Source organism: Triturus cristatus, chromosome 5_1 (assembly GCF_964204655.1).
Source record: "Triturus cristatus chromosome 5_1, aTriCri1.1, whole genome shotgun sequence".
Taxonomy (NCBI): Eukaryota; Metazoa; Chordata; class Amphibia; order Caudata; family Salamandridae; genus Triturus; species Triturus cristatus.
In genome coordinates, this window is record NC_140587.1 from 726,798,221 (window position 1) to 726,942,399 (window position 144,179).

Below are 144,179 nucleotides of genomic sequence, written 5' to 3' on the forward strand. Positions count from 1 at the left end.
TAATTCCACTCTTTTAAGAGGAGACTGTGGTTAATTGTCCAAATTACGTTGATAACATTTTACAGATACAATAAAATAGAAACGATATTCACAAAAGGACCAACACAAAATGAGGTGGTGGACTGAATTGTATATATTGCTTAATGTATACCTCACAATTCCAAAGGGAAAGACTTAACAATAGACGGTCTGCATTCGATTGTATACAAGGGTAAATTATATGTGTGTCAAGGTACTAAACAATACACCATGCAAGAAACCTTCCTTAGTATAGACAATCTAATTGACCTTGTATGTAGGGAACGTTTATATAGCCAGTTTCTGTGTTATTTACTGATAAATGAGCAATGTATTTTGCTTTTTACAGGACGACAAACGAATGCATATCCTTGGACTCCTTTCAAATTCATTCCACAGCTTCAACTCGCAGCTAAATGTGTTCATTGTCCGTGGTTTGACTGCGGTTCAATACATAAGTAGCTTCACCGATGGTTTCTAATGGTGACACCTACAATAGCCCAACCAGTTCACATTCTGGCTCCTTTCAGAATGCTGGCTGCAGTTCCATGGGCATTCAGGAGAGAAACACTTACCTTTCATTGAATATGCAAACGTTTTGGAAAAACGCATGCTTTCTGTTCACAAAATACAAACCCTTTCTAGCACAATTTATCTGTTCACAATTTTTCTACTGAATAGGACATTGCTAATAATATACATTTTGTGACATTTTCTTTTTAGAAACAGACGCTAGCAAAACCAGTAGGTTTTTTGTGAGGGAAGTGGTGGGGTAAGTTTTAGATCATAGTTGAATGGCTGTGTGTTTGGTGCCCCCATCTGACCTATAAAGGAAATTTCACAAACAACATCTTAGCCTACAGCAAAACGGAAGCGGGCAGTAAACCACCGTGCTGAATGGACAGTATTAGAATCAGTGGCGGCTTCTCCACATTGCAGCATTGTGATTGGTCAGGGCAGCCGGGGTGTGCTTCCTGGTCCCTGTTCCAACATGGAGGAGAGACGAAGCACAGATGTGGGAAGAGGCAATAAGTTGTATTTTTTTAAATTTTACATTCCCCTTCCTCCTCCCCTCTGCCATTCCCGATCCGTACCGGTGGCCCTGATTAGAATAGATAGAGTGTTATGAAAAAAAATCAGTCACCCACTTAATGCAACCCCCATCAAGATGTTTGCATTTTTATAATACATCACTGTATATAAATAAGATAGGGTTGTTAGATATTGAATGAATGAAATGGGATTTGTAAAGCGCGTTGGCTACCCGTAGGCCTCCCAGCGCTGAGGACAGAAGCAAAGTAACAGAGGCAAGAGAAGACTTAGAACAGCCAGGTTTTCAGGAGCCTGCGAAAGGATAGAAGGTTGGGTTCCTTGCGAAGTTGAAGGGGGAGGGCATTCCATCCTATGGCACCATTGTATGAAAAAGAACGGCCACCACATCTGGTCTTTTTTATTCTGGGTTTGAGAGCAAGAAAGGATTCAGATGACCTGAGATATCTTTTTGGGTGGTAGGGGGTGATGAGTGACTGAAGAATGGCAGGACCCTTCTTGCAATAGGCCTTGTGGGAGAGACACATAGCCTTGAACTGGATCCTTTGCTTAATTGGTAACCAGTGCAGGCTTTCTAGTGCGTGTTTTGCAGACTTCCACCGGGGAATCTGAAGAAGTCTGCGAGCAGCACAATTCTGTATTACCGGGAGTTTATTGATGGTGTACTGAGGTGCTCCCAGGTACAGAGCATTACCATAATCCAGACGAGAGAGTATCAGTGATTGAACTATAATTCTTCTGGCGTGGACGGGAAGCAGGGGAAGAACCTTATAGAGCATCCTCAAAAGTCCAAAACAAATAGATGAACGTTTAGTTGCCTGGTAGCTGAAAGAGAGTGACTGATCAATCCAAATGCCAAGGCTCTTGATTTGATCTTTAGGTATAGGAGCAGGGCCTAGGCAAACTGGCCAGAGGGATGCCGAGTTAAAAACAGGAGAGTTGCCCAATAGCATAAGCTCTGTCTTATCCCCATTCAGCTTGAGGCATGATTGATCCATCCACTTGGCAACCTCTTGTAAACAGCTCGCTAAGGTGTTAGATGGCCTTCTCAGATGGTTAAGAGCTACCACGAGCTGAGTATCATCTGCATATGAGACGATTTTTATGCCAAATGGATGGACAATTTCTGCCAACGGCTTCAGATATATATTAAATAGGGTGGGGCTCAGTGCAGAGCCTTGAGGAACCCCACAAAGAAGGGGATATTGAGAGGATACAGTATCTCCCTCAAAAACCCTAAAAGAGCGGCCAGTTAGAAAAGAACGCAACCACTGAGCTGCCAAACCGGACACACCCACATTCGTGAGTCTATCGCATAGAGTAGCATGATTGACGGTATCAAAAGCAGCACTGAGGTCAAGAAGGATAATGGCTGCATTTCCCCCTAGATCTAAGATCCTTCTTGATTCCTCAGTTACTGCCAGAAGAGCCGTCTCTGTACCCATTTGCGGGCGAAACCCAGCCTGGGAAGGGTGAAGTATGCTGTTCTCTTCTAGAAAGGACACCAAGGTGTTATTCACATGTCTTTCCAATATCTTACTTGCCCACGGAAGTAGGGAAATGGGACGATAATTGGCCAGCATGTCCCGGTCCAGGTTAGGTTTCTTCAATAGAGCTTTAACCATGGCTCCTTTCCATGCGAGAGGGACAGTCCCAGTGATAATAATATGAAATTTGTAATGCGCTCAGCTTACCCAGGGGCGTCCCGGCGCAACAGACCAGAAGGGGAGACTCAGCTAGTCACTACTGTGGAAACAGGTAGGTCTTAAGAAGTTTCCTAAATGGTAGGATCTTGGGCTCTGAGCGAATCCTGATGGGCAGAGAGTTCCAAAGAGAAGCCACCTGCACCGAGAAACGCCTACCCCCAGAACGAGCTTTTCTTACTCTGGCTGACTGCAGAAGGTGTTTTTGGTCCGAGCGCAGCAGACGTGGAGGTTTATAGGGACGGGCCATATGCGCAAGGATAGGGGGGCCTTTGCCATGTAGAATTTTGTGGGCAGTACATAGCGCCTTAAATTTCACCCGCTCCTTCACGGGGAGCCAGTGAAGCGCTCTGAGAGCAGGAGCAGCAGACTGCCTTCTGGAAACATCCATAAGGATTCTCGCAGCTGCGTTTTGCACCTGTTGGAGAGTTTTAAAGGTCGCTTCGGGGGCACCGAGAAACAGCGCATTCCCATAATCGAGCCTCGATAGGATTAGGCCACGTATCAACAGCTTCCTTGCTGGATCAGGAAGCAAAGGTAGCACCTTTCGGGCTGATTTCAGTAAGCCAAAGCAAACCCCTGCGGTCTTCCTGGCATGAGTCCGGAAGGACAGATCTTCTTCCAACCATACTCCCAAGGACTTGATCTCCTTCTTGGGGGATGGTGGGTCACCAAGAGACCGGGGCCAACAGGTCGCAATAATGGAGGGACTGGGATTGCCCAGGAGCATCAGCTCGGTTTTACCTCCATTGAGCTTTAAGGCAGAGATGGACATCCAACGATAAACATTGGCGAGGCAGTCGTGTAAAACCTCAGGTTGTTCCGCCAGCTGAGTGAGGCCGACCACCAGCTGAGTATCATCAGCATAGCTGATGATCTTCACCCCCGAGGGGGCGACCACTCTTTCAAGTGGAGTCATATATATATTAAATAAAGTAGGGCTCAGCGATGAGCCCTGCGGGACTCCACATTGAAGAGGGATTAGGGCAGATTGCTCTGACCCCTCCCAGACTTGGTAGAAACGGTCAGATAAAAAAGATCCCAACCATTTCAGGGCCGACCCTGAGACACCTACCTCTGACAGACGTTGGAGGAGCACTTGATGACTCACAGTGTCAAAGGCAGCACTCAAGTCCAGGAGGATCACTGCCACTGACCCTCCTGTATCTAGAGTGCTCCTTGCCTCCTCCACTACTGCCAGCAAGGCAGTGTCTGTTCCATGGCCGGGACGGAAACCAGTCTGGGAGTCTCCTAGCAGGTGGTTAGACTCAAGATGGTGAGAGAGCTGACGGTTAACCAGCTTCTCTGCAATTTTTGAGAAACCAGGCAGAAGTGAAATTGGCCTAAAGTTGGTCAAGTTGGATGAGTCCATTCCTGGCTTTTTCAATAAGGCCTTCACCACGGCCTTTTTCCATCTCTGGGGCACTATGCCCTGCGTGAGTGAAAGGTTCAAGAGGTCAGTCAGAGGAGTTGACAAGGTGTTAGCCACGAGTTTGAGATGTTTTATGGGGACTGGGTCACTCGGGGAGCCACTCTTCATCTCTAACAGGACTTTTATGACCTCCTCTTCCGAAAAGGGGCCAAAAGATGCTAGCTCAATCAGGCAACTTGTAGGACTAGCAACCGATTCATCGCTTTGAGGGATAGTAGGTAAGGAGGATAATATTTTCTCTATTTTAGAGTGGAAGAAGCTGGCCAGTTCCTCACATTTTTCTTTGGGATTATCATGCAACACTGGAGGGACCGGAGCTTTCAGAAGTTCCTTGAAGATTTTAAACGATTCTCCTGAAGAATTGCTTGCTCTCTCAATCCGGTCGCTAAAGAAAGTCTTTTTAGCGTCCTTCAGTGCGCTTTTATATTTCCTAAGTTCCCTTTTATAATTGGCCCGGCTATCTTCCGTCCACTCTCTCCTCCAGGCACGTTCAAGCCTTTTACAAGAGGTTCTGATGCACCCCAGTTCGGGGGTATACCAGGGGGCAGAGCCAATCCTTCTCTCCCTGACAAGCCTTCTTTTATTAGGGATCAGTAAGTCCAGAGAGTTGGTAAGCCATTTGCCCAAGAGCTGGTCAGCAGTGTTGGGGTCATCTGTGAAGTGAGGACAGGTTCTAGATAGCTCTTCCGCCCAACTGTCCACCGGGAGCTTCGACCAAAGTCGATCCACAGTATGTTGTCTAGGAGCGGGGTCTCTGCGGTTCCCCAGCAGCCAGCTAAACGGAACAAGATGATGATCAGTCCAGGGGAGAGCCAACATCTGAAGAGCCTGCAAGTTCACAGAGTTAGCAAAAACTGCATCAAGCTGATGGCCTCTGTTATGGGTAACTCCCATATTAACAAGATGAAGGTCCAGTGCACCAAGCGAGCTTACAAGCTCCCTTGCCACTACATCATTGGGGTCGTCAAAATGAAAATTGAAGTCCCCAAGGGTGACGAAGTGGGACGAGGCAGCAGCCAATGGGATGACAGCCTCCATGAAGGAATCCACGAAATTCCCTAGGGTAGCGGGCGGCCGATACACAAGGAGGCCAGAGATAGAGACAGTTGAGGAGATGCAAAGGGTAAACTGACAACTTTCAGCGTTGTTAATGCCACAGTCGACTGCTTTGCATACAAATGTGTCTCTGTAAACAATGGCCACTCCACCCCCTCTCCCATCCGGCCTATCAAGATGGAACATAAGATACCCCGAGGGAAGAGCGTTGACGATGTCGGGGTCGGAACCTGTAGTCAGCCACGTTTCCGTCAGAAATAAAACATCCAGACCATGGTCCAGAAGGAGGGAATGAACTTCGGTAGTATGACAAGGCAATGATCTACAGTTGAGCAGTGCCATAGTAAGAGAGTTAGGGTGCTTACAAGTATTGTACGGGCGACAGTCAAGACAATGATTGAAAACGGAGCCCTCAGCCCAATAATAGCAGCAGCTGGGGTGTCTGGGCGTGCGTAAAGCAAGCAGTGTGTCCCGTGAGTACCTGTAACAGGGGATCTGAGGGCAAGAGGTGTTTAGCAGAGTGGTGTGCCCTGGGCCCGTCTGGGCCCGGACGGGCCCAGACGGGCTTGACTCTGGCGAAACTCCGGCGATAGTCCGGCGATGACGCTGCGTGATGACGCTGCGCGTCAGCATGGCTAGCTTTATGCACACCGAGCGCGGGACACTAGAGACACTAGCGCGCTACCTGCGCCTCCTGCAATGTCCCCCCTCCCAAGATGGCCACCAGCACGAGACAGTGGGCAGGGACCCGCTAAAACGCGGTGCTTTGACCAAATTAAGGTGAGAGTAAGGTGGCAGCAATGCAGGTATGCGAGTGGATTTAATTTAAAAACAGGGGAAAAACGAATAACTAAAATTAAAATAAAACACAAAAACGGGACGTTTTAAAAATGAATTACAGCAGCAGCCAGCAGCAGAATAGCAGTGAGTGCGAGGCTATCCTAACGCTAGTGGTCAAGATGTTAAGGGTGCTCACCTGAGATTTGCCTGGCTTTATGCACACCGAGCGCGGGACACTAGAGACACTAGCGCGCTACCTGCGCCTCCTGCAATGTCCCCCCTCCCAAGATGGCCACCAGCACGAGACAGTGGGCAGGGACCCGCTAAAACGCGGTGCTTTGACCAAATTAAGGTGAGAGTAAGGTGGCAGCAATGCAGGTATGCGAGTGGATTTAATTTAAAAACAGGGGAAAAACGAATAACTAAAATTAAAATAAAACACAAAAACGGGACGTTTTAAAAATGAATTACAGCAGCAGCCAGCAGCAGAATAGCGGTGAGTGCGAGGCTATCCTAACGCTAGTGGTCAAGATGTTAAGGGTGCTCACCTGAGATTTGCCTGGCTTTATGCACACCGAGCGCGGGACACTAGAGACACTAGCGCGCTACCTGCGCCTCCTGCAATGTCCCCCCTCCCAAGATGGCCACCAGCACGAGACAGTGGGCAGGGACCCGCTAAAACGCGGTGCTTTGACCAAATTAAGGTGAGAGTAAGGTGGCAGCAATGCAGGTATGCGAGTGGATTTAATTTAAAAACAGGGGAAAAACGAATAACTAAAATTAAAATAAAACACAAAAACGGGACGTTTTAAAAATGAATTACAGCAGCAGCCAGCAGCAGAATAGCAGTGAGTGCGAGGCTATCCTAACGCTAGTGGTCAAGATGTTAAGGGTGGAGATGGAGGAATTGAGCATGTTCAGCATTGTCGGGCTGATGATATCAGACACCAAAATAAGTGCTTGGGGGGGTGCAGGGTCAGTGGGAGAACCTGATTTTATATGAGCCATAATGGACTTTAGTAAGGAGAGATCGAGAAGGGGGAACTGTTCTAAGAGAGGAAAAGGTTTTACCGTGAGTTCCGCTGAGCTAGTAGTGGCACTCACGGTATGAGAGGGTGAAAAAGCCTGATAAATAGTTTGAATTTTTTTATAGAAGAAGTCTGCTAACATATTACAATGTGCAGAAGGATCATCTACTCTGGGGGGTTTCGTGGGAAGTTTAGTGAGTATCCTGGCAATTTAAAAAATTTCTTTGGGGGAGTTTGCGGCTTGCATAATTTTGTGTTCATAAAAAGTGGCTTGTGTACTCTTAATTGCAGCTTTATATTGTTTGATAGATTCCCTATATTCTGCTTTACTGAGAACAGAATAGTCTATCCTCCACTTCCTTTCAAGTCGTCTACTATGCCGTTTTAATGTCCGTAGAATATCAGTATACCACGGAGCAGTTTTAGAACGGTGTGACATAGAGACACGATTCTTAGGAAGAACCGTATCCAGAGATTCCTGGATCCAGGAATTAAACTCCTCATTTGCTTTCCCTACAGTGCAGTTATCCTCCCAAGGCGGTCTATTGGCTTCCAAAACTGACCTCCACTGGTCGGCTGAAAGTCTAGGCCAATTACGTTTACAAATTATAGTATTGTTGACAGATATTTCGGGTCCGGTAATTTCCCATATTATGGGAATCAGGAAATGGTCAGTCCATGGCAGGGGGACTGGGGGTCCTGTAGTAACCTTGTCACAATTACTAAAAACCGGGTCCAAAAGATGACCTTTAGAGTGTGTCGGTTTTCCCACTTTCTCCTTGAACTGGAGAGCTACCAGGCTCTCCGTCATCTCCGATGTATTTTTATTCCAGGGGTCGTCTATATGAAGATTAAGGTCACCCAAAAAAGTGAAATTCGCGGGTCTCATAGCAAGTTCTGCTATTACAGTAGGCAGAGCCTTAATGAAATTGTTTGCATTGCCTGGAGGGCGATAAGCCAAAATGCCCGAGAACGTACTTGTGGGGGAAATCTCGAGCGAGAAGGTCATACTCTCGCAATCAGACAGAGGGCTATCAGTACTGCGACATTCAAAAGTATTTTTAAAAATAATGGCTACCCCTCCTCCTCTTCCGGATTGCCGGTCATTCCTGTATATAGAATAGTCTGGCGGGATGATTTGTACAAGAGTGGGGTCAGACTCCGTATGGAGCCATGTCTCCGTAAGGAAGAGAACATCAGGCTTTAAATGTTCCAGTAACATGGAAAGTTCAGAGCTATGTTTAGGGACCGATCTACAGTTCAGTAAAAACATATTTATAAGAACAGGTGAGTCTGGGCTTTTATGCGCTTTACAGATCGGTGCCAGCGTGAAGTCACAGTACACGCACTGTGTATTCTGACTTTTATAATTTGAAGCGTTCATAGCGTGCATACATATGTCTAGGTTTTTAGTACGCAGTGAGTGAAGTGAGTCGGAGCTGTAGTTGATAGATTTCAGGCTGATTCCACCAGCGTTCATGGCCCTCAGGCCCGTACTGGCGCGGACAGGCGCAGACGGGCTTGCCTTTGGCGCACCTTCGGATATTGAAGAGTATATATATATATGTGTATATATATATATATATAAATATATATATATATATATATATATATATATATAGTTATAGTTAGGATCGTGTTTCCATAGGAAATCCGCAACATTCTATTTGGAATAACTTTGGCGCCGATTGACGAATCCTCGCGAAATTTTCAAAATAGGTGGGGCGCTCCGCTCCTTCCCTGAAAGTCTCGGGGGGATTCGTCAAGCGGGGGCTGAGAAAAAGGGAGGTCCCAAAACGCGTTTTCCCCATGCATTTTTCCATAGGACTTTTAGTCCAAGCTACAGCCCGAACGGCTGAACAGAATTACTTGAAATTTGGCAGAGAGGTAGTCCTCAGGTCAGGGATGTGCCTTTTGCAGGTCTGGTGTAAATCTGTTCAGTATTTCCTGAGAAAATAGCATTTAAATCAATATATATATCTATAGGCGCGCTCCGTGCGCGTACGGTAAAATGTACCGTACGCGCACGCTGCCGTGCGCGAGCGCAATTCTGATTGGTTGTTAGATCTTAGTAAACATTCGAATCGGTCGAAACCAGGAAGTGACGGCTGCCATTTTGTCTCTCGCAGTCTGAGGGGGTGAAAAACAAAGGTGGAGAACGTGAAAAGGGGGCAGGGTGGACAGTTCTTGACCCCCTAGCCTTTGTCAGGGGGTCCCAGAAGGAACCCCAAGGGCCAAAATTTCTTTAAATTTTTTTTTGAAAAATCGCGGAGTGCGCGTAGCGTGCGCGTACGGTAGAAACGGAAAAATTCCGCTAACTGCGTAACGTGGGCGCGCGGTGCGCAAAGCACACCGTGCGCCCACAGCGCGCTCGCGGTGCGCTAAGCGCACCGTGCGCGTACGGTACGCGCACGGTGAAAAACCTTAAAAAAATAAATACATAACTTAGCATTTAAAAAAACGTACAAATTCACTGAAAAAACCATAGGTTTCACACACGTTATAGTTAGGAATTAGCATTTAAAAAACCTTGCAAATTCACTTAAAAAACCATAGGTTTAACACATGTTATAGTTAGCTGGACATTTCTCTCGTGAAAAACCATTGAAATTCCCCCGTTATAGTTAGTGCAGGCAACTATAACTCACGCGACCGAAATCCTCTGCTGATATTACATCACTGATGACATATGTGTCTTTCTAAAAAAAAATATTTGTAATATATGTATAGCTAAAGATTAATGGAAGAAGACATGGGTAAATAGGTGTCTAAATACAGTGATGTAATATCTGACGTCATCAGCAGAGGATTGCGGTCTATATATATATATATATATATATATATATATATATATATATATATATATATATATTATCTACTGGCGGTCGCCAGTAGATAGTTATAGTTAGGACCGTGTTTCCATAAGAAATCTGAAAATTCTATTTTGAATAACTTTGGCGTAATTTATTATTTGAATATTATCTGACGTCATCAGCAGAGGATTGCGGTCGCGTGAGTTATAGTTGCCTGCACTAACTTTTTACGAGGGAAATGTCCAGCTAACTATAACATGTGTGAAACCTATGGTTTTTTAAGTGAATATATATATATATATATATATATATATATATATATATATTTTACCTACTGGATCAAGTTTCCATAGGAAGAGCATTTTTTGTTTTGTTTATAACTTTGGCGTCGTTTGATGACTCTCCATGAAATTTTTCAAACTAATTCTTTGTTCATATCAGCTCCTACGTTGAAAGTATGGGGGTGATTCGTCAAGGGGGGGTGAGAAAAAAAGGGAGTCCAAAAACATGTTTTCTCCATACAATTTCCATAGGAAACTTTAGACAAGGCTACATGTCGAACGGGTGAACGGAATTACCCCAAATTTGGCAGGGAGAAGGGTCTTGGTGTAGAAAGCACTCTTTTGTTTATTTGGTGTAAATCCGTTCAGTAGTTTTGGAGAAATATAAAAATTTACAGATATCGATATTTGGGAATTGTGCCATCTGATCGGCTGAGGCGTTACGAGCACGAGCTTGCTGTTTATTGGCTGCGAAGGGTTGCAACTAGGAAGTGTTGGCAGGCATGTTGTTCATTCCGTTGAAGTGAGTAAGGGGAAAATAGGGCAAACAAGTTGGAAAGAGGAGGGCAGGAGCACTGTGAGCTCTGTGGGGTGGTTAGGGTGTGCTATACAGGGAGTGTGAAGCGAAGTATTCACCCCTACCGGTGTGAAAGTTCTGCTTTGCCCAGAGTGAGATGGAGCTGAGGTAGGGTGCCGGTACACCCGGGGATGAAACCGTGTGCCTAAACCTTGAGCTGATTGCTGTAAACTGATGTGCTCTGGGCGCTGTAGCATAACTGCTGTAGCATAATTGTGCAAGTGGTGTTAGTTTGCGTTTAGACTATAGCGGGAGTGGGAAGCGAAATACTCACCCCTACCGGTCTGAAGACTCGAACGCAGTGTTTTAGCAAGCAGGAATAAAGAAATAATCGTAAAGAATATAATGCAGAATATTGCAATGCCACAGAAGACAAATTGTGAAATCAGGTGTGTCTAAGAAAGTAGCTGTGTGTAATAAAGCGAGGGAGTCTGCAAGTTATATAAAAATTGTCTTTATTTAAGTGCCATAAATAGACCCACTGGTGCAAGAGCTAAAGCATCCAGCTGAAGCAAACTCCAACCGCTTCTGCTGTATTCAAACCTAAGCTCCTGCATCAGTGAATTCCACATTACATGTTACAGTTCCATATGACATAAACAATACCTATTAAACATGAATGACTCTAAATTCTATAATTAAAATAAAGGTAGGATACGATTACCACATGTATCCTTTAAGAAAACAAAAAAAAATATTCCAAAATGTAATCATCAAACTTTTTAGGTACCCTGGTACTCCTTTTTTGTGACACAAAATTATCAACAGCAGAACAGTCAGCAATCTCTTCTACTGTAGATTCAATCTGGTGCGTGTCAGAATTGGTAATAGTTCTACTCACATCGGAACTTTGAGGAGGAACACAAACATTGCGCTTCTCAGAAGCAGATTGGTACCCTTCTCGTCAAACCATACATAATTGTCTTCATCCCTTTAAAAAAAACATTCTTGTGCAAGAGCTAAGGCATGGAGCTGAGGCAAACTCCAACCGCTTCTGCTGTATCCAAACCTAAGCTCCTGCATCAGTGAATTGCACATTACATGTTACAATTCCATGTGACATAAACAATAGCTATTAGACATGAATGAGTAAATTCTATAATGAAAATAAAGGTAGGATACGATTACGAGACTGTGCCAACCAGTTCCTAAACAATGTCGTGTTTTTTGATCTTGATCTCCAACTTGTTAGCAGAGGCTGAGGATGAGCTAATTTGTGCGAAAGGGCTTCGTGGATAACAGACAGGCAGAGAGACGTGTGCACAAAGAATAGACATGGTTTCAAAATGGATGTCGGGTTTAGGCTAATTTAGCAAGTAAATAGCGTATTTGCATAGGCCATACATCACCCATCCCTGGTTAGGCTGGAGACGTGAGGGGCAATAATGAAAACAGAGTTCAAATGCCTGAACATACTTAGAAATTTATTATATGAAAATAGTTCAATTGAAGTGTATTAAAAAATTTTATAGGAAAAAGTCAAAAAAGTTGGAAAAAATCAATCCAAGGATAACATGAATTTCTTACAAGCCTTGGAGATTGCAGTCTGGAAGTTCTTTAGCAGCTTGAGATGCGTAATGTTCCAAGAGGCGATTGTTGCCATCGTGTGAGAAAAGCAAAGCGATCCAATTCATATCCTCGAAGGGACAGTAATGTTCTTCGAATGTTGGAGCGGCAATTTGAATTGACAGGCAATCTGCGATGTTGTCAAAGGTCGCACATTGCAGGAAATCTTTTGCGACTGTGCAGAAATCCCATTCCGCCAGGATACCTTTTTGCGTTGCATCCGCCATTGCTCCACTGCCCGAACAATCAAGTTCATGGTTTTCAAGATACTCCATTATCTGCTGGATATCGGGAGCGATTGTTGGGATGTTGGCAAGGCATAGATCCATTCGCCAGTCGAATGGGCAAGTTTTGCAATAAAAAGATGGTTGCACGCAGATTGCATATGTGTAAATAAACGTCATGTTGTAGCTGGCTCCGATAATAGATAGAGGCAGGCAGCCGAAAAGTTGTTCCATTTTTTCATGGTATTGATGTAGCTTCCCGTTGAGGCGTATTCTGTCGGACATGATTTTTACCACAGGGAGCGCAGCCATTTTTTACAAGCAAAAATAGAAGTAGGATGGGCGCAAACAGAGCGAGAATTATGGGCTCTGTTCCTGTTATTCCAGAGATGATCGAATGAATGAAGTCTGGTATTATACCAAAAACCGTTTGAAAGCCTGTGACAAGGCCGGAGGAGACAGTGTTAAAAAAATGTGCCAGACCTTGCGTGTCAGATGTGTTGAAAATTGTGTAACAATTCACAAAGTGTAATGGGAGTTTCGTATTTAAAAGGGACTGTATTTTACTTGAAGTTCGTGCTATCTGCAGCCATGAGGGACACTTCTGTTTGAAACAAAAGCGTTTTCATTTTGCTCAGTTTAATGAAATCTGTTTTCAAAGTAGGTATTGAAGGCCAAGTTGAACTGTGGGAGTTACTTTGTTTGGGTGGGAATAGACGTTGCCACAGGAAGTTACTCGGTTTGAAACAGTAAGGACATACGGTATGCCAGCTCACATTCCGTAGCAGTCCATGTTATTAAGAAACAGATAACTGCCATTAGAAAGCTGTGTGAATGTTGGTCTTATTGTGGGAGTTGGCGTGCTTTTAAGAAAGCACGCAAGATTGGGGACTGTAAGCTTAGAAGCGTTGTGCAGTTGGACATTCTTTCATAGTAATGAATGACTGCCATTGTGGTCGCACTTTTCACCTGTGAGAAAAACGTCTGTATCCTCTTTAAGACAGCAATATGTAAATGGGAGAAACCACTGCTCGTGAATAAACGTGCTACCTTATATAATCACATACAACATGACAAACAACATGTACACCTAGCAGACACAACAACACTACGTACTGTGGGAACCGTGGCTAGCCATGTACACAAACCAAACATGGCATGGCACCTCTGCCACACAATGCAGAATGCGGGGAGAGATGGGAGCAAAGTATGTGTGAAGGTGTAAAGTGATTCTCGATTATAAAAGTATACAATGCAAAGTGTTGAGGGGATGTGCCGGAGAGACTTGAGTATGCAGAGCACAGACATGTACATGTCAACATACACTGATGGTCTATTGAGTGAAGTGGGTGCAACCATGATAGTACAGTCAGTAGGGAAGATTATGAAAACACAGTGCGTACGTGCCCCCTCCCCCCAAATCTTTAGCGTAGTGGGCTGGCTCGGCATACGCAAGGCTAGCGTAGGGGTATGAATAAAAGGCATATTTCTCTGGGTGTGGTTCTCTTCTAGAATGGTGAACGTGTCTGCCAGGGCTGCGCAGCTTACACCGCAACGAGGCTGACACCGTGAGCGAAGGTGGGTGCATGAATGATGCTCTCAGCCTGCTGGTACCCAGAAACCATCATGGCCGCTGCAATGCACATATGCCCCACAGTTCACCTTTCGACACCGCCGTATGTGAAAGAGGGCCCACCACGTGCCAGCGGAAGCTCCTGGGTCGAGGTTTGCGAGCTGGGAAGGCTCCTGAGATCAACGCTGGCTACCGTGACACAGGCACACAGCGCCCAGCGCCCAGCCTGAGGCCCAGCACCGCGGAGTGCTCTGTATACTACTAACACAGTAGTCCAACAGCTACCAACAGTGGAACGGTGTCTTGATCCCACAATGGATGATGTTAGAACTGCATCTGAGAGTGGAGAGGAAGTTACTCCCTTCGACCAGGTGCAACCAACTCTAGGTCCCAACCGTGGAACGGTGTCTTGATCCCACAATGGACGATGTTGGAACTTCATCTGAGAGTGGAGATAAAGGTACTCCCTTCGACCAGGTGCAACCAACTCTAGGTCCCAACAGTGGAACGGTGTCTTGATCCCACAATGGACGGTGTCCGACATTACCTGCTGCTTGGTTTTCACAGAACTCCCTCCGTGCTCCATCCCTCACCATGTCATGAGTGATGCAATATATGACATCATCAGCAGTGCATTGTGGGGGCGCGAGCTATAGTTAGCTCAACTAACTATTACAGGCAAATGTCTCTGGTTTTATATGAGTCAAATGTCCAACTAACTATAACGTCCCTGAAACCTATGGCTTTTTCAGTGAATTTCAAAGGTTTTTTAAATGCTAATTTCTAACTATAACGCGCCTGAAACCTACGTTTTTTTCAGTGAATTTCAAAGGTTTTTTTAAATACTAATTTCTATTTATAACGTTCAATAAACCTATCTTTTTTTCTGTGTTTTTTAATTATCATCCCATTCTCAACTTGGTGAAAACTGGAAATCTCACCACTCTTCAATCAATACCTTACACCAACAAAATCGGCACAAACAAGAGCCACATCTAACGCTAATGAAATGCACAGTAGGCATTCCTGTGCAAAAAAACACGAAAACACCACTTCCCCATATTTTCAACGACCAGCCAAATCTGCAATGCGATCCAAAAAAGCAGGCGATAAGCCCAGTTAGCAGTAACAAATTAACATCAACCTTTAACTGGTGTAAGGAGTTCGACTGTCTACTCCGTTATTACGACCCAACTCACAGCCACATCTAAAGACCAACACGTGACACAGCTACTGATCATGCAGCTCCAACACCCAACAACGCCACAACACCCAGCCCCACCACCACCAGAACCTTCCTCCCAGACCACCTCCCCTACTACCACCGAGGCAGCACAAAACAGAACAACTGACCTTCCCAAAACGCCATGCCCCTCAGCCACACAATAGCTGAATGTTGGGAGATGAGCAACCAGCTATATATGAAGGAGGCAAGTCACCCATCACTGATAAAGCACACAATGCCAAGTGTAACTCTCATGTGCTGCACAGACCTCACTCTGCAAAGCACAAACCTCTCCATGTGGAGATATACTATTGATACTTGTAGTGTAGTGCACAGTGGACGCAACCATGTCACCTCAAGTAGTGTGGAAAATCTCAGTCATGTAGCTGTGTTGTCCCCCCCTGGAAGCGGAAGCGGAGTAGGCTGCTCCAACGAACGCCACTCCAGCGTAGGAGTATGAATAAATAGACCAGGCCCTAGGCGTGGTTCACTTGCGGGAAGACCAACGTGTCTGTCAGAACGGCAGCCCTCAGCCTGCAGCTGCCATAGCCGTGAGCCGCCTCAACACAGGGCCCCTGCGAACCCAGCAGCACAGCACCGCAGACTTATGTCTGTACCGACTACTGTCTTCGATCTACACTACGGACAGCATGGCTCACAATTCAGATGTAGGGGCAATTGCAGATATCGCAGTCCAGTTCGCAAGACACGTTGCTCCCAGTGTGGCCCACCCAGACCACGCATCATCGCAGGATGCACACATGCTGTGTGCTTCAGGTACTGCTAGCTCACTGCACCATAAGTCATCGCCACGTGGCCTTATCAACACAGAATTCATTAGACAAAAGACATTGCTCCCAGTGCAGCCCGCCGGGACCACGTCTCATCGCAGGGTGCACACATGATGAGTACTCCAGGTGTCACTAACTGTGCAGCTCAACTCAACGCCATGTGGCTGTGCACCCATCCTGACCGCTGCCTCCGCCCTACACTGGAGTTACATGGTTCACAGTTCAACATTAGTAGCGACCAAATTGTGTAAGAGACTATAATGGGTTAAGAAGACCAAATGCTCCCACTCTGTGCAGCTCAAGTCAACGTCATCTGCCTGTGGGCCTTTGCTGACCGCTGCCTCCGGCCTACACTGTGGAAGACCGGCGACACGTGGTACCAATAACTCTGTTAAACACAAGCCGATCTCACATGTGTAACTGTGTCCTGAGTTCTGAATGGCAGTGACTCCAACTCCGTACCACCACACTCCCTTTGATCAGTGAGGGGTATTTCCATATGCAACTACAGACTCCAGTAGGCAAGTAAGTATCACATTCCTACACCCTACATATTATCCTTTTAGTATCCTTGCTTCAAGAACTTTTTTTTTTATATCAGTTATAGCTTTACTACAATGACCAGATTAATCTTCAAATGAAAACTAAAATGGAATAGCAGTCTACACTGCAGGCAGTACAGCTCACAATTCAATTTTTAAATGCAAATTTCTAACAACAAGATTGTACTCAGAAAATACAACACTTCTTCAGTGTATTCTATACTTATTTCATCTTTTCATCATATGCCTACACTGCACTCACTAGGGCTCCCAATGGAAAATATTTCTTCATTCATTAACTACAGAGTCCACTATGCAAGTAACTATTACAGGCCTCAAATCTACAGAATATCTTTTTAGTATCCTTTCTCCTTGAACATTTATTATATCAGTTATACCTTTAGTACAATTGCCAAATTCATTTTCAAGTACAAACGAACACTCAGCAGTCTACACTGCGGGCAGCAGACCTCACAATATGAATTTTGGTCACGTGGTGCCAACTAACACTGTCCAACACAAGCCGATCCCACATCTGTAACTGTATCCTGAGTCCTGAATGACAGTGACTCCAAGCCCATGGCAGCCACCACAGCAGCAAACTCTCTTTGATCAGTTAGACATATTTCCATATGCAGTCACCCAAAACTTCATGGCAGCGACCACACCACCACACTCCCTTCGATTAGTGAGGAGTATTTTCATATTGAAGGCTGGCGACAAGTGGTGCCACTGAACCTGCACTACGCAGGCCGGTGAGGCCACCAACGTATGCACGTGGCTGTGGGCCCTTCCTCACCGCTACCTCTGGCCTACACTACGATCAGCAGGCCTCACAATTCAGATAGAGTCATGATTCCACATGATGCAGTCCTATAGCCAAGACACAATGCTCCCAGTGCGGCCCGTCCACACCAAGCATCATCACAGGCTCATACACTCTCAATACTTCTGGTGCCACTAACCCTCTTTAACAGAAGCCGATCCCACATGTGTAACTGTGTCCTGAGTCCTGAATGGCAGTGACCCCAAGTCTGAGGGAGCAACCACATAACATACTCCCTTCGATTTGTGAGGCATATTTCGATATGCAAGGCCGGCGACACGTAGTCCCACTAACCCCGTTTAACGCAAACCGATCCCAAATGTGTAACTGTCTCCTGAATCCTGAATGGCAGTCACCCCAACATTGTGGCAGCGACCACAGCACCAGACTCCCTTCAGTCTTATTTGTTGTTCTTTTCTTTAAATTTTTTTTATATATATAAATCTATACATGTCTAAGACTCTTCTTTGTCCAACCGCACAGGGACAATTCCGGGCCCAAGAAGGTTGTTGGGGGTATGATGGTAATGTGGGAAGAGGGTACATTACCTGCTGATGTGGGGAGAGGCAGTGTCAAAGGGGTATCTATCACAGAAAGAACTCCGATATGTTTTCACAAATACCTCGGACAAATGCCAGCTGACGGACTGAATCACAAAATGATTTTTCAATACTTATGTAGTGTGAGTTATGAACAGTTCGCACCCAGGCTCACAGAGGGACAGCTGCTGCCCGTCCACTCCACTCACAGACGCAGTACTACGAGCCGTCCGCGCCATTGTAGCTATCCCTGCCCTGTTCCGTTGTACGCCACGCCACACCACTCAGATTACGTTCTGACAATGGTCCCACATACCTACCTGTCGCAGGCATACTCGCTGTTCCTGTGCAGGTCAGTGGTATAGTTCTCCACATCTCCCACCCACTCCCTGAGGGCAGCTTTACCCACACACCATACCCATCCGGCACATGCGTCACAGGCCATGTGACCACGCAAATATAATAGATCGACAACGTCACATCCTTTATTGCCGGTGCTGACTAGATGCCAAACGTTCCACGTGTCTCAACCATAAAGAGTCTTTCAAAACTTGGGCAGAAGATTACTCGCACCCTAATCTGTATAGCCCTCAGGGGCCTACCACCCCTTGGTGCGGACTTCAGATGCACAGGGTTAGTGCCACCCGAAGCTCATATGGCCATCAGATGCCTACCACCACGTGGCACAAACTTAACTTCCACAGGCTTAGTGGCCCCAAAAGCTGATGTGGTCTCCGCCATTGATGACTCAGGACTCAGTGGTATGTGTGAGATCTGCCGGCCCTTGGAGAAGATGATGTGGTCTCTGCCATTCATGACTTAGGACTCAGCGACATCTGTGCGATCCGCCAAGCACCTGATGTGGTCTCTGCCATTCATTACTCAGGACTCAGAGACATATCTGGGATGAGTTTTGACGGGCAAGTGGAGTACCCAGTGCTGCACACTCCGGTGGCACCAGGTAATTATTTGCTCATGGATGTGCAGGGGCGGCAGTGTCTCTCTCTCTCTCTCTCTCCCCTCTCTCTCTCTCTCCCCCTCTCTACCTCTCTCTCTCCCTCTCTCCTTCTCTCTCTCTCTCTCTTCCTTCTTTTCCTTCTATCTCTCTAACTCTCTCTCTTCCTTCTCCCTTTCTCACTTCCTTTCTTTCCTTCCCTCTCTTTTTCTCTTTGGCTTTTTTTTCCTTCTCTTTTTCTCTATGTCTCTCTCCTTTGATATGTGCATTTCACACATCCTTATTTTGTGCTTTATTTTCCAGGCTCTGTCTTCCACATCCATGGTCCCCACAGCAGTGTTCCACCTTATAATTTTGTATTTTTTGGGATACATTTTGTTTCTGGTTGTTTTCTTAACTGCTGTGTAACTGTTTCTTGTTCTTATTACTGTTAGTTGATGAAGTCCACCATGGTCTTAATTTTGGAGGACTTATCGCGGGAATACTGGTGATGTCTGCAGTTTCCACAAACTTCTGAATAGTGTGTTAGATTTATCTCAACTTTACTTCCATTAAAGTGCTGATAATGAAATACAGACTAGCCGTTCCCGTGCAAAAGACACGAGGTGCACCTTTGCGATTTATTCTAAATACTAAAATCCTGTATTGAATTGCACTAACGTAGTGGCTGCACTCACAGTGTACACAAAAATCATTTACGAAACCTCATTGTATTTATATTGATTGGGAATCGGGCGTCAGGTGCTGGATCTTGACGAGATACACTGCCCAGTTCGTATATTGTCCTGCACATGCAAAAAATCACACCACAACTTTCACACCAACTGCAATGCGAAACAAATTTTGGCGATAAGCCACGTTAGCACCAGGGATTTTACACCTGCTTTCTGATGATGTTAAGCAGGACGACTACCTGCACCATGAAAGAGAACACAGCCAAGAGCCACACCAGAACACCCACAGGTGCCATAGAAAAAATGAGCATGATACAGGGATACCCATGAGGGCCACAAGACTCTTCGGAACAACTCCGGGACCACCAACACCCCCCAAACCCGCATCTGAGCAAGTGTGTCCCTCTGGTCATTGTGTTAGCATGATAGGCACCAGCCCTGCAACATCACAGTGTGCTATCACCTCAGCGTTGGCAGTGAGCCTGGACATGTAGCTATGCAGGCATCCTCCTCCATGCACAACCGGCATGTGCTGGTCCGGAGTACACAGGTCAGGACAGGGGTGTGCCTATCCGACAACGGGAACGGGGTGTCTCGGACATCTCCATGTACAGGAAGTAGGGTAAGTGTGTCTCTGTGTTCTGGTGTGGCCTGCCACAAGGGCCGCAACAGTCGATGTAGTAAGCTGGCATGCACCACCTCCAAACGGCACTGTGATGGTGTAGTTGGAATGCAGCAGCACATGGGCAAATAGGCATTACAATGGTGTGCCGTACGAGTGCACGAGATACAACAGCGCACCTTACAAAAGTGTGGGAGCTCGTGGGAGGGAGGAGCAGCTGTTTTCAATGTAACAGACAGTGAACTCGCCCATGTGCCACATGCTGGGCATCTCATCCATGATGACCACGGTCGCAGACATCTCACAACACCAATGACCCGCCTTCGTACACATCCTCTATGAATGCAGCATGGTTTTCACTTCTATGCTTGTTCACTGGTGAGATGTTGGCGAGTTGTGTGACTTATCCTCCTTGTTGGTGTGTTTCATTTTGGCCATTGTTTGTCTATACTTGTGCTATGCTTAATTGTGCATGTCTGCCATTCTGCCCATCTCCCCCCGTCCCCCACTCCCTGCTTCTTCCTCTTCCTGGTGCTGTTCTATAATTTTATTGCTCCACACATAAATACATGTAAAGAACAAATTAGAATAGTTCCTTGATTCTTTAGGTTTCAAAACTTATCTCTCTTGGTTTCTTTTTAATTTTCCATATAAACAGTTTTTTTAATATTCAACAGCACATAGAAGTCAGAAGTGCAACATATTCTATCAACACACTTTCTAGAACATTCTACAACATGTGCAGGTTAAAAGTTCATCAATCTTTTTAAACTTAACCATATTTTTTTGAAACTTTTTCTCAAACATTTAACGGCACGTGCAGGTTAAAAGTTCACAATTGTTTTAAGTTCGAACAGTGCCTTCCAAATGCAAGTAGCAGGTGTGGGTCAGTTGACAACTTCTATCCTATGATATGTACTCCACGTTGAAACTGCTTTTTCTTAACCAATCACAAAGATGTTTTTCCACAAAACAAATGTGCACCCTACTTTTAAAAAAGAATGTTTTAGGACATATCTATATTTTCCGGTGCAAGAGGTATGCAGAACAGAGATGTATTGACTTAGACCTAGGTTTACAAAATGTGGACATTAAATGGTTTGCACAGAGAGGATTGAAGTGGCACCAATTGTTGCCTTTGGTTAAAACCTGTTTGCATCTCCAACACCCTGACCTCATGATTGTGCACTGTGGTGGAAACGACCTAGGCACATTGACTGGGGTAGGTTTGGAAATGCTTATGAAGGACACCTTTGGATAATTGATGCTACTTTTCCCTCAAACTGTCTTTGTATATTCCAATATATGCCAAAGACAGAAATGGAAATGGTCATAACAATGTTGTCCTCAGATTGAAAAATCTAGGAAGAAACTCAACAAAGCTGTGCCTGCCTACCTCAGAGACCACAAAATGGGGTCCATCTACAACAACAACATAAGTTTTGATATGGCTGATATCTACAGAAGTGATGGAGTACACTTCACAGATCACGGAAATCGAGTTTTCCTGAATTACTTGAAGCTGTGCATCCGCACTTATATGTAGCTCCAACTAATCAACACAAGTGCTCTCTTTAGAGCCACCCTATAACTGACAACTTAGGCCCGCTATTTTAGGGCCAGGTAACGGCAACTCCTGGACTCTCACCAAAATGTATTCTTCACACAGCTGTGACGCAGCGGCCAGACCATCTGACTTTGCAGCACAGAGCTCTTGCTTTGATCACCACCTCTACTCCCCCATAGGGGTGAGTAGTTTGCGCTTTACAAATACAATATTGATTTACCTTTGCACTCCCTGTACACCACCTAAGCACCATATACAAGTTGGACAAGTGTGGCACAGCACCCAGAGCACATGACTTCACAGCATAGCAAACACAGGCTCATGGTTTCATACCCGAGTCCAGCAGCAGCACAATATAGCAGCATGACACTCTAGGCAATACCTCACTTAATTTCCGTACCCCGCACTTTCTGATAGGTAGGGGTCAGTAGTTCAGCGTCTTTATCCCCGAGTCCGGCAGCAGCTCAGCTTACGCCCCCAGCACATCAGACCCATACAAGTGAGTAGTTTCCACTTTACAAATACCGAATTGATTTGATACATGCAAATTTACTTTCGTGCTCCCTGTATAACACCCCCTAAGCACCATACACAGGTTACAATGTTCGAAACAAAAGTTCCTCTGAGTAGGTATAACCACATAGTGACACTACTTGGACAGATGTGGCACAGCGGCCAGAGCACATGACTTCACAGCATATGACACACTGTTTGGACTCACGCTTTCATCCCCGAGTCCGGCAGCAGCTCAGCCTAGCACCATGAGATTGTGCACAATACTTCACATATTTTCAGTACCCCAGGACTTTCAGACCAGTACAGGTCAGTAGTTCGTCCTAGTAGGTATAAACACATGCTGACACTACTTCCACAGCATAAGACACACAATTTGGGCTCACGCTTTAATCCCCGACTCCCGCACCAGCTCACCTTAGCAGCATCAGACTCTAGGCAATACCTCACTTAATTTACGTAGCCCAGCACTTTAACACCGCTAGGGGGAATACTTTGCTTCACACCCCGTCTACAGCACACCCTAAACGCCCCACAGAGGTTACAGTGCTCCTACCCTCCTCTTTCCCACTTTTTTTGCCCTTTTTTCCCTTTACTCGCTTTGATGGAATCACAAAATGGCGGCCAACACTTCCAAGTTGCAACCGCTAGCAGCGCTAACAACCAATAAGCAGCAAGCTCGTTCTCGTAACGACTCTGCCGATCAGATGGCAGAATTCCAAAATATCGATATCTGTAAATTTCAATATTTCTCAAAAACTACTGAATGGATTTACACCAAATAAATAAAAGCGTGCCTTCTAGACCAAGACCCTTCTCCCTGCCAAATTTGGGGTAATTACGTTCACCCGTTTGACCTGTAGCCTTGTCTAAAGTTTCCTATGGAAATTAACATGGAGAAAACACGTTTTGGGACCCCCTTTATTCTCGGCCCCCCTTGACGAATCACCCTCACCCTTCCCACATAGGAGCTGATATGAACAAATAATTAGTTTGGAAAATTTCATGAAGATTCATCAAACAACACCAAAGTTATAAGCAAAACAAAAAATGCTCATCCTATGGAAACTTGGTCCTAACTATAACTACCTACAGGCGACCACCAGTAGGTAATATATATATATATATATATATATATATATATATTAGGGCTTTATATTTACAGAATATGATGAGAATGAGATGCCTCACTGAGAAAGAATTTATGAATTGTGAAACATGCAATTTAAAGTCAAGAAATTGAATGAATTATAAGTTTAATTTGATTACAAAGAACGTATATCATGAATGAAATGTATTTTTGCATGTTCAAAGATGGCGACCAAAGTTACATAGTACTGGTCCCTCATTTATGTTTACAGAATGAGTTAAAAGTCAATTTCCGTTTTGAACGCGAGCCGACACTGACGAAAGCTACGGCTGAAACGCGTCTGTTTGCACTAATAAATCCGAATTGGGATTAAAATCTAACCGGAGTGCTGGTCCTTTGTTCTGGTTGTGGAACTTTGGAGCGTTATATATATATATATATATATATATATATATATATATATATATATATATATATATATATATATATATATATATATATATATATATATATATATATATATATATATTCACTTAAAAAATCATAGGTTTCACACAGGTTATAGTTAGGTGGACATTTCACTCGTAAAGAACCAATGAAATTCCCCCGTTATAGTTAGTTCAGATAACTATAACTTGCGCGCCCGCAATCCACTGCTCATGACGTCACATATTACATCACTCATGACATGGTCAGTGGCATTACTCATAACATCACTGATGACATCATCCTTGTGATAGAGTGGGGGTCGCGCGAGTTATAGTTATCTGAACTAACTATAACGGGGGAATTTCATTGTTTTTTTACAAGTGAAATGTCCACCTAACTATAACCTGTGTGAAACCTATGGTTTTTTAAGTGAATTTGCAAGGTTTTTTAAATGCTAATTCCTAATTATAACGTGTGTGAAACCTATGGTTTTTTCAGTGAATTTGTACGTTTTTTAATGTATTTATTAATATATATATTTTTTTTTAAGGTATTTCACCGTGTGCGCACGGTGCGCGCACGGTGCACTGTGCGCACCACGCGTGCACCCCGCGATTTTTATAAAAAATTATCAAATGTTTATTTCACCCTTGGGGGTCCTTCTGTGACCCCCTGACAAAGGCTAGGGGGTCAGGAACTCTCTTCCCTGCCCCCTTTTCACGTTTTCCACCTTTTTTCCCCCTTTCCTTTTCAGTGCAAGAGACAAAATGTTGACTGACATCTAACAACCAATCAGAATTGCGCTCGCGCACGGCAGGGTGCACGCACGGTGCGCACGTGCAGATATTGATATGCTTTTAAATGCTATTTTCTCAGGAAATACTGAACAGATCTACACCAGACCTGCACAAGGCACTTCCTTGACCTTATGGCTACCTCTCTGCCAAATTTCACGTAATTCTGTTCAGCCGTTCGGGCTGTAGCTGCGACTAAAGGTCCTATTGAAAAATGCATGGGGAAAACGCGTTTTGGGACCCCCCCTTTTTCTCGGCCCCCGCTTGACGAATCACCCTGTGGGTGCTCGGGGCGCGAAGCGCACCGAGCGCCCACTGAATGCGCACCTCCCGATTTTTACAAAAAATAAAAAATTCACTTAGCATTTAAAAAACCGTACAAATTCACTTAAAAAACCATAGGTTTCATACACGTTATAGTTACGGATTACCATTTAAAAAACCTTGCAAATTCACTTAAAAAACCATAGGTTTCACACATGTTATAGTTAGCTGGACATTTCACTCGTAAAAAACCAATGAAATTCCCCCGTTATAGTTAGTGCAGGCAACTATAACTCACGCGACCGCAATCCTCTGCTGATGACGTCACATATTACATCACTGATGACATATGTGTCTTTAGGAAAAATAAATATTTGTAATATATGTATAGCTAAAGATTAATGGAAGAAGACATGGGTAAATAAGTGTCTAAATACAGTGATGTAATATGTGACGTCATCAGCAGAGGATTGCGGTCGCGTGAGTTATAGTTGCCTGCACTAACTATAACGGGGGAATTTCATTGGTTTTTTACGAGTGAAATTTCCAGCTAACTATAACATGTGTGAAACCTATGGTTTTTTAAGTGAATATATATATATATATATATATAATATTGTGAAAGCCACTCGAAAACAAATTAACAAACGCATTTCAGCCGCCTGGCCTTCGTCAATGTCAGTTACTATTGATGAAATTCAACCTTATATAGCAACACACAAATTCATCGGATAGCAGCTTAATAGTGAAAGCAATAAAGGGACCAGAGAACAAGTGGTGCATTGAATAACATTGTCAATCACAGTATTTTTGTTTTGTTTCTTTTTTTAATGGTTGCGGCCAGCATGAGTTTGATTGGCCACTGCGACATTTAAAGATGGCTGACAATTGCAATTTATACTTTGAATAGGCCCATGCAGGCCAAGTCAGTATGAACAATTCAGGAATCATGAGACACAAGGTCTAATAATGATTGAATTTAATACATAATGGATTTCTACTGTATTTGACTTGGTTCCTAGTTTTGACCGAATGGATTTAGTCATGTATATTTGTAATTATCACAGTGACATTCTTAGATATCCGACAATGTTATTCAATGCACCAACTGTTTTCTGGTCCCTTTATTGTATTCACTATTAAGCTGCTATCCGATGAATTTGTATGTTGCTATATAAGGTTGAATTTCATCAATGGGTGATTGACTGTCTGTTTGGATGATTTAGTAGGTGTGTGACTGACTGTATAAGTGAGTGATTAAACGTGTGAATGTATGGGCTGGTGACTAAACTGTATGAATGTCTGTATCAGTCTGTCTGTTGGTGTGTAAGCGGTTGCATGGGTTGGTGAGTAACTACATGAGTGTCTATATGGGTTATTGATTGCTTGTCTGAGTATCTGTATGGGTGCCTGAGTGTGTGGGGTATGTGTGACACATTGCATGGATGTGTGAGTGGGTGAATCACTGGGTGTATGGGTTCAAGAGTGGTTCTGTGAAGGGCTGTATGGGTGGGTGAGTATGTGTATGGCTTTGTTGTTGAGTGAAGGGATGTCTCAGTGGTACATGTGTGAGACATATAATGATTATATGTGAGAGTGAGTGATTGTGAGAGTGGCTGTGTGGATGAGTGTGCACTTGTGCCAGTGAATGTATAAGAGAGTAAGTATATATTAGTATCTGTGTGAATAAGTGAGGTGGTGTGTGTATAACTGTATAGGTGAGTAAATGGAAGTGTGATTAATTCTTTGCATGACTAACTAGCTGTGTAACTAACTTTATGGGTGAGTGACGGTGTGTGTGGGCCCGATTCACAGAACTAACTTAAGACAAAATCCTAAACTTACTACCATTTTGGTATTCACAGAAGGCACTTACTCATTTTGGTATTCACAGAAGGCACTTACTCATTTCGGTATTCACAGAAGTTAGGAGTCCTAACTTTAGGACTCCTAAATGCCTTCTGTGAATACCGAAAGTCTTAAAATTAGGAATTGAGAAAACTCCTAATTTTAAAACTTTCGGTATTCACAGAAGGCATTTAGGAGTCCTAAAGTTAGGAGTCCTAACTATACTACTACTAAACTGAGAAAAATCCTAATTTTAAGACTTTCGGTATTCACAGAAGGCATTTAGGAGTCCTAAAGTTAGGACTCCTAACTTCTGTGAATACCGAAATGAGTAAGTGCCTTCTGTGAATACCAAAATGAGTAAGTGCCTTCTGTGAATACCAAAATGGTAGTAAGTTTAGGATTTTGTCTTAAGTTAGTTCTGTGAATCGGGCCCTGAGTGTCTGCATGGGTATAAAGTGCATATGATAGTGGCTGTATTGATGAGTGACTGCATGTATGAGTGACTGTATGGGTGAGTGAGTGAGCGGATGTATGTGTAAACCTATGAATCAGTGAGTGGGTATGTAGTAACTGGTAGTGGTGTGTCTATGGTTTTGAGAATGGCACTCTGTATTTTAGAGTAGGTATATCAAAGGTTATATTAGGCTGTGAGGAGGTACATCAGAGGACCACATGGATGCTGTCATGAGTGATGTCATCAGTGATGTTGCTTGCGATGTCATGAGTGATGTCACTGACAATGTCATGAGTGATGTAATATGAGATGTCATCAGCAGTCCATTGCGGGGGCGCAAGTTATTCCTAGCTCAACTAACTATAACGGCCCTGAAAGCTGTGTTTTTTCAGTGAATTTCTATGGTTTTTTTAAATGCTCATTTCTAACTATAACGTCCCTGAAACCTATGTTTATTTCAGTGAATTTCAAAGGTTTTTGAATGAAAATTTCTAACTATGCTTACAGAGGTAGGACATGTGTAGAAAGAGGAAGAAAGGTGCAGAAAGAAGCAAGAGAAATGCAGAAAGAGGCAACAGAAGTCCAGAAAGATGAAGAAAAGTGCAGAAAGACGCAAGAGATATGCAGAAAGAACCAACAGAGGTGCAGAAAGAGGCCTTGTTGCAAAGCCATCCTGTGACCCCAACTTTTTGCTGACTATTACTGGTGGTAACTGACTCTGACTAACCAGGCCTGGAGCAGGTGCTGTGCTGAAAGACACCTAGAATACAGGGAAAACACCTACATACACTAGGGTACACTATGGGTTGGGGTATCCCTTTGATTGGCTGACCTCCCCTGCAAGGCCCTAGTACATAATAGGGCAGTGGGATTACAACTACCTCTAACTCTGAGGTGCAGAAAGAGGCAAGAAAAGTGCAGAAAGAAGCAACAGAAGTGTCGAAAGAGGCAAGAGAGGTGCAGAAAGAAGCAAGTGAGGTATAGAAAGAGGCAATAGAGGTACACAAAGAGGGAACAGAGGTACAGAAAGAGGCAGGAGGGGTGAAGCAAAAAGGAAGAGAAGTGCAGAAATAGGCAAGAGAATTGCTGAAAAAAGCAACAGAGTTGTAAAAAGAAGCAAGAGAAGTGCAGAAAGAGGCAAGTTAGGTGCAGAAAGACGCAAGGGCAGTGCAGAAAGAATCAACAGAGGTGCAAAAAAAGGCAAGAGGGGTGCAGAAAAAGGTAGGAGAGGTACACAAAGAGACAAGAGAGGTACAAAAAGAGGCAGGGGGTACAGAAAGAAGGAAGAGAAGTACATAAAGGAGCAACATAGGTGCTGAAAGAGGTGCAAACAGTACAGAAAGAGGAAGAGAAGTGCAGAAAAAGCGACAGAGGTCCATGTTCTTGACGGCTATGCCCCGTTAAAAAAGATCAAGACTAGAGGGAAACCCTCGGCACCATGGTTTAATGAGGAGTTACAACTGATTCGTGTGGCTCGCCAACAGGCTGAGAGGAGTTGGCGCAAATCATACTCAGCTACTGATAGGAAAGCATTGAAATCAGTACAGGGCCAATATAAACAGGCCATCGTGGGGGCCAAATCACAATTTTATGCCAGCTCAATTCTACAGGCGCCTAATGCCACAAAGGCCCTTTTCAAGATTGTGAGGGACCTTTCAAACCCTGGATGCCTGGCCAATAAAATGCAGGCATCACAAAAACTGTGTGATGAAGTTGCCTCTTTTTTTGATGATAAGGTCGCAAAAATTGTGGGAAAGCTTAATCAGGGTGTCACCTATACCCAGGTAGGCGACGAAGAAATGCGAACCGACATATCCCTCGAGCACTTTCAACCTCTTACTGAAACACTTTTTAACTCCATTGCTCAGGAGATATCCTCTGGGTCACCTCTTGATCCCCTCCCACATAAGATCTGGAAGGAGTATGGTCCCGACCTGTTCCCAGGATTGTGACAAATATGTTGCCAATCCCTGAGTGAAGGAGTAGTACCGGAGGCCTGGAAGCTGGCAGTGGTAACCCCCTTGCTGAAGAAGCCATCTCTAGACCCTTCAGTACCAGCCAATTTTCACCCGATATCCCTCCTGCCATTTCCTATTAAGATCTTGGAAAAAATGGTCAGTAAGTCTCTGTCGTGTTACCTGGAAGAAAACCATCTATTAGACAGGGACCAGTTTGGATTCCTACCAGGGCATGGAACAGAGACTGCTTTGACAACTGTGTTGGATAAGCTAAGAACGCGTGCCGATAACGGTGACACCTCTGTGCTGGTGTTACTGGATATGTCGGCGGCCTTCAACACAGTTAATCACGCAATACTGATCGCGAGGCTAGAGAGGCTGGGGGTGAGGGGCTGTGCTTTGAAGTGGCTGCAGTCCTATATATCTAATAGACAACAGGTGGTAACCATGGCACTATTTGTCTCCTCGAAGTCTCCGGTCTATCATGGAGTACCTCAGAGATCGGCAGTTAGCCCAATCCTCTTTAATATCTACCTACGTCCTCTGATCCCTATTATAAAATCCTATGGGATCGACCTGGTTAATTACGCCGATGACACCCAATTATTCTTCTCTTTGGAAGGAAAACATACGGTGCCTATGAACATCTTTCAGGCGTGTATGGGCCAGGTCTCGGACTGGCTGAAGGCCAACTCCCTACAGTTTAATGGGGGGAAGACAGAGTTGCTGTGTTACTCTGCAGCAAGAAGGTCCAAATCCCTATTGGGTGAATTTAGGCTAAGGCCTGAGGAGGATGCTATAGTGGCTACAAATACCGTTCGCAACCTGGGGGTGCTGGTGGATGAGGACCTGCAGATGCAGTCGCAGGCTAATAAAACAATTAGCATCTGCTTTGCTTTGGCAAGAGCCCTTCAGCAAATTTTACCTCTCCTGCCTAGCGAGGCCAGACCCATAGTGGTTAGAAGCATAATTTTGGGTAGACTGGACTATTGCAACTCCCTGTATCTGGGTGCTCCTAAATACATCCTGCAGGGGTTGCAAAGAGTCCAGTCTATGGCGGCCAAACTGGCCCTTGATAGACAGCACGGCTCGTCTGCTACTCTGGCTCTTAGAGACCTCCATTGGCTACCCATCAGAGACAGAGTTAGCTTTAAGTCACTGTGCATGGTATATAGGGCTCTAAATAACATAGGCCCGATGGCTCTGCGAGAGAGATTTTCCTGGTATGTGCCCAGAAGATACCTTTGATCCGCCAGTCAAAGTCTGGTCTCTATTGGAAGAGTTAGGATGGCCAGGATGGGAAGCAGGGCCTTTGGTACAGCAGCAGCATGTCTCTGGAACAGGCTACCGCAAAACATCATGCAAGCCAACTCCCTGATGGGCTTCAGGAAGGACCTTAAGACCTGGCTATTCGCCAGGACTATGAGGTAAGCTTCCTGATTAAGAGCTTAGTCGATTTCCGCTGTCCTAATTTTTACATTCATCAGGTCTCTAAGCGCCAGGATACCCGTTGGGTGACAGTCGCACTATATAAGCATTCCATACAATACAGAATGAGGGAAGAGAGGTGCAGAAAGGGGGAACAGGGGTGTAAAAAGAGGCAAGAGAGGTGCAGAAACATGCAAGAGAACAGCAGAGAGAGGCAAGAGGGATGCAAAAAAGGGAAGAAGGGTGCAGAAAGAAGCAAGAGGTGCAGAAAGAGGGAAGATGAGTGCAGAAAGAGAAAACAGGGGTGCAGGAAGAGAAAACAGGGGTACAGAAAGAAGCAGGAGAGGTGTAGAAAGAGGCAATAGAAGTGCAGAAAGAAGCAACAGAGGTGCAGAAAGAGACAAGAGGGGTGCAGAAAGAGGAGAGAGAAATGCAGAAAGATGCCAAAGAAGTGCACAAAGAGGCAAAAGAAGTGCAGAAAGAAGAAATAGGGGTGCAGAATGAGTAAGGAGAGGTCCAGAAAGAGGCAAAAGGGGTACAGAAAGAGGCAAGATGGGTGCAGAAAGAAGCAAGAGAAGTCCAGAAAAAAGTAACAGAGGTGCTTAAAGAGGTAAGAGGGGTGCAGAAAGATGCAAGAGAATTACAGAAAGAGGCAACAGAGGTACTGAAAGAGGCAAGACGGTGCAGAAACAGGCAGGAAAGGTACAGAAAGAAGGAACAGGGGTGCAGAAAGAGGTAAGAGGGATACAGAAATTTACAAGAGAGGTGCAGAAAGAAGCAAGTGAGGTGCAGAAAGAGGCAACAGAGTGTAGAAAGACACAAGAGAGGTGCAGAAACAAGCAAGAGAAGTGCAGAAAGAGGCAAGAGAATTGCTGAAAGAAGCAACAGAGGTGTAGAAAGAAGCAAGAGCAGTGCAGAAAGAGGCATGTGTGATACAGAAAAAGGCAAGAGAGGTAGAGAAAATGGCAAGATAACTGCAGAAATAAGCAAGAGAGGTGCAGAAAGAGGGAAAACGAATGCAGAAAGAGACAACAAGGTTGCAGAAAGAAGCAAGGGAGGTGCAGAAAGAGGCAAAACAAGTGCAGAAAGAAGCAACAGAGGTACAGAAAGAGGCAAAAGGGGTGCAGAAAGAGGGAACAGGTATGCAGACAGAGGCAAGAGAGGTGCAGAAAGACAGAAGAGGGGTGCTGAAAGAGGCAAGAGGGATGCATAAAGCAGAGGTGCAGAAAGAAGCAAGAGCAGTGCAGAATGAACCAACAGAGGTGCAGAAAGAGGCAAGAGTGGTACTGAAAGAGGCAAGAGAAGTGCAGAAAGAAGCAAATGAAGGGGCAGAAAGAGGCAAGAGAACAGCAGAAAAAAAGGCAAGAGAGGTGCAGAAAGAGTAAAGAGAGATGCACAAAGAGGCAAGATGGGTACAGAAAGAGGCAAGATTGGAGCAGAAAGAAGCAAGAGAAGTCCAGAAAGAAGCAGCAGATATGCTGAAAGAGGCAAGAGAGATGCAGTAAAGTGTAAGAATGGTGCAGAAAGCAGGGACAGGAGTGCAGAAAGAGGCAAGAGGGATACAGACCTTTGCAAAAGAGGTGCAGAAAGAAGCAAAAACAGTGCAGTAAGAACCAACAAAGGTGCAGAAAGAGGCAAGAGGGGCACCGAAAGAGGCAAGAGAAGTGCAGAAAAAAGCAAAATAGGTGCATAAAGAGGCAAGCAAGAGAAGTGCAGAAAAAAGCAAAATAGGTGCATAAAGAGGCAAGAGAACTGCAGAAAAAGGCAAGAGAGGTGCAGAAAGAGGAAGGAGAGATACACAAAGAGGCAAGAGGGATACAGAAAGAAGCAAGATGGGTGCACAAAGAAGCAAGAGAAGTGCAGAAAGAAGCAATAGAGGTGAAAAAGAGGCTAGAGAGGTGCAGAAACAGGCAGGAAATGAGCAGAAAGAAGAAACAGGGGTGCAGAAAGAGGCAAGAGGGATACGAAATTTGCAAAAGAGGTGCAGATAGAAGCAAGATCAGTGCAAAAAGAACCTACAGAGGTGTAGAAAGAGGCAAGAGGAGTGCAGAAAGAGGTAGAAGAGGTGCACAAAGAGGCAAGAAGTGTACAGAAAGGGGTAAGAGGAGTGCAGGAAGAAGTAATAGAAGTGCAGAAAGAACCAAGAGATGTGCAGGAAAAGGGAAGAAGGGTGCAGAAAGAGACACAAGGCGCGCAGAAAGAAGGAAGAGAAGTGCAGAAAGAAGCAACCGAGGTGCTGAAAGGCAAGAAGGATGCAGAAAGAGGCAAGAGATGTGAAGAAAGAGGGAAGAGAGGTGTGGAAAGAGGCAAGAGAGTTGCACAAAGAGGGAAAGGGATGCAGAAAGAGGCAAGAGGACTACAGAAAGAGGGAAGAGGGATGCAGGAAGAGGCAAGAGGGGTGCAGAAAGAAGCAAGTGATGTGCAGAAAGAGGCAAGCGATGTGCAGAAAAAGGTAAGAGAGGTGCAGAAACAGGCAAGAGATGTGCAGAAGGAGGCAAAAGAATTGCCGTAAGAAGCAACAGTGGTGTAGAAAGAAGCAAGAGAAGTGTAGAATGAGGCAAGTGAGATGCAGAAAGAGGCAAGAAAGGCAGATAAAGAGGGAAGACGAGTGCAGAAAGAGACAACAGCGGTGCAGAAAGAAGCAAGACATGCAGAAAGAAGCATGGGTAGTGCAGAATAAAGCAACAGGTGAAGAAAGAGGCATGAGAAGTGCAGAAAAAAGCAACAGAGGTGTAGAAGGAGGCAAGAGAACTGCAAATAGCGGCAGGAGAGTTGCAGAAACAGGCAAAAGAGGTACAGAAAGAGGGAACAGGGTGCAGAGAGAGGCAAGATAGGTTCAGAAACAGGTAAGAGAGGTACACAAATAGGCAAGAGGGGTGCAGAAAGAGGCAAGAGAGGTGCAGAAAGAGGGAAGTAGGATGCATAAAGAGGCAAGAGGGGTGCAGATAGAGGCAAGAGAGGTGGAGAAAGAGGGAGGAAGGGTGCAGAAAGAGGCAAGAGGGGTACAGAAAGAAGCAAGTGAGGTGCAGAAAGAGGCAACAGAGGTGCAGAAAGAGGCAACAGAGGTGCATAAAGAGGCAAGAGAGGTACAGAAAGTAGAGGAGATGTGCAGAAAGAGGCAAGAGAAGTGCAGAAAAAAAGAAATGTGCAGAAAGAAGCAACAGAAATGCAGGAAGAGGCAAGAGAGGCGCAGAAAGAAGCAAGATTGGCTTGCACACCATTAGTACCAATTTAATACCCACATTTAGCAGTAAGTAACAGGTGACCATTCTAGGTTTGTAAAGGGCCTTCCACCATGCTGTGACACTTGTCACTGCATTTTTGGTAATGTTTGAGCTAGAAACAAGGCTTTTTTTGTTCAAAGCTGCAGATTAGGGAGCAGATGATAGATTATGTAGCTAATGTGGAAAATGTATAACTGTGCAAAAGTCGGTGCAGCCAAACAGTTGCATAATTCCACTGGCCCTGCTCATACCTCTTACTAGGTCCAGAAGTGCTCCTCAGTGATTCCTTCTTTTTTTGTCACATTAAGTTCATAGTTTAGCTTCTATGGAAAAGAGGAAGACTAAACCTGAGGTTACCACTCCACAACACAGATTACCATACCACATAAGTACTCTCCATAACACATAATCACACTCTACATAATTTCTATACACTAAATACCACATACTTTCTATCCACATAATTTCACTGCAAAACATACCACATAATTCTACTACACACAACGTACATCAACTCCACTCCAAAATACATTAGTAAAAAACTTTTAAATTTGCAACGCCAATAGCTCTAACTCTCGCAAATATGAAACCTATTACAATGCACCAACTGTTTTCTGGTCCCTTTATTGTATTCACTATTAAGCTGCTATCCGATGAATTTGTATGTTGCTATATAAGGTTGAATTTCATCAATGGGTGATTGACTGTCTGTTTGGATGATTTAGTAGGTGTGTGACTGACTGTATAAGTGAGTGATTAAACGTGTGAATGTATGGGCTGGTGACTAAACTGTATGAATGTCTGTATCAGTCTGTCTGTTGGTGTGTAAGCGGTTGCATGGGTTGGTGAGTAACTACATGAGTGTCTATATGGGTTATTGATTGCTTGTCTGAGTATCTGTATGGGTGCCTGAGTGTGTGGGGTATGTGTGACACATTGCATGGATGTGTGAGTGGGTGAATCACTGGGTGTATGGGTTCAAGAGTGGTTCTGTGAAGGGCTGTATGGGTGGGTGAGTATGTGTATGGCTTTGTTGTTGAGTGAAGGGATGTCTCAGTGGTACATGTGTGAGACATATAATGATTATATGTGAGAGTGAGTGATTGTGAGAGTGGCTGTGTGGATGAGTGTGCACTTGTGCCAGTGAATGTATAAGAGAGTAAGTATATATTAGTATCTGTGTGAATAAGTGAGGTGGTGTGTGTATAACTGTATAGGTGAGTAAATGGAAGTGTGATTGATTCTTTGCATGACTAACTAGCTGTGTAACTAACTTTATGGGTGAGTGACGGTGTGTGTGGGCCCGATTCACAGAACTAACTTAAGACAAAATCCTAAACTTACTACCATTTTGGTATTCACAGAAGGCACTTACTCATTTTGGTATTCACAGAAGGCACTTACTCATTTCGGTATTCACAGAAGTTAGGAGTCCTAACTTTAGGACTCCTAAATGCCTTCTGTGAATACCGAAAGTCTTAAAATTAGGAATTGAGAAAAATCCTAATTTTAAGACTTTCGGTATTCACAGAAGGCATTTAGGAGTCCTAAAGTTAGGAGTCCTAACTATACTACTACTAAACTGAGAAAAATCCTAATTTTAAGACTTTCGGTATTCACAGAAGGCATTTAGGAGTCCTAAAGTTAGGACTCCTAACTTCTGTGAATACCGAAATGAGTAAGTGCCTTCTGTGAATACCAAAATGAGTAAGTGCCTTCTGTGAATACCAAAATGGTAGTAAGTTTAGGATTTTGTCTTAAGTTAGTTCTGTGAATCGGGCCCTGAGTGTCTGCATGGGTATAAAGTGCATATGATAGTGGCTGTATTGATGAGTGACTGCATGTATGAGTGACTGTATGGGTGAGTGAGTGAGCGGATGTATGTGTAAACCTATGAATCAGTGAGTGGGTATGTAGTAACTGGTAGTGGTGTGTCTATGGTTTTGAGAATGGCACTCTGTATTTTAGAGTAGGTATATCAAAGGTTATATTAGGCTGTGAGGAGGTACATCAGAGGACCACATGGATGCTGTCATGAGTGATGTCATCAGTGATGTTGCTTGCGATGTCATGAGTGATGTCACTGACAATGTCATGAGTGATGTAATATGAGATGTCATCAGCAGTCCATTGCGGGGGCGCAAGTTATTCCTAGCTCAACTAACTATAACGGCCCTGAAAGCTGTGTTTTTTCAGTGAATTTCTATGGTTTTTTTAAATGCTCATTTCTAACTATAACGTCCCTGAAACCTATGTTTATTTCAGTGAATTTCAAAGGTTTTTGAATGAAAATTTCTAACTATGCTTACAGAGGTAGGACATGTGTAGAAAGAGGAAGAAAGGTGCAGAAAGAAGCAAGAGAAATGCAGAAAGAGGCAACAGAAGTCCAGAAAGATGAAGAAAAGTGCAGAAAGACGCAAGAGATATGCAGAAAGAACCAACAGAGGTGCAGAAAGAGGCCTTGTTGCAAAGCCATCCTGTGACCCCAACTTTTTGCTGACTATTACTGGTGGTAACTGACTCTGACTAACCAGGCCTGGAGCAGGTGCTGTGCTGAAAGACACCTAGAATACAGGGAAAACACCTACATACACTAGGGTACACTATGGGTTGGGGTATCCCTTTGATTGGCTGACCTCCCCTGCAAGGCCCTAGTACATAATAGGGCAGTGGGATTACAACTACCTCTAACTCTGAGGTGCAGAAAGAGGCAAGAAAAGTGCAGAAAGAAGCAACAGAAGTGTCGAAAGAGGCAAGAGAGGTGCAGAAAGAAGCAAGTGAGGTATAGAAAGAGGCAATAGAGGTACACAAAGAGGGAACAGAGGTACAGAAAGAGGCAGGAGGGGTGAAGCAAAAAGGAAGAGAAGTGCAGAAATAGGCAAGAGAATTGCTGAAAAAAGCAACAGAGTTGTAAAAAGAAGCAAGAGAAGTGCAGAAAGAGGCAAGTTAGGTGCAGAAAGACGCAAGGGCAGTGCAGAAAGAATCAACAGAGGTGCATAAAAAGGCAAGAGGGGTGCAGAAAAAGGTAGGAGAGGTACACAAAGAGACAAGAGAGGTACAAAAAGAGGCAGGGGGTACAGAAAGAAGGAAGAGAAGTACATAAAGGAGCAACATAGGTGCTGAAAGAGGTGCAAACAGTACAGAAAGAGGAAGATAAGTGCAGAAAAAGCGACAGAGGTCCATGTTCTTGACGGCTATGCCCCGTTAAAAAAGATCAAGACTAGAGGGAAACCCTCGGCACCATGGTTTAATGAGGAGTTACAACTGATTCGTGTGGCTCGCCAACAGGCTGAGAGGAGTTGGCGCAAATCATACTCAGCTACTGATAGGAAAGCATTGAAATCAGTACAGGGCCAATATAAACAGGCCATCGTGGGGGCCAAATCACAATTTTATGCCAGCTCAATTCTACAGGCGCCTAATGCCACAAAGGCCCTTTTCAAGATTGTGAGGGACCTTTCAAACCCTGGATGCCTGGCCAATAAAATGCAGGCATCACAAAAACTGTGTGATGAAGTTGCCTCTTTTTTTGATGATAAGGTCGCAAAAATTGTGGGAAAGCTTAATCAGGGTGTCACCTATACCCAGGTAGGCGACGAAGAAATGCGAACCGACATATCCCTCGAGCACTTTCAACCTCTTACTGAAACACTTTTTAACTCCATTGCTCAGGAGATATCCTCTGGGTCACCTCTTGATCCCCTCCCACATAAGATATGGAAGGAGTATGGTCCCGACCTGTTCCCAGGATTGTGACAAATATGTTGCCAATCCCTGAGTGAAGGAGTAGTACCGGAGGCCTGGAAGCTGGCAGTGGTAACCCCCTTGCTGAAGAAGCCATCTCTAGACCCTTCAGTACCAGCCAATTTTCACCCGATATCCCTCCTGCCATTTCCTATTAAGATCTTGGAAAAAATGGTCAGTAAGTCTCTGTCGTGTTACCTGGAAGAAAACCATCTATTAGACAGGGACCAGTTTGGATTCCTACCAGGGCATGGAACAGAGACTGCTTTGACAACTGTGTTGGATAAGCTAAGAACGCGTGCCGATAACGGTGACACCTCTGTGCTGGTGTTACTGGATATGTCGGCGGCCTTCAACACAGTTAATCACGCAATACTGATCGCGAGGCTAGAGAGGCTGGGGGTAAGGGGCTGTGCTTTGAAGTGGCTGCAGTCCTATATATCTAATAGACAACAGGTGGTAACCATGGCACTATTTGTCTCCTCGAAGTCTCCGGTCTATCATGGAGTACCTCAGAGATCGGCAGTTAGCCCAATCCTCTTTAATATCTACCTACGTCCTCTGATCCCTATTATAAAATCCTATGGGATCGACCTGGTTAATTACGCCGATGACACCCAATTATTCTTCTCTTTGGAAGGAAAACATACGGTGCCTATGAACATCTTTCAGGCGTGTATGGGCCAGGTCTCGGACTGGCTGAAGGCCAACTCCCTACAGTTTAATGGGGGGAAGACAGAGTTGCTGTGTTACTCTGCAGCAAGAAGGTCCAAACCCCTATTGGGTGAATTTAGGCTAAGGCCTGAGGAGGATGCTATAGTGGCTACAAATACCGTTCGCAACCTGGGGGTGCTGGTGGATGAGGACCTGCAGATGCAGTTGCAGGCTAATAAAACAATTAGCATCTGCTTTGCTTTGGCAAGAGCCCTTCAGCAAATTTTACCTCTCCTGCCTAGCGAGGCCAGACCCATAGTGGTTAGAAGCATAATTTTGGGTAGACTGGACTATTGCAACTCCCTGTATCTGGGTGCTCCTAAATACATCCTGCAGGGGTTGCAAAGAGTCCAGTCTATGGCGGCCAAACTGGCCCTTGATAGACAGCACGGCTCGTCTGCTACTCTGGCTCTTAGAGACCTCCATTGGCTACCCATCAGAGACAGAGTTAGCTTTAAGTCACTGTGCATGGTATATAGGGCTCTAAATAACATAGGCCCGATGGCTCTGCGAGAGAGATTTTCCTGGTATGTGCCCAGAAGATACCTTTGATCCGCCAGTCAAAGTCTGGTCTCTATTGGAAGAGTTAGGATGGCCAGGATGGGAAGCAGGGCCTTTGGTACAGCAGCAGCATGTCTCTGGAACAGGCTACCGCAAAACATCATGCAAGCCAACTCCCTGATGGGCTTCAGGAAGGACCTTAAGACCTGGCTATTCGCCAGGACTATGAGGTAAGCTTCCTGATTAAGAGCTTAGTCGATTTCCGCTGTCCTAATTTTTACATTCATCAGGTCTCTAAGCGCCAGGATACCCGTTGGGTGACAGTCGCACTATATAAGCATTCCATACAATACAATACAATACAGAATGAGGGAAGAGAGGTGCAGAAAGGGGGAAAAGGGGTGTAAAAAGAGGCAAGAGAGGTGCAGAAACATGCAAGAGAACAGCAGAGAGAGGCAAGAGGGATGCAAAAAAAGGGAAGAAGGGTGCAGAAAGAAGCAAGAGGTGCAGAAAGAGGGAAGATGAGTGCAGAAAGAGAAAACAGGGGTGCAGGAAGAGACAACAGGGGTACAGAAAGAAGCAGGAGAGGTGTAGAAAGAGTCAATAGAAGTGCAGAAAGAAGCAACAGAGGTGCAGAAAGAGACAAGAGGGGTGCAGAAAGAGGAGAGAGAAATGCAGAAAGATGCCAAAGAAGTGCACAAAGAGGCAAAAGAAGTGCAGAAAGAAGAAATAGGGGTGCAGAATGAGTAAGGAGAGGTCCAGAAAGAGGCAAAAGGGGTACAGAAAGAGGCAAGATGGGTGCAGAAAGAAGCAAGAGAAGTCCAGAAAAAAGTAACAGAGGTGCTTAAAGAGGTAAGAGGGGTGCAGAAAGATGCAAGAGAATTACAGAAAGAGGCAACAGAGGTACTGAAAGAGGCAAGACGGTGCAGAAACAGGCAGGAAAGGTACAGAAAGAAGGAACAGGGGTGCAGAAAGAGGTAAGAGGGATACATAAATTTACAAGAGAGGTGCAGAAAGAAGCAAGTGAGGTGCAGAAAGAGGCAACAGAGTGTAGAAAGACACAAGAGAGGTGCAGAAACAAGAAAGAGAAGTGCAGAAAGAGGCAAGAGAATTGCTGAAAGAAGCAACAGAGGTGTAGAAAGAAGCAAGAGCAGTGCAGAAAGAGGCATGTGTGATACAGAAAAAGGCAAGAGAGGTAGAGAAAATGGCAAGATAACTGCAGAAATAAGCAAGAGAGGTGCAGAAAGAGGGAAAACGAATTCAGAAAGAGACAACAAGGTTGCAGAAAGAAGCAAGGGAGGTGCAGAAAGAGGCAAAACAAGTGCAGAAAGAAGCAACAGAGGTACAGAAAGAGGCAAAAGGGGTGCAGAAAGAGGGAACAGGTATGCAGACAGAGGCAAGAGAGGTGCAGAAAGACAGAAGAGGGGTGCTGAAAGAGGCAAGAGGGATGCATAAAGCAGAGGTGCAGAAAGAAGCAAGAGCAGTGCAGAATGAACCAACAGAGGTGCAGAAAGAGGCAAGAGTGGTACTGAAAGAGGCAAGAGAAGTGCAGAAAGAAGCAAATGAAGGGGCAGAAAGAGGCAAGAGAACAGCAGAAAAAAAGGCAAGAGAGGTGCAGAAAGAGTAAAGAGAGATGCACAAAGAGGCAAAATGGGTACAGAAAGAGGCAAGATTGGAGCAGAAAGAAGCAAGAGAAGTCCAGAAAGAAGCAGCAGATATGCTGAAAGAGGCAAGAGAGATGCAGTAAAGTGTAAGAATGGTGCAGAAAGCAGGGACAGGAGTGCAGAAAGAGGCAAGAGGGATACAGACCTTTGCAAAAGAGGTGCAGAAAGAAGCAAAAACAGTGCAGTAAGAACCAACAAAGGTGCAGAAAGAGGCAAGAGGGGCACCGAAAGAGGCAAGAGAAGTGCAGAAAAAAGCAAAATAGGTGCATAAAGAGGCAAGCAAGAGAAGTGCAGAAAAAAGAAAAATAGGTGCATAAAGAGGCAAGAGAACTGCAGAAAAAGGCAAGAGAGGTGCAGAAAGAGGAAGGAGAGATACACAAAGAGGCAAGAGGGATACAGAAAGAAGCAAGATGGGTGCACAAAGAAGCAAGAGAAGTGCAGAAAGAAGCAATAGAGGTGAAAAAGAGGCTAGAGAGGTGCAGAAACAGGCAGGAAATGAGCAGAAAGAAGAAACAGGGGTGCAGAAAGAGGCAAGAGGGATACGAAATTTGCAAAAGAGGTGCAGATAGAAGCAAGATCAGTGCAAAAAGAACCTACAGAGGTGTAGAAAGAGGCAAGAGGAGTGCAGAAAGAGGTAGAAGAGGTGCACAAAGAGGCAAGAAGTGTACAGAAAGGGGTAAGAGGAGTGCAGGAAGAAGTAATAGAAGTGCAGAAAGAACCAAGAGATGTGCAGGAAAAGGGAAGAAGGGTGCAGAAAGAGACACAAGGCGCGCAGAAAGAAGGAAGAGAAGTGCAGAAAGAAGCAACCGAGGTGCTGAAAGGCATGAAGGATGCAGAAAGAGGCAAGAGATGTGAAGAAAGAGGGAAGAGAGGTGTGGAAAGAGGCAAGAGAGTTGCACAAAGAGGGAAAGGGATGCAGAAAGAGGCAAGAGGACTACAGAAAGAGGGAAGAGGGATGCAGGAAGAGGCAAGAGGGGTGCAGAAAGAAGCAAGTGATGTGCAGAAAGAGGCAAGCGATGTGCAGAAAAAGGTAAGAGAGGTGCAGAAACAGGCAAGAGATGTGCAGAAGGAGGCAAAAGAATTGCCGTAAGAAGCAACAGTGGTGTAGAAAGAAGCAAGAGAAGTGTAGAATGAGGCAAGTGATATGCAGAAAGAGGCAAGAAAGGCAGATAAAGAGGGAAGACGAGTGCAGAAAGAGACAACAGCGGTGCAGAAAGAAGCAAGACATGCAGAAAGAAGCATGGGTAGTGCAGAATAAAGCAACAGGTGAAGAAAGAGGCATGAGAAGTGCAGAAAAAAGCAACAGAGGTGTAGAAGGAGGCAAGAGAACTGCAAATAGCGGCAGGAGAGTTGCAGAAACAGGCAAAAGAGGTACAGAAAGAGGGAACAGGGTGCAGAGAGAGGCAAGATAGGTTCAGAAACAGGTAAGAGAGGTACACAAATAGGCAAGAGGGGTGCAGAAAGAGGCAAGAGAGGTGCAGAAAGAGGGAAGTAGGATGCATAAAGAGGCAAGAGGGGTGCAGATAGAGGCAAGAGAGGTGGAGAAAGAGGGAGGAAGGGTGCAGAAAGAGGCAAGAGGGGTACAGAAAGAAGCAAGTGAGGTGCAGAAAGAGGCAACAGAGGTGCAGAAAGAGGCAACAGAGATGCATAAAGAGGCAAGAGAGGTACAGAAAGTAGAGGAGATGTGCAGAAAGAGGCAAGAGAAGTGCAGAAAAAAAGAAATGTGCAGAAAGAAGCAACAGAAATGCAGGAAGAGGCAAGAGAGGCGCAGAAAGAAGCAAGATTGGCTTGCACACCATTAGTACCAATTTAATACCCACATTTAGCAGTAAGTAACAGGTGACCATTCTAGGTTTGTAAAGGGCCTTCCACCATGCTGTGACACTTGTCACTGCATTTTTGGTAATGTTTGAGCTAGAAACAAGGCTTTTTTTGTTCAAAGCTGCAGATTAGGGAGCAGATGATAGATTATGTAGCTAATGTGGAAAATGTATAACTGTGCGAAAGTCGGTGCAGCCAAACAGTTACATAATTCCACTGGCCCTGCTCATACCTCTTACTAGGTCCAGAAGTGCTCCTCAGTGATTCCTTCTTTTTTTGTCACATTAAGTTCATAGTTTAGCTTCTATGGAAAAGAGGAAGACTAAACCTGAGGTTACCACTCCACAACACAGATTACCATACCACATAAGTACTCTCCATAACACATAATCACACTCTACATAATTTCTATACACTAAATACCACATACTTTCTATCCACATAATTTCACTGCAAAACATACCACATAATTCTACTACACACAACGTACATCAACTCCACTCCAAAATACATTAGTAAAAAACTTTTAAATTTGCAACGCCAATAGCTCTAACTCTCGCAAATATGAAACCTATTACATTGCAAATGCTTCTTTAACTAGTTGTCGCATTTGCAGAGGGGTGGAGAAAGGTTACTGGGCCTCTGGCCAGCACTCAGGAATTATGCTGTGTAGGACTTACAGAAGGTACCAGGAGGGCTTCTTGGCCCCCAAAGTTCCTCAGGAGTAAAGTGGACTTTATCCCCCATTCTGTAGTCTGCCAGGAGGCGCGTTTGCAGAGTGGTGGAGAAAGGGGGCGTGGCCTCCAAAGACGTTTTAGCAATCTCACTGTGTGAGACTTACTGGAGGTAACAAGAGGGGTAGTTGGCCCAAGGACATCCTTGGGGGGCCAACTACCCCTCCTATTAACTCCAGTAAGTCCCGCACAGTAGGATTGCTAAATTTTCATGCCCCCTTTGCCCACCACTCTGAAATGCCCTCCCTGGAGCACTCTTGGATGGCGATTGAAGTTGACTTCACTGCTGGAGGTCCTTAAGGGTCCAAGGCGATGCCCCCTTTTTACACCACTCTGCAAATGCACCTCCTGGCACTCTACTGCTCGGGTGATGAAGTCCACTTTAGTCCTGAGGTCCTCAGGACACAATAGGACCTCATCACCCCACCAGCAGTGCGCTAAGAGGTGTGTTTGCTGAGTGGTGTAATAAGGGGCGCGGCCTCGGACCACCTCTCAGCAATCCAGCTGTGTGGGGATTACTGGAGGGACCTGGTGGGCTAGTTGGCACCTAAAGACCCTTAAGGATGTAGGGGACTTCATCCCCCAACTTAGAACACGCCAGGAGGTGCATTTGCAGAGTGGTGCAGGGAGGGGGCAGAGCCTCCAGCGAGATGCTGGCTTTTCTTTTTAAAAATATTTTTAGAAGATGGGCTGTGTGGCCCGCTTCGTTTGGTATTTTTTGGGTCCTGGGAGCCCCATCGGCCAGGGCTTGGGCCATTTTTTAAACTTTAATGAAAGAAAACGGGAAAGGGGTCGCGTGGCCCCCCTTCCAAGGCTGATTTCGGCCCCGGGGACCCCATCCCATGAGACATGGCCTCTTTTTTAAAACAAATTATGTTACGGGAGCGGGCTGCGTGGCCCCCCTTCCCTTGGCCACGACTGGCCCCGTGGACCCCATCCCCCAGGGCCCGGCCCTATTTTTTTTTTAAAGTCATGTTAAAGGGGAGGGGGCCTCAAGGCCCCCCTCCGGGGCCACTTCTGGCCCCAGGGACTCCATCCCCCGTGGCCTGGCAAGCTTTGTTTTTTGGGGAGGGTGCCGAATGGTTCCCCTCCCGGGTCACTTCTGGCCCCGGGGCCCCCATCCCTGGGGGCTGTCCGTCAAGCAGTGTTTGCCCCCACCTATAATTATTGTAAGCCCTGGGGGAGGTGGTGGTCTCTGCGGCAGTGTGGGAGTTGGACCCTTCACATTTGTTTTCAAGCCTCGGGGAGGTGGTGGTCCCCGGATCTGCGGGAGGGCCTTGTGCCCCCCATGCATAATAAACTAAGCGGTCCCCCGCATATAATTTCCCCATTGACCCCGGGACTTGGCACACCTGGGGGCTCAAAGAAACAAAGCACGGGAAGCCACGCTTTGATGTTTTTTTTGGGGCAGGATGTGCACCAAGAGATTTTTAAAACAAAATACTTTTTTGGGGTCTGGGGGCCCCTTGAGCAGGCCTAGGGGGTCAAGTTGTTTCTACCTTGCCCCCTTTTCTTGTTGTTTATCTTTTTTTTCCTTTTTCTTGTGACTCAGTTACTGAGTCACAAGATGGCTGCCAACACATTCTGGTCTAGAGTGTTGGCAGCCAATCAAAATGAAGCTCGTCCTCGGGAGGATTTGCAAATCCTCCTCGGTGCTCAGATATCGATCTATATATATTTAACTACCGAACGGATTTACACCATTAAAAAATGGTGCTTTCTAAACCAAGAGCTGCCTTTTTGCAAATTTGGTGTAATTCCGTTCATCAGTTCGGGCTGTAGCCTGGTCCAAAATTCCTATGGGAATTAACATGGGGAAAACACATTGTGTGAACCCCCTTTTTTCTTGGCCCCTGCTTGACGAATAACCTGAAAACTTTCAAGATGGGAGCTGACCTGAGTGAACCATTAGTTTGGAAAATTTCACGAAGATTCGTCAAACGGCGCCAAAGATATTGGCAAAAGAAAAAATCTTTATGAATATAAACAAGGTCTTAACTATAACAACCTACTGGCGGTCACCAGTATGTAATTATAGTTAGGACCTTGTTTCATTTGAGAGGTCATCAGTGATGTCACTGACCATGTCATGAATGATGTAATTTGTGACGTCATCAGCAGTGCATTGCGGGGGCTCGAGTTATAGTTAGCTGAACTAACTATAACAGCAGAATTTCTATGGTTTTGTACAAGTGAAATGTCCAACTAACTATAACGTCCCTGAAACTTATGGTTTTTTCAGTGAATATATATATATATGGGATCCTGTTTCTCCCCCAGCTATGCTTGCTTGCATGTTGGCTGGTGGGAGGACGGAACAGGTCCTAAAGAAAACACATCAAGTTATCTATGATCAACATGTAATGTACTGGTTACGGTACATTGATGATGTTTTTTTAAATTGGAAGGGAGATGAGGAGAGTGCTATTAAGTTTATTGCTACTCTTAACAATAATTCCATGAATTTTAATTTTAATTTTAATTATACCTCCCAGATCAGCAATACCACAATAGAATTTCTTGATGTGAAAATTATGGTGACAAACAACAAATTAGAGACAACATTGTTCAGAAAGTCCACAGCAGGAAATAGTACTCTGCACGCCAGTAGTAGTCACCCAGAACATTTGATTAATAGTATTCCGTATGGCGAAATACTCAGGATTAAACGTATTTGTAGCACCACTGCAGAATTTGAAAAATGCACACAGAATGCTATGCAGAGACTGAAGAAAAGAGGTTACAATGATGAGATACTGACACAAGCCCTCAATAAACCACAGGGCAGACCAAGAGAGATGCTTTTACAAAGCAATGAAAAAGTGAGAGGGGAAGCAGAGATAGAAAATAGCCCCAGACTAATCACAACATACAGTAGGCAAGAGAGGAGAATCAAATTTATCATAAGAAAGAATTGGCCTATTGTATTAACAGATGGGGTGTTGGGACCCCGTCTTCCTAGTCTTCCGACCATCACTTTTAGAAAAGCTAAGTCCATAGGGAGCCAATTGGTAAAGAATAGTCCAGAGTTAGTTAATGCGGGTACATGGCTTAAACCAAGAATCGTTTTTTTTAAAGTTCTTCCTGCCGTGCGTGTAAGTTTGGCATTAACACCACCAAATACACAACTCCATTTTCTAATAAGGACATTGACATCCAAGGCAATTACAATTGCCGGACTGAGCATGCTGTTTATGTCCTGGCGTGCACCTGCGGTTTGCGTTATGTGGGTAGTACCAAGCGGCAGGTGCACGTCAGGATATTGCAGCATATCAGGGCCATAGTCAACAATGACGCGTCTTACCCGGTAGCAAGACATTTCAAAAGCACACATGATAATGACTTGAGTTGCCTCTCGTACTTTGTGATTAATGCAATTTCACCTCTTAGAAGAGGAGGCAACAAAGAAAAAATGTTAAGACAACTTGAAACCCGCACTATTTTTGAGTTAGACAGCAAGGTTCCGCATGGACTGAACACAACTGAAGATATGCATATTTTTTTATAAAGGTGAAGGCAGGGACTCCCGTCTGCATTATAAACTTCTTTTCTATGTGTTTTTAGCTAATAAAATATTTTTCACATTCTACCACTTTTTTATATAGAAAAATATAGTTCATTTAACTTTTTTTAAGAGGTTTTATAGGGGATTTTAGCCGCATCTCACTTTAGACACTTAAGTGGCCAGTTTAATATTTTTTTAGGGGGTGTTTTTTAGGTATTACCACTGTTAGGTACAGGTCACACTTGCACTGGATATATCGCACTTTCTGACACATAAAACACTTGATACAGTAAACATGGACGACAATTTGTTTAGTACCACAATAATTTGACCATCTGTACATTCACTTGGTATGGCAGAGCAAGATTTACTTACAAGCTAGGCATTCTACTTACCCGATAATACTGTCTGAAACTAAGAGGCAAGACATTACAAAAAACAGCATTTAGGCTGAAATAATATTGTCGCTAAATATATGTTTTCAGACAATGGTGCAACATCTTAAATAATGTCTAGTTGGAATGGAATTTAAAGGTTTTTTTGCATCGTTACATCAATATGCCTTTTGACTAATTGAAGCATCAGTGACATACGTTTATGCACGCTGTATTTATCTTATTGTGTATATAATTTTTAAATTCAATATATACATTGTATATTCAATAGAATGTTAGCATATTTATATTTTGTACAAAAATAGAGACATATATTTACAAATGTATCTTTTTTTAATGACAAATTATAGGTGTCGTTTTAAACCCGATATATATATTTTTCCATTTGTTTATGAGATGTTATTTTACCATATGTATCAGTATTTATACAGTAAGATGTTTACATTTGCCTGCTTGCATGCCATTAGGAATATTTCCTTCATTTGCACAATGATACAACTTTGCGGAAGGTTTCTTCCATGTCTATGATCATGTGACACGGGAAGGTGTACACCCAGCAGTTTAAAAATGTTTTGGCGGAATGGCTCTCAGTGTGTGAACAAGGGCACAGCTGTGCTCGAATCGCGTCATGGAGTAAGAAAATAAAATTCCACCTGCCATCGCTATCAGGGTCTGTTTCCCTCTGTTCGCCGCTGCTGTTGAGGCTGCTGTGGAGGTTCAGCGAGTTCTTCGTTGTATATATATATCTACAGATTGACAAAGGCCTCTTGAAGGCTGAAATGCGTCTCTCCTGATGCTTGGGATTGAGGGCGACAACAATTAAATAAAGCGATGCCGAATCCTGTACCACTTGTGTCCGTGCTTCCTTCCATGGTGTTGCCGTGGGAGGTGGATTGTTTGTTTGGTTCATATATATATATATATATATATATTATCTACTGGCGGTCGCCAGTAGATAGTTATAGTTAGGATCGTGTTTCCATAGGAAATCCGCAACATTCTATTTGGAATAACTTTGGCACCGATTGATGAATCCTCGCGAAATTTTCAAAATAGGTGGGGCGCTCCGCTCCGCTCCTTCCCTGAAAGTCTCGGAGGGATTCGTCAAGCAGGGGCTGAGAAAAAGTGGGGGGTCCCAAAACGCGTTTTCCCCATGCATTTTTCCATAGGACCTTTAGTCCAAGCTACAGCCCGAACGGCTGAACAGAATTACTTGAAATTTGGCAGAGAGGTAGTCCTCAGGTCAGGGATGTGCCTTTTGCAGGTCTGGTGTAAATCTGTTCAGTATGTCCTGAGAAAATAGCATTTCAAAGCATATATATATCTATAGGCGCGCTCCGTGCGCATACGGTAAAACTTACCGTACGCGCACGCTGCCGTGCGCGAGCGCGATTCTGATTGGTTGTTAGATCTTAGTAAACATTCGAATCGGTCGAAACCAGGAAGTGTCGGCCGCCATTTTGTCTCTCGCAGTCTGAGGGGGTGAAAAACAAAGGTGGAGAATGTGAAAAGGGGGCAGGGTGGACAGTTCCTGACCCCCTAGCCTTTGTCAGGGGGTCCCAGAAGGACCCCCAAGGGCCAAAATTTACATTAATTTTTTTGCGAAAAATCGCGGAGTACGCGTAGCGTGCGCGTACGGTAGAAACTGAAAAATTCCATGAACTGCGTAACGTGGGCGCGCGGTGCGCGAAGCGCACCGCGCCCACAGTGCGCGTACGGTACACGAAGCGCACCGTGCACGTACGGTACGAGCACGGTGAAAAACCTTAAAAAAAATAAATAAAATACATAACTTAGCATTTAAAAAACCGTACAAATTCACTGAAAAAACCATAGGTTTCACACACGTTATAGTTAGGAATTAGCATTTAAAAAACCTTGGAAATTCACTTAAAAAACCATAGGTTTCACACATGTCATAGTTAGCTGGACATTTCACTCGTGAAAAACCATTGAAATTCCCCCGCTATAGTTAGTGCAGGCAACTATAACTCACGCGACCGCAATCCTCTGCTGATGACGTCAGATATTACATCACTGATGACATATGTGTCTTTCTGAAAAAAAAATATTTGTAATATATGTATAGCTAAAAATTAATGGAAGAAGACATGGGTAAATAAGTGTCTAAATACAGTGATGTAATATCTGACGTCATCAGCAGAGGATTGCGGTCGCGTGAGTTATAGTTGCCTGCACTAACTATAACGGGGGAATTTCAATGGTTTTTCACAAGTGAAATGTCCAGCTAACTATAACATGTGTGAAACCTATGGTTTTTTAAGTGAATATATATATATATGAACAAGGCTCCACGGAGCCGAAACGTTATGGCCGTCGCTCTGGGCATTGAATAAATAATTTGCACTATATGCAGGCTCGTGTACTTACTTCCTTGGCAGTTGGAGGATCTTCAAGGCTGGTGGGAGAAGTCTTTGAACATATATATTTATATATATATATATATATATTCACTGAAAAAACCATAGGTTTCACACATGTTATAGTTAGCTGGACATTTCACTCGAACAAAACCATTGAAATGTCCCCGTTATAGTTAGTTCAGCTAACTATAACTCGCGCGCCCGCAATCCACTGCTGATGACGTCACATATTACATCACTCATGACATGGTCAGTGACATCACTCATGACATCACTGATGACATCTCAAATGACATCACTGATGACATCACTGATGACATCATCCATTGAGTATGTGTTCCGAACAATTTTAATATGTTTAATATATATAGGGAAAGGCCTGTTGAAGAATGAGTGGGTGTACAAGTGTGTAAATGGATGATTTTCTGTGGTGCGTAACATGATTCTATAAGTGAGTCATTAAATGTATCTTACTGCAGACTAGTGACTAAACTGTGTAAATGTCTGTATGTGTCTGTATGTTGGTGTATAAGTGGCTGCATGGTTTTGTGAATAGCTATATGAGTGTCTGTATAAGTTATTGATTGCTTGTCTCAGTATCTGTATGGGTTCCTGAGTGTTTTTGTGGGTAGGGTGAGTGTGACTCTATGCATAGATGTGTGAGTGGGTGATTCTATGGGTGCATTGTTTTAAGAGTGCATCTGTGATGGGCTGTATGGTTGAGTGAGTGTATGTATGGGTGTGTTAGGGATTGAATGTATATCTCAGTGGTACATTTGTGACTAACTACATATGTGAAAGGCAGTATATGTGCGTGTAAGAGTATATAAGTGGGTAGATGTGAGAGTGTGTGACTGTGAAAGTGACTGTATGGATGAGTGTGTGCTTGTATCAATGATTCTATAAGAGTGTAAGAATGTGAAACTATTTTTATGAGTAAGTGAACTTGAGTGTGTATAACCGCATAGGTGAGTAAATGGGAGTGTGATTATTTGCATGACTGAGTAGGTGTAAGAGTAGCTCTATGGATACTTGTTAGTGTGTGAGTGTCTATATAAGTGTATAGATGTATATGATAGTTTTGTATGGAGTGACTGTAAGTATGAGCGACTGTACAGTTGAGTGAGTGGAGGTGTATGAAGACCTAAGAGTTAATAAGTGGGTATGTAGTTATTGGTATTACAGTATGTATGGTTTTGAGAATGAAACTCTTAAATTTTGAGTCGGTGTATCAAAGGTTATATTAGGGTGTGAGAAGATGTGGTAATTTATCACATGGATGATGTCATCAGTGATGTCATCAGTGATGTCATTTGAGATGTCATCAGTGATGTCATGAGTGATGTCACTGACCATGTCATGAGTGATGTAATAAGTGACATCATCAGCAGTGGATTGCGGGCGCGCGAGTTATAGTTAGCGGAACTAACTATAACGGGGAAATTTCAATGGTTTTGTACGAGTGAAATGTCCAGCTAACTATAACATGTGTGAAACTTATGTTTTTTTCAGTGAATTTGCAAGGTTTTTTGAATGCTAATTCATAACTATAACGTGTGTGAAACCTATGGTTTTTTCTGTGAATTTGCAGGGTTTTTTAAATGCTAATTCCTAACTATAACGTGTGTGAAACCTATGGTTTTTTAAGTGAATTTACAAGGTTTTTTAAATGCTAATTCCTAACTATAACATGTGTGAAACCTATGGTTTTTTAAGTGAATTTGTAAGGTTTTTTAAATCCTTTTTTTTCTTTTAATTTTTTCTTTAGATTTTTTTTTTTAAACAATATGCTACCTATGTATATAATCATTGATTTACTGTATCCTGCAATATAGAAAGGTTCACCTTTTTTAAATAAATGGTTAGATATAGTTGAATAACATAGTTAATGTCTTCTACAAACCTTTTTTTTTTTTTAGGATTTTTTTCCGTGCGCGTACGGTAAGCTTACCATACGCGCACGGTACGTTTTATGTACGGTGCGCGTACGTAATGTTTGTGCTCCGTGTGCGCATGCGTAGGCGATTTACGAATGTGTCCGTACTTCCTGTGCGACGCGTAAGCGCTTGCTCCCTAGGCGCACGCGCGCGCGCACTTTACGCGGAACCGCCGTACGTGCATGCGCGCGTGCCTCTAATACGCATGCGTGCGTGCGCACGTGCCTCTAATGCGCATGTGCGCGTGTCTTATGTGCGCGCATGCGTACTTTTACCGTGCGTGTATGGTAAGCGTACGGAGCGCGCACGGTAGGTCATGTAATCCAGAAACAACACTTTTCATTGGTTTAAACTTGTTTCATTTCCAGAAACTTCCAACACCACACCCATTCCCCTCATTACTGCTTGTGATTCCCTAGGAGAAGGAGCTGAATTGTCTTTGGGATACAATGGCAGAGCAGCAGTCCTCTTCTGAGAGTGAGCAGGGCAGCAGCATCATCAGACAGAGAAGGAGGAAACAGAAGAATTCTTTTGTTTGGGAATATTTCACATTTCCAGAGGGGCAGAAAAAGGTAAATGCTCCATTAGTCACCTGCTCACTTTGTGAGCGTGTTTTATCTAGAGGTAATCCAAGGAAGAAGTATTCCTTTGGTAATTACACTATGTTTAGACACATTAGGGATGTACATCCCAGGACTTTTGCTCGACATACTGAAGCAGACACTCCAGTAAGTCACCCGAGCACATCCGCAGAAGCTCAGCCGAGTACATCTTCGGCAGCTCAGCCGAGCACTTCCTCTGCGGTGGGAGCATCACCCTCTTCTGCTCCTCTGGACATCTACCCTCGGTTTCAGAGAGTACATATAAGGTGCAACACTTGTTACTCTCTTATTGCTATGGGGGAATCTAGTATTCCTCTAATAGATAATAAGATTGAGCAGCACAAGTGCGGTCCCTTCTAATATTCCCATTCTTTCTTTCCTCTGTCCCTGTATTAACACAAGGGCTCTTTTAAGAGCCACTCTACCTCACAATTTTTTTTACATTTATTTTATCAGTTTTAAAAAAATATTTTTTTTACCGTGCACGTATGGTACGCGCACCTTTTTTTTTTTTTTTAAATAAAATATTTATTACACCCTTCAATGTACTTGAGGGACCACAAGGGAAATGAGAAAAAATATAAAACACAACTTTAAAAGTGGAAGGAAAATGTTCCATGTTAATTTCAAATGTGTTAGCATTTGCCTCTCATTTGTGAGAAAGTGATTTCTGCTGAATGCTAACCATCACAGTTCCAAAAAACAAGCTGCCCCTTTCCTGCGAGTGCAAGGCTAACAGAGCAAGAGCAACAAAAATTAAATCTCTGATAACAATTCCTGTGTGCACACAGACTCATGGTGTGATTCTAGGCAGAAAACATTATTCCTGGGTGATACCAGTACACCTTAACTTATGGTGAAGACATACTCAATAATATCTTACAAGTTCAAGACAGTTAAATATCTCCCAAAACACAAAATGTGAAAAACAACTTTAAAAGAAGAATCACATTTCTATTATTTATATCAAAATGCTCCACATACATTCCCTCTCAAATTCATAACTCACCTTTAAAAGTAGCCAGAATCTCTGAGCTGTACACCTGTCTCCTCTCACCAGAACCAGTTAATGGCAATGTTTCCCTCTCTTTTTCCACACATATACATGTTAACTCCAAATCACAGTGCTTCCCACAATTTTTTCAAATGGAAACACACATTTCTATTGGTTGCAAATTTCAACCCTTTCCAAATGATCCCTTCCCCCAACATGACTTCTGACTGCTACCATAGCAACAGATCATGGAACACTGGTGTGAGCAGAGAGGTCAGAAGTTCAGAACACAATGTTTCTAATCCAAAGAGCAAGATTGCTTGACTTTTCAAACTAAACAACAAATCCAAAGTAATGTTCTGTGGGTACACATTTTTCTGAGCCAATACAAAACATGCTTGTAAAAAACTAAACATACAGCCTAGTTTTAACTGTAAAATGGTTTGAATCAGCCAATCAGTTCTTTTTTTTTTTTTAAGTATGTAAGCCTCCATTTTACAACTATCTTTCTTTTCATATTGCCATTCTACTGAAAGACACCTTCAGAGTGCATCCAGATCTCCTTGAAAGATGTTCACAGTGTGGATTAAAGGTCACAGCTATGTCTTCCGGAGTGAAAAGTTTGCAGAAAAAAGTGGTATTGTGAAAGACCTTGCTTTGCCAAATGTAGACATTAAATGGATTTGTCAGAGAGGGTTAAAGTGGCACCAATTAATGCCTTTGGTGAAAACCTTTCTTCATCTCCCACAGCCTAACCTTATTATTGTGCACTGTGGTGGAAATGACCTAGGCACTGTAACTGGGGTAGGTCAGGAAATGCTTATTAAGGACACCTTTGTGCAATTGATGTCACTTTTTCGACATACTGCCTTTGTATATTCTAATATATGCCAAAGGCAAAAATGGAACTGGTCCAACCAATTTTGTCCGCAGATTGACAAAGCAAGAAAGCACGTCAATAAGTCTGTTTCTGCTTTCCTCAGAGACTATGGTATGGGTTCTATATACCACAACAACTTGCGTTACAACATGCAAGACATTTATAGAGGAGACGGTGTACATTTCAATGATGAAGGGAACAGAGTCTTCCTCTTGAACTTTAGACTCTGCATTGGTACTTACTTATAGGTACAAAAAAACACTCCATGAACACAACGGCTCTTTTTAGAGCCAACCAACATCCAAACATTTCATTTTGATTTTTAATTCTATTTTGTTAATTTTTTTTTCCCGCCGTACGCGTACCGTACGCGCACGGTACGCGTACCCCGCGATTTAAAAAAAAAAAAAAAAATGTATTTTTCACACTTCTGAGTCCTTTTTGGACCCCCTGACAAAGGCTAGGGGTCTGCAACTCTCTACCTTGCCCCCTTTTCACGTTCTCCACCTTTGTTTTTTAGTGTGAGACACACAAAATGGTGGCCGACACTTCCTGATTTCGACCGACTGGAATGTTTACTGTCATGTAACCACCAATCACAATTACGCTCGCGCACGGCAGCGTGCGTGTACGGTATGCTTACCGTACGCGCACGGTGCGCGCTTATAGATATATATGTACCTTTAACCGAAATATTCTCAGGAACTACTGAACAGATTGACCCCAGATATTCAAAAGGCACATCCCTGACCTGAGGACTACCTCTTTCCCAAATTTCAAATAATTCTGTTCAGCCGTTCGGGCTGTACCTTGGACTAAAGGTCCCTATGGAAAAATGCATGGAGAAAAAGCGTTTTAGGACCCCCCTTTTTTCTCGGCCCCCGCTTGACTACTCACCCCGAGACTTTCAGGGTAGGAGCGGAGCGGAGCGCCCCACCTATTTTGAAAAGTTCGCGAGGATTCGTTAACCGGCGGCAAAGTTATTCAAAATAGAATTTTCAGATTTCCTATGGAAACACGGTCCTAATTATAACTATCTACTGGCGACCGCCAGTAGATAATATATATATATATATATATATATATATATATATATATATATATATATATATATGTATTCACCAAATCCCCGCCATCGGGTTTTACAACGCACTCCACGGACTCCACCTTTAATTCAAAATTCTTTATTTAGCAGGCAGCTAAATAAATATATTAAACATTTAATTATTTTGCCTGCTAAATAAAGAATTTTGAATTAAAGGTGGAGTCCGTGGAGTGCGTTGTAAAACCCGATGGCAGGGATTTGGTGAATACATTTTATTCGTGATTGCCACAATCACGCCAACGGCACCCACCCGCAAGTTGATTCGGCAGTAAGTGGCAATTGGAGGAAATATATATATATATATATATATATATATATATATATATATATATATAATAACTCCTTCAAAGAATGGGCACTCATGGGGCCGATTCCAAAATATTTATTCTTCCTGCAAACAGACCGGTTTCAGCAAAACTGCCTTCCTCATGCAGTCCCCCTCCATGACTGCATAAAATAAAGACCAGCAAGTCGCCAGGGACTGAGCCCCCTTTCTTCACCGCCCTGCAAACACGCCTCCTGGTACACTGTTGGTTGGAGGTTGAAATCTCCTTGGCTGCTCAGGGCCCTTGGGGGCCAACAGGACCTCCTACTACCTCCAGTAAGTCCCACATAAGGATTGCTGAGACGTTTTGGGAGGCCATGCCCTCTTTCTCAACTACTCAGCAAACACTACTTATTAGGGATGAAGTTCCCTTGCCTCCTGAGGCTCCTTGGGGGCCAGAAACCACTCCTGTTACCGCCAGTAATTCCCGAACAGGGGGATTTCTGACAGGTGGTCGATGCCACATCTCCTTTTTCCAACACTCTGCAAATACGCCTTTTGGTGCACTACTAGTTGGGGATGAAGACCCCTTGAATGCTGAGGGTCCTTGAAGGCCAACAAGCCCTCCTATAACCTCAAAAAAGACCCAAGCAGTGGGATTGCTGAGAGGACTTCTGAGGTCGTACCCCATTTCTCCACCACTTTGTAAGCACACCTCCAGGTGCACATCTGGTTGGTGAATGATGTTCCCTTGGCTCTAGAGGATCCTTGGGCGCCAACTACCTCTCCTGTTATCTCAAGTTCTGTAGGATTGTGGAGAGGTTTTGGAGCCATGTCCCCTTTCTCCACCACTGTGCGAACATGCCTTCTGGTGCACTGCTAGTTGGGGTATAAAGTCCCCTTAGATGCTGAGAGTCCTTGGGGGCCAGGAACCCCTTTTGTAGCTTCCAGTAAGTCCTCAACAGCGGGATTTCTGAGAACTGATCAATGGCCCCGCCCCTTTCTCCACCACTTGAGAAATGCAACTAGTAGCTAAAAAAACATAGTAATTCATTGAAAAAACCAAAGATAGAGGGACATTATAGTTAGAGAACGGAATCACTGATGTACCCACTCACACCCCAATAGAATTTTTCATATATCCATTCCCACTCCCACACAACCATTCACAAACCCATTCACAGACCCATGCCAGTACTTACACATCCTCTTACAGATTCATAGATCTACACACACATCCACTCATTCACCTAAGAGCCACTCATACACCCACCTACTATTACAGCCACTATTACAGCCACTGACATATCCACTTATATACCCATACAGCCACTCTCACACTGAGTCAATCACTTTTAGAGCTTCTCACACACCTAGTCACTCACCCATACAATTAATCACACATCCACTTACACACCCATACAAACACACACCCACTCACTTACTCATACAGGGCAGCTATACTATGAGGGGAGCCATGCAACTCCACTCCCTCAGCCTTCTATGGCAGGGGACCCCATCCACGGGGGCGGCTCACTTGCTGTGTCCCAGGAAGTCCATCCCTGGGACACAGTAATTACCCTGCTGGCATTGGTACAGGCAGGGAAACTGGCAGGAGCACATATGGGACTTTATATAATACAACTTTATATCTCGTTATAATTTTCCATGTAAATCTTTCTATGTAGTTATGCATCTATATATATATATTATATTATATTGCTCCTACTGCAAACAAAATGAAAAAGAAAACTTCAACTCTCTCCAGTGTACTGCTCTATGTCTCATCCTATACCTCTCTCAATATATCTTCTCCCTCAGCTCTCTGGCTCATCCCAAACATCATTGTACTACAATTAGCTCCCAATAACCCTTTTTAGACTTTTCCCTCCTCTGTCCCACCTTTGACTCATCCCAAACCTCATTTTACTACTATGATCTCCCAGATAACATTTTCTAGACTCTTCCCAACTTTATCCCTTCTCTGAGTCTTCCCAAACCTCATTTTACGATAACCTCTCTAAAACCCCTTTCTAGACGTTTCCCTCCTCTATCCCTCCTTTGACTCATCCCAAACCTCATGTTACTACATAATCTCCCAAACAGCACTTCCTAGAATCCTCCCTCCTCTATCCCTCCTTTATTCTATTAAATCCAACTAACAGATTCACTTGTACATTGCTCAAATTAACAACCTACATTTCCCCATACTAATCCACCACTAAACCATTTTGGGTTTCGGAATTGTGTGCAAATTGCCAAAAAGCATTTCAATGCCTCATATGGGGTAGTGAGTGCTATATAAATACAATTAAAATTATAATATGTGTGGAGATCTTTATCACTGTGGCAGAAATCTTCAACACAAGTGTTTGTTTAGCCAACACTGATATTCATCAGAAAAGGTTAGTAGCTTGTGAATAGACTGTGGCCTGTATAATGTGGCTGGTGATACCCACATGTGACAGAAGAAATGAGCCTGTATATTCGTTGAAGCGCTTAGGTGAATATTAATGCTTTTAACCCTCCTTCTTCCGGATTTAAAACAAATTCTCGATTTTCAGATTGAAAACTGGTATGTCATTCCAATTGATACAATGGGCCATCCCAGTCTTTGAAATATGAAACGAGACCAATCACATTTATCACATATGTGCATTACTTAAAAGAGAGCACCAAGCACATTTGTCACTGGCACCCACTGCGTCAGCATTCTATTTTACAATGTACTTTTTTGTGTAATTACATTTCCAATGTGTTTCCTATTTTGTTGTGGTTGTTGACTGAAGGACCACTTTTAGAAGGTTGCCATTTTTCTGCCTAAACCAAATGTGCTTTTCTGCCAGTGTTTCCGGGTTTCATGACTGTTAATGGTTCTCCTGTGGTGTAATGTGTATTCCTTCCAAACAGGGGCAAAGGGCCTTGAGTGTGGAGAAAGGTGTTCTCTCCTGAGCAGGGTGGCCGGGGGGTGGGGGTGGGAGTCAAACCCAGCCCTTTCTAAGCTTCAAATGTAGCCTGAGGGCTGTACCCAGCCCCTTCCTGACTTCAGTAGATGCCTTCCCTGTCCTTGGCAAATGCAACCCACACCTCACCTGCCTGCCATTTGTTTCCTAGAGAGACTGGATACAAACTCAGGGAAAGGTAATACATGACCAGAACAGTTTTAGGGTTAGACAACGAGGGGTCACTCAACTACAGGCTGCCACTGTGTATAAAAGCGCCACCCTCAGTACCTCGCATCAGAACACTCCTGGAACTGTGGATACTCTGTAGAAGGACTGCCCTGCTTTCAGAAGCCTGAAGAAAGACTTGAACTGTGTTCCTTTAACCCAAGACCTGCAGGAGTGATTCCAAGGGCCATTTGGCTGACCTCCTCTTTGAGCTATAAGGACACAAAAAGCTTCAGAGGACTTTTCCTTCCAGCTGACCAATACAATCAGGTCCTGCTGTACCATGGCATTGGCCTCTGCTGGAGAGAGTCCTAATGTACTCCTCAACCACACAACTGCAAGAACTGGGCTCCAGGTGAAATACTAGAGGCTCTGTGCCATTCTTCACCAAACAGAACCATCCTCAGGCTCCTCACGAATGCGAGCAGATTTTACAGAGGCCCGCATCTGAACTGCATCTAGCTGACGATTAAATACTCCCAGAGACGGACCCCATATTTCACCCCATGAAGCTCTTCACCCTGACAACAACCTCCTTGTGTTTCCTGCCAGAGCGAAGATCCTATCTTCAACCAACTCTTCACACCGACGTTCTGACCAAGCCACTGTCAACAAGCCCCTCTCTGGATCCAGCCTTCAGCCAGACCACTGACTAACTTGTCTATGAGAGCGTCTTGTGTGAAACTGGACTAAGTTAGAATTTCAAATTTCCACTAGGATAAACCTGTTCCCTATATGCTACCTGTGCTCCATCATGTCAGCCTTAACGTTTGACTTTGACCCGGTCCAGCACACCCGGACACCTGCGATTGGCACTTTTTTGATTTTTGGCATTATTTCCACCTAAAGTTTATAAAAAATGCATTTGTGTGGTTCCACTAATTGGGTTTTTGTATTTTGTTTATTAAAATGTACTCTATTTTTCGAAATCAGTTTGGGATTTACTTGTGTTGCGTTTTCACTTTATTACTGTTTGAGTGTTGCATAAATACTTTACACATTTAATTTAAGCTGGCATGCTGGTGTACCAAGCTACCGGAGGGTTAAGCACAGGTTTATTTAGTGACTTTTGTGGGTCACTCTGTCAAGAATTGTGATTATTGCTCTCCCCCCTCTCAACTAATAACCCAGTTTCCTACAGGGACCATAGGTTCAGCATCTTGCATCTTTTCCATCTTGTTGTTTCATGCATACCCCAGCCACATTTACAGGGTAAAGCACTGAGCTACTCAAAACCACCAAACAGAGCAAAGAGTGTCTTAAACACTATTTTGCTTACCCCTGCCTCCGAGTTCCTTAATTTGCATTTGTAAAAGCTATGACAGAACGAATTAGGACTCAATTCGTGAAGGTTTTCCACAATTGTCACGTACACTGATTCTCAAGGAAAATCTCCTGGAGCGTAATGATGTGTATGTGTGCAGACCGTTTTGTCCACGTGCATTTTCCTCATACACAAACTAGAGTTTATTTCTGCACAATGCACGCAGAATAAACCAGCAATATTTACCTGTCATGTTTTTCCCCAGATCCATGCAAATGCAGGGACATCCAGGCAATAGCCGAGTGCTACCTTCTAAGCTGTTTTGGTCTCTCAAGTCTACTTTACTCTTTGGGGTAGCCTGATCAACCAGTTGAGTTCTAGCTTACAAGGGGTTGTGTAAAGGTAGAGATTAGATAAACACAGTATGTCATTATTGTGCGAATAACAAAAATTGATTCTTATTTAAAAGGACAACACCTTTAATAAGACGTATTTTAATATATGAACACAGTAAAAAGTAGAAAGAAAAATTAGAAATTCGCAACATAGTAACTACAAAAAATGGCATATTTAAAATATGAACAATGGGTACTCATGTTACAAACATTTTACTGTACAGTGTTCACAATCACTACGCTCATAGTGATCACCGCGTTCCTTATGGATGTATGATATTACAACGTGGGTTTTTACCACGCGTGCAGTTACATCGCATGCGTTACAACGCATGCGATGTTACAACGCTATGCCATTAGAACGCAAGTCTTTACATCGACTTGCGCTAGATGGCGTGCTGACATTAAAAAAGTGTAATTTACTATTCCAACTCCAGTCCACTTAACAGTAGGGAAGGTGTTGGGATAGTAAACTACACTATTTGTAATGTTACCACGCCATCTAGCGCAAGTCGATGTACAGACTTGCGTTCTAATGGCATAGCGTTGTAACATCGCATGCGTTGTAACGCATGCGATGTAACTGCACAGCGTGGTAATAACCGCGTTGTAATGGCTGTTCCCCGTTCCTTATAGTACCGTCTGTGAGCAACGAGGATTGCAATCATTCTACCAAAAGATATAGAACTGTATGTACTGCTTGAATTGACAAGCCCTTCATGATTTCCTGGAGATTTTTAAAGTAGGTAATGTAACATATACAACTAGTTGTGAAACACAGCAAGACGAACTAACATGTTAATGTGAACTTCCTTAATATTTATTGTCAACAGTAATTCACATGTGACACCTTCTGTGTCTCAGTTTAACATTTGTTTTTCAAAGTACCTTTAAAGTTAAAGATCTTGCAACCCAAAATTGCTTTGAAGATTGACAGGTGTCGGTACTGAATAAAGACAGATAAGTGTCTGACCCTCAGGGTAAATTAAGGTGGGGTCCTAAAAACATGGGGCATGCACAAGGTTAGCACAAGACCTTCCATGCATCCTTGCTAGAGAGCAGGCCTGCCTGCCAGGTGCTGATTTCTGCACTGCAATGCATGGCCAAGGACCGTCAAGTGGGGTGTGATGATATTTCTTCCAGGAACTCAGGTGAGTGAGGTTAGAGATGGGTCTGTTTTAAAAGTCATGCCAGATGAAGGCGAGTGATTGGTGAGATATGATAAGGAGAGCGGAATATACAATAGTGAACATACAAAATATTAAGAGAAGGATAGGAGTGTATGTACTGGGCAGTCACAACTAAGCTCGCCTACACTTGTAGGTGAATTGCAGGCAGCCTTTCGGCTGTCTCTGATGAGGTGTAGAGTGTAGAGATTTCCCAGGACAGTGTTTCATGGCTCCTTTGGCTAGAAGTGGGCTTCCACGTGATGGAGCAAGGTTTCGTATAAAATAGACTTGCTCGTATGCAATCCTCTCGAGTAACATGTAATAATGTAACCAACATGTTCGTGGGTACTAATGTTGCACCACAATTTACTATATCTAGGGGAAGCTTTTCAATGTGCAGTACTATCCAGTAACCCGAGTGTCCTTAAAATGGCCGCCGAAAACGCGGGAACTCTTCTGCGCATGCATCTTCTGCATCTACGTAGTAATGACGCTTCTGTCGCTTGGTGGGAAATCTTTGCAGCTGCGCAATAGCTTTTTACGTGGCTGCTCGAAACTCTCGCATTAACGCACATGCCATGCTGAAACTAACCCGCGTATTTTACTAAGCTATTAATGCAAAAGATATATGCAGTAAATGGGGTTAGAGTAGAAGTAAGTGGTATACAGTGAATTCATTTAATTTCGTATTCTAACATGTTTTTCTCTGATGTTATTAGTAGTTCGTATTTGGGCCTTGGAGGGTGACTGATGTCCCTATTCCTTTGCGAAAACTACACATGGGCACTGAATCCTTGTCCGGAGACTAGTGATGTCATTGAACTTCTGCCAAGAACATGTGCCCAGCAAGGACATGGGAAGCTAAACTCTTGAACCTGCAAAAGGAAGAAGCAGAAACATTGTACTTCAAAATTATCGATCCACATATGAAATGCTTATGGGAATAAAGCTTGTGGGTAATAAGTTTAAGGGGCGGGGTATTAGACAATAGAACTATAGAAAGTTATTGCACTTAGTATGGTGTGATGGCCTCACCCAGCTGCCTGGCCCAATCAAATCGAGGGGTGTACATAGAATTGAAACATTTGGGGGTGGATCATACACCCGAATTGATATAACAGAGGTAAGTTTAGTTAGTCAGACACACTTGATGCCGCACATGCTGATGCTATGCTGAGATGCTGCCCGAATCGCTGCAAGCTGATTAAAGAATCCAACAGTAGGGAAGAATCGCGGAACAACCAAGGAGGCACATCCAGGAAGGGGTCCGGACAAGCCCGAGCCAGAGAGAGTAGCACCAGTGAGGGGTGCATAGCTGGCGTTGCATTAGAAGAGGTCACCTTCCCGATCCTGAACCTGTCCTGAATCTTTGATACTCTGATGTCCAGGTCCTCACACCATTCTAGGTAATTATAGTTCTGAGGGGTAATGCTCTGTATTTGCTCTCTATTTTCTCTCCTCAGGTACTGTGATCACGAGAATTTATTACTGTGAATTGATTCTAAGCTAACTGTACTATTTTTCCTGATGGAGAATTTGGTGTATCTATGTGTATTCTGACTTGACTCACAAAACTATTAATTTAAATAAATCTTTAAAAATCATTTGAGTCTATGGTTTTTTAAATAAAGATTAAATGTGTTATTATTTCCTCCCTATTCTAATCTACTACTAGATCTATCTACAAAAGTACATTTACTTAAGGAGACAGGGAATGGTAATGATACTGGTGTCACAGGTCTCTAAGGTAAATCAAAATTGATGACCAGAGGATATTTGCTAGCTCATTGAATGTATATGGGCCCAAACGAGAGTTATGTGTATGTGTGTGTGTGTGTGTGTCTAGAGCTGGCAAACTCCGCTGCATCACACGCATGCAAGGCCAGCATCAGGGCACATCAGTAGAACAAAATTGGGCTTTAGATTCAGTCTTCTCCTTGAGGAATCAGGCAGCAATGGTCCAAGGTTAGTGCAGTTATGTGGCGATATAACTCTTCAAAAAACTTGAGTGAGGCTCTAGTTATTTTCAGTCTTTGCCATTTGGGCTTCAGCCCTCTGTCCAACAGTTCATGTGAAACTTACAGTTTACAAATACAGACTAGGGCAGGTTTGACCTTCTATCAAGGTTGATGATGAGTAGGACGGATTTTTTCTTGTTTCCAGTATGATTTGAGGGCCTACAGCTTACGTCGTACAATACAAATTCATTGCCCAAGTAGCTGCTGTAGTGGGAATCCCAGTATAACAGCCTAAAAATCCCTGAAGGAGACGCCTACCTACTTCCATGGCCTTTGTTCAATCTTCCTCTTGCACATGCATTATGGATGTAGGGCGGTTCATGACTGTATCTGGGTGACATCAGCAACAAATCTACTGGAGGTAATCACAATCATAAGAGATAACCACAAGTAACTCTCCATTCTGATGTTCCTGGATATGAATGTGACCACAGGCATATACTCTGCGTGGATTCCTTGCACTGTAACGAAATTAACACAAAAGGAGCCCTAGTCAGGAGACATAATGTATATGGGAGCCCAAAAGACATTACCTCTTGCGTTACCCCTGGATACAGCTGTTGCATCGTAAAACTCTATAATTTCACCTACAAGGTAGTCCCTGTACAGCACTAACATAGGGGAACTTTAAGAACATACGAACATGCCGGTGATGGGACATTTAATCTGTCTTTCCGTGGAAGTCAAAGAGTTCCAATGCACAAGAATAATTGGTCACATTTATTTAGTTTTTTCTCCTTTTCCTTGTGTCCATTCATGTGTCTAAGGGGGCAGAGTAGGGCCGGCTTTAGGGTGGTGCAGCCGGTGCTACGGCACCGGCTGCCAAGCTCAGGTGGGGCGCTCAAAGCACTCATGGTTTGGGGCTAGCAAGGTTCGAGCCTGCTCGTCCATCTTTCTGTCGTTGAGCTTAGAGGCTGTATGGGATTGTTCATGCCCAGGGCCGTCTTTAAGGTGGTGTGGCCAGTGCCATAGCACCGGATGCCAAGCTCGGGTGAGGCGCTTAAAGCATACATGGTTTGGGGCTAGCAAGGTTCGAGCCTGCTCACCCATCTTTCTGTCCTTGAGCTTAGAGGCTGTGTGGGAGTGCTCACGCCACTCCCCACACCATCAGCAAGATTATGACAGCAGCAGCAGTTTGTTATTTAGAAAGATGAGCGGCTTGCTTGTCTTTCTTTTGGTACGCCGCAGGGCAAGTTAATTCTTTGCAGAAGAGAGCCAGAGATGTCATAGGCCTGTCATGGGACCAGGAGGCAATTACTATAGAGGCTTTTATGTGCCTTGAAAGAAATGATCAGGCGAACCACAGCTGGTGAGGAAAATAACTTTGAATAAAGTCTATTCTTGACAATAAGTTCAAGTCATTCATTTTGCTCTCTAAAACTCTGATCTTTTTTTCAATGTTGTAATAACTCTTAAGGTAATCCAAGGCAGCGGTGCAGTCCCTGTTTAAGATGTAGTTATTTTTCATCTTCTACAATGTTGCCGTTTTATAGATGTGTGTTTATGTGTTTTTTTCATGCAGCAAATGACTCTTATATCTCGCATAAGCTGAATTGAGTAACTTCTAGGAGTCTGGATGACTTCAGGGTACGACTTAAAGTGGGTGTCAGTAGATCATAAAGGTGTGCAGACTACATGCTCTTCCAATCACTGGCATCTCTTCAGAGCAATGTTTACTTGCATGCTGATAATAATGACTAATTTATGTGAAAGTCGGTGATGGTTGTATACAGTTGTGAAAATTAGGACTGAGCAAAAAGGAAAAGAAAATACTGTGATTCGAGATTTTCTGGATGAGTTAGAGACAGTGTGCTTTTTGTTTGTGGTGTGTGTGTGCACGCACGTGTGAGGATATGGTGAAGAGAAGGTGAAGCAAGGAATTAAATGCAAAAGGTCTGAGTGGAAAGCGTGATGAAGTAGATTTGAGAGAGGATTTCAGAAAGATGCAGGGAATACGAGGTTCGAAGCGTGTAGCAGAATGAGAGAATGCAGAGGAAAATGTTACAGAAGAAAGGACTTGAGTAAATGATTCACTCCAAAGCTACACCTATCACAGAAAATGGAAATGTTTAATTCACAGTCTCATATTTTGAGAATTGATGCATTTTCAATTCTAATTATTCACATGGAGTTATTTATTTATTTGATACTGTTAATAAGCACTGGCAAATCCAATAGGCATGGTTTGTTTTAGGCACATGTTTGTTATTCTGTGATCTATCAGCATACAATTAAAGAAAAATCAGTGAGGCACACAATAATTTACAGGTGGCTCTCTGTCAAAAGAACAGGATTCTACTGCAAATATTTTAAGTCACACAATGAAACAGACCTCACCTTTTGGAGAGAATTTCTTGTTAGGTTTCTTTGGCCATGGTCCTTTTGGAGACCCCCTACAACCCTGTTCCAACCCACTCAAAAACTGAATGTGGGAGGGAAAAGGGGCATGCTGGAGTCATCGACATGCATCTTAAAAGAAGCATTTACTTTTACATTTCCGATTCTGCTGTGTGCAGGGAAGGACCCTGTTAGTGGTTATCACTGACAGTAAATACAGCCTGCCATTGAAATGTGATTCAATACTGTCTTATATTAACGTCTTTAACTTTGCAAATAAAAATCTCTGATCTGGTTCTGGGAAAAGACTGTAAGAACCCTTAAAGTAATTCAAGACTGTCACAAAGTCCTCTTTTACATTTCACTCATTTTAGATCATGTTTCATGATATGCTCTCCTAACCTGTAGTAGTATTTCCTTTTCTCTGATGAGTTTCTGTAGTTTTGATTTTCATGTAATATGAGTCTTGTAAAGTGTGAATGGGTGTTGAGGATGGGACATGATTTAGAGCTGTGCAGTTGAGACTGAAACAAGTGTATGTCATTCAGTGCTTGTCACTGGGTCAGAAGAGTGTCCAAATTACATGAAGTTAGAAGTTAGAAATGGGATTTCTGGTTGGCTAAGGCTTAGGCGTAAAACACATTATGCGCCAACCTCATAAACACATTAGGCAATGAGCATCACCAGCATAAACACATGGTTCATAAATCATCAACACAAACACATTGGGTAAGGGGCATCACATTAGGGCCTTTCGCCCTACCAATCACAAAACTGACCCCAGGCCAACTGGCCTTCTCTCTGGGGCTCAAATGCCCTATGTCCAAAATGTCAGAGCTTGGCTGCCAATGCAGCAACATCAAAGGGCGCGCAATGCGCTGGGGCAGGGCAGGGCAGGAGTGTACCTAACTCCTTTCTCATCAAAATGCCCCCAAACAAATAATGGCACTGGCACTACTGTGCCTCCTGGGTCCCCACTGGGACTTTGCAAGCAAATGCCCCCCACGTTGCAGTTGCCCGCTACAACGGCGCAACTGGAGAACAAAAACAGGCACTAGAGCTCCTGTGCCCTGAGTCCCCCACTGGGACTCTGTAAAAGAATTGCTGCTACGGCGGTACAGGTGTGAGCAAAAACAAAGAGACACTGGCACTTCTGTGCCCTCTGGACCCCCACTGGGGCCCTGGAAACAATGTGCCCCACGTTGGAGCGGCCCGCTCTCCTGCGGGACCGCTCAGGGACCAACAATGTGCCTCGACACACCTCCCCCACCAGGCTCACACTGTGGTCCCACTCACAGGGCTCTCTGGGCATCTCCTCACACTGGGGCCATCTTCTAGACAATTCCGGTCTCCGTGGCCGGCGCAGCAACACAGGGCTCTTTCCGCTCACGAGAGCCCCGCCTCGAATCCGGCACAGGCGCTGTCTGCTCCAGCTGCACTCCGCAGCACCCACGAAGGCGGGGTGGGCTCCCGCCTGAGGTCAGCTTCCACTTTTGGCACTAGGGCTCCCACCAGCTCACGGGAGCTTCTCCTCTTCGGCCGCAATGCGGGGTGGGCTCCCGCTTCAATTAAAACCAAAAGCGGGGTGGGCACATGCTGTAAATCACAACGCGGGGTGGTCACCCGCTTCGGTCAGACAAAAACGTGGGGTGGGCACCCGCCTTTCGAAGTGGAATAAATGCAGGGTGGGCTCCCACCGTCTCCCAGCAGCTCGGGGGAATCCCTACGCCAGGATTCCCTCTAGATCACCACGCAGCACAGTGCTGCAGAGTTAAACAAAAATGCTCCTCTTTTCCTAAAAATGAAGGGTAAGAGCTCTCAGGCGCTAAAGTCCTCAAGGTCCAGGGCAAAGTTCTAGGGGCACAAGGCTGAGCCCAGGCAGGCCGGCACACAGGGCCCTCCAGCAGGGAGGCAGTCCCTTGTGGCGGTTCCTCCTGGGATCCAGCAACAGCAAGCCCCCAGCACCAGAACAAGCACCTTCATGGGGTCACAGCCCTATATTTATATTACATCTTGGCTTTGTCTGCCCTGGCACAGGGCTTGGGGGAACCAGCCAAAACCGGTTCAGGGGAGCATTGGAGCACTTGTTTACAAGGCTCCTCCTTCCCTTTATTGGGTGGGGGCTTGTCATCAGACACACCACAGGGGGACGGAGACAGCATTGTACAGGCTAGGCACAGACCTATTCAGGGACCAGGGTCTTCTCCTCCCACTACTTCAAATGCAGATGTCCCATTCAGCCTAGTGCTGGCTCACCCTGCCCCTCCTGGAGCCACTCACACCTCACCAGCCCCTGTCACTCAAAAGCCAGACATGCAATTCACATCAGGCAGGCAGACACATAGCAAACAGAAATACCAAATTCTAAAAGTGGCATTTCTAAAATAGTTATAATAAATCTGCGTACACTATTGAGTAGCATTTATTATAACTATTCAAACGATACCAAACTTGACCACGCTTCTCCTCTCATATCAGGAATTACCACCGAAACACTTATCAGGGAATCCCCAATGCATTCCTATGGGAGGGCAGCCCCACAGTAGTGAGAAACCAAAATGTCACTACCAGGACATGTCACACACTTAAGGTACATGTCCTATCTTTTACCTACAATGCCCCCCTGCCCATAGGGCTAGCTAGGGCCTACCTTAGGGGTGACTGACATGTAGTCAAAGGGGGGTCACAGACATGTCACACACTTCAGGTGCCACGCCACAGTGGCAGTAAGACTGCGCGCACAGCCCTGCAATGGCAGAGGCCTGGGATAGGTTTGAAAGGCTACTTTGGTGGGTGGCGCAATCAGGGCTGCAAGTCCACCAGTAGCATTTAATTTACCAGCACTGGGTATATGAGATACCACTTTACAAGGAACTGACAGGTAAATTAAATAGGCCAAACAGATGTAGACCAATCTTACCATGTTTACCACAGAGAGCACACACACTTTACACTGGACAGCAGTGCTAAAGTGCCCAGAGTCCTAAAACCACCAACACCATGTCAGAAGAAAGGCTAGGAGAAGGCAAAAAGTTTAGGGATGACCCTGCAAAAAGGACCAAGTCCAACACATGATAATCTATTTCTTGGCCTCTTTGCAAGTAGAGAGAGAGAGAGAATTGCTTACATATGGAGCAGTGGGTACCCCTTTCCTGCGTGTTCCCTCCTCATCCTGCACTCCATCATCAATCCCATGTGCACTGTCTTCCCTGTTAGGGAGACCAGCTGGAGCATGTGTCTACTGCACATCTGACAGGTCTGGAGACAGAATAATGGTCACATATGGGCCAAATGAAATTGTGATTCTATGGAAAGTATGCAGGAACACAGGTGTGAAACCACAGACAGCACAAAAGAAAAAAATGCACAGTTTGGTGAGTGGTTAGAGAGGGCGCCAACAGTGGTTGTCGCACAGGACGCCATCATCTCTAAAGCCGGCCCTGGGGCAGAGTCCATGAAGAGCTGCAGCCTGAATAATAAGAAACATGATTTTTAACCAAAGGACCTAATTGACACAAGCATGAGCCTTTTCAAAATAAATTGACATGGTAATCGCAGCACTGTGAAGTTAGTTTGATGGGGGGGCGTGGTCAACCGCCAAACATGACGGAGGCTTAATCCGTAGGTTTGCCATCAGCCAGAGTCTATCTATCACAATCCGCAAGGGAAGCCCGGCATATTCCCCACCAAGCAGCCCAGGAGTGTCCTCCAAAATAAGCCAAACCAGGTTGGAGACTGGATCACCCAGAGAAACAGCTGCTGAGCTGATCGCAAGATGAGAAGGCCTGCCCATAATGACCTTGGGGCTGTGGAGGTGCCGGCCGCCATAGCTGGAACACTTCCTGGCACATATGGGTGAAATCAGATGAAACAGAAGCACCTTCACAGGTTCCCCCTGCTCACCTGGAGGGTGACAGAGAGGAGGTGTGGCTGGAACACTGCTAGGATGGGAGTTGGCGCAGGTGCAGATCAGCCTGTCACTGGAACTATGTTGTGGCCCACCTGGTGACATGCCGTTCAGAGTAGTGGCAGACCTGTAAAGCTGAGTGGCCATGGGTTAGTGTGAGCACTTGCCGGGCGGCCGATTTCACCCTCTTTGTCACGCCATCCTCCTTTCCTCCTACTCCATGGTGGGTAGGGGCTGCAGATCTGCCACGACTTGGAAGAGCTCTGCCCCATAGAACCCCCCTGGGTCAGGTGGAACAGAAACTGAAGGCTCTCAAAAAGTAAATATTCCACTGCCCCTGGTGTGGCTGCCTGCCACTGACATCCCTGTGTTGACAGATTGAGCCCTTCACCTTGGCCCCGGGTGTGGCTGCCTGCCTCTAACATCCCTGTATCTACAGGTTGTGCCCTTTACCTTGGCCCAATAGGCATAGTGTGCCAGTGCCTGCCTGACGCCAGAGCAGGGGACTCCTCAATACCCTTGGCGTGAATTGCCTGAACTCCTCAGGGGCTAAGATAAATTCAAAGTGGGCCCAAGAGCTGAAGAGGGGTGTCCCCTCTCGAGGCCAATATCCTGCCTCAGAACCAGCTATACTAGTAACACAATACTGCTGCCCCGAGAATGCCCCACGCCATTCAGTGAACACAGTGCAGCTGGATTGAAGTCAAGACATCACTGGTCACACTACGAGATCTAATCACTGTCCGACAGCTGCTCACGTCAGCCTGGGCATAATGCTTATTGTTGTTCACCCATAGTCCAGGCATCGGGGAGGCTGTCCTGCATTGAGCCTCCCACGGATGGGAAAATACAGGTCTGTGACTATCTCAATCCAGGGTGCTGGGCTGATGGATACCCCCTTGTTCTCATCGGTGGTTCCACTCACAAGGACCCTAGCAACTCCTGACGTGGACCCAGACAAAGGAAAATTAAACTGCATTCTGGAGGCCATAAAAAGGTCCCTGACTATCCTGGAATCGTATATTGACACGGTGGCCGCGGACCTTACCCTGCTTTGCAATGACCAGCACAAACATAAAGGTAAAGTCCACACCAATGAGATGGCACTAGATGCGCTGACTACACAAGTGAAGGAGTTGGCTAAACAATTGTGGATGATGAAAAACAAATTAACGTTCTGGAGAAATGTGTGAAGTACACAGAGGGTCGCTCTAGATGCAGAAAAATCTCTATTGTTTGCCTCCCCAATCGCACAGAGGGAGCCGACCCACTACATTTATTGAATATTGGATGCAGACTACCTTATCACTAGCAGGTCTATCCTCATGCTTTGCAGTGGAGCGGGCCCACAAAGTACCCACACAGCGATCACAATAGGGGTGCTACCTCGACCCGTCATTGCGAGGATCACGAATTACCACAGAGATCTCTTGCTGCAGGTCTTCCGCTCAACAGGCCCAATCACAGTTGATAATTTTAAAGTAATGTTATTTCCAGAGCTGCCTTCAACGTGATTAAGCAACAACTGCATGACCTTAGTAGAAAATATACACTGATGTTCCCGGCCAGATTAAAAATATGACAGCACAGCAAAGAATTATTTTTACAGACCCTAGAAGGCTGTGAACTGGCTTGATCACTATCAACGGGACCCGAGTGCCAGCCTTGGCATGCCTATTGATGATTTGACACAGAGTAAACCCAGACAACAATGCCCTAGACCATTTTAATAGATTGTGAACCCAGCCACGGCACCCTCCAAAGATCAGGCCACAGAGGGCAGAAGATCAGATATCCAAATTGCAGCTGCCCTGGGGGTAACAGTCCTGACACATCTGAGAATAGTGTGGGTGGTACCAAAGCCAGTGTAGATTGGGACTGACTGCGCAGCATAACTCTGCAAACTGCAGAAGAAATCCTTTAATGAGACCCTCCCAGCATTGATCGGGCAGTGCCCATAACCCCCTCCCCGTCATAGGGGCTCTGACATTAGTGAGGGCATGACTTGGTGATGCTCCTGCCAGGGTTCCTCACCCAGCAGGCTAGACCTGTTGGTAAAGATGCTCCATTCTACAAGACTCTGACCTGGACACCATAGACTACCACAGCTATATGATATGCTTGTTTAACCCACCCTATGTAAGTGCCTGAAGTTCCAAGGTTTCGCCCAGAACACCTAAGTTACAGGGCTATGTTGTCTAGGTCGGCAGTGGGCACACATTTATGTACACGACCGGGAGTTATGGGAAGAGAGTTTCAAACCTGAAGAAAGTACCATGTCCGCACATAACCACAACCTCACAGCCTGCACTCCAAGCCATCATTCTCCTTTTCCTGGGAAGGGCAACCCTCACCGCTCTGCAGAAGACCCTGTAGCTGATGGCACCAGTAGGCAGATATCTCTTTGCCACATGGAATATCAAGGAGATTGGGTAGTTCAATCAAATGTTACAATAAACGTGAACAGCTGAAGAGAAGGTGTATTACCGTAGCGTTCCTGCAAGAGACCAACCTTGGTGAGGCTGAGGATGTCAGGGTATCAAATAGATGGAAAGGATAATTTTACCATACATCCCACTCAACGTATGCCTGCGGCACTGCGAATTCAATGAGCCACAGAACACCCTTCGCAATCACTGAAAAACAGATTGATGCTGGAGGGCTCTAGTTCCTGATCTGGGGTCACCTAGATGGCCAACTTGTGGGTCTAGGAAGCCTGTACTTCCCTACTATTGACCAGTCTCACCTTTTTGATGACCTGATGAGAGTATACGCTGACTGGGCAGATGCCCATTGGATACTGGGGGGTGATTACAACTGTGTGCTTGAAATAAGCCTTAACTGTCATTACTGGGAGCCCCTACTTTAATGCGAAGACCCTGAAGTAATGGCTTACCCATTGGTTCCTATTGGACGGCTGGCGTACCAAAATCCCAGAGCCCAGAAATAATCATACTACTCCTCCATACATAAACTACACGTCCTCTTAGCCTGCATACTTTGTACCTCATTCTTACGGAGAGCTGTTAACATGACTAAGTATACCGGGAAAACAGTCTTAGACCATTGCCAGAATGGTAATGCTCCTGCATCTTCTGTAGTACTTCGCCAACTTCCCCTGTGTTATACCGACGATTGTGTCAGAGAACTCAATACGATTTTTGAGCAGCTACTTTGGGCTGCGGGCAGATGTAGAGTTGCATGGTCATGGAAGTGGTACAGTGAAATCTATGAGATTTCACTGTGACACTTCTAGGACACTCCTGCATCAATATTTTACGCCTGCCTCACAGCAGGCGTAAGACTGACACAGGCCCTTTCACATTGGGCTTTCCCCATGTGAAAGAACACATTTCTGGAGTTGCATCTGTTTTTTGACACACCTCAGCAATGCGCCACTTTTGCGCCTACAAATACGTCATAAATCCTGATGTATCTTCCCTTTCTCATATGCACATTGCCCCCGATGCCATTTGGATTGGCCGAATTCCTGCACATGATGTGGGCTTGCCCCAAGATACAAACCTACTGTGCTACAGTGTGGCGGGAGGTGACGTGGGTTACTGGTCACAACAACTTCTATTCGGTAGAAGGCTGCCTATTAGGAATTTACCTCAGACTAAAAAATACCAGGTTTAATGCAAAATGTGTTGACCTTGCACTGCTATTGGCAAAGAGAGCAGTTACAATGAGGTGGAAGTTGCATCGTCCCCTCGAAGTGGTATATTGGAAAAGGGGCTTTGAGTGCTGGGCTGACTTCGGCAAGATTATAGAGGCTTGCGTGATGAACCTATTTCAGATAGATGGGAGGTCCTGATGCGAGCACTGGGAGGTGCAGACTGACACCAGACTATGCCACCTTATTTAGGACCATGACTGACCCTCTCGACATAAATTGTCTTTTCTCATTGGAGATGGGGTCGCCGCGCTAGGCACAACAGTAATGATTGGGTCACGTTCCAATTTCCTCCACGCACTACAGATACCCTTTCAACCAGAAATCATCATTTAAGGACCACAGACACACAACTAGAATGCACACATCCTCAGTACACCATGCATCTGATAAATGATATCCCCATCCCCAGCAGTTTCTCCATCCACGGCACCCAAAGCTACTGTATTGCTTTGAGAAAGCACGCGCTAGCAGCTGAAACACGGCCAGAACCCAAGTTTGACTCTCTAAAGTGTTGTTGGGTGGGTGTTGTTTTTTTGTTTTTATGATTGTTATCAGTCATTTTACTGAAAACGTATGCTATTACGCAACACCGAATGCATAAATGATACATTCTGTTTATAACACGGTCTGCTTTCACAGATGATTTAGCATCGTACCATGTTCTATATTATGGACTAATTAAAAATCTCAATAAAAATTGTTGTTAAAAAAATGACCTTAGGCAGCTGTATGCAATCCCTTTGGTTTTATGTTTTAAAGCAACAGACATATCTTTGAATACATATGTAATGATAGACACTACAATGTAGAGGGTAAGAAAGAATAAAGAATACCGTAGTCTCATTTTAGATCTAGTTCTATAAATTTAAAATCATCAAGTTAGGAACCATAGAGGGCCTAGGAATTTGAGAGCGAAAAAATGGGATCGGAGAGTAATAGAAAACAGGAATAAGAAACAAATGAATTATAACCGTTGGTCATGATCCAAGTGTAAGTCAGAATTCTGCTACAAAAATTGTACGGATAGAGAAGAAAATTGTCTATTCATCATAAATGTGGGTAGGTGTATCAGATTACATAACAGTGTATCGCCCTTTAGGTAGTGCGAAACCAGCTTCCTCACGTTACCTCGATCAGAGCCACATAGGGGAAGTTTGGGCAATTGAAGGCATGATTTGGCTTTTTAAAAACAAGCTGCCAAATCCAAAGGATCATAGTGAATATCATTTGTGTCAATCAACAATCTTGTCATATAAGTTAGGGAAACTATTATAGCATATTCTTGTTTTGGAAGATTATGAAAATTGCAATTAGTTCCACGTAAAATCAGGAAATATATATTAATACTGAACCTGGAAGTTTTATTGGAAATAGAAAATCTCTATGATCTGTATCTGTTTTCCCATATTTTGAATACTTTTTTCCAGAGATCAAATACCATGTTTTTCTTTTGTTTATAGTATTATACAATTGTCAAAATAAAATAAATTTACAGATATTTGCAATTAAGTGTTGTAGTGATCAAAATTGTGATTGTAACGTGTTGTGTCCTAAACACCATATGTAACTTTTCCATTTCTTGGCTCTATCCCACTATCTCTTAAAAGCTCATTGAGGAGATAGTTGCAATATTCTAGGCATCAGCCCCAATATCTCTGTCAACTATTGCTGTAAACTTTTCCCCCCATTAAGGTGTAGCTTTGGGAGTGCCTTTTTATGAAACCTAATTTTCAAGGAGTCAAATGACCAATGTCTACATTTTATAGGAACGCTTGATCAAGGTATCTCTAGTTTATATCTAATCTAGAATCTCTATCATCTTTGGCCCACTTCTCTTATCTCACCCGGATGAAGCCCCTGGTCTTCTGTCTGATATACTTTGCTCAGCTCTTGATTCTGTTGCTATACTGAAATCCTTTAAAGCTACCCATACATCTTCTCAACCTCAGAGCGGCCCTGTCCCTATTCCTCTGTGAACCATTACCAGTGCCTCTCTGCATAAACACAGAACTGAGAATCTCCCTTCTTGTTTCCTGGCAGCTCATAACATTTATTCCTCAAAACTCAAACATGTCAAACAATCTTTCTTCCATCAACATATTCAGGGCTAGGCCAATGATCCCCTTCAACTATTTCATCTGCTCTATCCATCCCCTCTGATTCTTTTCAATGTTTTCACATTGTGCTAATAAAATCGTCAATTTTTCAGCTCTTTTTTAATATTGAAACTTCCTTTCCTACTTCATTTTCTACATGTTTTAAGTGATCCATAATTCTGTCTCAAATTTCTCTATCACTTCTAATCTTCATTCTCCTTTCTCAGTGCTCTCATTTTTCCAATCTGTTTCTGTGATCAAGGCCCTAACTATACGCCAGCGAGCTAAACCTACCGCAAACACTTCTGATCCTCCTAATTCTTGTCTTGTCAAACCTTTATTTACTCCCATCTATCTGTTTTCGTCAATCTTTCACTGTAATTTGGATTTTTTTCTTCATCTTTCAAGCCAGCCACAGTTAGGTTATTCCTTGTTCGATGATGTTTTTTTGCTGGCCTTAGGACTCTGTACACATTAGCACTGCTGACCAGTGCTTAAGTGCATGTGCTCTCTGCTGAGAGCATGGTAGCATTGGTTTATCCCCAATGGGCATATTACCTAATAAAGTGGTACTACATGTACACTGGGCCTATAAAACACATGCTACCAGTGGGCCTGTAGCACGCATTGTGCCACCCACTTAAGTAGCCCTTTAAACACATCTCAGAACTGCAATTGCAGCCTGAGTGCAGTTTTAAACTGCCATTTCAACTTGGAAAAATAAACCTCTTGCCTGGCGCAAGCCTTCCTTTTTAATACATATAGGTCACACCGAGGATAGGCTCTGGACAGCTCAAAGGGCAGGGTGCAGTGTAAGCTGCACATGTAATTTTAAGTTTTACATGTCCTGGTAGTGAAACACTCTCAAATTCATTTTTCACTTCTGCAAGGCCTACCTCTCCCATTGATAACATTGGAATTATCTTATTATATTTAATACGCTGTAACTTCCAAATGGAAACAGGTAACCAGTTCTTGTTTGGTGTCTTTGGAATTGTCATGAAAAATTCTCTTGTATTGTAAATTTGAAAATACAGTTTGGAAATGTCACTTAGAAAGTTATCATTTTACTGCCTTAGCCATTTGGTGCATGTGGCCTGTCTCTGGTTAACATGACTGGGTGTAGTTGAAAGGTGGGCTTTGTGTATTCGTCGTAAACAGCCACACACAATAGGGAGCTCAGCTGTGCCTAAATGGGCCATCACTGGCAGGGCCGGAGGGAGGAGCTGGACACAGTCCTACTTACACTTGAATTTGATGTGCCCTGCCTCCACAGAAAGGGCTGAAATCTCCCTTTAGTTAGTCTGGCGCCATGGCAAGGAAACACCTGTGCACTTCAAAGGGAAACCTCTAGAAGGTTCTCTTACTTCAAAGACAGAACTGGGTACAAACATTGGACCTCAGACATCAACTCTTCAGTACACTTCTGGGCCTGTGAATACTCTGCCAGTAGGAAGGACTGCTGTGCTGGTGAATGGAGGGTCACTCTGCTGCACTACTGCTCTGAAGGATTGCTGCCCTGCTGTGTGGACCTGTTGTCTGCTGATCTCTTGCCTGTGTGAGAAGGACTAAACCTGTATCTGTAGAACCCAGGACCCAAAAGTGATCCTGTGGCTAGCTGGCTGACCTCCTGACTAGAACCTTAGGAACAGCAGGCTCCAACAACCTTGAAACCAGTGCCTGGACTCTGCCATAGGTGCGTCCTACCCTGCCAATTGGTGCCACTCCAGTTCTGGACCCGTGGAAGTGGGCCTGAAGCTGCTCTTCCAGTCCATCAGTGGACCCAGCAGAGCTGTTGCACCGCCTCTGTTTCATGGTGCAATCCCGAGCAAAACTGAGGTTTAACCTCTGCTGCGAGGCTTCCCCCAGTCCAAACACTGCAAATCGACCTTGTGGCCCACAACAGAACCCCCGCTGTGTAAAGTTTCACCAATGCAGGCCCCTGCATCACAAGCCCTCATTGATGGGATCCTCAATGTCAACGCAGGACCTCACACATTAGCTCAACAACCCCTTGGAGCTGATGCAAAGTATTGGGTGTGTGTGACGTATCCTCGAAACTGGGCCTCATAACGTTCTGCATCCAGGAGTTAAGGTACTCTTCTTCAGCTGGACTAATTGGATCCCTAAAGCCAGCCTGCGCTCCATCGCAGTCGGCCTGAACTTGTGACTTTGTCCTGGTCCGGCACAATCAGATACTCACAGTTGTTGCTTTATGCTTTTTGGCGCCATTTCCACTGAAATCTTAAACCCTGCATATATCCAGTCCTACTGATTGTATTTTGGTCGCATTGGTCTTGTTTTATTTATTTGAAAATGCTCTATTTTTCTAATCTGGTGTGGGATCCTTTTGTGCTGTGTTTTCACTGTGTTACTGTTTGAAGTGTTGCACAAATATTTTACACGTTGCCTCTGAGTTAAGCCTGACTGCTGTCTGCCAAGCTACCCTAAGGTTGAGCACAGGTACATTTAGGGTTTGCTTGTGGCTTCAACTTGACAAGAATTGTGGTTGCCTCAGCTATTGGACATTGTTGATCCCTCTTATCTGACACATTAATCAGAGATCTATCTCTGGGGACCCATGCATATTATGTGCTACTGATGTATGTATTTCCTCGGCTTGGTGTTTGACGGGGCGGGGGGTGGGAGGTTGACCTATTGCAGTGCAATGGCTGAAACTGTGATTATTTTTATGTTTGCTGTAATGAGGATGGAATCATGTATTGAGGGCCTGATTATTGCTTCAATATTGCTCAGTACCGATTTTATTTGGTTGAAAATAAAAATAGTTTATACAAAAAAAAAAAGAATTGTGGTTGCTGCTTGAGAGGGGTTTTATTCCCCTCAACCAGTAACTAAGAGGCATATTATCAAGAAACGGCGTTAAAATTATCGCCACTTTAGCGGACGATAACTGCCGCTAAAGCAGCGATAATGGGCCTGATAATATGACCTTGAGAATTCCCATAGAAGCTCATGTTCTGGTGTCAACATGGGCTTCTATTGGAATTCTCTGCGGCATATTATCAAGCCCATTATCGCCGCTTTAGCGGCAGTTTTCTGCCGCTAAAGTGGCGATAATTTTAACGCCGTGCTTGATAATATGCCCCTCAATTTCTTACAAATGGCTTTTGTCTTCTCACTGGACATTCTTGTTCTGCTTCATGGAACGGCTTCCTTTCCCCCTCTTTTTCTATTCAAATCGGGGTTTCCAAAGTTTTAATTCTTGGCCCTTTCTATTATTTATTCATTTGATGTTGATTCACATTTCTAAGCTAATGATGCACAAATCTCCTTTTTTTCCTCCATTTCTATCTATTTATATCAGTGTTTCTCTGCTTGTCAGTTTGCAATTGAATCCCAGATATCTTCACGTTTTCTCAAGTTTGCCCAAATTATGGGGCATATTATCAAGAAGGGCGTTAAAAGTATTGCCGCTTAAGCGGCAGGAAACTGCCGCTAAAGCGGCGATAATGGGCTTGATAATATGTCCTTGTGAATTCCCATAGAAGCCCAGGTTCTGGTGTGAACCTGGGCTGCTATGGGAATTCACAAGTGCATATTATCAAGCCCATTATCGCCGCTTTAGCGGCACTTTCCTGCCACTAAAGCGGCGATAACTTTAACGCCCTTCTTGATAATATGCCCCTACTTTTCTGTTAGCTTTTCCATGTCTGTCCTTTCATCTATAGGACATATCAGCAAGCTGGTGATGAAAAATTATTGCCGCTTTAGCGTCCGTTTTCGGACGAAAAGCGGCGATAATTTTATCGCTTAATCATCAAGGTCACGCTAACGCGTGATTCCTCGCTGTAGCTCCCTTTCCCATAACGCCCACCTTTGCATCTCTAATGAGATGCAAAGTGGGCGTTCCGTCCCAAAATAACTGGAGAAATGTCGCTAAGCGACATTTCTCCAATTATCAAGGGAATCGCTAAAAGGCATTGCGATAAGAAAAGTAGCGCTAACCACAGTTAACGCTACTTTCCTTACGCCTGCTTTCACCCTGACTTAGCCATTATATCCAATGTAAGGTGGATATAATGGCTAAGTATCACCTGCCTTATCAGCAAGCTAACGCCAAAATGTGTGAGATTATCGCTGGATTTCCAGCGATAATCTCACTTTTGGCTGTTAGTGCGAGGAATTTTATCGCTTTTGAGATAAGCTTTGCTGATAGCACGCTATCTCAGCGATAAAATTCCACGCTAGCCGGCGATAATTATCCTAGCGCTAAGTGCGCTTAGCGATAATTATCGCCGGCCCTTGCTGACATGCCCCCAAATTTTTAACTCTAACTCATGTTTTGTTCACTTCCTCTGCTCATAATCTTGGTTTTCCATACATTCATCTCTTGATATTATTCCTCAAAATTGCTGCTGTTAAATGTTGTCTCTGTCATGTTTAACAAAATTAGGAAAATCAAACCGTTTCAGTCCTTTTGGCTTCAAAACGGCTCATACAAAACCTGATTCTCTCCCACCTTAACGATTGTTATTATTTTTTGTTTGGTTTCCTTAATACTTAATTGATTCATTGCAAGGGATTCAAAATGCTTCTGTTTTCGTCCACCTACCCATGCTAACATTTATCACTATCATGCTCAGCTTGGCTAGTTAGTCATCTAGTACTATGCAAAGTTCGCGCTCTGTTCTTTATTTTTCATGAATCTTCATGTACTGCCACACCTTTGCTCTTTTGTTTTTCTATATACTCATTATCTGTGCCTTGATTCACGATATTTTGTTGCTGTGTCTCATTGTGGTATGGCAGGGTGAACATATAAGCGCAGAGGCTGAATATATTTCTTAATTTTTATGTTTATTATAACTTGCCGCAAAGAAAAAAATATTGTGGCAATTGTAGGTCAGGTTTTGCCAGTGGTTAAGTAATATGTATTGGTTTGCTCTGTCTTCCAGAGAATCCTTCCCTCGCAATGGCGCCACCCGGAGTCTAAAAGAAATGAGAAAAAGTAGCAGTAAGTATCAATCAGAAAATACTTCTTTCCTTATCCGTCACCACATCCTCAGGTGAAGCTCTACACCTGAAAGGCGGTTCGGTTGGGAGTGGATTGTGCCTGGGGGTGAACACAGCGTACACCTCGTTGGTGTGGTTAACATCAAAACTATTCATGCAAACCATCACCCTCATCCCCTTTCTATCAAAAGTAATAATTTAATAACACAAGCACTACTACAATGGTCTTGCGCAGCTCTGGTATAATGAAGGGAAAAATCTTACGCAGAGTCCTTATTAGAAAAAAACAGGATGATGCCAGGGTATTGATATGGGTTGAGAAGTTTAACTGGCAGTCAAACAGCACGCCCAGGTTTCTCACCTTGGGCACAGGGCAGGGGCACTCCCCGGCCCCTAAAGGCCACCATGAGTTGTTCCACAGGGGGTTCCCCTGGCCGAACTCAATGATCTCCGTCTTCTCAGTGTTAATCTTCAGGAAGCTCTCCTGCATCCAGGTCATAATTTCAGACAGGCAGTTGTGGAATTTAAGAGCTGTGTCGTTAGATTGATTAACGGTAGAAATTATGAGCTGGGAATCGTCAGCGTATGAGACTATAGTAAAGCCATGCTTCCTGATGAGTTTGGCCAGAGGAGTCACATAGATATTGAACAGCGTAGGTGACAGCGCTGAACCCTGCGATACCCCACATGGCAGATGAAAGCTGTCAGACTGAAGGCCATCCCAGAATAGACTTTGCTCCCTTCCTTCCAAGAAGGAAGAGAGAAGGGACAGCGCAGAGCCCTCGATGCCAATCTCCTGAAGCCTTTGAATTAGCACCGCATGGTTAACGGTGTCGAAAGCAGCCGACAGATCTAACATCACAAGGATCGCCTTGCCTCCCTTATCCACTATGCTGCGAATTTCCTCTGCTGCCACCAGTAGTGCTGACTCCGTTGAATGTTGTGCACGGAAACCGTGCTGAGTGGAGTCCAGCAGATTATAGGAGTATAAATATTCTGTCAGTGATCTATTAACCTCTCTCTCCAAAATGTTGGCTGCAATAGGCAGTGCAGCAATAGGGCGGTAGTTCTTTGGTATATGAGGGTCCAGTGCAGGTTTTTTTAACAGTGGTCTGATTGTAGCTATCTTCCAACTTAAAGGGTAGCTACCAGACTCAAGTACTTGATTGATTAAAGGAGATAATTCTCCTGCAATCACATCTGCCGCGAGGTGCATGATTGAAGGGGGGCAGGGATCTTTAGGTGAACCTGATTTAGTTAAAGTAATCAGTCTGCAGGTTTCTTCTCTTGTAATGGGGGAGAAATTCCTGAGACCAGGATGGCTCATGGTTCTATTTATCGACAGCTGCCCACTACTCTTTGAGTCCGGATACAGTTTTATGAAATCTTTGTAGATTAACTGAACCTTATCCTGAAAAAACAAGGCGAGCTTTTCACACATTGCTTGATCAGGCCGGTAGGTATTATCCTGGGGTGGCTTAGAGAGAGCAGTTATTGTTTTAAAGAGCTCCTTGGCCGAATTTCCTGCGTCCCTGATCCTTATCGCATAAAATGAGCTTTTTGCTGCGATTATTGCATCTCTATATACTGATAGAGCACAATTATACCTAATTTTGTTATCGGCACTATAATCAGCTCTCCAGAGGCGCTAGACCCTCCTGCACATGCTCTTCAGGACTTTAAGTTCCCCACTGTACCAGGGAGCAGATGGTTTAGCTCTCCTAGTAGGTAGCAGCTTCTCAGGTGCTACTTCGTCGACAGCTGACGCCAACCATTTATTAAAAAGCAGTGCAGCCTCCGAGTTATCCTTACTAAGAGTAGGATGTGAGTGGCCCAACGCAATGGTTAGCCTATCCGCATCAACTTTAGACCATTGTCTGATTTTCATTTTCGCCAACTTTGGGCAAGAAGGTGGTACTGGTAATCCTGTCATGATGTTGAAATGGATTGCGCTGTGGTCAGACCAAGGAAGAGCAGTGATATTGACCACCTCAAGATCCATATTATTAACAAAAATTCCATCTAAGGTATGGCCCATTTTATGGGTAGAACCATTAACTACTTGGTTAAAGCCTAAAGCTGACAAATTCTCAAGCAACAAGGCTACCTCTGGATAATTGGTGAGTTCCAGGTGGTAGTTGAAATCACCCAGAAGAATAAAGGGATGGGGATCCGTCCGGGATTCTAGATGATTCATAAGCCTTAGTGGAAAAGAGGACTTAGGCCCAGGTGGGCGATAGACTAATAAACCTTGAAACTTGAAAGAAATCCCTAAGTAGATGGTGAAATAGAGTACTTCCGCAGGTAGATCTAAGTACGTTTCCAGTCGTAGCTTTAAATGCGCTAGCTGAACAATCGCTATCCCTCCACCCCTCTTGCCTATTCTATCTTGCGTAGTGACCACATAGCCACTTGGTAAAGCTATATTCCAATCGGGGCCAGAGGTGCTATCCGTCCAAGTCTCAGTCAGGAAGATTAAATCTGGGGAGCTATTTTCAATCATGTCCGCAATTTGATACTTGTTTTTATGTAGGGAACAAACGTTTAAAAGAATACAGCCTAGGGTTTGGGACTGACAGGTCCTAGTCTCAATCTGAGAGTTGTGTCTGACGGTGTTCTATACGCCGTCTGTGACCGTCCTCTCTAACAGATTATCTGTTCCCCCCTCTTCTCTATCCCGCCTAATCTGATAGGCACATTTACTGCAGGCCCAACTTTCTGTATGGCCGTTAGATAGGTCCAGGTCATGGGCCCTGCACAGAGCTCTGTCTAAGGCCATCAACTGTTTTCTGCAATAGTTGTGTACCTTCAAAGGGGCAGGGGTCCTGGCGCTGGGCGCGTTCCGGGCACGGACGGGCACAGACGGGCTTGCCTTAGGCATGCCTAAGGCGCGCCCGCTGCGCGTACGCCCCAAGCGCGCCTTTTGTGTGCATCAGGCAGCTAGAAAGACTGAGGCGTCAACCCAGGTGCAATGCGGACCCGCCTAACTTCCGGGTCCGCTAGGGTCGAGCGTCCGTGTAACAGCAAAGAAACAGGACTATCAGGCAGAGCAACGACAAGTAACACAGAACACAATAGCTAAAACAGTTAAAATATAGACACGAAATGCTTTCCTTAAAACGTGTTGTGCAAATATCGCCAATGTGCAAATAAGATAAACAAGCAGCGTTTTAACAATGCGGGAGGCAAAGGCTGTGAGGATCGGAAAAAGAGGGACAGAGGTCCCCTGTACTTAGCCCCTGAACTAGGAATGTGGTTCCTGCTTTAACAGGGTGCATCCTCTACCAACCAGAAACCCCAATTGCTAACATCCATCATCTGTCCATCAATCTCCATGGCGTCAACCATGCCAGTTAGATGCTGCTTGGTGTTTGATGTGAGTATGTGTGGTGGCAAGCTGAAGAGTTATTCATAGTGAGCCAACATGTTGTGGACCACCATGTCTGCTTGTTCAGGGAAATTCCTCTGGTGCATCAAAGGAAGAGGACCTGGGATAAAAATGTCTTTCTACTTATGAGGTTGGTGTGTCTGAGATATCGGGCTTGTACAATGTTCTTGAAATGTGCGTGCTTCACCATTCCACTCAATGATAGATTTCCGCTACATATATTTATATAACCTTTGTGTGACCCATGGAGCATCCAAATATTTGGATTCATTTTATTATGTGCATTTACATTTGGGGGTAGATATTGTCACAGACCTTGATCTAACAATAAAATGTAAATATATACATGTATATTCATGATCTGCATATTTGTTTCACCTATACAAAAGTAAGATTACTTTTATTTAGATGTTTCAGAAGTGTTCAAAGATGTAGAAATACTCATGCATGTTTTTTAGTTCCTACAAACAATTTTATAACTTGATACAAAAATGTTTACAGTGCTCATGAGCAACTTAATTTGTAGTTGGTGGGGCAGGAAGCAAACAACATGGCCCTTGGAGAGCAGTTCCAGTTTATAGGTGGCAGCAGAAGGAAGGGCTCCCTGAGCCTTCTTTCTTCCAGGAGCAGCCTTCTTTAGATGTAGTCTTCACACCTCTAGGAATTTTCAGAGGAGGTGGTGGTGTGGTGTGATTCCAGTCTTATCCTCTACACTAGCTAGTGGTAATAGAATGTTCCCACCCAATCCTGTCTACGTCCCCACCATATGTCTACCTCCTCTTTGGTTTATTATTTTAAAAAAATCTCTGAAGCCCTATATCCAAATTTGCTAATCCATCAAAAGAGGCTTTTACTCCACTTCCCTTGTTAGATGTGGTCTCATTCTCCCTTACTAGGACTGGAGCTGGAGAGAATAGTGGACCATGGAATGAATTCAAGCGGATTCTGTCAGGTCCATTGCGCATCACAAAAGTTAGGAGAGGAAGTAAAAAGCTTGTTCTTTGTTCTGTCAACTGTTTATGTCTATCTCACAGATGGCTAATCATTGTTTAGTGTCCAGTTGTTAACAATTCTTCTGCATTCCTTGGCCTTGAGGCCAGACTATTGTGCTCAAAACATCAGAGCCCTTAATTCTAGCCGGGAATGTGTAGTATGGATATGGATATGAGATAAACCACAAAACTGGCTGTAAGACAATTGTGGCTCAAGCAGCACAAAGAACAATTGTATAATGTTATTTTTCCACTAAATTTATTGAAATTTTATGTTCACCTTCAAATTACATGTTCTGAAAAGTAATGGAAAATAACTTTGAAACATTTTGCCATCATTGTCCCAGGCAAGGTTATCAATTAAAGGCTTTAATTAAACCTATGCCTGTTCATGAAAAATCCATCTTGCCCAATGAAGTTAAAACTCCTTTTGGATATTCAGTGACTGCTATGGCACACTACTTCAACTATGTAAAATGCTACTATTTATATATTAACCACCTAGTTCTGTAGGCATTTAAGGCACACTTTAGGAGTGACTTATTATATATATATATATATATATTTATGATTTTTGTACATAGAAGAGTATGTGCTGTTAAAGAGCAGCCTAGTCCTAGTACAGCGGTGATCCTGACAGCCACTTTTGTTTTATGTGATGATGTTAATACACACTGAAGCCAACATGTGACATTAAATTACTTTGTCATTGGTTTAATTTCTGAGCCATCTATCAGGATAGTTAAATAGACCATTTGGGTGAAACCGATAATAGCAGTGCAATTTTTGGTCCAGAGGACACGCACCATGGCACTAAATGCCAGTGTCACTGTGCACAGATTCCTAATCCCAGTAATTGTAGGGTACAGAAAAACGAAAAAAATCCCAGGTGACCATAGAGAAAAGGTGACTTTGTTACAATGAGCACCTTCTGTAAGGTTAGACATCTGTTTTAAAATAGAAAACTAAAAGCTCAAGGCATCATTTATCATGTATAACTATTGTTTCATGAAAGTCTCTTTTAAGTGCATTTTATGGGACAAAGACAAACCTCTGCAATTACATCTAACCCATTTCACATCGAATTGTCAAAATTGTTATGCAGCTCATACTGCCTAACTGTAAAAATATGGGGTGCATTGACGAATGGCTAACATTTTCTGATAATGGTTCACTTAGATATCTTTGTGGGGTTAGCATTAAAAAGGAGCAGTCCAAAAACCTAAAACATTTTTAGAGTTCAATTTAAATTTACTTAGGGCCTTATCACGAGTTTGGCGGCCAGTGGTAATCCTGCCCACCGGATTACAAGTTGTATCCAGGGCGGGTGGGCGGGCAGTGTTGCGGCAGTGTCATGATCGCAAGTATGTTAAGCTCATAGGAGAGTCTATAAGCATATCGCCACTGTGACAGTGCCTACAGCAGATTTGTGCATGGTGTAGCATGTGCCATGTCATTCATGCCACACAGTGCATGAACGTAGGTTCTATTCTAGGGAGGCACAACATGTGCCCCTCGCTTGCACCCCTGAATCGCCTGGGGGCCCTGTTAGCGCTCAGTTATCAGCATTTCTGCCACCCATTTCATGTCGGGGAATGTGCCATTAAATGGACGGTGGAAATGCAGGTCATAATATGCTCAGCTGGCACTGCCAGCATATACAACCCCTTTCCACAATGCCACAGCCGTGGGATCCAGGATCCCAGTGGAGGCGGCAGTCTTGTGTCGGTCCCACCGCTACCACCGTAATACGGCAGTCCTACCACCAGGGTGGTGGAGGTCGGAACACCACGATGAGTATGGTAGTCCCAGGACCACCATACTCGTAATAGGCCCCTAAGTTTAGTTTATGTAGTGTGCTACACTGCCTCAAACCCAGCTTCTAAACATAACAGCACTGCAGTGATAAGTCCTCTATACATTAGGTAAAGTATAGACCCTACTTAACATGAACTTTAGCATTGCAAAGCTAAACATAGGATCCTACCATTTACCCTGCAGATACAATTGACCAATTAGGGCATGCAGTTATGGTGCAGTTGAACCCATTCTGGTCTGCTTCACAAAATATTAATAGTAAAGACGCTCACGATCAACTGAGAGCAGAATCAATCTAAGTTTTCATCTTATGTGAGGTTGGGAGACTGAATTGATCACTGTAAATGGAATGCTCTTCAACAGCACAAGAATGTGGTGATATTTAGCAACTCTTCAGCATAGGTCCATTCCCCATTGGTAAGGATTAGGTGCAATTTAGCCATAATTACTTGAAGTATCAGCATGACATTTGGGCATAACGTATTGATGTATGAACTGGACAGGGTCTAAATTAAGGACTTTAAGCATAGTTTCAAGTATACCTGGTTTTCCAGAATTTTCTCTGACATTCTGATGTACACAGTGCATACCTAGATGATTTATATCTGACAAAAGTAAAATTATTTGAATTATTTTCAAGTTAGAAATGACGAAAAGATCAATCATGCTTATGCTTATTTCAGGTTTTTTTTATTGTTTATCCCCTACGGAGAGATGTCTCCCAATTCCTCAATGTAATGATGAGAGACACAACATAAGCGTCAAAAATTAAGGATGATTAGGCAATCCCAATCCTGAAGGATGTCTGAAATGATTTATTTACAGCTATGATTCAACTGTACTCCACCTTCTGATATTTTATGAATGATGCACACTGTTCTCTTAGAAAAAAAGAAATATTACATATTTCTTCTTGCAATGAAAGCTGAACTGGGTATATTGGTATTGTTTTTGTATACAAGAAAGAAGGTTTGTTTCTCAAGTGCATTTCATACCATTCTACAGGCTGGGGGGTCCAGTTCCATGCAAAGCCTAATCAAAACTGACAAATTTGCTAGTCATTAGTGAAAACAAAGAGGATGCACTTGTGTTGTGATGATATGATGAACAGCTTGTTTACCAAAACATTACAATAGTCATTTTAAAATGTCATATACAAATCAGAATTAATCCCAAAAGAAATTACCTAATTCCACATATATTAGTTGGCAATTATACTACTACCACAGATGCTACCTTCAGCTGCTCCGCCGGCCGAAACACGGATCCGACCAAAGGTGGTGCATTTGGTCGAAATGCACGTAACTAATTCATGAATATCGGCATCAGAATACAGCTGCCAGTAGCAGATGCGGTTAAATGGTAAGGAGACGTGCTGTATCCAGAGAAAAACTGAGTGAGTCTCGTGCCGGCGCTCCGGCGAGGGATAAGATGGCGGCCAGATTTGTGAGGAGCTACTGATCACTGACGAGCCGAGAGCGGCACGAGCGGATGAGCGCTGGGAGGCCTGGCTGTGCTCGGCGCTGCAGTTCATTCAAGCGGAAGTGCGGTGTGGTGACAGCGGGAGTGCCGACCGAGCCGCTGATCGCGCTGAAGCAGAGACGTGAGCGAAGGTCCATAGAAGAGTGCTGGGGTCTTCATAAGCTGCCGCTAAGTTTCAAAATGGTGGATGACGAGAGACTTCAATAACCAGCTCAGAAGGTACAGAATTCAACAACCAGATTGCCCACCGGAGCGCAAGTCTTATAAGGTTTTCACCAACACTATTTCCCAACTATTCAAGATAACATGTGATACCAAGATCAGTGTTGCTTTTTAACCTTGCGGCGTTCATGCACTAATACTCGCCTGACCTTAAGATGGCGGCTAAATGGTACGGATCGCTCTCTATCTTTCCTTTGCGGAGCTACGCTTGCGACCAATAATTAAATCCGATTCCACCAACACGACAAGCCTCCCCAGAGTAGAGACTAGCCCTCAGATGGCGACCATGATGTAGATATCGGCAATTCCCTCAGCAATATAGCCTACCGTTGTCGCTGCAATGCTGAGCTCATCTCAGCCCTTCCCATGACAACAAGCCAGGGTGCAATATGCCTATATGATCTACGCTGCGAACTGAGAGAGAGGGAGATGGCGGTGAGACATTGTGGTCTTTTAAAATGTGTAGGCTGTCTGACCCAGGTGGTAGAGAACCCTTGTACGGTTGTCTCCAGTCAAAGCTCCCTGTCCAACAGACCGGCTGCACCATCGCTGACCAACAGAGGCAAGTAAATACAGTACTTTTGAATTGTAGCCACGCTAAACTGAAACTCCACAGCTCACCCAATTGTTCTCTGCTTGTCTGTTTTGGACTGTTAGGAGGGTGTTAACATAACTACTGTGAGTTAGGTAATTAATACACAGTTCATTAAATGGCCACAAATCTGGTTTACTGCATGATGTACATGTTGTCTCATGGAATCTATTTTTGCATTCATCTCATTGTTTATTTAGGGCATTTGTCAGTAAAATTTGGATGTCTTTCTGCATGATTCTTCAAATGATTCGAAACATTGGAAGAGTAGCGCATTATGACAGGCTCCGAAATATCTCTTCATCTGCTTGCCTTTGCAACTAAGATTTAAGGAGCTCATAGGATTTGACCTCTTTACTCGACCCAAGTAGCAAGCAAGTCAACTCATTCTTATTAATATTTGCATTTACTGATGCTGCTTTGATAGAATTATGACGTTGTCCCCTGGGCGGAATCCATAACTGTTTGAACTTATCACGGAACTAGAGTTACGTTTGGATGATGCCCGGTGTAGCTTTTATATATAGCCATAGAGGAACTTGACGCTAGTTCACCCCCTTGGATGGCACCTAGCCAGCCGGACATCAGACAATGTCTTCTTCCTTATCTCCCTGTTATGCTCCCTTAACCTCCCTCCATCGATCATGTTTTTCTATGTTTATTGAATGCACTAGCAATGGACTTAACTGTAATGTAACTGTAACTGATGTAACGCTGTAACACGTCCTAATCCTCATGTAAAGCGCTCTGATACCTAAGGGTCTAGCCCGGACTTCTTTGTCTCCTCGCTGTGTCTCCTACCGCCTCCCCATACTCTTCCCTCCTTCATTCTTTGCTTGCCTCCCCTATTCCTTTTCTCTCTCCCCTGAATCTCTCTCCCCCTGCCTGCTTTGTTTATTCTTTTGCCAATGCTTCACCCAATCTCCCTTTTTACACTACCCCCTTACCCTTCTACATGCCATGAACCAACGGATGTAACTCGGAAATGCTGTACCTTCTGTAACAATGTGTAACTTGTAACCAATGTAACCCTACCAGACTGACTCCCTAAAATGACCCCTTAGAGTATGCCCTTGTCCAAAGCACCCCTACTCCCCTTGTTGGGGATGGATCCAGCATTTTTGCCCTGGAGACTCAGAGACCCTTCTGAGAGAGTTCACAGTGACAAGGGAGGCTCACATAGTGGAGGGCTGGAATTGATCCCCTTACCACTGGGAACCGTCTCCTACCCTGCCGTAAGTGAGACACTGTTCACGCTGAGTTTTTCTACCCCCTACCCCTCCTCTTCCCTCCCTCATTCTTATAAGTGTGCCCGTGACCTAAGCACTCCTCTCCCCTTGTTGGGGAGGGATCCAGCATCTATGCCTTGGAGTCTCAGCGTCCCCGATGAGAAAGTCCACCGCGACAAGGGAATCACACAAAATGGAAGAATGGGAATGTTCCCTTTACCGCAGGGAGCTGTCTCCCACCTAGCCGGACATCAGACACAGTTACTTCCTCCTCGCCTCGCTGTTTCCCCTACCCCCACCTCCACCTATTCTCCCCTTCATTCTTTGCTTACCTCCCCTATTCCTTTCCTCGCTCCCTTGAATCGCTCTCCCCTGCCTGCTTTGTTTATCCTTGTGCCTTTTCTCCGCTTAATCTCCCTCCCCGTCGCCCTTTTACATTACCCCCTCACCCTTCTACATGCCATGAACCAACGGAGGCAACCTGTAATTGATGTACCTTCTGTAACAATGTGTAACTTCTAACCTATGTAACTCTCCGCATGTAAAGCGCTCTGATACCTCCGGGTCTAGCCAGCGCAATATAAAACTCAAGTAAATAAATAAAATAAAATAAATAAATGTAAAAACAATTATTTTTCTCAGCACATTTTCCATTAGAACAAAACTAAGGCTTGCTAAAAGTCTCAAGCTAATCTTACTGTGCAACATGTATAGTAGAGCTTGCCCTTACATATTTACGTAATAGTTTCTATATAGTACTCTATAGGCATTAAGGCACTTTACAGAGAACAGTGAGCGATACATATAGAAGAATCATTATGCAACAGGTTATATGTTGTGTTCCTAGACGTTATGGGCCTTATTACGAGTACAGCGGTCCTGGGACCGCCGTGCTCCCAATGGCGGTCTGACCACCACCACCCTGGTGGTCCAACTGTCATATGGTGGCAGTGGAAACTGCCACAAGACCGCTGCCTCTGCGGGATCCCACGGCAGTATGGAAAGGGGCTGTATATGCTGGTGTTGCTGATGCAGGCACCGCCGAGCATATTACCTCCTGCATTTCCACCTCCTATTTCATGGCGAGGACCCCGCCATGAAAAGGGTGGTGCAAATGCTGGTAAGAGAGCCCTTAGAGGACACCCGGGTGATTCTGCCCATGGGAGTGCTTGCGGGGTGCACATGTTGTGTCCCCCTAGAATAGCACCTACATTCATACACTATGTGGCATGCAGGACATGGTGCATGCCACTTCATGCATGAATGTGCTGTATGTGTTGACACAGTGGCAGTATTCTGTTTAGGCTACACTATGAGCCTAACATACCTACCGCTATGACACACCGCAGCACTACCTGCCCACCCTGCATTCAACTTGAAATCCGGGCCGGGAGCAGGTTCAGCAAAGGCTTGGTGGTCATCCTAGGACCACCACTGTGGCGGTCCTAGAGGAAGACCAACATACTTGTAATAAGGCCCTTTGGGTCAAAAAGAACATAACAGCATAGTAACACAACTGATGGTGTGGGAAAAGAAAGGAGAGTAAAGAGAAGAAATCAGGGGTGGTGGGCGGAGGAAGAGGTTATAGGAAGAAGGTGAAAAATATAACCAAATAGTTTCATAAAAGATATTTTATAAAATAGTCCTTGAATTATTGTATTATAAGTAATTCTTTAAACTTTGAAAAAGAAGACTCACAGATGCTTATTGCAAAGTATTCCCTTTCAAAAATGAGTGCACTTCTGATCTGTGTCTCATCTGCTCAAAAGCATACCCTCTCAAGTGCCTGCATAATATTTTTTATTGTCTCTGAGGTAGGCCAATCTGAGTAAATTAGTAAAACAAGGAGATGGAACGTGAGAGAAAGCTTGCTACCCACAAGATTGTCCTCAGGCTTTTTTTATTTTGACCTGCAAATTGCTCTGGGATGATTTTAGTGCCAGCAGACTATCTACTAGGACAATAACTACACTATGCTGTAGTATGAATCAGAATGTTGACTTTGGGAAAGTCTGAGCAGGGAATGGCATGGTGCCTGCAAATTTTAGAGTAGAAGAAGCAGGAAGACTACCCAACCTGCAGTGCTAGAACAATTCATTTCAGTCCATCACTGAAACCTTATAAAATGTCTATCTCTGTCTGATTCTTTTACCTTCATAAACAGAAGAAAGATTTTCTTCAAGGCTGTCAAACACTACATTAAGCCCATGTGAGACTGTAATGAACTACAACAGAGACACACCCATCACAGACCAAAAAGGTAAATGCAACACTATCAGCATAATAGTGGTAGAAAAATATCAAGAAGGTTAGACAAAATATTGACACCACTAACAAATCACTGTACTTCTCATCCCACTAAATGTCATACCATAATGGTCCCCATTTAACCTGGCATAGTCCTCTGAAATGCAGATCTCAAAGACATCCTCTGGTCTCTCAAGTAACCACCTACAAATGTGATATTTTCCCCATGACGAACATTCTCGGCCCGATTCACGGAACTAACTTAAGACAAAATCCTAAACTTACTACCATTTTGGTATTCACAGAAGGCACTTACTCATTTTGGTATTCACAGAAGGCACTTACTCATTTCGATATTCACAGAAGTTAGGAGTCCTAACTTTAGGACTCCTAAATGCCTTCTGTGAATACCGAAAGTCTTAAAATTCGGATTTTTCTCAATTTAGGAGTAGTAAAGTTAGGACTCCTAACTTTACTACTCTTAAACTGAGAAAAATCCTAACTTTAAGACTTTTGGTATTCACAGAAGGCATTTAGGAGTCCTAAAGTTAGGAGTCCTAACTTTACTACTTCTAAACTGAGAAAAATCCTAATTTTAAGGCTTTCGGTATTCACAGAAGCTATTTAGGAGTCCTAAAGTTAGGAGTCATAACTGTACTACTACTAAACTGAGAGAATCCTGATTTTAAGTCTTTCGGTATTCACAGAAGGCATTTAGGAGTCCTAAAGTTAGGAGTCCTAATTTTACTAATACTAAACTGAGAAAAATCCAAATTTTAAGACTTTCGGTATTCACAGAAGGCATTTAGGAGTACTAAAGTTAGGAGTCCTAACTTCTGTGAATACCAAAATGAGTAAGTGCCATCTGTGAATACCAAAATGAGTAAGTGCCTTCTGTGAATACAAAAATGGTAGTACGTTTAGGATTTTGTCTTAAGTTAGTTCTGTGAATCGGACCCTTAATTCCTGACCGCAGAAGCATTCACCCCATTACTCCATAGGTTAAAAATCTTTGTCAAACAGGACACTCTCCTTGGCACTGTCAAAACAGGACAGAAGAAACTCCTGCCAGTAAATAAATGTTCAAACTAGATCACTGTTGATTCAATGCGTATCTATGGTTCATCTGAAAGAACATTGAAAAAACATATTACATTTATTTAGAAAAACAAATCAATACAACCATTGGAAGAAATATGCCTGGCTTTAAGGCAGCCACCTGGCTGATGTAAATTAATCCCACGTGTATGTTTATGCTTCTTCGGAAAATCCTCAGAAGAAGAAGCAGCTTAGTACAGCCAACGCCCTTTGTAACCTCCCACTACCTATGGTGCCCCTAGCTTTGGCTGATAGTTCAGGCAGGGTGATTCCTCAGCCACATCAGAAACAGAGAAGGGAGGAGGCATAATACATGAAAAGCATCACCTATTAGAATAATTTAAATAAAAAATGAGCTGCCACTGCCTCTGGGGGCAAAGCTAATGCCCCCCAGACTAGACATTAGCTATATTAAAAGAAACCTTGCTTAGTGACAATGTGCGCTTAATTCTAACAGTGTGAGACCGAAGAATGTTTGATATGCCATATGTTAACCAATTAACGTACAGGGGATTGCCAATGGTTCCGCCAAAATCTAAGGGATATTAGAACATTGGAATGTTGGCAGCTCCATTAAAAACAATGGAATGCTCCGAGCTCTAATGGCTGGTAGAAGCCCGGAGTTCCGACGTTCTAATGTTTGTCATTCACAGCTGTTGCTGACACATAGATGAAAACAATGTAGACTACAGCTGAAGCACAGAAGCCACCTTGAAAAATGTGTTTCTCTAGTAAGAGCAACACAGCCAAGTTATCTGTATGTTAACTGCATCAAGAATAATACTAATAGAAAATGCTTACTTGAACTTTGTCAACATCTGCATTTAAACCATCTTTACTATTTATACAGCTCTCATTGTTCATGAAAATTGTTTTTTTAATCATTTTTGTGGCTTTTTGAACTCCAAACCCCCAGTAAATATTATTGTGTATGTACATACTTCATATAAGTATATTGTTAAAATACACAATGTTCTGCTTTAACTGGGAAAACCCTACCTTCTAAAATGTTTTTTGCAGTCTTCAAATAGTCCCTGTCACTTGCTGGAAACAATGCAACTCATGCATTAGAATAAAATCCCTTCCTAGGAGGTGGAATTACACACCAAACCACCACTAGGAAGAGATGAGAGAGGTTTAATTTTTTGGGCACCCATTGCATAAATATCTGTATATATGTATATGGTATTTCTTTAGCACAAGGCTAGCAAGAAGACGGCTGAGTGATGTACAGTATAAAAGTCAAGCATGAAATCTACGAGTGATAGGAGAGGTAGCTGAGCTATGGATGGTTAAAGTCTTGCGATGTTGTGTTCTTTTCAAAGCTGAGTCTTCAGCTCTTTCCTAAATTGGAGCAGTGTTGGTGTGGCCCTAATGGATATGGGAATATTGTTACAGATCCTGAGTGCATGCATGGAAAATGCTTGCTACCTTGTGTTCTTTCTTTTATTCTCATCCTAGGCTACAGCCTGATGGTTTCCTGGGTTTGGCTGTGTCAGAACCACCAGAGAAGGTGAGGTTGTCGGCATTATACGGGAGGTGCAGGTCATGATTATATTGTAAATTATACAGCTTGTTTTGAAGATAACGCTGCCTGGCAATTTGAGCCATTAGAGTTGCATCCGGATTGGGATAATGCGATCATATTTCTTCAGGCCATGAGTGAGACATGCTGTGGTGTGTAATATGTGCTTAAGGAGTGCCAATATGGAGTTGGGAAGGCTAAAGAGCAGGGTGTTACCACAAGCCAGAGTATGAGCACTTGAAGAGCAGTTCTGAAGTTTCCTTCTGGAAGGTGCGCTTTCACTTGCTTCCACCGTTTTTGCTTTTTTTGGCGGTGTATTCCTTGAGAGTGAGATTGGTGTCTAGGGTGAAACCAAGTGGCTCGGCATTCTGTGAAAGTTGGGTTTCGAAGCCTCAAGTTTCATGTCATTGAGCAAGGTTTGTCCTGTGACTTGTTTGCTGTTCTTGTCAAATAACAGGCATTCTGTCTTGGTTGGGTAGAGCTTCATGTAGGTGCTGGACATCTAGGTCCCGATGATGTGCAGGACGTATTTGAGGCATTTAATGTCTGAAGCGGAGAAAACTTCAAGTTACAGTTGTTTATCATCAACATATTGGTGAATTTAGATGATGTTATATATTAGAAGTGCACCTAGTTGCTCCAAGTAGAGATTAAAGATTGCAAGAAACAGTATGGAAACCCAGACAGGTGGGTTGAGGTGACTCCACAGATGATATGGATCATTTGAAACCTAGAGGTGCCCATGTGATAAAACTGGTGTCAGTTGGAAAGGTAGGAGAAGAACTAATAAAGGACAGTGCTGAGTCCCATTCTAGACTCCATGGTGCATATGAGGGTAGGATTGTCAACAGTGTCAAAGGCAGCTGAGAGGTGTAGCAATAAAAGGAGAAAGGGGTAATCTTCATCTAGGGTCAGGAGAACATCATCTATGATGTGCGAGGTAGTGGTCTCCATGCTGCAGCATGATCTGAATCCAGACTTGTCATCGTGCAGGAGATTCATATCAATGATGTGATTTTGGAGTTCAACATCGACTGCTTTTTTTTCAGTTATCTGCTGATGAATGCTAGGTGAGTGATGTACTGAAGTTTGGCAAGTTAGTCAGAGTCTAGTGTAGGTTTCTTTAGAAGTGGGAGAGCCTGGCCCAGCCTGTGTTGAGATCTTCTGGGAAGATTTCTTGAGTGAGGGAAGCATATTTATTTTGGAAGAAGTGTAGTGAGAACAGGCTAGGTTTAAAAGCCTCCCACTAAGCTACACCTAATCGACCAGCAACTAAGCTCTAAATGGTATGTTGTGCTATAACATTCAACGGCCATGGAAAGTAAGTAAAAATGGGCTTTATTTGGCTAGTTACTTGTATTACAGAACACCGCTAGGCAGACCAGGTCCGCCGTCTAGAAACGCCTCTCTTCAACTCCCTCTTCAATTCCCTCTGCCAACCTTCCATGCCCACTGACATCATTAATCGTGGAATGCTAGCAGCGTCATATATTGGTACCGGCCACAACACAGAACCCGCGTCAGACAAAGCAACACCTACATCCTTGTCTTTCTTGACCTAACATATCTTTCAACATTGTTGACCATCAAATGCTCATCAACATCCTATCAAAATGCAGGGAATTCACAGTCACCACACTTTTGAAACTGAAAACATAACTTCAAGGAAAATCTCATCTGTTATCAATAAAAAGCAGCCCAAATCCGACTAACCAACCTGACCATAAAAGAGATCCCGCAATTCTACTGACCTACCATCCTTACTCTTCTTACTCGTGTGCACGGACTCAAAATATGTTCTAACCCTTATTCTAGTGCAGCACTCTGTTGAACCCCAACTAGGGTTTTGCTATATAAATGTTATAACCTAGAAACACATACACACATGCATCTGTTCATGTCAACCTACAGGATTCATATCATGTATTCGCATGCATATGTTGTTGATTTAACCCTTAGATATGAAACAGGCATGAGTGCACAGTACAATGACGCCTGATCTGGCCTGTCTGCCATGCACAGTCAGCCCTCACTAAAAAGCAAACGGTTAAAAATTGTAATTCCTTGAAGTTTGATAAAGGATGGGGAGCACGGCGATCCACCCATGGCCTCGATATGCAGGCCCGGGACTAGGCATGGGCAGTTGCCCAGGGCCTGCACCTAGCCCACCAATATGGGGCCCTGGACCAGTGCAACACAGCCAGGCCTCGGTGACACACTTTCCTCTTGTGCCCCCTGCTGATCCAATTAAAAGAAGGTGTCTTGTTGCATTTGCCCCCCTCCCCCCCCCCGACCTTGCATCCATGGTGTAGGAGACACATTCTGCAGATCTGTCTAGCAATCTGCCTCATACCTGCTGCTCATTCAGTCACCATCGTATGCCTATTGTCCCTCACTTTACCTCCCCGGGTCTTACAGTTTTAATTAGCCCTCTCAGCCTATAAGCAACTCTCAGCCTGCCATTTATGAGCTGCTATAGAGGTGCTTGTAGGTGGCTGAGAGGGCAGGGCTGCAGTCCAGGAGGAGTAGCTTCGGGAGCTGGGTCATATATTGAGATGCTAACAGCCCTAGATGTGTCGTGTTGTACGTAAATTAGAGGGGCTTCCTTTTTGTCCTGGCCTCAAAAATCCTAGAACCGTCCCTGCCGATGCGTTGCCACGAGACACGAACCGTGACCTTTATCAGACTGTAGCCGGAGCTCCGACCCGGGGAAGGGACATGAGAGAGTCCGGAGGGGGGCATACACAGCCCAGACCCAGGGCGATGGAACGGAGACGCTTTCTATTTCATGCACCCATAAGGATGTTCTCTGGTTGTACGATATAATGTAAAATAATATTCATTAATGAATAAACAGAAACGCGCTAAGCTATTGGAATAGTAAGGAATGACTTGCAGAACGTAGCAAATGTATCGTTGCTTAAAATCGAAGCTGTCGTCTATGAAACCTGCATATCTAATACCTCAAAATGTATATTTACTGTAATATTGAGTATGCAACCAGAAATCAAAAAATCCGAGCGTGTGGGGTCTGGCTATTCCACAGTTATAGACCCAGAATGTACTGAAATTGAACTGTTTTGTCACAAGGAGTGGGAGTGTGCCTTTCTCGATACATTTAAAATCCATAACACAATTACAATTTTAACGCTAGGATGTCGCTGTTGGTGCCTGCTTCTGTGCGTACAGTTTGATGTGTTAGATTCGAAAGCTAGGATAGGAGTTGGTTGTCAAAAAAGAGAATCGCACCCTATAATCCCAAAAGCGTGCTAAAACGGTCTGCCTTTTATTGGATTGTGTATGCACTGTACATTGAGAGAATATGAGCCATGAGGTAATTTAAACCGAATAGTAAACTCTTTATGAACAGCTTTCTGTGTCCAGGGAGTGACGCAGAAAGTTGCACAAGCCTTTGGAACCAAGTGTAAGCACTGCCACCTTTTGGCCATCATATGTAAATACAGGCGTTTTATGTCGACGGAAAGGAGAAAGAAACAAATATATTTTAGTGATGTAAAACATCAAGATATATTTATTATTCAGTTACGCTGATTTTGTATATTGTCAAAATCTGCTCGAATCACAAATGCGTGCAGTAATGATGTGGCTTAATGGCCAGAGTGGTCGCCTTTGAAGCAGGAGAACCACGTTGGGTTCTGGCAGGAGGCTCAATCAAGCATCATGTTATTCTGCGCAAATCACCAAGGGGCATATGTATCAACCGAATTTTTAATCGCAAACGCTGCGATTCGCAAAAAACAGCGTTTCCGATTAAAAATTTGCAAAACGGGATTTATGAGGCAAATTCTCATCGCAAATTTAAGGAATCGCTAATTTAGCGATTTCTTAAATTTGCGTAAGCATTTAAGAAATCGCAAAATGTGATTTCTTAAATGATATGTAACACGCACCACAGCATTGCGAATTATCCTTAAGAAATCGCAAATTACCACCAACTTCTAGTTGGTGGTAATTTGTGATTTCTGTTAAAAATGCACTTTTTGGAATTGTACAAAGTGCCACGTGGTGCACATACATGCCCTTAGGGCATGTATGTGCACCATATGCACACACATGCTCATTTCAGGGGTGCATCAGGGTGTCATCATGACACCCTTGCACCTTTGAAATTATTCTCAAATTGCGATTAGCAAATAGCGAATCGCAATTTGAGAATTACTTCCCATTCATTCCTATGGGTCTCCTGGCCCATAGAAATGAATGGGAAGGTATTCCTTAATTGCGATTTCGCAATTTGCTAATCGCAATTAAGGAATTTTAAGCAATCGCAAAAGTTTTGCGAATTTTTAAATACATCCCGTTTTGCAATTCTCAAATAGCGATTCTTTAAAAATCGCTATTTGAGAATCGCAAATGGAGATGTTGATACATATGCCCCCAAATCTCCCCATGCCTAAAAATGAATGTGTCCGGCTGTAATTTAACTGGTGCTCATGTAAAGCGCCCTAATGCCTCCCGGTCGGGTTCGCCTGTATAAAACTGCAACAACAAAAAAAAGTTTAGTATGTGCGACATTCAATTTATTATTGACTCTGAGATAGCATAGTTTTCCAAAGGAAAATGCACTGAAATATTACCAATAATGCGCCTACGCGGTTTGCTGGCACAGTTACTTTTCATTAAAAAACTGATAATTGAAGGCAGTCAGTGTAAATTAGAAACTGTAGTGAATTGAGAAAACTGCGCCGAGAACCGATGTTTCTAGGATATCGTTAGAAACATTAACTACCTCTATGTTAAACTGTGAAAAAACGGGGAAGAGCAAACCTGCTGTATTATTTATGCAGTGAACAATGAGACAAAATGTAATGAAGGTAAATTGGTCCCGTAGCTGAGGTGTAGATGAAAGAAGAAGGTTTATTGATGTAGTTCATGGATGGTATTAAAGATAGATATAGATCATAAAGCGAGCCCCACCAGGAGCAGCTTCCTTGCTGCTCAGCCCATACTCTCAACTGACACTCCACAGCCAGGCACCCCAACATTCTATTACCTCACCATGCACTCCAACATTCCACAGCACACCCTCACTGGCTGAGCAGCAAGGGAAAGGAAGCAGCAAATATGCATTGCACTGGAGACCAGATACCTCACAAAGCCAGAATCCCTGGGACAGGATGACATGGACAACAAGGCAGAAAGACACGGGTGCCTGGCCAGGTTAAGACAGAAGCTGAGATAAAAGAGAGACAGGTATTGCGACAGAGACACGTAGATTGGGACAGGGAGACTCTGTGACATGGACTTACAGATATTAGATGGTCAAGACAACATGAACACAGAGACATGGTGACAAGGGCCTCTGGGAAATTATGACACGGTCACTGCAACAGGGAAATACGACCCTAAGAAAGGCAGACACGATCAATGAAACCGGGAAATACAGACCCTGAGGCAGAGAGACACGGTAATGAATCGATCTGTCATACTACTACTTACTATATGAGTTGTCCCACCTCCCATCCAGGCACTATGTAACCCACCTTAAGCTAACGAAATAGACAAAGACTACCACTACCACCTTCCCACTCTCTTTCGCAGTACTTGGAAAATACACAGGGGGGAGCCCCAGCACAGTTTTTGTTTCTTTTGTCTGCCTCCGCCAACATTCATCATGGATTACAGCTGGGCCTGTGGGATTTAAGTAAACCCTTAGGTTTGCTGGGCTTCCTGAGGTAAATTTCAGGCCTAACAATTCAATCCCAAGGTGAGAAGGATAGCATGGTGGGCATTCTGTCAGGGGTTAATGGGACAAACACAGCTAGAATCAGTCTGTACTAGGGGTCTGTACTCCTTTAGTGAAGACCATTTCTCTATTTGGGGTTCTTCCTGTACTGGCTGTGTTCGAGGGCTCCTAAAAGAATAAAAAAAATTCAAACTGTTACAACGGAGCTATTGGTATTATTAGAATAAAAATATCTTAGCTGTGTTGTTTACATAAATTGTTTGCATAAGTTAGCATTCGCAGCACCATTTTATGTTTGGCTGCCATTTTGAGCCATGATCGAAACAAGTCTCTCTCTGCGAGAAGCAGCTTTGGTCATTTACGTTTTCTTCAAGGTTGGGTCTTGTTGTACTAATAATACACTGTTCTTATTAGCGCATACCTTTCCCACTAGATGGAGGCCTGCTCTCACTAGTCCACCAAGGGGCACAGGCAGAACGACCTTGGGATAGAGAGTGTGAGCCCGGTTTCAGGATCAAAACTTATCCTTCTGTACCTCCTTTGTGTAGCTACCTCCATCTGGAAATTTCCAGTCTGGGCGTGCTCTCATTGGTTCCGAATCGTACATAATGTATCACCATGTTTCCTGATGTCAGTCCTCTCTGCAGCACCCCTAAGCGGCTGGGCAGACGGGGCTCCACTCGAGTGCATCTGAATAAACATACACTTGGTTCATATTCTCTACTGTCTGACTGACTCTTCATTTGTACGGAAGGCTGCGAGGTGTACGGCCCCTAAAGCGGAAGACGCGTGTACAGTCAATATCTCGCTCTGTTCGTGGAACATTCACGGATTTAATGATACGGGGCAAGATCAAGAAACCAAACTATTTTTTACTCAACACGATATTATCCTGTTCCAGGAAACCTGGAACCTGGTTGCAAGTTCAATTCCAGGATTCACAGATCATCACTGTATGGCAGAAAGATACTCACGTTTCGGACACCCGAGAGGGGGGCCTATCAACATTTATCTCACACAAACTGAACTGGGCAATGGAAGAATTAGATACTGGGGTCAACTGGATCCAAATGACCAAAGTAAGTAGTAACCAGACGTCCAACGAATCAAACTGGCAACTTCTACTAATCAACATTTATATTCACCCAGAAAGAAAAAAGCAGAAGGGAAAATACACAACTTTAACCAAATTAATAATATCAGTGCAGAGAAGCTATGAGAATTGTCAATTATTGATCTCAGGAGATTTTAATAGAAACCTTTTAGCTAATCAGCGGGGAAGCAAAAGAAAAGTTACTCAGGGAACACGAGCATTTGTGAGCAATTTAGATACTCTCGACCTGACAATTCTGAATGGAAATGTCATGGGGGACAGCCCAGCAGCCGCAACATAGTTGAGTGGAAAAACCTCCTCAACGATAGACTTCATAATCATTAGTAATAACTTGCTCCCACAAATTAATAAACTCAGTATTACTTCACGAGCTGAAAGCGACCATTTGCCTCTCGTTTTAACATGATTAAAAAAGTTAATTATGCACAAAAAATTAAATCCATCGTGCAACCGCCCGAAAAATGTAATCTCCGAAAGCTAAAATGGCGGGGAGTGGTACCCCAAGCCATCCAGGAGACAGCCAAGGTTTTCGTGGCTAAACAGGGCTGCAAATCAGAGAATGATCGTGTTAACACCTGGGAGCATTTGGCTCAGCTTCTAGTTCATAAATTTCCAGCTTCCTTGCGACGTATCCCAAGAATGGTGACCAGAAGCGATCCCTGGTTCAACCAAGACCTCAGAAATCAAAAAAGAGCGATCGCAAGAGAAGTGCAACTGCTATTACAAGCAGAAAAAATGGGATATAAAACAGGAAAAATGAAGCTGCATGTATTGAGGCGCACCTACAGGAGGAACCTGTGGAAAGCTAAAACAGCGCATAGAGGATCCATTTGGCTGAAATTATTATTCGCTAGTAAAAAGCCCAACAGCAGTGAGTTTTGGGGTATAATTAACAAGCTGTCAACTGGTCCAAAACTGCTGCAAGAAGCAGGAATTGGAGCAGACATCTGGACTGAACATGCGCGATCATTGTATAATAAGGCAGGGTCGGGACTTGTAGGAAGGTCCCCTGGGGAAGATCATGATCAAAAAGAAATACAAGACTCCACCACTCCAGCTTATGTGGAAGATAGCTCAATACAATCAGTGTCAACCATTTGCAGGACAAATATCCTGACAAATAGGAATCAGCTAAGAGGGCTTATACGGAAACTCAAACCCGAGGGAGTGGCTGGCCCCAACGGTATCCCTAACGCCTTTTTCAAGAATGACCCAGAGTTTTGGTCTTCCTATCTTACTCCACTCTTCAATGGGATTTACAACCAGTCCAACATTCCGGCTTCTTGGAGGGGGAATATCATTCACCCCATATTCAAAAAGGGAGACCACCGTAAGCCTGGAAATTATAGACTAATTTCACTGATAGATGTGGAAACAAAACTGTACGCCTCGTGCCTGTTAATTCAGTTGAAATGTTGGATGGAGGAAAAAAACCTAATCCCAAAGTTTCAGACAGGATTCAGGCAAGGTATGGGCACCACAACCAAAAAAGCTCAAAAAAGGAATCTCCGTCTGTTCGCTGGCTTTATTGACATTAAATCTGCATTTGACAGAGTGAACAGGAGCCAGCTTTGGAAGAAACTTAAAGAATGAGGCCTGCCAATTACAATGCTCAACGCTATAATCACCTTGCACACGGATACCTGGGCAAGAGTTAAGTTGGGCGACGGTTCGAGTACAACTGCAAGTATTCAGACGCAAAGCGGCTTAAAACAAGGCTGTGTTTAAGCCCCCAGTCTTTTCAATCTGTTTTTATCTGACATTGCACCTTATATTGAAAAACCAGAGTCACATCCTCCGAAAATTGCCAACGTGCCAATTGCCATACTACAATATGCGGATGACATGGTTCTGTTGAGCCAAACTCCCATCGGCCGACAAAAAAGCGCTCACCAAGCGGCGGCACGGGTGGACAGTCATAAATTCTTACAGACTTGTGATGCCACAATCATATTTATCCGCCCATTTTAGCTCACAGTTAAAAATTCGCTTTTTAAAGTTCCGAATGGGCGTGCACGAGGCAAAGGACTTATACCCACAGTGGAAAAAGCCATTTAAATCAGAGTCCTGCAGACTATGTGGTTTTAAAAAGGAAACTTTAATCCACCTAATATGTGCCTGTACAGCTGTTCTAGACCAAAGGAGACAGTACTTGAAATCTATCTTCAATGAGCTGAAAATTCACTCCAGCAGGCAAGCGGTGATCTGCTGGCTAGAGGGTACGTCGATCATACTGGCATGCCGTGGAATTAAATACATGAACTTAGTCAGCAGACTCTTACGGCAAGCTGACGGAGATTCTAAATAAAATGAGTACAACGAGATCAACAGTCTCCCCATTGGGTTTTTACTTTAACCCCTTCAGCGCGGCGGAACCGCTCCATCACACGCATCGAAGGGGTTAATAATTCTGTTGTTTCAAGTTTAAAGTTGCTAATGCAAGTGTTTTTAAAACTTAAATTTGATTGACAAGTGATGTGGATTTTATTTAGAACAACAAGGTTTCAGTTTATGTAATATCTATTTATTTGTTCTAGGGGGGGTTTGTAATGATTTTAAGTAATCAAACAAATACAAATGAACTTGAACTTGAACTTGAACTTGAGTGACCCGGGTGACCCTATTTGGGACACTTCCTTCATTTGGCGCCCGAACATGGACCCCATCGGGTGAGTGGCCCATCCCCTCCTGAGGACGGGTGGGGAGGTCGAGGCCACCGTCGGGTTGGACGGACGGACCAGGGATCCCTGCATGAGAGAGTTCCTCAACTCGCAGCTGCCCCTTCTGTCCCGCCGGACGGTGCCTCACCCAGCTGTTCTCCCGACTGGGGTCCTGAACGGCAAAACCCTTGGATCTGACCGTTTGGTCCAAAGAGTCGACAGTGGAGAATAAATTTGTTTGACCTGTGTGCACCAGGTGAGTTTGTTTTGGTTCTTTGTGGACATGGTACCATTTTGGTTTGTATTTGGTGCAGTCTGAGGACCGATTTTGATACGAGGTGTTTGTGAACACTTCGCTAGGCAACATAATGAATTTTGCCCACTTTTGAAGATGCTTGGATGCTTGGATTTAGTAGGTTGTTGCTTTCTTGTTGTCGTTGTTGCTCTGCAGATGCTTGATTGGAAGAAAGTCAGCCAGCGCCTCCAGAAGGCACTCCGCACTTTGATATGTATGTGAAGCATGGCCTTGGCCCTATTATGTTTAGTACGCTATGGCACAAATATACGAGGGACAAGGGCGAGTTGCAGTGGCCATTGACGGGCACTTTTGATGAACAAAGATTGGGTTTTTACAGGAGAAGTTGTTTGTGAAAAGAAGTAGACAGTCGATGTTTGTTTCTCTTTGGACGTGCAAAAGGAAGCTAAACAGAGGTAAATGAAAGCAGAGAAAGAGGCCCGGAAGGGGAGAATGCAGACATTGACTCAGAAAGCTGTAGCACATGATAGAGAGAAACAAGAGATACAGATTGAACGTGAAGATAGGAGGTTTTCATTGAATATTGATAAATATTTTGTGGTTCAAGAAGAAAATTATATATTTGTGGAACAACTGTTAGATACTCGACCCCCACCCCCATATGCCCCGCAGAGGATATATCCTGCTCTTCCCTCACAGGCTCAGCTACCTTGTTCTTCTGTCTCTGCTGTTTCTGCTTCTGTTACTGTTGATCAAACTGCCTTGGCCACGGCCTCTCCTGTCTTTTCTTTGTCCTTGCCATCTGTGGCAACTATGACTGTTATCACCCTTGCCACACCTATTACATCGGCGTCTCTTTCGCCAGCTCTTACACCAGCGACACAGCCGGCAGCGATGTTAGTGCCTACTACCTCTCTTATCACTCCCACTGTGTTCTTCCATTCCTTGACGTCACAGAGTAGTGAGACACCACTACGTGGATTTGAGGATAGAGACTGGATGAAATTTAAGGAACGTATGGGGCGGACATTAGTCCGATCTGATGTGGGAGATGAGGAGAAAATGGTAGTAGTAAATGATGCTGCCCAGTGACCTCGGAATCCCATTTGTGGTGTGGAAGATGTGTGGAGTGTGATGAAATATTATGAGACATTTGTAAAACAGCATGCCCTTAAGCATATATCAGCTACTTTGAACTATCTTTGGGAGCAGTGTTTCAACAATGCAGCAAACACAAGGAGATGATGGACGGAGTGCTGAAACTTCTCAAACACTCACCCCCAGTCACAGATCTGGGCTGAAGCCATCATCATTCTTTAGCTCACTTTGCCACCCCAGGTCAGACACAGCTATATGCAAATCAGTCATGACCCTGTGCCTCATGGGAACAGTCCAGTAACGATGCAGCACCGCAAATTCTATATGATTTTAAGGATAGTGTATATGTTACTGATATGGCGCCCGATCAAGTTTTTGGTAATGTTGCAACGTTGGATGCTTATCAGGGTAGACTGCTTGAGAAGAGTCCCACTTCTCAGTTTCCGATGTGGGAGGTTCATCCTATCTATCATCCCGAAATACCTGAGCTAAGGGATCAGCATAATGTTGTTACTAGACCAGGGACAGCGGCCTGTTTCAATTAACAATTGGTTTATACTCCGTGGAAAAGGAGTGAAGTCTTGTCTCTTCAGACTTAGTTACCTGATTCTAGGAAGAATCCGACTGTTTATTACAAAGAGTTAACTTAAGCTTCCTCTTCTACAGTGATGACACTTGCTGATATTGAAATGTTCTTTGGCTTACTAGTTCTGGTTGATATTTGGAGACAAGTACATACACAGGATCATGCTGTGGAATTGAGTGGTACCTGGGATCAAATTAAAGTACGGGATCAAGAACGGAAACCAGGTGATAAGTCTAGACCAGAGATACTTGCTTAGCCCGGCCGTATCATTACGTACATGCATTCACCTATCCCGCCGAGAAAAATTGATTGGGACAAGTTATCGGCTTGCTGTCAAAAGGGGGATGACAGTGTGTCAGATTTTTTCACTCGGTTTGAAGGTGTGTTCCTATATAGTGGACTGAATTTGTCAATCGAAGGTGGCGTTCGATTGTTTTTTAATAGATTTGTTTCCAATTTGCTTCCTGAGATTGCAACACGATTTCAGGCTTCTGAGAGCACCTGGTCCATATCTTCTCCTTCTGTTATTCTGAATATGGCGCAGTATTATGAACATAGGGAATATGAGGATAAGGAGAGGATGGAGAAGAAGCACAAGGACTTGAAGATTAAGGTGTTGTTGCAGCAGGCTTCTAGATGGAATGGTAGAGGACGTGGTGGTTTGGCCTGACAGCTTCCAGGCAGTAGCAGGCCTACAAATACCATGTCTTTAGGGCCGAATCATTGCATGTATTGTGACGAGGAGGGACACTGGCATAGCGAGTGTCCTGTGCTTTTGCAGAAGGTGGCAGTCCCGAGAGGACGAGGATCTCGTGGACAGGGTCGTGGAGCTGGTGGCCAGGACAGGGCTCAGAATGCTGTTACCCCGCATGGTCATTCTAATCAGAATTACTTTGATGACCCTCGGGAGGACAGTATTATCATGATGATTATAATATGGATGATGTGACAGGGATGTCTTACAGCTTGGACAGCTAGGAAAAGAGTGAGGGATCAGTTCTGATACCTGTAGATTAACGCGGTCCGTATGTGACTGCAGATGTCCATGGTTCGGCTAAGGAGTTTTTGGTGGGTACATGTGCAACAAACAGTTTTATTTCTCGTTCCTTGGTCCCTGGGGTGGCTCTGTCAGGCCATAATAAGGTTTCAGTAGGTTTTTCTGGTATGCCGGTTGTGAGACCCATTTCAAAACACCTTGTGTTGACTATTGGTCCTTTCACTGTGGATTCGCCATTTTTGTTGACGTCTAATTGTGGAGAAAATTTGATGGGTTTGGACTTGTTGAAGAAATTGCATGCCACAATTTACTGCTCCCCGGTGTTTACATGACAATGGGTCCAGATGTGGTGCATGCTACACAGTGCCTGTCCAAAGATGAGCCTCTTCCTGTGGAGTTTAAGGATGTACCACACACGCTTGGGCGACAGGTGACATAGATGTGGCATTGTTACAGATACCGCCAGTTTCGATCCGAGTTAAAGACAATGCTATTCTACCTCGCATCCCTCAGTATAAAATACCGCAGGCAGGAGAGTGATCTTTATTACACATTGTACAGGACTTGATTGAGAAAGAAGTGGTTGAGGAGACAACTGCTAATGTTTGTAATAGCCCTATTCTTCCTATTCTCAAATGAACACCTTTGGGTTCCTCTTATGATCATGCAGATGTTTACCGCTTTGCGATTGACTTGCAGGAAGTTAATAAAATAGTGATTCCCCAGTTTCCGTGGTCCCTGACATTACGACTCTTTTGACAATGATTCCTTCTTCTGCTACATTCTTTTCTATCATTGACTTGAAAAACGCATTCTTCAGCATTCCCATTCGTCCTGACTGCAGGTACCTGTATGGGTTCACCCTATGCTGGTAGAAACTTTAGATTCTGTCATGCTCCTCAAGGCTATACAGAGAGTCCGAGTATTTATAGTCAGACATTGAAGGGTCAGCTGGATTCCTTGTCGCTCTCTACAGGTAATGTATTGCTTCAGTAGATCGATGACTTGCTCATTGCCTCGGATACAGAACAAGGTTGCAGAAAATTGTTGTTACATTTAGCTCAACATGGCCATAAAGCATCCCTTTCCAAATTTCATTATTGTCGACAGCAGGTCAACTACTTAGGTCACCTACTGTCGAAGGAGGGTAGGAGATTGACCCCTGAGTGCATCAGTACCAGAAAGATGTGCGCGCTTTCATCAGTATCACTGCCTATTGCTGGCAGTGTACACCTGGCTCCTTGCTTGTATCAAACTCCTGCTTGATTTAACACTAAAAGATGTGCATGAACCCCTGCCCTGGATGCCTGAATGTCAGCAGTCTTTTGAGAAATTGATAACTGCACTTTGTTCGACTCCAGTACTCAGCACCCCTGACTATGCTAAGCATTTTGTGTTGTCCGTCCATGAGATGACTGGTTGCGCGCTTTCTGTTTTAACAAAAACGTGGAGCTAAACAACAGCCGTGTGCTTACTTTGTTGCTGTGCTCGATACAGTCGAACGTGCCCCCCTGGTTGTCTCAGAGTGGTCGCGGTCGTGGCTGTCTCAAAAAGGCAATTGGCTGGACTCGTACTTGATACTGATCTCACACTCATGGTACCCCATGTTGTGGATACACTTTTGAATAAGACAAAGACACAGCACCTCGCCGCCAGTGCACGTCTGACAGGTTATCAGTTAACGCTGTTCGCTAAACATATTACGATCAAACGATGTGCCACTTTGAATCCAGCCACGTTACTACCCCTCCCTTCTGAGAATAAGGAGATTGACATACATGATTGTATCTTCTGGATGAAGAAGAGACAAAAGGACAGGTAGACTTGACTGATGTTCCCTTATCTGACCCTTAAAGGGAACTATATGTTGATGGCTCTTGTTTTATATTATCAGATGGCACTACAACTGCTGCGTATGCTATTACTACGCGGTGTACGGTAGTTAAGACATCACAAATTCCCTATCAGTCGGCCAAAGCTACAGAGCTCATTGCCCTAATACGAGCCTATGAGATGAGTGAGGGATTGGTTGTTAATATTTATTTTGACAGCCAGTACGCCTTTGAAGTCGCCCATGGTTTTGGGCAACTCTGTGCAGGGAGAGGGTTCCTTACTTCCCATGGAACAAAGATTCAGCACGGTCGTCTAATATATAGGCTTTTGTCCACTTTGACACTCCCTAAGAAATTGGCAATAGTAAAGTGCTGCGCCCTTAGGAGAGTTACAGACAATGTGGGTAGAGGGAATGCTTTTGCAGATCAGACAGCTAATGAAACAGCCCAGACTAGGATTAAGAAAATGTTCATAGCAGGTCCACATAGGTGGGTGCCCGAGGTCACAATGTTTGAAGATACACTTGAGAATGTGAAGGAAATGCAGAGTGAGGCCACAGTGGAGAAATTAGCAGTGTGGCAAGAAAGTACAGCACAATTGTACGATGAGGGATGTTGGATTGACAAGTCAGGGAAGCAGAGATGGATGTTGCCAGATGCAAATGTTCTTCCTGTAGTCACTATGGCCCATGGGCCAGCCCATATCAGTGCTAAGGGTATTTGCAAGTTGTTAGACCCTGTATGGCAGAATGATACCATGTCCAAAACTGCTACACATTTAGTGAAGTATTGCATGGTGTGCATGATGCACAATCCTGGAAAAGCTACCCCTACACCACCTGGGAATTTTGTACCCCCTACTTTCCCCTTTGAGGTCCTTCAGTTAGATTACATTGAATTGGACAGGGTCAATAATTTTAAGTGCGTGTTGGTAGTCTGTGCATTCAGTAAATGGCTTACCCCACTAAAGACAATATAGACATTACGACTGCAAAGGTACTCCTGAAGGATTCTTTCCTCATTTTGGCTTGCCCCGCTTGATCTGGAGTGATAACGAAGTCACTCTAATGCCAAGGTCATACAGTCAATTTGTGACAGTTTGCATATAAAACAATTCCATGCTGCAAACCACCCACAATCAGCAGGTTTGGTTGAGAAGTACAATGGTACTCTAAACTGAAGTTAGCAAAGATTCAGGAGACAACAGGGTTACAATGGCCAGATGCTTTACCATTAGCTCTTTTGTTGACAAGGACAACAGCACATTCTAGAACAGGATTGTCACCCTATGAGGTCATGTTTGGATGCCCGGCAAATGTCTGGGATGTCCCGCGCCCTTGCAGATTTTCTGATATTGAGTATCCATTGTTGACAAACTATCTGTGCCAGTTAACTGAAAATTTGGGTTCTATTCACCAACATGTCTGGCACACTCTGCCAGATATACCAGAGAAGGCCGGACACAACATCCAGCTTGGTGATTAGATCCTTGTGTGCCATTGTCAGGGGAAAAAGAGTTTGGAGCCACGCTGCAAGGGGCCTGAGCAGATCCTTCTAGCAACACATATGGCGGTCAAGGCCGCTGGCCAAAAGAATTGAATCCATGGTACTCATTGCAAATGAGTGCCTCTGCCCTTTCCCCTATGATCAGTGGGTGAGGGATGGCATTGCTGATGCTGAGTGTGAGAAGGTGCCTCCCCTTCAGTGAAGCAAAATTAACGTGGACCCAAACGGATGCAGAGAATGATGACACACTAAATGCAGCGGTCCCTCCAGAAATCCAAGCCATTAAAGAGCTGCTCTTTGTTGACCCCTCTGTGCCTGGAGTCAGCAGGTACAATTTGCGCCCTCGGCTGAGGAATTGTGCACCAAAGGAAAAGTAAGATCAGTCAGGGATAGACTTTGTAAGTTAGGGTGTACTTTGCCATAGTACAATCGGTGTTAGTTCAGGGTGTTGTGAGATTGGTGCACTGTTCTGACATTGGACAGGATAAACAGAACGCACTCCCTAGGATGGGGGTACTTTATCTTGAGCAACGTGGGAGTCATCGTGAGCTTAGGACTGAGCAACTCCACTGCCGGTGCTCAGGAGCACCAACATTGATGAACAATAGGAGCCTGTACCAGTGATGCTCTGACAGACACTGGGAACACTTACCTTTACTATCAGTTTTATTGCATTCCTCTTCTTGTTATATAATGCAGCCGTTTGGTCGACCTATTGAGAGGCAGAACAGCCATTTGCAGCACCGCGTTTAGCGCAGGGTTGGTCAATGAGTAAAATAGCTTGCATATTAATTGTTGTGATTACGCTAATGTCAAAAAGACAGGGACACTGTTCCTAGGGAGGGGTGCAGGGTGTCACTCATTACCTTAAAAGAAGAGGAAGAGGAAGGAAATACGGGGATCCTAGGCCTAGGACTCACCTTACGTTTAACTCCTGGAGCACAGGCACTGGACCTTTAATTAGCTCCTAGTCCCCCCTCCTGTTCTTTTTGACATAAGTGATTACGCTAATAACAATACTTGGAATAACCTGGTTGGTTTCTCGAGGAGAAATATCCTGTCCATTCCTTGGTTGGTACAATTCCCACTCCCCCCGAGCACGTTTTTGTCACTTTGGCTCCACACAAAGCAGTGCATAGATTGACCTACACCGATAATGTATTTACACAAATGTTGCATCACGCCCATAATGTGTCCAATACAACTAATTGCTGGGTTTGTGGATTGCTCCCCTCAGTTACTCATAGGAGAGACAATTTGTTGTCCATGCCATTGTTATATATTGATACCTCTGAAGGGTGGTTTGAATTGTTTGTTTGGGTGCACTATCATTTCCAGCTCTCTACTCCGGTTATGACACCTGCTGATTCTCGCACTGTGGTAAAGTATATACCTTTTCATCACTGGTTTACTCCCATAGGACTGGCAGGACAAGGGTCCTTCGGTACATTGTCCCCAAAATCCTGTATGAGCACATATGAAAAAGTGAAGAACGAAACATGGCTTCCAATGGAAATGGCCGATTTCCAAAGGTTCAACACCACTGAGTACTTTCAATCTTTCCAAGCTCGCAATATTTCTAAAGACAAACCGATGCCGGTGTCCGAGGTCAACACAACAGCTAGTTTCTGTGTCCAGGAGATTGGGGAGGTAAAGGTGGGGGAGAGTAAATGCAATTTCACCTACAGACTGAGAATGATTAATAGTCTGCCTTTGGTCCTACCCCATAATGTCTATTTTGTCTGTGGATCCCAAGCTCATGTCTGGCTTCCGATGGGATGGTCTGGCAGATGTTACCTCTCTTTCCTCCTTCCCCCTGTGTATGTTGCCAATTCAATTCAATATTTATTAAAGATTTGGAACTCCAATGAGATCCACATTAAAATACATGCAATTTACTACATAAATTTAATAAAACTTAAGGAAAACTCATTTCTTGGACCATCATCAATTTTCGAAAGCCAACATGGCAGGTCTAGGTTTTCCTTTACATAACATTAGTAGATGTTGTCATTTACCCTAATCGGCAAAATAACTAAGGTTTTCAACAATAATACCATTTAGCTCATCGGCAAAAACAAAGGCCCAAAAGACTTCCACCATAGGAAGTGACATAAGTTTAGGACCGTACTGAACAATAGCAGCTTCATGTAAGTATAGGATAATATGCATCACATCAGTGCCCGATAAAAAAAAAAATCAAACATTTTGGCAGCAGCACATAACTGCTTTGGCAGAAAATAGGGTTTGGGATTAGCGGCGGGAGAATTTCAATAACAAACGTATCCAAGAGTGTGCAAAAAAGCAATGAGTAGCACCCAGTTCATGTGCAAAGTATATTCCAAAATCCAGCTTCGGCAGAGAGTTCAGTTTGATATTAGCAGCAAGAAAAAAGGAGTAACAGGACATATCCTAACCCGTGTAGAAAGCAGTTCAGTAGCAGCCAGTTCATGTGAAAAATAGAATCCAATATCCCGCTTCAATTGAGATTTGAAATTCGCCACAAGAGAAAACGTAGGATACGAGCACAACGTATCCCAATTGTGCAAAGAGCTATAAATAGCAGCCAATAAATGTGCAAAATACAATCTAAAAAAGGAGAGAATATTAATACTCCATATAAGGGCGACAGACACGGGGGTTAACAACCCATTTAAAAAAAAATAATAATACTATATAAAAGATTTAAAATATGTACATAAACTCCTTAAAATAATTGAATAGTTTTACACAGACTGCTTCATTTTTCAGGCAAAAGAGAAAGTCACAGACTGAAGCTACATTTTTAACGCAATTTTGTAAAAACATCGGCTGAAGCCAGCGACGACGACTCAGAACCAATGCTGGACAGACAGACAAACAAGACATGATCCAGCGTCTGAATGCTCAGCTTGCAGAAATAACACATTTTTTAATTTTTCAAATTCTGGGACCAGTTTGCTCTTAGGTTGTTTAAAGGTAAAAGATTCATAGAACATAGAGTGAGCAGTCGTCGAGTTCCATGTTCTAAATTTAAGAATAGATATTTCTGTGAGATTCTCGGTGCGTTTGTCCTGGCTATTATCTTTAATCTCTCTTTAGACTTATAAAATGTAATATCTCTTTTATAGCTAATCTTGGCACTTAAGGTTTTTAAAAAGATTTAAGTTCTAATGGCGGGAGAGTACTCAATCATTCTTCTTGTACACAAAAAAGTTTTAGTGCCAATGAGAAATCACGATAGAAGGAGTAGTTCCTAGCCATATCGCCGAAGATTTCTTGACACATGACACCTCTTAATGAATTAGGCTCGCTGTTTTTTAACTGATATCCCCAACCTGAAACCCTGGATAAAACTTGGATATAGGAGCTTATCAAGCCAAATTCCAATCTAATAGTAGCTGAAGGAACTAACGTGTTAAAATTGCATAGTTTACGTAAAATCTGACCTTCAATCCTATCTAAAAAGCTCCAGTCCTTAACAGGGATTGATTCAATGGCATAGAGCAGGATTGGAGGTATTTGTGCTTTGAAAACCATCAGTAGATGTAAAAAATGCCTTCTGCACATGGCACAATAGAAAATACCCAAACCATTAGCATGGGATGCAGCTTTACAGGAACTATGTCCAGTATGAAGTTTGTTCTTCGTACTACCCGCTATAAGTTTCCCTAAGTAAAGGTATGAGTCTACCACCTCCAGCATTCCAGGACCAATTTGCCACTTAAAATTACTTGATGTTCTACTTTTGTTACGTTTCATTATCAGGATTTTACTTTCAGATACGTTTATCTTCAGGAAATGGTCCACCGTGTAATTCTGTAGTGATATCAGCTTTCTGTTAAGCCCGATAAGGGTTAGGTCCATCACTACTATATCATCTGCATATAAGAGACATGCAAAAGGTTGCCTACTTATCTTTGGCGCATCTCCCTCTGACTGAGAGGAGCAATCGGGTAAATCTGCTATATATAAAGAAAATAGCAACGGTGGTAGCAAGAAACCTTGTTTCAAACCATTTCCTGTAGAGATTATATCTGATAAACCTTGATTTCCTCCCATTAATATCTGACACCAAGTTTGAGAATGTAGTGCGATAATTAAGGATAGCAGGGGAGAAGGCAGACACATTTTTTGCAAATTTCTCCATAGTAATGGTCGATCTACCTTATCGAAGGCCATTTAAAATTTATGAAAGCCATATATATACGTTTGACGTACGAGAAATCGTGTATTTCTCCTCAATTAGTTTCAACATGGAGATATTATCTAGGGTAGAATGATTTTTTCCAAAACCTGCTTGTTCTATAGGGAGGACCTTCTTCTCCATCACCCATACTGTAAGGTGATCGAGGATACTACGTGCAAATATTTTCAACGCCGCATCTAATAGGGCTATTTGCCGGTAATTACCCGGCAGTGTTCTAAGGCCCTTTTTGTACAGAGGGATTAGAATACTTCCAGACCAAGATGGTGGTGTCTTCCCCTGAGAGTAACAAAAATTAAACAGTGGGGCTAGATAAGTGGCCCACAGAAGTGGCTCCTTTTTAATTACCGTCATGGGGATTTCATCAGGACCCATTGCTCCGGAGAATCTCATTTTTTTAATAAATCCAGCCACATCACTAATTGAATGTACATAGTTGAATACAGGGGTTTTAAACGGATCAGGTGCCACGGTCACTGAACTGGTGGAATTAAAATTTGAAGAGTAGAGTTCTAGCAGGTGAAGTTTCCATTCCTCTTCTTCAATGGGTATGGGGAGAGATTTCACTCTTGTGCCACAGCAGTCAGCGATTATTATCCAATACTTTTTGAAATTATTTTTTGAGGCTGCCTCTTTTAACTGCACCCATACACCATCCTCCTTTATTTGTCTTAGGGAGCTTTTTTTCCTCTGTCTTTTCCTCTTTAATAGGTTTATTAATTTACTTCGTTCACAAGAAAAAACCAGGAACTGGGTCCTTACTAATTTATTTATTTCCCTATTTATAGTAAGCATTGGATTATAATGTGAGCTCCGTTTAACTGGAGCATGTGATGATTTACATGATTTAGCCAGAGAGCCCACATTATGGGAAAAGGCTTTGAGTAAGTCAGATTGGGTAGAGTCACACTCGACAGTTACTAAATGCTGCTGATCTCTTATCAGAGCCGTTAAGTTCACTTTTAATTTAGCGGTCGCTTGAGTATTCCAATAAATTCTACCGTTTGTTGCATTGAACCCTACTGTGCTGCCTTTAAAATTCCAGGGGCCTACCTTAGCACAAGTGAATTCAAATTTAGAACGAATCAACATGTGGTCGCTAAAAACATTTCCCAGAACTTCCATGTTTATGAGTTTACAAAAGAAATCTACAGAGACAATTAAATAATCTATAATAGATCTCTCAGTTGGCGCCTTATGAGTATAATTTGCAGAAATATCCTTTTCTAACCTCCCATTAACAATTATGAGGTCTAAACATCTCAGACCTTCAAGTAATGAGACTCCTCTTTTGTCTGTCCTGCTTTTATTCGGAAATTGGGCATTGGGGATGTTTAGGGCTTCATTTTTTGCGATGTTAGATAATACTCTTATACTATGAGAAGAGACTTTAGCGTTCAAAGTTCCTACTAACATTAGGAACCTGCAGTCTTCACTTTCCATGGCAGAGGAGATAAAAACAAATAGATCTTTTCATAGGTAAGCGTAAAATGCGTTGGGAGGTAAATATGCATTTACGATCAACAGAGAATTCAAATGATCCTGGGCATCCTTGTGATCAAGCTTAATCGCCTGAATTAAGTTAGAGGCATGAAAAATTTCTTTATATGACCAACTAAGACTCGTACTTAGCATAATAGCAATACCTCCTTTAGCATGACCTCTATTCACAGGGAGCGCAGGCCGGCTCAGCACTATATATTCTTCAGTGGACCAGTCCTTTGAGATCCAAGTCTCTTGTAGACATATTATATCAGCACTCTCCTCTTTCAAGAATAAGAGTTTGCTTTTATTAGTGCTTAAGCCGGCTGCGCTCCAAGATATCACATTAATATCCTTGCTAGGAAGAATTCTCACATTTCAAGCCACAGGATCTATTTGTATTAAGAGAGCCTCCTAGCCAACTCCATTTATTCTCTTCCTCCTCTGCAGAATGTACATACTGGGTATTTTTCTCTGTGAGAAGCGAAACCCCCCTGCCTTCTTTACCAAGGAAGACCTGTAATATGCTCTCTCTCTCTCCAAGAAGGGTTTGCCCCGTTTGGTGGTTACTAGATCGATGTTAGATTGCTTATTTTGGACCACTTTTTTTAAGGCTAGCTCCTAGCACCCCCAGCCAGTCACGCTTCTCCTCCCTGCTCCGTCATGTCTGTGTCACTCCTTATTTGGGCAAATCCCGATCCAGTAGCTACACCATTGGACGCGCGCTTCCGCCATCTTTAAATCAGGCATTCACCGGCATTCATGTGATCCATGTCCACCTGTGACATCGGAAGCGACACACCGGGAGGTACTCTCTCAGTTAATTCCACACCACCACTATTAATTAACCATACGGCTGCACTATATAAGTGCCGGTCCCACTCCCCCACTTCAACATTTGGGAGGACCGGGAGCAGCTACCTAGGACGCACAAGGGATACTTTCCTGAGACAGTAAGAGTGTGACTGAGCCGAGTGATACACCAGGATCCATTGATCCATTCTTGTGCGAATTTGGGTGTGTTGCATATATGGTTGGAGGTCTTCCTCCAATACGTTTATTCATGCAGTTTGTGGTTTACTTTTTTCCCCTCCAGAACGAGCAGGAGTTTCCCCTCCCCTCCCCCCATGGGGCAAGTAGTTTTTGCTATCAGGGTAAGATTTATGAGGGCCACCTTGCTCTTACAATTGCCTGTTTCTGTGTACACTCATAGAGTGTCACAAGTCACGTGAATAGTCACTCACTTATAGGAACCTACGCATGCGCTGTTTCTCAATGCTTTTAATTGTTCTCTTTTGAGCCATTCCTACTGTTACAAAAATGTATGATATTTATCGCTCTTTCTCTAGGCTTGACGTTTGGAAGCCGGTTAGGAAGTGGATAGTGGCCTTTGCCATACCCGCACAGTGGTAATTTCTTTCCACCAGTTGGTAAGAACGGAGCCCCCCTGTTTACACTTAGGTCCTGATGAATGCCTTGGACCCACCTGGGCCGACACAGCAGAAACATGTTGACCACTCACAAGACGGTTAGGGGACACTAGACACCCCACTCACCATCCAATGTTTTTAGTATCATATAGTTATTAGCCACATTAAAATAGATTTTCTGATAACTATAATGATTTTTAACCTCACACACATTTTCACGGGCCCCCACTCAATAGTTTAGAAGTGCATCCCTGTCGTCAGGTGTATGCCCGCCCTCTATCAAACGAAGGTTTTAGATGGCGAGGACTGGCCGATGATGAAGCATGACACCAGGTGGTGTGTGAGGCCAGTCCGTCACTTTTTGTGAGATGCCATCACTCACAATGTTTTTGTAACTGTAATAGGGTCATCTAACTAGGAGCAGCTTTTTGTGGTAAACATTTAGTAGTGGAGGCTGCTAACTCCTAGAACCCCACGCCTCTTGTTCCCTTCTCCACACACTGTGGAGTTCCCTTGTGATTACATTAGAACATCAATGCCACAACAACGCAATTTATCATTATGTGACATTATCGGGTGGGAGATAGCTTTGGATGCAACCGTTACTCTTGCGCCCCTAGGATTATTGTATTTTTGAACCACAACCAGAGCGATGTCTTTGATTTCAATCATTTGAAGGCCTGGAATTTCAGCAAAGCACCCCAACAGAAAAGTCCTACTCATAAATGATTCATGGTAAAAAATAAACAACAAATCCTGGGGAAAACGGGTAGAATGTGAGGGATTGACCAGGTGGTATACCTCATGTATATTTTCAGAAGGATTATAAATGAGATTATTACCTAGGGAGGAAGCGAATAGAGAAGCATTAGGATTCAAGATACTCTGAGCAGTAGGGGGAACACTTATATCTTATGAAAATGCATCTTGGGTGGATTTGATTGGTGCACTTGGGTTCAAAAGAGAAGAACAAGGTCCCGATAGATTGAGCTCTGCTTGACCATCTTCCTTCTTCAAAACGTTTAATTCTGAGGTTGATGGTATATTGTGGATTAGGTTAGGGTCAAAGCGTAGCTGTTTTATTCTTTTTTTATTTATCCTTCGACGTTTTTCCCTTTTTTCCTTCTTCTTTTTCTTACAAGTGCTGTTACTTTTATTCTTAATGTCCTTTTCCTTAATGGGTGAGCAACCAACTTTTGGTCCTTCCTCAATAGGATGCTCAGGAGATTTTACACCTGTTTTTAGGAAGATAGGTGTTGGAAACAGCCCACTCCCACTCCGCAGGGTGGTGGTGGACTCCCCGAACACACTGTGGTAGCTTGGCTCGAGTGGTCAGGAAACAGGCGCAGTGCTAAGCATACAATATACCCATACAATAACCATGCGTGCATCCGTTCCAAAAACGACTCTACACCGTAACAATTATGAAAATATGCTTTCTTTATCTTTCTTCTCTTAGTTGCTGATTGGGAAAATAAATAACAATCACAGTATATACATTTTAAATAGAGCAGGTCAAATAAATACTGGCTGTTTGCTGAAATAAATAGGGGTGATCATAAATAACAGGGCATAAATACAAGTGCAATATATACAGTCAATTAAATACTTTGAGGTAATAAATACTGTACTAATAAATACTGCACACCAACAAGTCCTGTGGACCTATAAATTCAGTGCAGCAATAAATAGATAAGCACTTAATAAATACAGTTTCCTCAATAAATAATTAGAAGTATACAGTACACTTTGTGAATCAGATGGCACTTCAATTCTTAAGGGCTGATTTGGCCCAGGTACAGCTTGTAGGGTGTGGAAGGCTTGAGGGGGGGCTACTCCCTGGCTGAGGCAAAGGCTGAGGCCTAAACTGAGGTAGATCAAAAGGGGGGAAATTCCAATGCCCTGGCTTCCCTCTCCACACAACCTCTCTAGGTCAGTCCCAGTTCACCCCAGGCACAGTCAGGTGGGTTTCAGCACCTCCCTAGCCCCTCAGAGTAGTCTCTCAGGTCTCCACAGGGCCTTAGGCGCCCTCTACTCCACTTACTGCCCTTTTCTGATGTTCCGACGCCGCTGGAGTCGTGTCGACGCCGTGAGGCGGTTCCGGTTCGGTCTCGGCGGCCTCGGCACACTGTCAGTTCTTTGACGACGCCGGTAGGCGGTTCCGGTCCGATGTCGGTGGCCTCGGTTCGAACTCGACCTCCGATTCGACGGCGTCGGGCAGTCTCTTCACACGATGCCGACTTCGGGCGGCTCCGGTCCGATGGCGCTCTCGGCTCCGATGACGTCGGCCGGCCTGGCCTCGCTGTCGACTTCCGGCGACTCCGGGGTGCGATCCTCACCCCCGACCTCCGGTGTTCCTCCTTACAGGTTCCGGGCGACTCCGGAGTGCGATCCTCACTCCCGACCTCCGGTGCTCCTCTACCTCGGTCTCCGACGACTCCGGAGGGCGGACTTCACCCTTCCGATGACGCCGCTCACTCGACCTCGGTTCACCTCCTTCTCGACCCTTGGTATTCCACTCGACCTCCGCCGGCGCCCTCTTACGACCTCAGGCGGCTCCGGGTACGACGTCTGCTACCTCAGTCAGCGCCGCTTCTCCACCTCGGGCTCCAGGTCTTCGGCTACTCGACGCCAGGCTCCAGGGAAACCAGTTCTCAGGTCAGAATCTTGCTGTCTTCTTATTTCTAAGGCCTGTTCCTGCTGTCCAGGTCCTTAGGATGGTTTTCTTCTGACTTCTTCCCACACAGGGCTATAGGCTGGGATCCATCAGTAGGGACAAGTATCAAGGGTGGGTTTATGGACCCCACTCCAGGCACAAGTTTCCACCCCTGCTGCTTCACTCCTTCCTCCTTCACTGCTGTGCTCCTCTCTCTTCACCAGTCAGGTGCCAACTGCCAGCTCCAACTGCCAACTGCCTCTCTTATCCTCCCAACATTCTAAACGGTTTCCAACTGTCACACAGTTCTGGAATCTCCTGGAAGGTTCTGGAAGGTGCTGGTAGGTTCCAGTGGATGCTGGTGATGTCATGGGAGGCCACCATTTTGTGCTCCAGGCCCTCAGACAGAAGTTTCAGGGGTAGCTAAAATGGCTCCCTGAATCTGCAGCAACACGAAAAAGTCTGGTGGTTCCCAAAAAGGAAAAATTCAAACAGGGTTTGAGGCAAAAGTGGGACAAAATAAATAATGATGAGGAGGGACCACCCAAAGGGCTGACAGGTCTAACACGCGTCCCCCCCAGCTGAAAGTGGGGAGAGCTACCCAACCCCTTGGGAGTTCTCATCACTAAGGCGGAAATACCTTGAGAGACCGTCTGCATTGGCGTGGTCCACTCCAGGCCGATGTTCCACCTGAAAGTCCATCCCCTGTAGGGAAATAGACCACCTCAACAACTTGGGATTCTCCCCCTTCATTTGCATCAGCCAACGAAGGGGTCGGTGGTCGGTCTGAACTAGGAAGTGCGAGCCAAACAGGTATGGCCGCAACTTCTTCAGAGCCCATACCACTGCAAAGGCTTCACGCTCTATTGCACTCCACTTCTGTTCCCTGGGAAGTAGTCTCCTGGATAGGAAGACCACGGGTTGATCCAGACCCTCTTCGTTGAGTTGCGATAACACTGCCCCAATGCCATGTTCTGATGCATCTGTCTGGACAATGAACTTCTTGGAAAAGTCTGGGGCCCTTAAGACCGGGGCCTCGCACATGGCTTTCTTCAATCTCTCAAAGGCTTGCTGACAAGCCTCCGTCCAGACTACCCGTCGAGGTTGTTTCTTGGACGTGAGCTCCGTGAGAGGGGCTACGATGGTACCGTACCCCTTCACGAAGCGGCGGTAGTATCCCGTGAGGCCCAAAAATGCTCGGACCTCAGTCTGTGTCTTGGGGGGTTCCCAGGCCATGATGGCCTCGATCTTCGCCTGGAGGGGTTGCACCGTTCCCCTACCCACCAAGTGTCCAAGGTACACTACCGACCCCTGCCCGATCTGGCACTTGCTGGCCTTGATCGTCAATCCAGCTTGTCTCAGGGCCTGGAGAACGGCTTGCAGGTGACGCAAGTGATCCTCCCAGCTGTTACTGAAGACGGCTATGTCATCCAGATAAGCAGCAGAGAAACTCTCCATTCCGGTGAGGATCTGGTTTACCAGGCGCTGAAACGTGGCAGGTGCGTTCTTGAGCCCAAAGGGCATCACACAGAACTGGTAGTGGCCATTGGGCGTGGAGAAGGCTGACCTTTCCCTTGCTCCATCAGTCAAAGAGATCTGCCAGTACCCAGAAGTAAGGTCAAAGGTACTTAGATATTGGGCAGCTCCCAGCCGGTCAATCAATTCATCCGCCCTAGGGATCGGATGAGCGTCAGTCCTTGTCACTGAATTCAGTCCCCGGTAGTCCACACAGAACCTCAGTTCTGGTTGGGCACCCGGTGGTGCAGCTTTTGGTACTAGCACCACCGGACTGGACCAGGGGCTGCTAGAAGGTTCAACCACTCCTAGCTCCAGCATCTTAGTGACTTCACTATGAATGCTGGCCTTCACCTTGTCTGACATCCGGTAGATCTTGGACTTCACAGGTGGGCTGTCTCCTGTGTCCACGTCATGGACGCACAGGTGAGTCCTACCCGGGACAAGGGAGAACAACGAGGAGTACTGCCCCAGGACCTGGCGACAGTCCTCCTGCTGTTCAGGAGTTAGAGATGGGGAGAGAATCACTCCCTCCACCGACCCATCCTTTTCTTGAGACGCAAACAGATCAGGGAGAGGCTCGCTTTCCACGTCCTCTCCTCCGTCAGTCACCATCATCAAGATGACTTCGGGCCTCTCGTGGTGGGGTTTGAGGCGGTTGGCATGCAGCACCCGCAGGGGCTGACGAGGGGTCTTCAGGTCCACCAAGTAGGTAGCCTTACCCTTCTTCTCCAACACCTCAAAGGGTCCTGACCAGCGATCCTGGAGGGCACTAAGCTCTCCAGGTTCGATCACCCACACCTTCTGGCCAGGCTCCAACTCCACCGGGTGAGCGTTGTGGTCATACCACGCCTTCATTACTGCTTGGCTGGCTTCCAAGTTGTCAGAAGCTTGCTTCCACAACTTAGCCATTTGGCTCCGGAAGGCCAGCATGTAGCTCACCACATCCTGGGGGAGCTTCCTAGGAGTTCTTTCCCATCCGTCTCTCACCAGGTTAAGAGGTCCGCGTACAGGGTGCCCATACAGAAGCTCGAAGGGGCTGAAGCCCACTCCCTTCTGTGGCACTTCCCTGTAAGAAAAAAGTAAACAGGGTAGGAGGACGTCCCATTTCCTCCGCAGGCTTTCAGGCAGACTTCTGATCATGCCCTTCAAGGTTTTATTAAACCTCTCCACCAGACCATTTGTCTGGGGGTGGTAAGGAGTGGTGAACCGGTATGTCACTCCACACTCCTTCCACATTGCCCGCATATACGCTGACATGAAGTTGGTCCCCCTGTCGGACACAACTTCCTTGGGAAAACCCACTCGGGTAAAGATTCCCATCAGGGCCCTAGCCACAACAGGTGCTGTTATGGTCCTCAGAGGTATTGCCTCTGGGTACCGTGTGGCATGATCCACCAGGACTAGGATAAACCTGTGACCAGCTGATGTTGGTGGATCTAACGGACCCACAATGTCGATGCCCACCCTTTCAAAGGGGGTGCTAACGACAGGAAGTGGTTCCAGGGGAGCTTTCAGCTTCACCCCTGTTTTCCCACTGGCTTGGCAAGACACACATGTCCGGCAGTAGGTATCGGACAACACTTTCATCTGAGGCCAATAAAAGTGTGGGACAAGACGGGCGAAGGTCTTGTCTTGCCCCAGGTGTCCTGCCAATGGTATCTCGTGAGCCAACTCTAACAGGAAGGCTCGATAACGTTGAGGTACTACCAAGGCTCGTGACGATCCATGTAGGGGTGCCTTGGGTTCACTGTAGAGGAGGCCATCCTCCCAGTAAACACTGTAGTTCCCTTCAACGTTCCCTGCTGCCTGGGCTTCGGCCTGTCGCCTCAGCCCCTCAAGGGTAGGGCACTCCCACTGGCCCTGGCAGAATTCCTCCCTGGACGGGCCTCCCTCCACGTGCCACTCGGCCGGGATGGGTAGGTCCTCCAGGTTGGTAACGTCCCCCTCCGCAGACTCCTGGTCCACCACCTCCGGTGGCCTATCCGTCCTACGGGGTGGAGACGCCGAGGCAGGCTCCTCCTGTCCTCGGTTCTTCCCTTGACTGGCAGCCGGCTGGGCCTTTGTTCCAGGCTCCAGCCGGAATGAACTCCCTCTTCGGGTAGTCACGGACCTTGTGCTAACACAGGCCCAGTCAGGTGTACCCAGCATCTCGGTATGAGTCCGGTATTCCACCTCCTTCCAAGCGTTGTGCTCCATGTCATTGCCCAGCAGACAATCGACTGGCACGGCAGGGCTTACGGCAACTCGAAGTGAACCTGCAACCCCCCCCCATTCAAAGGGAACCTCGGCCACTGGATAGTGACCTGTTCTGCCGTCAGCCATCGCGGCTGGGTGGAGTACATCGGGAATGACTTGCTCTGGAGACACCAGTTGGCTACGTACCATAGTCATACTGGCTCCTGTGTCTCTCAGAGCCTCCCCTCTTTGGCCATTGATGGTGATCCACTGCCCATACTTTGCAGTATTTGCGGGCACCTGGATCTTAGGAACCATCTCCCGTTCTCCCAGGGACACTAAAGTGACACCCGCCCACTCCCTTCCCTTAGTTAAGGGCATCTCCTCCCCGAGCACTACACTAGCTACTCCGGGGGGCTTTCCTCCAGTGGGAGTGGGTGAGCGTTTCTGACACTTCGGATCTCCTTTATAGTGTCCAACGCCACCGCACTCGTAGCAATGGACAACCCTTGGCTGCTGACTCTGGCCAGGATTAGGGTTTCTGGGAGGGTTAGCCTTAGAGGTGAATCCTGTTCCCTTCCCTTGGAAGTTATTTTGGGGGCCTTTGGGGAACTCCTTTTTCTTTTCCCCTCCTTCTTTCTTCTGGGGGGCGCCCTGTCCGGCCTTTTGAGTATCCCCTCCAGTCCCCCTTGTGGACACCCGGGTACTAGCCCAAATGTCCGCCTCCTCAGCAAGCTTCCGGGGACTGGTCAGCTTGCTATCCACCAGGTGTTGCCGCAGTTCAGGGAAACATTTCTCGAGTAGGTGTTCCTTCAACACTAGGTCAAACAGCTCCTCGTAGTTCCTTACTTCACTGCCCTGAATCCAACCTTCCAGTGCCTTCTTTGCATAGTCCAGGAAGTCCACCCAATTCTGTGTGCCCAGTTTGTGACTACCCCTGAACTTCTGTCTGTACTTTTCCGGAGTAAGTCCAAACTTCCTGATGAGCGCCAGTTTCATGGTGGGGTAGTGGGTTTGCTCATCCTCTTCGAGGGCCAATAAAGCATCCCTACCAGCTGGAGGCATGTATTTATACAGTCCCCCTCCCCAATACTTCGCTGGAACCCCATGGGCCCTCAATGAGACCTCATAGGCTGCTAGCCACTTGGCGATGTCGTCACCTGCCCCATAGCTCGCTACAATGTCCTTTGGCAGGTAAGGTTTGGATTCCCTGGTGGACTCTTGGTTTTGGCTGCCACCATTGGGAACAGGTTGTGCCCCGATTCGCAAAATCTGAAGATCTATTTCTTTCAGGCGCAATTCATGGGCCATCCTCTGCTCCTCCTTTTCCTTCTCCAGCTTTGCTAAGTCCCATGTGAGCTGTCTTTTCTCCCTCCGGTCTGCTAACTCCACTTCAGACAAGCCCCCGCTAGAGGCACGGCTGCCCCCCCTAGAAAGTGTCCTGGGCCCTGCGGACAGGTTCCCCACCTCAGGTTGGTACATCTCAGCCCCCTCGGGGTCAGGCTCTCCATCCCTGTCTTCTTCCTCAGCCTTGCTTTCCCTGCGTGCCTCCCCCCAAGCCCTTAAGCTGGTTTGAAGTGCACCCTTCTTTGCTCCTGGGGGACAGTACACCCCCTCTTGCTGGCAAAACTCCCTGAGTTGGGCCACAGTGTACGTGTCTAGATTTTCAAGAACAAACTCCATCTTGCCCACTCAGGTTAGAGGACAGGTTTTGTGCAGTAACAATGCAGGGGGGTACCTTTAATAATACCTCCTCCCACCACCAGAGTAAATTTGGAAAAAACAAAAACCCACAATTTGGAAGGCCGCTGTGAGAAAACTCCCGGTGTAGGCCTATGGACTACCCACAGTTATTGTTGAGTATATGTAGGCACAGCTCTATCCCACCACTGAACACCAATTTATGTTGGAAACAGCCCACTCCCACTCCGCAGGGTGGTGGTGGACTCCCCGAACACACTGTGGTAGCTTGGCTCGAGTGGTCAGGAAACAGGCGCAGTGCTAAGCATACAATATACCCATACAATAACCATGCGTGCATCCGTTCCAAAAACGACTCTACACCGTAACAATTATGAAAATATGCTTTCTTTATCTTTCTTCTCTTAGTTGCTGATTGGGAAAATAAATAACAATCACAGTATATACATTTTAAATAGAGCAGGTCAAATAAATACTGGCTGTTTGCTGAAATAAATAGGGGTGATCATAAATAACAGGGCATAAATACAAGTGCAATATATACAGTCAATTAAATACTTTGAGGTAATAAATACTGTACTAATAAATACTGCACACCAACAAGTCCTGTGGACCTATAAATTCAGTGCAGCAATAAATAGATAAGCACTTAATAAATACAGTTTCCTCAATAAATAATTAGAAGTATACAGTACACTTTGTGAATCAGATGGCACTTCAATTCTTAAGGGCTGATTTGGCCCAGGTACAGCTTGTAGGGTGTGGAAGGCTTGAGGGGGGGCTACTCCCTGGCTGAGGCAAAGGCTGAGGCCTAAACTGAGGTAGATCAAAAGGGGGGAAATTCCAATGCCCTGGCTTCCCTCTCCACACAACCTCTCTAGGTCAGTCCCAGTTCACCCCAGGCACAGTCAGGTGGGTTTCAGCACCTCCCTAGCCCCTCAGAGTAGTCTCTCAGGTCTCCACAGGGCCTTAGGCGCCCTCTACTCCACTTACTGCCCTTTTCTGATGTTCCGACGCCGCTGGAGTCGTGTCGACGCCGTGAGGCGGTTCCGGTTCGGTCTCGGCGGCCTCGGCACACTGTCAGTTCTTTGACGACGCCGGTAGGCGGTTCCGGTCCGATGTCGGTGGCCTCGGTTCGAACTCAACCTCCGATTCGACGGCGTCGGGCAGTCTCTTCACACGATGCCGACTTCGGGCGGCTCCGGTCCGATGGCGCTCTCGGCTCCGATGACGTCGGCCGGCCTGGCCTCGCTGTCGACTTCCGGCGACTCCGGGGTGCGATCCTCACCCCCGACCTCCGGTGTTCCTCCTTACAGGTTCCGGGCGACTCCGGAGTGCGATCCTCACTCCCGACCTCCGGTGCTCCTCTACCTCGGTCTCCGACGACTCCGGAGGGCGGACTTCACCCTTCCGATGACGCCGCTCACTCGACCTCGGTTCACCTCCTTCTCGACCCTTGGTATTCCACTCGACCTCCGCCGGCGCCCTCTTACGACCTCAGGCGGCTCCGGGTACGACGTCTGCTACCTCAGTCAGCGCCGCTTCTCCACCTCGGGCTCCAGGTCTTCGGCTACTCGACGCCAGGCTCCAGGGAAACCAGTTCTCAGGTCAGAATCTTGCTGTCTTCTTATTTCTAAGGCCTGTTCCTGCTGTCCAGGTCCTTAGGATGGTTTTCTTCTGACTTCTTCCCACACAGGGCTATAGGCTGGGATCCATCAGTAGGGACAAGTATCAAGGGTGGGTTTATGGACCCCACTCCAGGCACAAGTTTCCACCCCTGCTGCTTCACTCCTTCCTCCTTCACTGCTGTGCTCCTCTCTCTTCACCAGTCAGGTGCCAACTGCCAGCTCCAACTGCCAACTGCCTCTCTTATCCTCCCAACATTCTAAACGGTTTCCAACTGTCACACAGTTCTGGAATCTCCTGGAAGGTTCTGGAAGGTGCTGGTAGGTTCCAGTGGATGCTGGTGATGTCATGGGAGGCCACCATTTTGTGCTCCAGGCCCTCAGACAGAAGTTTCAGGGGTAGCTAAAATGGCTCCCTGAATCTGCAGCAACACGAAAAAGTCTGGTGGTTCCCAAAAAGGAAAAATTCAAACAGGGTTTGAGGCAAAAGTGGGACAAAATAAATAATGATGAGGAGGGACCACCCAAAGGGCTGACAGGTCTAACAATAGGAAAAACCTTTCGAATTGTACTTGGGTTTGTATTTTCTTTCTTAGCTTGTAGGCGGGACATGGGTACAGCCACAGTAGGTAAAGACTTATGATCAAAGAGCTGCTGTATAGCAGAAGAGTATATTTTATCAAATATATCTTCATTTTCTTTCAATTTGATTTTGTTCTTCCTACTAAAAAAAGGCTTACCCGCCTGAATGCCAAAATCTCGCCCTTTAGCGTAGGGAAGAGAGTCTGTTTGAGTAGGATAAAGCTGATTGGGGTTATCCTCCAGAAGTAGATGAGGAGAGGACCCATTGCCTGGATCAGGATTACGGGAGGGAAGTAGGCAGGCTTTACTAGGCGATAATATTTGCTCAGAAGCTATGAACTTTGTCAGGGCTAAAAGAAAATCCAGAACAAAGTTGGAGTTACTTACTGATTTCTTCAATTAGGCTAAGATTGAAGACAGCACCCTTTCCAGGCAATTAATAATTCTGACATCAGCATTTTTGACTCAGGATTATTAATCAAGTGGAGAAATTTTGGGGATAGATCAGGAGTAGATGAGCCCCATCAATCTAATAGGCATGTTCCGCTGATTGTACAACTGAACAGTTGAATTTTAACAGGGCAATCCTTGGAGGAAGGTGAAGTAGCAGGAATATGTATCCTGGACGATTCTAAATTAGGTGCATGAGACATCTTAGAAGACTGATTTAGATTAATGTCAGAGAGCTTAACATTTTCCATTATGGGTTCTCCCACTTTTGGCACTAATTGAGAAACCCCTTCGAGTTCGGAGACTCCATTTACAAGGGAGTGGATGGTTAAGTTTGCCAACAAAGAGTCAGCCTCTCCTAGATTCCGAGTGTTGGTGATTCCCCCAGTTTTAGTAAATAATTTAGAGGGTACTACTGGCAATGATTTTCTGGACACTACCTTAGCCTCTGCATGATCTTTTCGAGTCGACTCCAACATCCCTACTGAATTTAGGCTTATTTCTTTTTTTGGGAAGAAGGAAGGGATGGTAATGAAACTCTTCAGGATGTTTATTTGCAGTGAGTTATTCATTAAAGAATTTGCTCTAGTTTTTTTGCATGCTCTTGTGTATAACAATCTGCCAGAGTACAATTTCTTTGCGGTCATATCTTAGTTCTTATATTGGAGAACCCTTAGCCAGACCGGCCAGCACAGCCAGAGAGGTAAAGCTCCAATGCACCAGTGCGCCGATGCGCCGCTCATGCAACACCGAGCACCGAGTTTCCATACTCCAATGTACAGTCTCACAGGCTTGGGCAGCTATAAAGAATTAGTGCTGGCAATCATAGGCTAAGGGCAGTGAGGGCAGTAAGGGCAGTAAGACAGCAGAGTGAAAAAAGCCCTCTGTCTCCAACAAACTTCCAACTAACTTCCAACAGGTCTTTTCTCTAAATACGGACTGCAATTGTGGTTTTGGTTTTAGTTTTTAGTTTTAACAGAGTTTTTAAAGGATCTTGGTGAAGTGGATGTGTGTGTAGACTTAGAAATCAGTGAGTGCGTGTGTAGTAACTGGTATTGGTGTGTCGATGGTTTTGAAAATGGTAGTCTGTATTTTACAGTGGGTGTAATAAAGGCTAAATTAGAGTGTGAGGAGGTGCATCAGATTTTTACGTGGATGATGTCATCAGTGATGTCATTTGAGATGTCATCAGTGATGTCATCAGTGATGTCACTGACCATGATGTAATATGTCCCGTCATCAGCAGTGCATTGAGGGTTTGCGAGTTATAGCTGAACTAACTATAACAGCAGAATTTGTATGGTTTTGGAAGAGTGAAATGTTCAACTAAATATAACGTTCCTGAAACCTATGATTTTTTCAGTGAATTTTAATGGTTTTTTAAACGAAAATTTCTAATTATAATGTGCCTGAATCCTATGTTTTTTTTAGTTAATTTCTAAGGTTTTATAAATGATAATTTCTAACTATAACATCCCTATTAAGTCCCCTTGAATCTTAAAGGTCCCAAGGAGCCCACCAGGTACCTCCAGTAAGCACCAGAGAGCTGCGTTGCAGCAAGGTGTTCCTAGGCCATGCCCCTTTTTACAACACGCTGCAAATGCAGCTTCTGGCACACAGCTGCTCAGATGATGAAGTCCACTTGCGTCCTGAGATCCTCAGGACTCAAGAGGACGTCATCGCCCCACCAGCAGTACACCAGAAGCCGTGTTTTCAGAGTGGTGTAAAAAGGGGGGTGGCCTCGGAACACCTCCCTGCAATGTAGCTCTGTGGCGCTTACTGGAGGTACCTGGTGGGCTAGTTGGCCCCCAGGGACACTCAGGATTGAAGGGGAATTAATCCCCCAACTTAAAAAGCGCCAGTGGCGCGTTTGCATAATGGTGCAGGAAGGGGGTGGAACCTGATGTGACAAGTGTGCAAACGCGGCCTGTGGCGTGTTTTAAGTTAGGGGATTAAGTCCCCTTGAATCCTGAGGGTCCCTGGGGGCCAACTAGCCCACCAGGTACCTCCAGTAAGTGCCACAGAGCTGCGTTGCAGAGATGTGGTCCAAGGCATGCACCTTTTTACACCCAATGCCCCCACGGTCCCGCCGGCTGCCCGCCTCCTGCAGGAACCGGCATTGCTTTTCCACAAGGGGAGCTGCTAACAGTCATTGTAATGAGTTTATATTCTTTTTCGCCTGTTTCTCTTAGGTAAGAGCTGAGATTCTTTCCCATTGCTGCTAGGAAGTAATCAATATAATTAGAAATTGGCTCATACAGGGATCCTTCAGCTAAAACTATAGGTCTCCCTGTTGGTTTCTTTAAATCTTTTTGGATCTTTGGCAAGAAGAAAAATTGTCAGTATCAGTTTTTTGCTCAGCTCCTACCTGGACAATTTTGGGGTGATCTGTCAAGCGGGGCAGAGAAAAAGGGGGGGGGGGTTCCAAAATGCAAAACCCATGCAATTTCTATAGAGAATTTTGAAATGCACTAGATCTAAAATGGGCTGGATGGAATTACACCGGCTTTGACAGGAAGAAACATCTTGGTCTCTAAAGCTCGCTTTTTGTGATTTGGTGTAAATCTGTTTAGTAGTTTTTAAGAAATTAAAGTACAAAAATATTTGTATATCTCAACGAGAGTTCTGCATGCACAACTTAAACAAATAGAGCTCTCTGGTCCCCATTCCCCAGGGCCAGATAATTAACATTGTACAGGGAAGCCCACCCAAAGGATGCTGTGGTTCCCTGAAGCTACACCAAAACTGGGTTTGGGTTTGGTTCCCTGAAGACATACCCTGTCTGCACTCTTCCTGGCAGCGAACAGAACTTTGCACCAACTGAGTTAAATAATGCTGCTGCTGCCTGAGCTAGAGCAAAGAAAAGGTGCTTGCTCCAACCAGCACCCAGTATGGTGCTGGCAGGGGAACCGATTGGGACTGGTGGGTGTTTGGGGCTTCTCCCACACCCCCCAATGTGTACAGCTTTAGGTGCCCTGGGTAGGCAGTGGGATTGAACCTACAATTAAAACAACACCTGGCTCCAATCAGGGAAGACAGCTTGGGTTGTGTGAGTCCTGGGGCTCCCACTAAAGTTCCTAACAGAAATGGAGTGTTATTTCCTCGAATGGGCACCGGGGCACCCACTTAATAAAAAGCAGGCCAGCTCCTGTTGGCATAAATGATGGGTGCTATCTGGTGGGCTGGCTGGTGCCACAGGGGCCCTGTGGCTCCTGTCATAACCCCTAAACAAAAAGAGGGACACCCACAAAAATATTACAAAATAAGGTGCAGCTTCATAAAGGAGAGCCCCAAATAAAGAGCTGCTTAATCAGCTTGGTGATGTCCCTAGAAGGGGTAGGGGCACCACCAAGCATTTTTATTAATGTTGAGGGGGGCTGCAGGTAGTGCAGCATCCCGCCAGCAACATTAAAAAAAACAACGAGTCTCCTGTGTTATCAAATCTATTACCCCTGGAAGACTTAACTTACTTTTCAAGCCCTCCTAGCTGTAGCTCTGTGCTCTTCAGCTGGAGTACAATGACCTCTTGTAGTTGTTTTTATTGTTTTTTGGGGACTGAAAATGTTAAAGAAGGAATTTACAATTTGATTTACTCGACACATAGTCATAAAAGCACATAAAATAAGAATGTATAAAACAATTGAACTAAAAATACATACATAGAACATTGCAGTCAATAACAGCACAGACGAAACATCCCAGCATGCAAAATACTTTGCATAAAAATGGATACAAAGATCCCATATTAAATCCTTACAACTCAAAGCAAAGGTATCAACAAGGCAAATAAGGCGGACAGATAGTAATACATTAAAAGAAAAACAAATAATCAGTACAGCACAGTTTCAATCCTTAACCTGAAGGGTGAAGATTAAGGCAGATTAAGAGATCGGCTAGGATGCGCCTATCATCCTAGCTTTAATATCCCATGCCCATCCCAAGAATTTTGTAATACCGCAGGAATAAGTAGGATTTGGATCAGTTCTGAGGATTTATAATGTAGACAAGCTGCTGCGAGCTCCCAGAAGCCTGCACACAAGTTTGATCTATTTCTGTCATGGGAGAGCATAACCAGGGCAGGCAAATACAACATGACCAATCGATTCAAAATAACTTCGGCAGATGTGCCACAGGGAGACAGCATCTGGGGCCCATTTGGTGGTAAATGACTTTAGAGGAAAACTGACAACCCTAAATTGGAAATATAATTTCCTATGCAGAGTGGCAGTAATGACATCCCAATGGTGCTCCAAAAACACGTAGCCTTAAACTCCCGAAATTTCCCTGTTAGAGAAGAACTAACAACCATGGTAGCTTCTGACTGCCTGATGCAATGCCAATAATATTTTTTTAGCTTCTCTACAGATAGGGAAGAGGCAGATGAAGGATTATCTCATAGGGATTGCAAGCCTATAGCTAGAAGCAATACTTTAATTTTCCATAACAAGTTGATTTTGTTAAATCTGTCAGCCTTCATCACATCTTCCAGGGCTAAACTGTATTAAGGCACCTCCGATTGGGACCAGAGCCTACACTAAAATAAGAGAGGATGAAGTCTGGCTTTGCCAGGCAGTGAGTTCATGCCCATATCCAACATTATTGGTACCAATGGAGTACCGGTGGATAGCTGGGTCAAAGATTGCATAAATCTGTTGTTGGAACTAGTGAGGGAGGATACATTTGCAAATCCTCACAGCTCTGAGTCATACAGAACCAATTCCACTGCCTTAGCATCATAGATTTGGAGTAATGGGGCAATTGGCTTCAAGTAGGAAGAGTTGTGCTCCCGTATGAGGGCACTGGCAATCTGCTTGTGCTCGATAGGCATTAGATCCACCTGGGGTTTTCATGCGAGTGTTGAAGATAGTGTTACGCACAAGTAAGTGAAAGATTCAACCCTTTCTTGTGTTGTGTTCTACAGCACAATTGTACCCCTAAACAACCTATGTTTGTTAAAAATCATAAACTTGTTTTTTGCAGTAATTGATCTCAAGGCTGCATTCATCACAAAATTATTTAAAGCGAGACAAAGCATGCTGCAACCCACTAGGTGTCTTTGAGAGCAGTAGAGCATCATCCGCAAAAAGCAAGATAGGTACTTTCTTGCTTGCAAGGGTAGCGTCCATAGGGGAGCTGGAGAGAAAGTGAATGATGTCATTCAAAAATAGGGAGATCAAGGTGAGGGTCATGACGCAACCTTAGTAGACCCCACTAAGGATGGGAAACCTCTCAGTCAGTTCTCCCTGTTTGCCCCAGTGGACCTGGGTGGGCAGAATTGCCCTTATGTAGATGAATCAGGACTGAACAAATAATCAATGGCATGCCCATCTCAGGGAGGACCTGCCATAATTTCCTACGGGGAACCAGGTAAAAGGCTGACTTGAGGTCAACAAAGGCAATATACATGCTGGTTCTGCCAAGCTCCATATCTCTCCAATATAAGAGCATAAACCAAAAGACCTGGTCCAAAGTGCTTATCTTCCTATGGAAGCTGGCCCTTTAGAAAGAAAGGATATCCTTGGCCTTGATTCATTCCTGGATCTTAAACAACAAAAGGCGCGCAAAATGTTTCTGTATGCAATAGGTCAGACAAATTGGTCTGTAGTTTGATGAAAGGGTTTTGTCTCTTTTCTTATATATAGGGACCAATTTGGCCACCACCCATGATTCCGATATGAGGGCTCCCCCTATTATGGCATTGGCCAAGATGATTATATACCTGGAACACTTATCCCTATTATGCAGAAATGCATACTACGATATAAAGTCTGGGCCTGAAGCCCTGCCTCTAGTTACTAGTTCTAAAGCAAATTACACCTTCTCAAGGTCAAAAGGCAGCTCCAATGGAAGAGGGAGATAACCTAAGCTTTGGGCCCCCAGAGGGTTCTCTGATAAGAGGATAAGATTGAAAGGGGTGTATAAGGCTCTAAAATGCTCAATTCATGCAAAGGGGGCAATATGATCAGTAAGGGTAATTGGTCTGCCCTCCTTTCCCAACTTCACTAGAGCCCATGATTTGGCAGAATCTTTCACTTAGCAGGCCTATTTCAGCTTCTGAAACCTCGCATCATCCCAGTCCCTCTTTGCCTGTAGCTGGGCCACTTTGTAGGAATGTCTTGCTATGCGGATCCGAGGACATCCCATGATCTTAATGCTTCCCCAAGCAGCCAACAGAGGCACCTGCACTCCCTGTTACACCATATGTTTGTTTTATGAGGTCACTTGTGCCCTTTTGCGGTTGGAATAATAAAGTAGGATAATAAGCTCTTGAAGAATTTAGGGGCATATTAACAAGGGCTTTATCTCCGCTTTTTTGGCTTTAAAAGCCAAAAAAGCGGAGATGAAAATATCGCCCTATCAACAACAGGGTGCTAACATGCAAAATCGCATGTTAGCACCCTTTTTCACTACGCTTCCCTTTGCATCTCTAATGAGATGCAAAGTGGGCGTTCCAGAGCGAAATAATAGGAGAAATGTCGCTAAGCGACATTTCTCCTATTATCAAGCTTCACGCTAACCCTGTTAGAGACAAAAAAAGCAGCGCTAGCCACTTTTAACGCCGCTTTTTTACGTCTGCTCATTTTCAGATTTAGCCATGTAATCCAATGGGAGGTGGATTACATGGCTAAGTCCCTATCCTTGTAGTTGTGTCACTGCATTACCAGCGATAACCTCCCAAAATGCCGCTATCGCTGGATTTTTTATCGCCTAGGCGGTTAGCGTTGTTAATAACGCGATAACCAGGCGATATTATCCAGCGATAGCGGGCGTTAAAAAAATTAACCCTAAGCGCCCTTAGCGTTAATTTTCCCTGTTCCTTGTTAATATGCCCCTTAGTATGGATGACAGCAATGGCATCAAGCTCTTTTGCGATAGAAATATTGTGTGACATCTCTGCTAAGCATGTTCCCAGATTAGAGGTGATTACAGCCAAATGGTCAGGTGTCTCCTGTAACTGGGACCATTTGATGTGTTGTGTATCAGTAGTGGGGAAAATGCCCCTAGTGCCCATGGTTGGTATGTTGGGTGTTCCCGATCTTGGGGCAGAATTGCTCCAATGGAAAACAAAGGGGTTCATGATCACTTTTGACCCGAATCTCAATAATCATGTCCTTCAAGTGGATCCATAAGCACTGACCCATAAGGAAAGCGAAAAATGTACAACTAGGAAATTGACGAAGTTCACCCTGAAGGCTTTCTCTGAGGCACTGATGTCAGAGGATTCTCAATAAAGCAATGATATTGATCCTGTCAACCAGCATCTTCAAGGTTGGATCATTGGGGCCCTCAACAGGATTGCACCGCTGATAGATCACCTTGTGACACGCTCCAAATCATCAGTGGAATGGTTCATTGAGGAACTATTGCTACTTAAGAAATCCTATAAGCACCTAGGGCGCTTATGGTGCAAAGATTTCAGTACCAACAGTTAAGCTAAAAACTATTACTTGGCTTTGAGGGAATACCCTAAGCTAATTGATACTACGTGCAGTCAATTCTATGCAAAGAAGATCGAGTCCTCGTCTAACTCTTCGAGAGAACTTTTCTCAATTGTCAAAACCTTATCATCTCTGGACCATATATCTGCACATTATGTTCCATCTTCCAAGAGCTGCAATTCAATTGCCCACTTCTTTTTCATAAAGGTCATAAAAATCTCAGACACCTTCCTGAGACGGCGATTCAATCTAAGTGCCAAGAGGCCTGGTTTGATGTTTCAACTTTTAGAGAACGTCATCTCAGTATCTCTACCCCCTCCCTGAATGAGCTTCGGACATTCTTTATCAAGGTAAAATCAGTGTCCTCATCTGACTGCCCCACCCAGTTTTCTGGTTCAGGAGATGGAGCAAATTCTGCCCAGTCGGAACACCCTGTAGGACATCTCGTCCTCAACGGGTGTAGTTCCCTCGAAATAGAAGTATGTGATTGCCAAGCCACTTCTTTAAAAACCATCATTAGATCCATCTTTATCAGAACATTTTAGGCCCATCTTGCTGCTTACCTTCTTCCTGTAAGTTGCTGAGAAGCATGTCAATGCCCAACTGACACATTTCATAGAGACCAATAACTTACTTCATGTGACTCAAAGTTTTCAGGCCCAATACAACACAGAGTCAGCTTCACTGCTTGTCTCCAAGTCTCTTATTTTCAGTGCTAACCAGGGGCGAACAGCGGCACTCATAATACTGAACCTCAGCACAGCATTCAATACCATATCCCATGGCCTTCTGCTAGAAAAGTTAGGGAATTGCAGTGTCTGGAGTTTAGCTTTGAGGTGACAGGCTTCCTTCCCCCAGAACCATACCATTCACGTAGTTCAAAGCCCCTTCTCACCGTAAGTCCTGCCTCTGCTACAGGAAGTGCCTCTGGGCTCCACATTGAGCCCTACTTTGTTCAATCCTTACAGGCGCCCCCGGGCAGATGTCATCAAGCAACACAATGTGACCATTGTGTCTTATGCTTATGACACGCAGCTTATTGTCACTCTCTCCCAGGAGGAGTATGGGGCTGCATCTTAATTTAGATCCTGCCGGGAATAACTTGCGGAATGGATGAACAGGAGCTGCCTTAAACTTAATGTCAATAAAACAGAGGAACTCATTGTTGGTAAACAACCCTCTATTTGGTCATCAGCCTGGTGGCCTGATGCACTCTATCCTGCTCAAGCTCCTGATCCCAAAGTGAAAAATCTAGGACTCTAGTTTGACACTAATCTAACTTTTGATAACCAAATATCCTAACTGGCCAGAAAATGTTTTGGCACTCTAAAAATTCTGGCAAAAATCATTGGCCTACACCCCATAGCTGCCAGGATAACAATAGTCCAGGCTCTTACTATGTCCAAATTGGACTATTGTAGAATACTTTATATCAGAGTCACAAAGGGTAGACTACATAAACTGCAGAGAGTACTGAATGCGACAGCATGTCTGTTGCTAAATCTTCCTCTGTCCCGGCCCTTGAAAAATTACACTGGTTGCAGCTGAGAAAAAGAATAACTTTTAAAGCCACGTCCCTTTGCCATAAAATGCTTAATGGAAGAGGTCCCTTGTACCTTTACTCCTTAGTGAAACCCTACCAACCCAGTCTAAGTCTCAGGTCAACGGGTGCCATATCGGCAGTGGTTCACATTACAAAAATATCTTGTGGATACTTTATCAGCTTCCAGGCCTCAAAGCTATGCAATACTCTGTCCCTTCACCTGAGATAGGAAACCTTAGAGGTTCACTGCAAAAATATACCATTATGCTATGCATATTCAGTGATGTCACTGACCATCTCATGAGTGAAGTAATATGTGAGATCATAAACAGTGCATTGCAGGGGCGTAAGTTATAGTTAGCTCACGTAACTATAACTGCTGAATTTCTATGGTTTTGTTCGAGTGAAATCTGCGCCTAACTATAATTTCCCTGTAACCTTTGGTTTTTGCAGTGAATTTGAAGGTTTTTTTGAAAATATATATTTCCTAACTATAACTTCACTATAACCTTTGGTTTTTGCAGTGAATTTTAAAAGCTTTTTCATTCTATTTCCTACCTTTAACGTCCCTGTAACCTTTGTTTTTTTCATTGAATTTTAAAATGTTTTTTACATTTTATTTCCTAACTGTAACATGTAGCCTTTGTAAGTGGTAGTGTAATATGCTAAATGGGTCTGTGAGTGAGTGTGTGAGTGGCCGTATGGGTCATGGGTCTCTGAGTAGATGTATGAGTGGTTATGTGGGTGTGTGAGTGGCGGTATGGATGTGTGAGTGAGTGAATGTGTTGGTCTGGGAGTGGGTGTGTTAGTGGCTGTATGGATATGTGAGTGGCTGTGTGGGTCTGTGAGTATGTGTGAGAGTGTCTGAATGGGTGTGTGAGTGGAATTATAGGTCTGTGAGTTGGTTTGTGAGTGGCTGCATGAGTAGCTGTATGGGTTTGTGAGTGGCTGTATTGATATGCGAGTGGATGTGTGAGTGGCTGTATGGGTATATGAGTGGCTGTATGAGACAGTGAGTGGGAGTAGGTGTGGGTGTGTGAGTGGCTGTATAGGTCTGTGAATGGGTAAGTGAGTGTCTGTATGAGTCTATTAGTGGGTGTGTGATTGGCTGCATGGGTCTACAACTGGGTATGTTAGTGGGTTAGTGGCTGTATGGGTCAGTGAGTGGATGTGTGAGTGGCTGCATGGGCCTGTGAATGGGTGTGTGGGTGGTTGTGTGAATATGTGAGTTGTGAGTGTGTGAGTGGTTGTGTGAGTATTGAATCCCAGTGCGTGAATGTGAATCGCCTTTGGTTTTCTAGCCAATTATCATTTATTTGCCAATTACATGCTTTGGACGCTACTCTCCTTTTCTGAGCAACAACATTTGAATAAAACTCTACTGGTGCTTCAGAACACAACTCTTTCAGTGTATGGTCAACAAACCTATGTCGGAAAACATGAATTCTCCTAAGTTAGGAGCAACACCAGGCAAGAGCAGAGCATGGTGGTGTGGGCAGCATACTATATTTAATTTAACAAATTAGGACATTCTGGGAGTCGCAGTCTTTGTACGATTCAAATAAAACAATTGCACCAGAGCACATGAAAACAATGGTTTGTAAAAAGTATGCCCAGTACTGGGGAGCTGTTATCATCCTCACACGGAGACACTCTGTCACACTGAGAAATGTTTGGACCATCAATAGAGCAGTAACAGACGACAGGATAGAAAGGGAGCCAGTCTAGGAGGCTGCTCAAACTTCAGCAGCATTGCTAAGCCACGATGTGCATGTGACACATCTCTGCTAATATTAATGCTTGCATCAGTGCCGTAGGTCAACATCTCTTATTACCAGTAACAATTGCATCCTCAAATCTTTATATAGGTCATATATTGAACATAAACATATCTGTATAGCACAGGAAAATAATAGCTCATTGCCCAGATAGGTGTTTTCAAATATTATTGGGCCGCAGACGAAAGAGCACATTAGCTGTCCTTTGTTGTTAGCTCAAATTACTTTTGTGGGTTTAAATATATGTTAGGTAATGCTTGGGATTCCTTTGGAAACAATGTCTTCTATGTTTTTTGGAGGCGATTTATGTTTTCTTCAATAGTAGGTTTGCAATATCTGAATTGAGGCTGGAATAATTGTGTGAGGAGTTCATAGCATGGTGAGATTCACTCAAATGTAGCCTATTCCGATGTTTACCCAACATGGAGGTCAATGAGGAGAGCCTTCACCTCCATTGACAAGTCTTGCATTCTCCTCACTTTATCCCATCCCTCCCTCTTGTATTGTCCTGTGTCCTGTAGCTTTGTACCTTGGGTTGCATAATGTTAAAACACACGCACAACCCATGGCCCATTCACAGAGGCCGGAGCATGAGCATCTAGAAAACCCCAAGCCAAAGTGAGCACTACATGAAACCCACCCTCTGTTAGGTATAGTATCGTAAATGTTGGAGTGGGGTTGTTTTTACTTGAAGGCCAGGTTAGCCTTGGTGCAGACGATGACAGGGCGCCTATGCATACCTGGGATTCCAGCACAGCAACAAGAAATGCAGAATGGCATGGCTCGGGCATACGTTGCTATAGTACTCGATGCTCCACACAGATTCATTAATGGGTGTGGCACAGGACTTTGAAAAGGGTTCTTTCTGGTTATTCTGGGGAGCATCTTGTGTCATTGCTGGGTGTCCATAGCACCCAGTGTGTCTCACTGGGCACTGCTGGGGAAGCCTGAAGCAACCCATGGTCCCAGCTGACTCCTCACCTTCTGCGTGAGCCAGCATTGCTCCCACAGGCAGGAAGATGCTAAATATGCAGCTACTTGCATGTGAGAGCATTTCTTTCATCTGTGTCTCTGCCTGCATGACAGCGGACAGGAAAACAGATGAAAGCTCTGCTCCCAGCAAGCGGGAGCGTTTTCACAGCTCCCGCTTGCTGGCAGCTTAGTTAGTGTTTGCTCTGACTTGGCAGAGTCAGAACAAACAGCTATGTCTTGGGGTGGGCACCTCGGGACATAGCAAGAGCCGTCCTTGGGGGATGGAGGTCACCAGGGCTATTAATTACTCCAGGAGCCGTTTGGGCTCTCTCCTTCTCTGTTCATGGCTAGCCCCGGGGAGGTGGTGGTTCCTGGGGCCATATATGGCCCGCCTCCCAGATTTAAATATTTGGTAGGCCCTGGGAGGTGGTGGACCCCAAGGCCCGGGTGAGTCTGAACGCCACCCCTTAGATAGTTTTTTTTTGTTCCGTGGAGGTGGTGGTCCCTGGGATTTGAATCAGCACCTGAAGGGGGTGTCTGCACACCCACCCTTCATTTAGTAATAAAAACCAACAGCTACCTTTCTGCTAAGTTTGGTGCAATTACATTCAACAGTACTAGCTGCAGTCGTATCTAAAATTCCCATGGGAATTAACATGGAGAACACAGTTTTTTTATCTCCCTTTCGCCCTTCCCACCCTTGACAGATCACCCTGAAACTTTCCATGCACAACGAGCATCACTGGGGCAATTTATAAAAAAGAAATCTTTGGCTCCGTATGATGAATCTTCACAAAACTTTTCAAAAGAAACATTTCATCCACTTCAGCTCTTTCCTGGAATGGTTCGGGGTGATCCATCCAGCAGGGGCCAAGCAAAAAGGAGGGTTCTAACACTCAAAATCCCTATGCATTTTCATAGAGTTCTTTAGACGAGACTGCATCTTTAAGAGTAAGTGCCAACAAGGGTTTCGCCAGAAGGGAAAAATTGGGGATCCATTGTCTACAATAAGAGGTAATACCTAAAAAGGCACGCACCTCTTTTTTGCCTAGGTAGGTAACCTCTTGGCAGCAATATTGCAATTTTGATGGTGAAACCTTGTGGTGGTGGTCAGATAAGTGGCGTAACAGTGAAATGGTAGCCTCTTTACAAGTGTCCTCAGAATCTGCTGCAACCAACAGATCATCCATATATTGAATGAGAGTGGCCCCTGGTGGTAAAGACATAGTATCGAGCTGTGATTTTAATGCTTGACTATAAATGGAGGGGCTCTCGCAACAACCTTGAGGAGCCCGCTTGAACCGGAAGCTTCGGCCTGCTAAGGAGAAGCCAAAAATATCCCTACTTTCCTCAGCAATGGGAATGCTGAAGAAAGCATTTTTGAGGTCAATGACAGAAAACCAGGAAGCTGAGGTGGGTATCATTTTGTCAACAGGGCATTAATATCCGGGACAACAGGGAATTGAGGTACTACAATCTTGTTGACCTCTCTGAGACCAATCACAAAACGATAGACAGGTGGCTGAGAGGGGTCGGTTCGTTTAAAAACAGGCAGAACAGGGCTATTGCATACATTTCCCCTGGTCTCTTCAACCACACCATTTTGTACCAAATCATGAACTATAGTCAAAAGAGCTTTTTCGCCGTCACTGGAAATTTTATACTGTGGAATGCGAGGAAATTTAATATTAGGCTTGAGGGTTACAATGTAGGGCGGGATCCGCAGGAGGCCCACATCATTGGGGCCGGTGGCCCAGAGGGTGGAGGGAAGAGATTGTAATTCAGGAGGAAGCTGGTCTTTAGACATGTACATCGGTGAGGTCAATTTCTTACCTAAGGTAAGACGTACACCAGAAGGGGAACAGTGTAATGTCGCATACAATCTCTTCAATAAATCCAAGCCCAACAAATTTTCACCACAACCAGTTGTTAAAAGGAGTGGGGCCTCCAATTTGCAAGGACCAATTGAAATGGGCAAAGGGCATGAAACTGGGTTTTGAACTGGGGCGCCAGAAAAACCTACAGAAACATTCGTACAGCCAGACAAAGGTGCCCCAGGGAGTTTAGAGTGAATCATAGAGCTCTTTGTCGCACCAGTGTCTAATAGGAATGTGTTAGACCTGACATCCTTGGCGTGGGTTTTTCCCCTATCTTTTGCCTCTGCTACCTGGATTTTTGATGCTGTGATGGATTTCGTTTTTGCTGGTTTAGATGCTTTGGACACTCTGCCACTGCTAATCAGTGCCAGAGTGTAAGTGCTCCCTGTGTAAAATGTCATTTTGATTTGATATACCTGATTGGCATATCTGTATCACCACGAAGTCCCTAGTAAAGTGCACTGTGTGTGCCAGGGCTGGTGATGACAGATGCTACTAGTGGGTCTGCAGCGCTGATTGCGCCACCCACCTGTGTAGCCCTAAAATGGTGTCTCAGGCCTGCCACCGCAGGCCTGCCTGCAGTCCCCGGACTGCTATGTCCTCCTGGCCAGTGTCCACACTGACCGGGCCTAACCCTTCCCTTTTTATACACGTCAGTCATCCCTATGGAAGGCCCAAGGTACCCCCCTGGGCAGGGTGCAGTGTATGTAAAAGGTAGAGCATGTACTAGTGCAGGTAACATGTTCTGGTAGTGAACAACGGCCATTTTGTGTGTTCACTGCTGCAAGGTTATCTTGCTCCATAGGCTAACATGGGGGAGGCTGGTGCCAATGGCTATCCGCCTATCTTCTCATCGGAACAAGATAAGACATGAGTGTTTGACATCCCTGAGCTCAGCATTTAATCACACATCTTTTAGGAGAGGTTGTTTTTAAATCCTGAGTTGGAGAATAGTACTTTTTAGAGAGTAGCTGTTCTCTTGTCTGACCCTTCTGTGTGCCTGGGCGTGCTTGTGGATTGACTGTCTGGCTTGAGAGTGACAGGGGCTGGGGATCCCCCAGGAGGTTGGCTGAGTCAGCCCTCTGCTGAATGGCGACATTTGCAAGGAGAGTGGAGGGAGGAGATAGCACCTGGGAGTGAATAGGTTTGTGCCTGCCTGCCACGCTGCTGGCTCCACCTCCTGCTGGGCGGCTGACGACTCTGCCCCTCACTCTGAAAAGAATGTAGAAGCCAGGAAAACAAAGTGCTCCAGCAACACCCAGAACTGGATCAGACCGGGCTCAGGACCCACTTGCACAAAGACTTCAAAGACTTTTAGGGGTATAAGTACAAGACCCCTGACAACAGATTTTTAGATTCTACCATCAAGAGGAACCTCTGCTGAAAGACGGACCGCTGAAGAACTAAAGGAAGATTGCCTTGCTGTGTGCTCTAAGGGCTGACCTGTTCTGCTGTACAACTGAAGCTGAGGAGGAGAAGGGGTCTTGCTGTGTGCTGACTCTACCCACTTGACCAAACAAGACTTTGCTGTGTGCTGTGTCTTAAACCGAATCTCCAAGGGCCTGAGAAGAGCTGGCCTCCTGTTTCGCAACCCAGGGATAGAAAGGTTGCCAAGAACTCAAGACTCTGCTGTGTCCCCCCTGCGCTGCTGTGTGCTGCAGGGACCGTGGACTGTTCTACCAAGCGTCTCAACATCTGCCGGTGAAGTGGGCGGGCTGCTCTCTGCCTCGTTGGAGTACCGCGCTGATCCGGGCCTGACACCGGTTGCCGCATCAAGAAAACCAACGTGCTCATCGGCACGTGCCTTGCCGCGACCCGGAGGCCTGAGGCAGACCAAGAGTCGTACTTCCCTGCTCTACGAAGCCGAGCTGTGAGTGGCTGACTCCGGTGACGTCGACATCGTCACTGAGGGCTCGTCGAGGGAATTGTGGAAACCTTGCACCGAACAGCCAGAGGAGCGCTTTGTACAACGATCGCAGTGACACCGACAGAGCAATGTAGCTGCCTAAACAACAAGAGCCTACGAACTGATTCATTCTCAGTGAGTATCGAATCACACAAGAGACTAGAGACTATCGTCTTACGATCCCGACCAACCAAGAAAGCGAATGGTGTAAACCTGTGATGCTTGATTTCAACTGCGGAAACTAGATAAAGATATATTATTTTTGATAAAACTCACCTGTGTGGTCTAAGTTTGTGGTGTGCGGAGGGGGGATCATTGTGGTGTCTACGTGCAAATACCTTACACATTGCCTTGGGGATAAGCCTGTCTGCTCGAGCCAAGCTACCTAGAGGGTGAGCAGGGGTTA